Raw genomic sequence first — 144,179 nt, forward strand, 5'->3', positions numbered from 1 at the left:
TTTATTCAGTGGGCATAGGCTAATCAATGTTTGGGGTCTGTTAGCAGTGTACCTATTAAAGCAGAAAGACATAGGAACTGGATAGCTAATATGCACACTACAATATTTGTTTATCGCAAGTCATATCCTCATCACAATATTGAACTATGTTATTGCACATCGCAGATTTTCCCTCATACCGTGTAGGCCTAATATTAAACTTAATGTTGATATGGCACACTAATTAACAAGAACATTTCAAATTGGCACTTCATACCAAAAAGGTTGCCGACCCCTGTTCTAAGGTCACCCCCTTATACTTCTGCTATTCAAAATATCAGTTTATTCTTAGGTCACCCTCTGCTAGTCATAATACCAGTTTATTCTTAGGTCACCAGCCATTTTCAGTGAAGCCATACTTAATTGTAGGTGTAGGTTCAATGCCATAGTAAGGAGCAAATGGAAGCATTTGATCCATTAAAAATAGAAGTGTATATAAGACCAAACATTATACAGTAGTATTACACCAGCCGCAAACATGTAGCTCTGAAATTATGGCAGTCTACAAGGAAGGGTTTATTAAATAACATTTACTGCTAAATTTCCCTCTCCATAACATCAGCTTCCCTGACATTCTCAGTTCTTTAGCTCCATCGCAGTTTGCCAAGGATGTTTTGACATAACCTGTTTTATGTGTCATAAATGGTCATGTAGGAGATTATATTATTATATACAACCCCATTTCCAAAAAAGTTGGGACGCTGTGTAAAATGTAATTAAAACAGAATGCAATGATTTGTAAATCACATAAACCCATATTTTATTCGCAACAGAGCATAGACAACATATGAAATGTTTAAAGTGAGACATTTTACTATTTTATGAAACATATTAGCTCATTTGGAATTTAATGCCAGCAACATGCCAGTCTCAAAAAAGTTGGGACGGGGGCAACAAAAGGCTGGAAAAGTAAATAATACTAACAAGAAACAGCTGAAGGAACATTTTAAAACTAATTGGATTAATTGGCAACAGGCCAGTAACATGTTTGGGTATAAAAAGCGCATCTTATAGAGGCAGAGTCTCTCAGAAGTAAAGATGGCCAGAGGTTCACCAACCAGTGAAAAACTGCACGGGCAAGTAGTGAAACAATTTCAGAATAATGATCCACAACGTAAAATTGCAAAGAATTTAAACATGTCATCATCTGCAGTACATAATGCCATAAAAAGATTCAGAGAATCTGGAGAAATGTCTGTGCGTAAGGGACAAGGCCGAAAAGCAATACTGGATGCCCGTGATCTTCAGGCCCTCAGACGTCACTGCATCAAAAACAGGCATGCTTCTGTAATGGATATCACTGCATGGGCTCAGTAACACTTCAAAAAATCATTGTCATTAAACACAGTTTTCCGTGCCATCCACAAATGCAGATTAAAAATGTACCATGCAAAGAGGAAGCCATATATGAACATGATCCAGAAACGCCGCCGTCTTCTCTGGGCCAAAACTCATTTAAAATGGACTGAGGCAAAGTGGAAAACTGTTCTGTGGTCAGACGAGTCCAAATTTCAAGTTCTTTTTGGAAATCATGGATGCTGTGCTCTCTGGACTAAAGAGGAGAAGGATCATCCGACTTGTTATCAACGCTCAGTTCAAAAGCCACCTTCTCTGATGGTATGGGGATGCATTAGTGTGTATGGCATGGGCAGCTTGCACATCTGGAAAGGCACCATCAATGCTGAGAGGTATATACAGGTTTTAGAGCAACATATGCTTCCATCCAGACGATGTCTTTTTCAGGGAAGGCCAAGACAATGCCAAACCACATACCGCACGTCTTACAACAGCATGGCTTCATAGCAGAAGAATCCGGGTGCTGAACTGGTCTGCCTGTAGTCCAGACCTTTCACCAATTGAAAATATTTGGCGCATCATGAAGCGAAAAATACGGCAAAGAAGACCCCGGACAGTTGAGCAGCTGGAATCCTATATCAGGCAAGAATGGGACAACATTCCACTCGAAAAACTCCAGCAACTCATCTCCTCACTTCCCAAATGTATACAAGCTGTTGTTAAAAGAAGAGGAGATGCTACACAGTGGTAAACATGGCCCTGTCCCAACTTTTTTGAGACATGCTGCAGCCGTTGCAGCCATGTTGCAGACTTTTTTTTTCATAAAACAGTACACTATGTCAGTTTAAACATTTGTTATGTTTTCTATGTTCTGTTATGAATAAAATATGGGTTTGTGCAATTTGCAAATCATTGCATTCTGTTTTTATTTACATTTTACAGTGTCCCAACTTTTTTGGAAATGAGGATGTACTTTAATAGATAGCAATGGATAATTCCTTTAATGCCAAGACTGGTTGTGTTCTCCAGGCAAAGACAAAGGTGACCATGATGATGTATATAATGCTGCATAGTAGCCATTGTTTAAGAAATATATATATAATCGGAATTAATTGTGATTAATATGATTAATAATGGTTGTTCTCCTTTACCAAAGAGTACACTTACAGCATCCCATAATAGTCACATGGTTTGCATTTAAACCAGAATTAACCAAATGTGAACTAAGACCTAAATATTCATATGAAAGGTGGGCATAAAAATGAGAAAATGCACCTTTAATTTAAGGTGAAATGCAAAATTGATGAATATATACACAAATTTCCAAACAAATGTTAAAAACAAACAGCTGTTTAAATCAAATTTCAATAAACATAACCCACTTCTAGGGAATGTTTCGTAGTAAAGTTTGGCTTACCCATGTGTGTCAATATGCACAGGTTATTGCTTCCTCCAGTGTGGACAAATGCTATATGCTAAATATGGGAATATATAACTTCCAGCACTGGACACAAGTTTGATTTTGCACCCAGATATCCACTAAAAAGAGGCACCTGCTGATACATGGTGTCTACAATGTTGCCTGTAGATCTCAACATCTTATGGGCCATACTCATAGATGGTGGGGATACCGATTAATGGCCCAGGCTCTGTTCCACCAGGGTATTTCACACTATATTAGTAAATCATTTAAAATGATGCTTGTGTGTGCACAAGCAAAGCTGTACATTTATGTGCATTAAGAGTTCTGTAATGAGATGGTTAGGGTGGATTTACTCACAGGTCACGGCAAAATGGACCATTCAGAGTGGTAAGGAGGTCTGTATGCTGGTCAATTCCCAAGGAAAGACATCTTCCAAATTATTAATGTGAGAAGTCATGCAGATAAAGAGCAGTGATGCATTTTGTAAAAGAACAAATACCGTTCTAGAAGAATGAAAACTGATGTATTTTGTTGATGACAGTGTTGGAAATTAATTCTAAGGAGCACTTATTATGTCACTGTAGATGCCCTGGGACTTGTTAGTTAACCACACTGTTAATGTGTATTATTTATGTAGAGGACACTTCATTCCCAGGTAACAAAGACATTAGCTTTTGGTGATCTATATGGTCACAGCACTGTTTACCAAATCCATTAAGATGAAGTGCTCTCACAATGGTGACCCACTTGGATTTAATCTGCAATGTTCTTGTATCCCATCCACTATGCCACACTGTCACATGTGCAAGTTGACAGTACTCTGGAAAACACAATTAACTAGTCAGGACATACTACACTATACTATACTATATTGAACTGTACTGTGCGATACCATACTATACTATACTGAAAGACATCTGGGATTAATTTTAGTGAGTAGCAACATGTACGTAATTTAAAATAATACATCTTAAACTCCTGCACTTGCAGCCAGTGCTTTGGCATAGCTAACTGGCTGTGCTCCTGCAATATGTCAGGACATAAAACACAATGTTTTCAAAATAGCTCTCCAGACTCGCCACGCATACAGATGCACTGCATTATATGCAGTGGCACACTCAGATCCATCTCAGCAGTAATCTCGCATTTGATTTTTATGCACAAGGCAAATATCACAATAAGACAAAAACATTCCAAGATCATTCCATTTCTTCATTTTCAAGTTATAGGTTCAGACACAAATTCACAGACAATATGCAGACACAAAGATGGGCTGTGTGTGTGATCTGAATTTGCTTACAAACTTGACATATTTTAAACCTGCGACTGCTGGCTGCACAGTGATGCATTTGAATCATTATTCATGTCAAGCTGTGAGCCGCCTGCCTCAGACCTTCAGAGGCTAATGAATGGCTCCTTTGGTAATAATGCTATCCTACATTTGTAGTGGTTCTCCTCTATGTGTCTGTCTATCTTTAGTGGGCTGGTGCCGAAGACAGGAATCCTTTCAGTTTTAAAGAATGTATTGCAGTTAAAACAGAAAATAATCTCTTGTTATTTGTGCATGGTGTAGTCAGGTGAGACAGCACTCAGAGAAGTGTATCAAATCCACAACTGCACTGACAGCTGTGCAATTAATGGAAGCTGGCACTCTTCTATAGGTTCTGTTCAGGCCCAGGAGCATGATGTTAGCTGTGAGATTACCAATTTTGCCATGCTTCATAAGATGTGGTTTGGTGTATCACAACTAAATGCAGCAAAATTAAAATGACAGTCTCGATCAGCTTGATGCTGGCATCACCCTATGGAAAGAATGGCACATTCAAGGAAAACTGAGGAGAGTCACCCTCCCCAAGGACATACTTACGTAAACCCCAGAATAACCTTGATGAAACACATCACACATGGTGTCAGTCTAATCAGCTTTGCTTACCACCACAGCTGGACTATTCAGTGACAGGATCAGATTCATTTTGCAGAGCAATTAACCTTTGGACAGGAGCCACAAAATTTTTGATATGCTTTCTGTCTCACCTTACCCAACACTGCTTAACAGTAAGTGGTTGGGATGTTTAGTTAAATATTGATTTTGAAATGATGAAATGAGATGAAATGCTATCTTAGGCAACAACCTAATTCAAATGGTCAGACACCGTCCTCCTTCAAACTCCAAGCTTATGAAACCTGTTATGCACACATATCTGTAATTCAGCGCATAACCTCATCTAATTTGGTCCATTGACTCCAGTCTCCTTATTTTGGATGGATACTACAATAAATAAATTAATCCTGGTAAATAGGATTTTCTACATTTCTCCACCCTCAAACTGAAAAGGCCCCTTGGTTTTGAGTCTTCAAACAAAATAAAAAGCTCAAGGACATTCCAGTGAGGAAGCATGTTTTTTTTTCTGTTTTTGTCTCCGTGGTTCTTTGATTTTTTTTTTTTAAACAGTATCATATCCTCTCACATCGGGCAGAAGCCATGTCACAGCCCCCTTTTGTCAGTGAAGCGGGTCTGCTTGGTGCTGCACTTCATTTAGGACCCTCCCTGATGGGGGGGGGCAGTCATCACTGTGCCTCTATCAGCCTTCCCCAGTGCTGCTTGCCCTTGCAGCTGGGCTGTCACAGATGACTGCCCTGTGTGGCCCTGTCCAACAGCTCCGCCGTGTCTAATGTGTACCTGTCAGACACTTTGAGCGTCAGTCACGGGGAAAGCCTGCACTAGGCCCCCTGAGAGACCCCGTAAGCATTTTATCCTTCTCATAACCCTCCTGGCTAGAGCAGAAAAAATCAATCACCCGTTGGCCAGTGCTGCCTGGCCTGGACACATGAGAAAGTGGAGGTGCAGCAAGAGAAAGAGCGTCCCTAAAACTATAAATCGTCACTGCAGGTTCCTAACATGTCACAAACTTATGATTTTTCTATTCTTTTCCCTTTCTGTTTTTATCAACTATTACTATGAGAAAGGGGTGAAACATTCCACTTATGAAGGTAGGTTTCAATGACAAGAGGGAAATTGCATTAGTAGCTTATGCAGTGTTGAAGGTGTAAAGTATATATTGTAAGTTGGTGTGAGTAAGAGTACCTGATGAGTAAACAGATAATGAAATGTAATATTTTGGTGCATTAGTATATATCTAACCAGGCAAACCTTTATACAGAGGGTAGGAAAGAAACATATCTTGGAGACAAAAATGTTCTGCTTTGCATGTACAGTTCAACATTTGCTACCATGTGAGCACTCAGTAGATAAATTTCAAAATGAAAAATATAAATACCTCATAACATTCATGATAATTTTCCCAGTACTTCAGATGAAGGCATCATCCTTTCATAAGGGTCTCCACATTCCACACTTGCACATTAAGACAGTAAAGAACAAGACAATTTTAAGGGAGAAGAGATATGCACCACAACAGTACAGTCAATAGGACAGCATTAGCTGCATTAACAACTGCATTCATGCTCAAAACATTAATCAGTGTCAACAATGGTTTTGCTTTTGTTGAAATACAGTGGTGACTCCTTTCTTAACTCACAGGACTGAGTAAAACTGAATAAACTGATTTTGTTTACTTCATGACAGCTAAAATAAACCCTCAGAATTTCCCATGGGTGAAATGTTGTGTTCCCTCTGTGGTAGTTATGTCCATGGTAGTTACTCAGAAATGCTTTTGAACGTGAACAATTTAATGTGACATCTGCTGAGATTAACCAGCCTTCAAATGACATGGAAGGAAACTGAAATTTTATTTTGTCAAAGTAAATATCAAACGCCTAGCCTGAGCTGTCTGTCATGTAGAGTGACAGTCACATTAGAGTACAGTTGGCTACACATTTCATAGATTAGAGATGTTTATATGAATTGTAATGTTATCTACATGCATAAATTAATCATATCCTATTATGAGTGTGCACTGCTATTATTTATTCTTCATTGAAAGAGTCATGGGCATTAGTTTGATTGTGTTATCCTTCATATCATCACAGGAACATAATGTTGTGCTGAAACTCATGATGTAGCTTTCGCAATAGTGCACAAACTACAGACAATCTGCGCTGTTTCGCGAGCATAATCATTTACTCTATTTACGCATTGGTGTCAATTATTCTGTGAATTATTTGTTTTATTGTTAATCAAGGAGGATAAAGGGGAACAGGTTGAAAGTAATGATAGATTTAAAGGTAATGTTTCAGCTTCCCTGTTTCCAGCTCACCAGCCGCCACTGGCTGAAATCCGCGATTGAGTGTGCATTTAACACAAGCATTGCTCCAGCCCAGACAAGTAAATATTGCCCCCTGTTGGTCCAAAGGTGTATGCCAAAATTAAAGATTGTAAATCGTAAAGTAAATTTGAGAACTAGGTCACTCTGTGGTTGAGCATTGATGTACATTGAACAGGGATGTACAGTTCCATTCCCCAAGCCCGGGCATCTTGTAAATTTTAGGATTATATTTCAGTTAAAAACTATTTTTACAAATTGCATGCCAGCTAAGATGTCATCCTACTAAAATAATGACTAATAAAAAATGGGACAAAAGGAAAGTGAATATTTTGAATGACATTTAGAACTAAGCTGAAAGTAGAATATGAACTCAATCATATAGAGTATCATTTATTTGTATGCATTATATCACTGGCAACCCAGCTTGTTGGTGATGTAACTCATATTAAATTTGTGAATTATCCTCTGGTACAGTCAGTCTGGAATTTGTGAATCCTCTTGTCTTTCCCTTAATTTCTTATTAGCAAACTTTGTTCAGTAGCATTGGTGTCAACATTATGCTTATTCAGTGTTTTCTAGCATAGTAATGGGTTGTACATCTTCTTTGAGGGGAATAATGATCCTAACTTCCTTCCCTTATCTGTCTCAGAGCCTTCCTTTCACAATCAGCTGCTCCAAAATTTTCACCTTTTCTCCGCTTTGAGATCCCAGTCTCAAGTCCACCTCTATACAGCTCTATAACCCAATGTGCAGTCAGTTCAGAAACAATTATTGATATTGTCTTGAAGATGGTAACCTGCTTTTCATTAAAAAAAATGTCCTTCTTAGGTAGGAAATAAGCTGTGTTCAGAGACTGGACTGAAAACAAATATTTTAAAAGGCAGTTCATCAAAAAAAACCAAAAACTTCTGAAGCTGTACTTTGTCATGCTTGGAAATAAAGTATTATAAATTCCACTATCACAAACCTCCTTTCATGATGCTAACAGAGTACTGAATTGTATCATTTTCCTGCCACTGTATATACCTATAGTCTAATAGTCCAAGTGGACTGCTGTGCTGCCCTTTTGACTTTTCATCCAGGATTCAGTTTCAATCTAACCACATTGTGCTTTGTCCTTAACTCTGAGTGATGATTTTAAACTGGCATTTTGATTTACATTTCGAAGACAATGTCATTAAAATATTCCTTACTCAAAAGACAAGCACAAAGCATGCTGAAATTAGATGGAATGAGGACCTGAGTGGGATGCCAATAAAGCACCAAGCTTGTGCTTGTGTGAACCTGATACCAACTGATAGCACTCCATTGTGACTCTCTGCTGGTAGTGCTTGCTCAGCAATTTAGCCTTCATCTGGCTTGGGCATGTGAAGCAAGCAGGGCTGACCACAACACTGTGCCTTTTCCTAAAATAAGTCCCGGGGTATGAGTGTAGCATGGTAGGAAGAAAATCACACTTATAATCAGCAGGTTGTGGGCTTAAATCATGACTGGGGCACTGTTGGTGAGATCTTGGGGAAAATTTATAACACTTCATTCAATGAATGCCCTGATGTGCTAAACTGATAATACGTGAAATTTAAGTTATAAAAGGTATGCTGGATAAAGGAGTCTACTACGCATACGAATAATGTAATGTACTGCCAGGCTTCTAATAAAGTAAGAGAGGGAAGAATAAAAGGCACTCCATTTATTCTCTGCCTTCTCTTACCACATACCCCAATGGGGATGCTGAAGGCAAAATGAAGCATGCTCGAGTTGCCCAGGAGGGTGTAATCGAAAACTAAAGAACACTTGAAGCCTCCCTGGTTTACCAGGGCACCTCATAGGGCTGAAGGTGCAGTATGGCATTCACTCACTAAGAGATAAAAGGGAATATCATAGAGAAATGTTATCTGAGGAGAAACTGGGGGAGGTGATCCCACAGCTGGCCTCCACTAATGTCCCAAAGGAAATGTTAGATGTGAACAGCTAAGGCCAGACAAAGAGATGTCAAGAAAAAGCAGAAAATTAAAGCACCACTAAAGACAGGACACAGGAAATAGGGAAGCCAGAGGGATCTCCAGCCCACCAGGTGATCTAGCCCTATGCTTTTTAACAGGACAAAAACAGCTGTGAGGAAGAGCTGTCTTATGCAGTTTTCTGCAGTGCAAATGCAAACCTCTCAACGGGCAAAACCAAATGTTCCTCCATATTATCAGTTCAAAAATCTTTGTTCAACATTCTCAAATGACTGAACTCTTGACTGAAAAATTCAGCTGTACAGGATGTAAAATAAAATAAAGTTAAGTTCTTGAATCCCTCTATTTGTAGGTCACCAACCTCCACTGAATAGCAAAATACTAATTTTTACAACTTGGCATCTTTGTTGTTATCTGCAGGTAGTTAATTTTCAGATTTGGCACACCTATACCTCCCCCATCCCCTGCACTGGAACCTGGTGACAGCACAGAGACACAATACTGCCCATTACTCCTCTCATCTTTTTCATTTCATATTGACACTGACATTTTAATTTTCTCACAACATTCCCATGACAAATAAGATTTTTCTGGACTCTACCCCCATTCAGATTCATCACCCAGTCATATTGTGCTTTCTACAAAGTCCTATAGAACCCATAGTTGGCATCCCTGCCTCAACCCTGGCTTTAATAAATAAAGGCACACAAGACTCTCTTATTGCACCAGATGGGTTGCACTTAAGTGCAAGTTCATACACCACTGATGACCCTTGTCCAGACTTACCTGTCCTATTCATGTACAGATGTACATGTTCTCTGTAGACTAGAGACCCTTCAAGTACTGCTTCATGGGGGATAGATTTGGAGCAGGAATAGAGTGAGAGAGACAGATAATTTCCCCACCCTACATCTAAAACTGTATGTGAATGTCCATAAAAATAATGCAGACATATACTTAGCAAAATGCTGATTTTCATGCTCCACATAGAGCATCCAGCCACACATTGATGCTTGAGTGGTGCTCAAGGTCTCACTCATTGCTCCATTGATGAATACATAAGGGGCCCCTGGCTAAAGAGCCACAGAAATTTCCCAATCATCAGTCAAGCCTGTAACATTCATCTCCACAGTAACTGCTTAATGCATCACTCTGCCCCGATTGGCATGTTACATGCTCTCTGTATGACTCATATACTCATTCCTTTGTACTGTGTTTAACATAGATGTTGCGCTACTAATGGCTCTAACTGCCTTGGGTGCTGAACATTTTGTTTTTTGTCTGCTGCGATTCTGCTGCATTCACTGTTTTATGTTGACACTCCACAATGAAAATACCTGACATACATGCCTACAATAACAAGTTACTGGCACTCTTGTGTAAAGGTCTTGCATTATTTATTCAATGAGTACCTATTGAATAAAGTCCTGAAGATCCACCTAAAATATCAAATTAACTTAGGGCAGATTCCCTCCACCCTCTGAGGGTAAAGCTACTCTCACAACCCACATGCTTGCTCACATAAGCACCCAAACATGTATAAATTGCTATATGAAAAACCACCAAAACAGTGGGGCCTCAGAGGCACTTCATCCTAACTGTCATTATTCTCTCTAAACTGCTGACTGGAACTGGGATTAGTAGACACATTCTAACAGTCTAACACCACTAAATTCACAAAACCAGCAGTTGACTTTGACCTCTTTCTTTTAGCGAGTTACTGGAACTACAACCTTGCCAGAGTCCCAAGTCATTCATCAGTTTTTTCAGGCTCTGAATGTTCTTCCCTGGGATGGAAACATATATACCTACTGGGACACCAAGACTGAGCAGGCTGTTAACTACGCTGATGCAGGTTCAGACACAGATCAGCACCTCTCTCTTACTAAGACCAGACAGCCTCAATGACAGTTTCACCTCTGTACAGGCAGGTGCTAATTTTCCTAGTTAGCATTGGCTCTGATTAGCCTACCCTGTGAGAAGACATACTATAGCTGAATAGGGAGAGCAGATGGTGAGGATCAAACTGTAGTTGTACAGCATATTGGATGCCTTTTCAATGGCATGCTCCAACTGACCCAGCTAAAGCTATACCAAGAAACAGGTAGGCATACGCTGTATGGGGAAGAAGTTATGATGAAGAAGTAGATGAGATGAGTGTAATTCCTCCAAGCACCATTAATGGCAATGCCTTCATTGTTTTCCCTCAACACACAGCAAGTGAATGGTGCCCTCTGCTGAGTACATTGTAGAAAAACAACCTCCATGGTCAGGTAAATTGCCACATTTGCCCTGATGTAAGCTGTACAGGTAAACAGTTTCCCTTTTTTTCTGAGGACTATAATCTTTGATGCTTTTTGTTTTGGATATGCCAATACAATAAAGGCCTTTCCACAATTGTTTGACGCCGCACAATATGAAAAAATAACCAAATCCCTATCACCATTAAAATCTACAAGATATTTTCACTCCTCCTTACCTGTTTTATTACAATGTGAAATTTAATACATTTCACAGATATGGTGTGAACAAGGGGATTATGTATTAGGGGATTATCAAAAAGATCTTTATTGCACAAGATGAACTTTCACAAAAAACAGTTCAACACGCAACTTGAGGGTTTTCTTTGGCAGTCTCTCCAGTAATATTTGTTGCCATATGTGACATGCTATATATTGGGAGAAGGGCAAACATTAGCATTCTGAAGAATGCAGAATTCTCATGAATGCTAACACATGTTACTGTGCATCTTTATGTACAGTATACAGAGTTGAGCTGGCATGCCTTCTGCAGGCATTCTTCATGACTCAAGCATGAAAGACACCCACACTAGCATGGAGAGAGTGGGTATGTGAATTTCTTAGTTCCAGACTATTGAGTTTGGCTCTGCTCTGGGGGTGCTTTTGAATTACACTTTAACAACCGCATGCCCAAAAACCTGAGCTTTTAATTCGAATGGAAGATTTCAAACCTCTTCACTTGTAATTATAAAATAATAATATAAAATGCCCACAGCTATTTAGCCTAATACAAATCGGGAGTGCTTGTGTTTTACTGCAATGCCAGTATAAACAAAACTAATTACAAATTTAAAATGTCAGTCTAAATATAATCTAATGGAAAGGTAAAACAAAATCTTCCTTTGAATATTTAAGGACTACTTTGTCCTTGCCATTATTGCTTAGAAAAGAGTAATTATATGAGTTATATGTAAGCACACGTCTGTACAAGACAATAAAACATTATTCACATTTTAACAACTAGTCTAAATAATTGAATCCCCCTAATACAACCAGAAAATCAGAGCCCAGCACCCTATAGTTTAGAAAATTTAGAAAAGAAGGGATTTAACAGAATACACATAGGGATTTTTCCTGGATAACAATGAGATGCTGAATTACTGAAATATGGACAATATTTAAGAGACAGATAGCAATAATTTTTCAGCTCACATTAAGTACAACAGAATAACTGTTAACCAACGATAAACTACACACAAAGCAACAGATATTATGTATATTATGGAGTTATCATCAGTAGTTAGCATGTCTGACTGTAGCTTGTCCAATTCAACCTTAGGCCACACCGATTAAAGAATAATGAATCATTCAACAACAGAGACAGCATTACATGTAATGTAAAGAATAAGTACTTTTTGCAGTGATTTACTGTGATCACCTTATATTTGAGAAAAAAAAAGACATTGAATTGTTATTCTGCCTATGTGTGAGTTTTATGCAAAGCTTCTCAGCCTGCAAAAATGAAAAACTGTTTATAGTTCATGTTAACTAACAAATTAAATACAGTGATTTGTGATACTAAATCCACATATCAGCATTTGTCAATAAGATTTTTTTTGTCTTTTTTTCATCTCTTCGAAAGCCTTTGAACTTCATTGAATGGTTGAATTGTTATTGTGCTTAATGTTCATTTTCAGTATTTGAGACAAGGTGAAGCACATTGGCAACAGACTACAAACCACACTGGTGTGCCAGTGCATTTGGAGGTATCCTTCTTCAGTGACATTATGAGGTTTACATAAAAACAAATGTGTTCATCTCTGTGGTCAGTATCCTGTAGAAATGTTCTGTTGCTTCTGTCTAATCACGAACAGAGAGCTGGACTTGAACTGGATTGTGAATAAACATGAATCAGCTGAGAACAACTGTCTCATTGTGGAACTGTACACATCCTGTCCCCGTACTGTCGCTATACTTACTGTATGCACTTTTGTACGTCGCTTTGGATAAAAGCGTCTGCTAAATAAATAAATGTAAATGTAAATGTAAATATTCAGGGGTGTAATGATGTTAAAAGTATAAAATATATATATATATATATAAAAAAGCAAAAAGCATTGTGCAACCCACAGACAATGTGTAAAACTGCATCTAATTGCCAGTAAACAAATTAGGGGCCAAAAAGAAAACACAAAATGGGACAGGATTTTTTACTTTGTAGGTTTTAAATGTTTTTTGTCATAGTTGCAGTTGTTGTTCTTCTCCAACTCAGTGACAGAATTTCACAGGAGTATCAAAGTGTACTGTAAACTGAGGGCCACAGAACTTGCGAGCATGACTGGATTGGCAGATGAGGAATCACAAGCCACAAAGCTGTAGCCCAAAGGTTGATGAAACCTACAATAACAAGCTGCCCTGTGTAGCAAAACTAAAATGAACAACCAACAGCCAACAATATAGATCATTTGATAGCTTGAGATGTGAACCAACAATTCTTGCTGAATATGCTTCTAGGGTGAATTGATTGATGAGTATAACAACTTCATAAGTAGTCCATAACTTTTTCAAATATTAGGTCTTTGGGCTCAGTTTCATAAAACTGGGGCATATGATATGCTTAGTCCTTCAATTTAAAAATTAGATGAATCCAAGCAAATTAGGCCTCTTTTTAATTTCTGACAACAGAACACTTGAATAGAGGCCTTAGTTTTTGCCATGTTGATACTCTGTTTACACTGAATGTATGGGGTGCCTATCCACTAACAGGTAATGTGTCACAGCTGTTCATGGCTGCTCATACATACTGTAAGCCAACAGAGCAAATGGCAAATACAGTATCACCCTGTTTATTTTACTCTTACTGCAGGAATGACACAGAACATTTGTTTATAAAGGACCGTTTCACACACACACACACACACAAACAAACAAAGGAAACCTACATTTGTATTGGCTGTTCTCAGACTTTCTGTTCACTGATCATTAAAATCAGATAGACATAACAAACATAGGGGTAACAAAATAATGCTGTTTTTTTCTGGTGACAACTAGGTGACAAAAAACGTGTAATTCCTCCAGAGGTTGTAACACTATTTTTTTTCATTTTGCCTTAACAAAGACAAAAACTGGTTTAAACTACAGCCTTTGTTGAAATCTCTATTAAACCAGGTCCTTCGTGTAAAGAAACTCAGAGAGGTGCCGCCCTGTTTAAAATCAGTCAAGATCTATTGAATCCCTGGAGAGGGCTGAGGGTCTTACAACTGGAGCCACTCAGCTGGTTGATTGACTCTTACCTCCTGTTGTACCATTACATCAGGAACAGACACAGGTTCAATACTAATCCTTATGACAAACTAGCTGTTCATATCTGAGTCCTCCCAGTGAAGACTGATGGATGAGGTAACCAGAATGTCTGGGGATGTGTACCCCAAACATTTTAACAATGCATAGCCTTGTTAAAAAGTGCCTGCAAAGTACAATTAATTGATTAAGATTCCTAACCCAGCACCAACTTGAATAAATTAGCAGTGAGACTTGCTAGTCAGTTTGAGGAGTTCTCTGCACAAAACCATTTCATAGCTACATAGTCTCACAAGAAAATGCACTTGCAGGACACCACCTACGGACAATATTCCATCACATGACAGCCACAGAACAAATTTTTTGTGCAGTGTCTGCTTACTTCTTGTCTTTTGTGCCAAGGTTCCAGTTTTTGCATTTACCATGTTCTGTGAGCTTTTTAAAAAAGAGGGCGTGCATTGCTATGAGCCATAGAAAGGCCACATAATAATTGCTAATGTCATCAATTGCATAATGTCATCACTGTGTATTTTGTCTAGATGTTGGTATTTGAAGTTCATGTAAAGTTCCTCTTCATTGTTTGGTTCTCCTGGAAAGCTTAAATGTCTGTTCATAAGGCATAAGTCAATCATCTAAACTACTGGAACTCAACGTGAAATGCCAAGCCTTTGTCTGAAAACCTCAGACGCACTCCCACAACATCACTGTTTACAGTAACTAAGAGATTTGAAGCACGTACATATCAAGTACTGCTATTTTATGATTTTCTTTTTTTACCTCTGGTGTACATAAGTCATCAATATACAATTCTTTCATTGACACTACAGCCTTAAGACACGCCATATTCCCTTTCATTGCCTTTGGTCTCTGTGTGTAATTACAGATGCTTCTGAAATCTACATTAGGGTTTTTTTTATTAATTTACACTGAAAGGAAACATCATCTAAAAAGGCACTATTTATGCCAGTGTTAATATATGAACGCTACTGTGAACATTCTATCTAATTTATTTTATGAAATTCCACTCTGAACCAAAAAATAAAAATATCTGCATGCAATTGTAGAAGATCAAACAAACACAAGAACAAAAATGGTACCCGCTGTTTCTCTGCTTGGTGCTCAGCAAAAAAAGGACTATGGGTAATGGCACTCCGAAAGATTAATGTCCTGTCCTTGGAGTGTGTACATATACATCAAGCTGCTTAATGCTCATGACTCCAACTCCAATCCTATGAGCCAATTCTGGTGCACACTCAGCTTCCATTCCACAACTGATTTGGATACATATCAAAATGAGGGTGCAGTTTCTTTTCAGTTCTTCCCTTTTTTGCTTCCATTTCAGCCAGTACTTGAAGGCCACACGGCAGCATGCTAGCAGTGATCTGTCTGAATTATGCTAGTAGATGACAGCATGAGATTTTCAAATTTCATAAACTTCACAAGTTGGTACAGAAGATATGGTCTAAAACTTCATGGAAATTGGAATGAATTGTTTTGTATTACCTCTTCTTGTAAAAGCTAGACTTCAACAGACAATAAGAGCAAGCAACCCCAAATCACAAAGTTTGAACTAACCTGTTCCTTGTGGGGAAGGGTACATTCTTTGAAAAGGTATGAGGGTATGAGGGTTCATGCACAGGCAAGCACTCAACAATGTCTCCAGCTCTTGCCATGCACTTCCACAGTCCATCCACACCCCCGGCTGAGATCCTGCTATAAAGCCTTTCTCTTGGGATCCACTCACACAGACAGCCTCTTCCAGCTGGCCTTGGGTTTTGAAATAAAACCTTCTCTAAAACCTTTTCTCTGAGTATTGTTTGTTCTTTTATTCACATCACCCGAGGCATTTAAAACTGTATTAAGAGGTCAGCCTGAGTGTGACAGCATTCATGCAAAGGCTGTGCCCTTTTAAGGTGAACACTAAATCAACACAGAGAAGTTAGGAAAACAGCACTTGTTGAATTTAAAGAAAAATCACCATTAATCTGAAATGTTAATGCTTCCTTGAAAATTGTAATTCACCTTTACACTTGTCATCAAACTACGTTATACAGAGGGGACTGGGTGCACCCTGTGTTAGATTAGACCCTGGAGGCCGCAGCTCCCAGGGTAAACAACCAATACTCTACACAGTGTTTTTTGGATATTGTGTTTTGTGTTTTCGCCTCCCATCATGTCTACAAAATTACGAGATATTCAACACTTTATTATAAAATAGGCTTTGTGTTAGATGATTTTGCCCAACTGTAGGCTAATGTAAGTGTTCTGAGCATGTTTAAGGTAGGCTAGGTGGTTTAGGTGTATTAAATGCATTTTTGACTTATGATATTTACAACTTACGACGGGTTTATCGGGACGTAACCCCATCGTAAGTCGAGGAGCTTCTGGTACTTAGTTAGCCACAGGCTAGGCTAGCTACCGGTAATGACAGCCAATGGCTAGAAAGCTGGATCACTCCACACAAAGGTAGGCAAGTGCATATCCGGCTAACAGTCTATGACATTTTAGACTTATGATATTTTTAAATGCATGCAAACTAAAAAAAAACCCACTTCAAAGTTTATTTTAGATTTTTAAAAATTATTATTTTTAATTTCCGCCATTACAATTATTTGTCTTGTGCACCCCCTAGAGGCAGTCTGCGCACCCACATTTTGGCAAACCCGAGACTAAGACAAGGACACCTTGCTCACATGAAGGATGGCACTCAGGTGCAAATTTCTCGGGACATGAAACATGTGATCTTGGAGACACTTGCAGAGGCCATGTATAAGTATGCGGCATACCCCCATGATGAACACTTCACTGCTGTAGCAGCTGAACTTATCAAGACCCATCCCTGTTTGACTGAAGTAGGATCACACACCGGGTTTTGTGGATGGAAAAATAGTTTGAAATTCAAAATGGGGAATTTCCGCACAATAAGATCAGGAATGGCTGATGTCACAGTGAACAGCAACAGAAAGAGAAAGGATATCCAGGAAGCAGAGCCATCAAGTGGTAACATCAAAAGGGCTAAAAAGGAGTGAAACAAACTTCTTGCCTAATTTCCAGATGGACAGAATGCAGATTCTCTTCATGCAATAAGAAGTGAACTTGAGATGGAAGCAAACAACAACTTACCTGATGTAGTTAGTGTGAGAAAGAAGATGGATCAGACATTTGCATTGAGAAGAAAAGAAATTGTGGAAGAACAACCACCTGTGAAGAGGATGGTAGAACGCTTGCCAGCCCTTTTCACAGAAACTCAGGTGAGAGACCACATATGTATAGATATTTGTAAGTGTGATGTATATTAGTCCATGTCAAAATCCCCACCAAATGTTATGCTGTAATTTACTAGTGCTCACAACAGACTTGAAGTTATGTTTTTTTTTTTTTCAGATTTGTGATGAATTCTCAAGAGTTGCCCGCAAGAACCTTCGAAAACCGTTCTATGAAGCACTGGACTGTCACACGCCCCACCTCATTCAGATTTTAAAGTCTAAACAAGGGAAAGTGGGCCAGTCCCGTAGAAAGAAATTTGCCGTTCAGCACATTTGCCACGCCTTTCAGTAATTCAGCCAGGTAAATATCTGCGCTGGAATTACGGAAGGAAGTTGCGGTCAAACTTGATAACATGATTAATTTGCGTTAAAACATTAACGCGTTAATGCTGAAGTGATTAGCTTGTGTGAGTCCTGCGTAAAGCCTTAGGTAGCGGGTAGCAGGTAGCCGAGCGGTTGCAGCGGCTACGTCACTCCCCGGAGACCTGGACAAAGAACTCAGAGAAGGTATATAGAGTGCCTCAATGTGTCAATCAGTGTTCAGTTTGACTCCGCTGAACCCAGAGTGCGTTTCATGTATTTCTGACAACTGTCGTTCCTGTAAATAAAGAAGTCTTTTCCACGAAGATCGGAATTGCGCCTTGTTTTTCCTTACAGTTTTCGAGACAGATGGAGATTCCCTCAAGTGGCAGGTGCAATAGATGAAACCCATATTAAGATCAGAGCTCCACCTGACAACTCATCCTGTTATTACAATCGAACGGGAGACTTATTCAATTATTTTGCAGGGTGTGGTGGACCATAGGATGAGATTTTGGGACATTAATATTGGGCAAGATACATGATGCCCGTGTTTTCTCCCTCTCATCATTGTATGAATTTGTCAGTGCAGGCACTCTTTTACCACATTGGACTGAAACGTTTGAGAGGGTCGACATGCCTCTTTCTCTGTTGGGTGATTCAGCCTACCTTCTGCTAACTTAGCTCATGAAACCTTACCCAGATGGAGGAGCAACAGCAGAGTGGGAGGAGGGGGTGGCTTCTGGGGCTCAAGCCCCGAATTTTTCAAAATTTCTCAAAAGCCCCAGATCTTTTTTAGGTGTTTAAAATAACTTCAACTTTGTGTCATTTCCCCTCAGTCTCTCTGACTGGACCGGCAAATCAATGGAACAAAAGTTCTATTACTGGGGAAATATCGCCATCTATAGGTCCGCCCTAACATTGTCATTGGGGGTTGTTGTGTGTGTTGTGTTTCATTCAGTCTGTCACCTCAGTGAGCAAGCTTGCTAGTAACTAGCTAGCTAACTATGGACATAAGAACATTTTTCAAGAGGAGTCAACCTCAGCCGCCATCCACAGCAAGTGATTCAGCTTCAGCAGCATCAGCATCAACCAGTGTTGTTTCAGATTTGTGAATCCGCAGCTGTAACACTTAGGCTAGTAGCAGTGAGTTGGTGAGGTGACTAGCCTAATGCATGGCTGCTGGCTAGCTAGCTAACGCTAGCTGTGGTTAGCTCGCTAGCTAACGTTAGCTGATTTGACTGTGTTTGAACATAGATATATACAGTAGATGCCGCATTGGGGCTTGTGAAATGCGTCTCTGCCGCCGCCGTCTTGCAGAGGTGAATTCTGACTCATTCAAACAGTAGAAAATGCAAGATTTTTGTGCTGCTTTTGGATGTTCTACCGGAAGAAATGCCATAACCAAGCATCAGGGAATAACAATCCACAGATGTGAAGTTATTTTAGGATATTTTACTGTTATGAAAATGATATTTATCATCATCAATCTTTTTATACATTTATAGGTTTGGGCTAAGCCGTGAATGTTTACAACGTCAGGCTCCGCCCCCGGGGAGGAGGAGTAACACCACAGCAGCTCAAATTCAACCACCGATTAAGTCAAGCCCGTATGACAGTTGAGTGTGCCTTTGGGTGCCTCAAGGACGCTGGCGTTGCCTTCTAATCAGGGTATAAAATTAACTTTTTGACCTAGCTGCCAATGGCAGGTAAGGTGAGAAATTTTACCGGCCAAAATATGTTTTTACTGGCCACTGAACTGCTCACAAGACAAGGTCATTAAAAACAGTATAAAAATAATTGTTAATTGCCCATTGATTGATTTTTAGTAGAGACTATATTAATGAAAGTTTTAGACGCTTTTAAAAGAATCGTAACTTATTTTAAAAGGTTAATTGATATCTCAGGTCGTGCGCACCCCATTAAAATGTTAAGTGATCTCAACTCGTATATACGATCCATGATTAGTTGCAATCCCATCTACTAAAATCAAATTTGTCAGCCCGATGAACAAATAAAGCGAATGTAACCTTACCAGCAGGATACGTTGTTAATAAGATAAGATAAGATAAGATAAGAAATACTTTATTAATCCCGAAGGAAATTTTAGGGTCACAACTGCACCGTCCGGCACACATCAAAACAACAAAGAATACATTGAATAAAATAAATAATAATAATAATAACAAATAATAATGTAGCCTATGTTGACCACTACCGCTGCGTTACCATTAGCTACTATATCATGTTAAGTGGCTCAACTGAGATAGGCCTAGACATTGCTGCTAAGATAAGGACCATGTTAACAAAGATTGTCTAACGCGTACACGAGTTAATGAAAGCACTTACTGACACAACCACACGAAGTCTGAGAGAGGTCTGGATCGCTTAGCTAGGGCATGGACTGTCCGGAAAAAGGTTTTTCATTTTCGTCGCAGTCGGGTCGTTCATCGCGATAAGTCCCTGCACAGTTGGTGTTGAAGCTATAGATCCCGCTGCCGCCGTGGAAATCTTTGCTGTGCTCAGGTGGGCATTTGATTTTTCATGGTCTTTGATTGACTCTACTTTATCGTTGTTGTTCCGACGACGAATGAACACGTACGGTTGGACGAATACTTCCGACAGGTGCTACAGGTCATGCTATTGGTACTGCTGTTATATACAAGCTAATCCCTCCTCCCTCCGGTATCAGTGAAGTGCCACTTTTCGTTAAACTTTCTCTTGAGTGTATTTCCACCGCTTTCATCATTTCTTCGTTTTGGTCGCCACATGTTTGAAAACGCTGCTTTCTGACTGACTGACTAGATAAATTGATACATTTTCGAATGCTGATGCTGCGCAGCGCAGCCAGGGATACCATCGAAATTCACAACGCTATCAGTAGACCTGTAGCTATAGGCTATGTGTGTTTTACCGTCTATGTCTTTGGCATTACTGATGAACTTACGCAGTGAAGCAGGCATATTTCAGCAGCTCGCCAATGGCGAGTGAACTAATTATTTTATTTGCCAAAACATATTTTTACTCGCATTTGGCGAGTGGTGGGTGCTAATTTTAAACCCTGCTTCTAATAGAATGTGATCCCCACATAACTTTTGTAAGCCGCATAGTGTCTTGCTTCCTGTGTTTTGCATAATTACTGTGAGGTACATAATGAGGAATTTCTTGAGAGAGATTATGGAAGAGTTACAGAGGAGAAAGAGGGTGAGGGTATGCGCACAGGGATTAAAGTGGGATTTGGCAGGTGGGGGAACCCTAAGATCCGGTGTAGCGGTGCAGCAGGGAAAAATGACTCACCTCAAAATAACTCCCAAATTGATATGTACTGTGAGCTCCGGTGGACATGTTTTCTTTGTGGACAGGCTATGTGATCAGCTGACCTTCTTTTAAGCACCCATAAAATATACAAACAAAAGTATTTGGCCACACCTGTTTTTCAGGGTTTGGGCTAGGCCCCTTATCTCCAGTGAAGGGCAATCTTAATGCTTCAGCATACCAAGACAGTTTGGACAATGCTATGCTTCCAAATTTGTGGCAACAGTTTGGGGAAGGCCCTTTTCTATTCCAACATGACTGTGCCCCAGTGCACAAAGCAAGGACTATAAAGACATGGTTTGATGAGTTTGGTGTGGAACAACTTGACTGGCCCGCACAGAGCCCTGACCTCAACCCCATCAAGCACCTTTGGGATGAAATGGAACGGAGATTGCGAGCCAGACCTTCTCATCCAACATCAGTGCCTGACCTCATAAATGCTCTACAGAATGAATGGGCACAAATTCCCACTGAAACACTCCAAAATCTTGTGGAAAGCCTTCCAAGAAGAGTGGAAGCTGTTATAGCTGCAAAGGGGGACCAACACCATATTAAAGTATATGCATTTGAATACAATGTCATTACAGTCCCTGTTGGTGTAATGGTCAGGCGTCCGAATACTTCTGTCCATATAGTGTATTTTAACTCTGAAGCTGGTGAGGTTTCACGGCATCATTCAATGGTGTGACCCTATCCCCTTTCCATAACCAAAAGGCCCTTTTTAGAGCCATCGAACTCACTAAAAAGCAAAATATTCCATAAGCGGTCACTAAGAACCCCAAGTAAAATTTATATACTCTGCCCTTTATGATCCCATTACCTCAGTGTTATGCGTACAGTCGTGTAAAAATGATAAGTGCACCCAGCTTCAGGGTATTTGCTCGTTTAGAAGCTTATTAGCTGGCAAATTAAGTTTATTATTGCTTGTTTGTGCCCATCCTGTTATATCAATTGGCAACATCTATTTATCTTTCTTATCAGTGAAGGAAATAAAATCACAAAATCTTAATTGGAACTTTAATAATGTAGTAATGTAAGCTCTATTGAACAAGAGAGCTTGCCAGCCAGTGTCAGGGTTTTTGTTAAAATTGGAAAATTAATTTAAAATGAAATAATTATTTAAAACTAAATAAAAGAGGTAAACAGGCCAGCCATCACTGAAGTCTTGCTCTGAAAAAGGAAAATGACAAAAACACAAAACAACCAGGTTAGGGACAGGTCTGTCAACTCAGGCTAACATTTACAATAACAATTAACAGTTCTGTTGTAACCATTGCTTACTAGGGGTGCAACGGATCACAAACTCACGGATCGGATCATTTTTCGGATCAGCAAAAAAAAAAGGGGGGGGGGGGGCAAATATAACTTTGCTTTCCATTAATTACTTAAGGAACTTAAAGAACACTTAAAGCGAGGAACGTTTGCCTATGCAGTAGCCATGATTTCCATTGCGGTGTAGGAACTAGTGATGGGAATTCTGGCACTTTTTAGTGAGTGTCTGCCAAATGAATAAATGTAAATGTAAATGTAATGTAGTAAGCCGGATCATTTGGCTCAGCTCAGCAAAAAGAGCCAGCTCTTTCAGCTCCCAAACGGCCCTTCATTTAGTACCACTTCTGGCTTTTTAATTAAGCCAAATTTAGCAATGACCTGGTATGTGTGCACATATGTCACTTAAATTATTCAATGTAATTATAGGCTACAAAACCTTACAACTTCCAGAAAACCATTATTTTACATTAAGTTTGGTATAAAAACATTAAGGTAAAAACATCAAACACTATTACACTTTGTGGTGGATATCCCCCTGGTCTGGGCCAAATGGACCGAGGGTCTTCCTCCACATTTTGATGCCTTCCAGAAAATAATAAGTCCTCACAGAGTCTGATGTAATCATGGTTGTTTGGTTTATTGCATATGGTGATCAATCACATACAGTAAACCGGGTTGGTCCGCGGAGCAACAGGTGTATATGCGGTGTGTATACATTCACAAACACTCCCCAATCACTCCGCCTTCCCCTCAGCCTACATCCAACCTTTATGCCTTTTCTCACTCCTCCTATCCCAGACCACAATTTCCAGCTCCTCCCAGGCTCCTCCTTCAAGATCATCCCATTTTCCATTTTAATACACCATTATTTAATTTTTAAGCTGTTACATTTACCCCGCCTGGAAAGTCCCATAAACTCCATAGTCATTAATTGTATATTATTTTTAAACATAACACTTCTGAAATTTCCCATTATTTCCACTCCACACCTATATGATTTTTAAACATTATTAAATAATACACAGCATATATGCCTGGAATATTACCATTATTTCCAGGCCCACATTTAAATAATAAAAAAGGTTAAGTAACTCAGTTAGCCAGACCGCGGTGCTGCAGACTGTAAGAAGGCACACAGATATCTATGTGCCATAAGCTACAAGGTTAGGCCTTAAAGCAAAGGGTTAATGTAAGAACTAGGCCCCGTCTGGACACGGCCCAGAAGATGGGCCACAGGAACAAGACAAAGAAGAATTAAACCCCGCAAAGGGGGGGCGTTGGCTCAGCACTACTATGATGGGCAACTATGACAAACTGCAGTAAATCCACATACAGTTCGCAAGCATTTGCCAGTAGATGTCAGCTAGGCCAAAGCAGGCAATCAGCTCTTATTTTATAGCTGTATGACTCCTAAAAGAAAATATAAAACTAAAATGGGATGCATATGTTAAAAGGAGGCAAAAACATGCTGACACGCTGTAGGGGCATGTCAGGGGGAGAAGATACAATGAGCGAAGGTGGCATGACTATGAGTCAGAGAAAAAGGATACAATAAGCGTAGACCGTAAACCAATAGGAGAAGTGAACGGAGAGAGGATACAATAAGCGTAGATTATGAACCAATAGGAGAAGTGAAGGCAGAAAAGATGCAATAAGCGTAGACCATGAACCAATAGGAGAAGTTGGCATGACTATAGAACAGCAACATAGTGCACGAAGGTTCTGGGGTGACTTCCAGGGAGGGCCAATGCTGAAGGCAGTGTTCCTTCTCCATGGTCACCCACTGTCCTGTAATAGCCCCCAAGATTACCCCCCTAGCGGTGTCTTACAATGGCCTACATGCAATGTTTATGACCTAGGGTAACCCCCAGCATTATTTAGGCATAGAATCACATCATATTACTTTTCAGTAGTAGTGCTTAATGCAAACAATATTTTCCACTATACAAAGTATAATAGAATACATATTAAGGCTAACATATTAGATTGTAAATAGATAAAATAGCTAACGTAATATATCAATAACTTCAGTTAATATGTCAATAACTGGTTAAAATCAAAAGCTAACATCTGTTGGCAAAGCTTATGATGTTTGCTGGCAATAACTTATTTCCACCATGTAACAAGCTTAATCGTACCACGTCAAGCTCCGCTTTTCTCTGGGGGGGGTGAAAGTGGCAATACTCATAATTTACATATGGGGTATATGTCAGGATCGGAGATCGGGACACAAACGCGGACCACAGGGTAAACGGAACCAAGCGTTTAATCTGAATCGGCAGGCAGTTCGTGGTACAGGGACAGGCAGGGTTCAAAAACACGGGGAAGCAGTCCGGGGGCAGATCCAGAATCGGAAGTCGGGGCGGGCAGAGTCGGGAACCAGGCAGGCGAATGGCGTCAAACGGATCCAAATCGGCAGGCAGAAACGAAGTCAGGAATCAGGCAGGAAACGGCAACAGCAAACGACTCACGGGAACTAATGCGGGGCCGAGACAGGAAAAACTCACTGAAACGAACTAGCAACAAGACAGAGACACGCAGGGAAGATATAGGGCTGAGGTAACGAGGCAATAGGATGCAGGTGAGCAGGCAGGCAGGTGCAGGTAATGAGGGGATCAGGTGGGCGTAGACCAGGCAGGGAGCGGGGCGGGGCTGGAACACAAGGGAAACAAAAACACAGGTACGGGGAAAAACAAAAACACTGTGGCTTAAGGGGGCGGAGCCCTGACAGTATACACTTTATCAAAATTTTTCCACCACAACTTATGTATTGAACGTTTCGCTACAAACACTAAACACAGCGCATCTGAATGTACAGTATGTTACAATTCTAATATTCAGTCAGTGCATGGAGTGCCTGTGGCCGAGCAGTGTGGCGAAAAGATCATCCTATTATTCTATTTTGTATTAATTAACAAAAAACAAAACTAAAGAAAAACCGGCTCTCAGACAGGAGCCGTTCCCATCGTTCACCTAAAGGAGCCGGTTCATAGAGCTGAGCGTTATATTTTTGGGCGATGAGGTCACCCAGCACCCCAACCTTGTCCGAATTGCTCCTAAATGGTCACGTTAGTTTCTGCTACGTTTGTGCTGGTTTGTGCCATGATAATTTTCGTTCGTGCGGTCATACTTTGGATAAACACTGTACTTCATGGCAAAAATTCTGTGACAACTCCCAGAACGCTGCTTTCTCCATAACGAAGAAAGTGGCTTCTACTGTGCAACGTTTTGCTGGTTGGTGCCCTGAAAAAACTTACATTACATTATTTCCTGATAGGCCTATGTGAGATACAGGATATTTCATGTCATGTAATATTTAATATGTTTAATAAACATAAGCCATACGTGTGTGGTCCTGCAGGTATACAGGTAATCTTGAATGTCTATAGACACCGCCCCATTTCATTTTTTTCCTGTACTGTATTTTAACTGCTCTATTTGAGTGTAGAACGCACAAGACCACCTGGGGGTATTTAAACTGTGGGAACGCGCTGTGTTCTTCAGTTGGCAGCTGACATGAACTGAAGTAAAAAAGAAAATCAGCCGACCCACAAATATTTGTTCATTCTTTCTTTCAGGTGGGTAGATATCACCATAACCCCTGGTACATTGTATTATTAGCGTACGTCGTCTGGGTAGTGAAACTGTTACTGTCATGTAGCTCGTTGTTATTACTATATCAGTCTATAGCAGAATCGTTAAAATGTTACCGATATGCGTATGGTAGCTTGCTAGCCACTAGCTTGCCATTTACGTTGTCAAACCTGGGATCAAAACGAGTAGGAGTGAGTCAGATGTAACGTTTGCCTGGCTCCACGGATACCAATTCAATGACAATAATCCAATAACAGACTGTTTTTATGTTACTTACAAGGCCTGAGTTGTGTTTGCTAAAAACATAACAGCACGAACAAATATGTTTAGCCTACGGCACAAACGTCGGGGTACTGGTGACATCACAGACCATAAAATATAATGTTTAGCCTATGTCTTTAAAAAAATGAAAACATAGCAGCATAAACAAAACATACAAACGTATAGTTAGTTAGCTAGCTAGCTAATCAATTTGGACAATTTGTGAATCATTATACACCTACCCTTACGTTTTACAACACAATTAGCTCTCGATTAGGCCTACAACTTTGTCCAGGTTCTAGTGCTGCAGGAGCTGCGTTATTCGCGTCAAATCTGTGCTACTGACTAGATGTAAGTAACTTAAAAAGTAGGACAAATATCAGACAGACATCTTTAAGTTATATATAAAGCGCATTTATTTTTGTGTATTTTATTGCCAGCGTTAATGTACTATTTTTACCTAACGTTAATGACACAACGTTAATTACCTTGACGGCTACTATGTAACTAACGTTAACCAGCTAATTAGCAAATGCAACTCAGGCCTTGTAAGCAATTAGCTGGCTTAAAAAATAGCTAGTGCTTGTCATTTTTAAGTGTTGGATGTTTCCAAATAGCGCTGCAACGTAAGTTTACTGGGATCCCATGTAATGTTATTGCTCTTGGCATTGAAGCGCTCTGTGTTGGTGTTACGCATATGGAGTGTGAGATGACTCCACAGGTGACATATTTTTAATAGGTGGATTCTGAAAGAATGAATGAAAAAATGAAATGGGGCGGTGTCTATAGACATTCAAGATTACCTGTATACCTGCAGGACCACACACGTATGGCTTATGTTTATTAAACATATTAAATATTACATGACATGAAATATCCTGTATCTCACATAGGCCTATCAGGAAATAATGTAATGTAAGTTTTTTCAGGGCACCAACCAGCAAAACGTTGCACAGTAGAAGCCACTTTCTTCGTTATGGAGAAAGCAGCGTTCTGGGAGTTGTCACAGAATTTTTGCCATGAAGTACAGTGTTTATCCAAAGTATGACCGCACGAACGAAAATTATCATGGCACAAACCAGCACAAACGTAGCAGAAACTAACGTGACCATTTAGGAGCAATTCGGACAAGGTTGGGGTGCTGGGTGACGTCATCGACCAAAAATATAATATTTATATCTACAAATCCATAGTGGCACAAATGAAAATTTTTACGGCACAAACCAGCACAAACTTAGCACAAACGAAAGAGACCATTTTGGAGAAATTCGGAGAAGCTTGGGGTGCTGGGTGACGTCATGGCCCAAAGATGCAATGTTTATATCTAAAAAACTATAGCAGCACAAATGAAAATTTTTACGGCACAAACCGGCACAAACGTAGCACAAACGAGCGAGACCATTTTGGAGCAATTCGGACAAGCTTGGGGTGTTGGGTGACATCACAGCACATACAGTATAATTTGTTATATCTAAAAAACCATAGCAGCACAAATGAAAATTTTTACGGCACAAACGTAGCACAAACGAACAGTAATACCATTTCGAACTTTTTAAATACTTGGGGTGCCAACTTCACGCAGGTAAAAACATGAGGGGGAATAATTGTGTTCCAGTGGGTACTGGTTAACCACCTCTAGCATTTGTTCTTCAGTCATACATCCTTGCTCGTGAGTAGGATTTGTGTTTTATTGTATGGTAAGACTGCAGACTGTAGCATGCCCTTCTCAGTGCTCCTCCCTTTCTCCTGAGGTACTTTTCTGGGTCAAGATCAACTTCCGGTGGTTGTGCTGCTCTGTTGTGACCCGGGCTGCCATGCTGCTGTCTCGTTAATGTTTGTTAGCGCTAAATGTAGTGCGTTTTTAGCTTTTTTACACTTGACAAGTTTGAGTACGTGATGAGGGTCCTTTTGATAGTATTGCTGCTGAGTTTAATCGCCTGGGAACTTATAACACAATGCCACTCGACTCCAGCCTGTTGGGAAAGCAACCCGGTGTTTCTACACTACACCAGAGACCAACTTCTCCTGCTCCGCCCCAACCGCTCACCTGCTCCCCAACTACCAAGAGAACTGTGGGCTCAGACCCCATGCGAACTGGTACGACTGCAGAAGAGAGGAAAGCGTGGAGGGGTGAGACAGAGACTACGTCTAAAAGAACAGGCCACCTCTACCTTCCATGATTCTCTGCAATGCCCGTTCCTTGAAGAGCAAATTTGACGAACTAGGAGTCAACACCAGAGTCTGACACGAGTATCGAGATTCGTGCCTGCTTGTATTCACCGAAACCTGGTTATAGGGGGATGTGCCTGACTCGCTTGTTGCCCTGGATGGCTTCTCTCTGGTGCGCTCCGACAAGAATGACAACACGGGCAAGAGGAAGGGAGGAGGCATCTGTGTCTTTGTTAACCAACAGAGGTGCTCCCAAATTACACAGAGGGAATCCGTTTGCACCCCCAACATTGAGCTGGTATGTCTAAGTCTCAGACCCTTTTATCTCCCCCGTGAATTCGGGAATATTTCATTATGTTCTGTTTATATCCCTCCAAGTGGAAATGCTGCAAAGGCAGCCACCTTAATCGCAGACTGTATGCACAGACAATTACGTACTCCAGAAGCGCCTTGTTTTATTGTTGGTGATTTTAACCACTGCAAGCTTGAAGCCGCACTACCTGCATTTAAGCAATATGTGCACTGTAAAACTTGCGGCAACAGAATTCTCAATAAATGTTATGGCAATATTAAAGATGCTTACACAGCCAAGGCTAAACCCCCTCTAGCCACCTCTGACCATAATGTTGTTCATTCAAGTCTCTGCTTAAAAGCAGTAAACCACAAGTAAAAACTGTGTATGTCTGGGACAATGACGGCATTGAAACTGAAACGCAACTGAAAGGTTGCTTTTCTTGTATTGACTGGGATCTCTTTCACGGCCTGGACTTAGAAGAGGCAACTGACACCATTAAAGACTATATTAAATTCTGCAGGCACAATGTCCCAACTCAGAAGAAAATAACCATGTACCCAAACAACAAACACTATATTTCCAAAGAAATTAAAAAGTGCATAGTCCAAAAAAAAGCATTTAAGCATGGAGACCTTGTGGAAATGAGGAATATTCAGAGAAAACTTAATCAAAATTTAAGGAAGGACAGGAGGAAAGAGAAAGAGAAATTTGAAACTCACTGCTCATCGATGAATACCAAAAAACTGTGGGATTCTATGAAATCTATGACGAACATCATCCCAGCTAAAAAGTCTCTAAGTGTTCTAAACGAGGCTGTGAAGGCCAATGAACTAAATGACTTTTATGCAAGGTTTGAAACAGCAGATTTCTCGCAAGAGCAAAAAGTGACTGTCCAAAAATCACCATTGACCAGCATGTAGTATAGACACTGTTCTCACGCACCTGCCCTAGGAAGGCTTCTGGTCCAGACGGCATCCCCGGGTTCCTGCTGAAGTCATGCAGTGAAGAGATGGCAGAGGACTGGTGCCCAATCTACCAGAAGTCTTTGGACTTACATACTGTTCCTTCCATCTGGAAAAGGTCTATTATTATTCCCGTTCCCAAAAAAGCATGCTGTAAGGAAAATAAAGACTACCGACCAGTTGCTCTGACTTCTGTAGTTATGAAATGTTTTGAGAAAATCATTATCAACCTAGTGAAAACAGAAGTCAGCTGTTCACTAGATCCTTTTCAGTTTGCTTACAGGTGTAATAGAGGTACAGACTGTCACTGCCATGGTACATTTTATATCTAAGCACTTAGAGGATTCTGCTTCTTATGTACGTCTTTTATTTGTAGATTTTAGTTCAGCTTTTAATACTGTACAGCCACATCAATTAGTTAGGAAGTTCGATGAGCTGAAGGTCCACCCTCTAATTATTAGATGGTACTACTCATTCTTGACCAACTGTAAACAACAGGTCAATGTTAATGGTATTCTTTCAGCACCCCGAACCTTGAACACAGGGGCCCCCCAGGGGTGCGTTAGTTCACCTGTCCTTTTTACTTTATACACTAATGAGTGTAGAGGTTGTAGTCCTAATAACTACATAATTAAATTCTCAGATGATACTGCCATCTTGGGTTTAATGAAAAAGGACAGCGATATTAGTATTACTGAGTAATTACCGAGTATTACTCAGAAATACAAGATTTGTAGGATGGTGTGGCGATAATCACCTGGTGGCGAATGTTAAAAAGATCGAGGAGATGGTGTTTGACCCTAGAGGAGTGGGTGACCACAGGCCTGTGGTCATTCACCATGAAACCATCTCACAGGTCTCCTCGTACAAATACCTTGGTATTTTTATTGATAGTTCACTGACCTGGACCACGCATATCGATAGTCTCTGTAGCAGGCTACAACAACGTCTGCATTTCTTGCGGCAACTCAGAGTTCATGGTTTTGATCAGAAGTTTATGACAGTCTTTTATCAAGTGGTCTTTGAGAATGTAAGAAAACATGGCATCACAGCTTGGTTTGGTAATCTCCCTGTGCAACTGAAGTCAAAACTAGCCCAACTCATACAAACTGCATGGAAGATAATAGGTGTAAGACAGCATCCATCCCTGCAGTCTACCTACAAGCAGGCTATGTTAAGGCAAGCCAACAAGATCATAACTGACCCATCTCATGTGCTACACACTGAGTACCAGCTACTGCCATCAGGGAGGAGGTTTAAAGTACCAAGCTGTCGTTTCAATAGATTTAAAAACTCTTTTATCCCTACTTCAATAAAAAATTTAAATGATGGCAGACGTAATAGGGATGCAATTAATATGATATGACCAATTTCCAGTTATAGTGCCTCTCTGTACTTTTTTAGCATTATAGGTTTTATTTATTTATTTATTTATTTATTTATTTATTTATTTATCTATTTATCATCAGTGTATGCTTTTTTCTGTCTTTAAATACTGTATGTTTGACTATTATGTTCTTAAATATGTTTCTTGTTCCCTGTATGGACGCAGCATGAGTGGAAGCCCAAGCCAAATTTCCCACAGTGTGGGACAATAAAGTTAATCTTGATCTTGATCTTGGTCTTGAAGATCTCAAAAATTATACATTAAAATCCACAAGTTTATTTGTTTCAGATTGAACTGTTGCAAGGACAGCCATGATGAAGAGCAGGAAAGCCTATTTAATTTTATATGGCTGGGATACTTCCTTATTATCATTCAAAACAATTATATTGTTTTCTCCACACTTTTCTTTTTGGTTCTTTCTTCTAAAAATTAATATACCAGCATTCACAAAAATGCTATGTCATGGAAATCTTAATTTGGATTTTGGATCAGATGATGTTCCACCTGTTTTACCTGAAAGGTAAAGAGTAAGTTGCCAAGTTTCTGATATCCAATAAAATAACACATCCCCAGGACAGCTGTAAAATCATATGGATATATCTGCAATGTTCTGGACTTGGTCAAACTGTGATTCTTTATGAATCAAAGAATAGCATCCACAGCAAACTACACTATATGGATAAAAGTACTTGGACGCCTGACCATTACATTATAATGACATTGTATTCAAATATATATACTTTAATATGGAGTTGGTCCCCCTTTTGCAGCTATAACAGCTTCCCTTCTTCTTGGAAAGCTTTCCACAAGATTTCGGAGTGTTCCTGTGGGAATTTGTATCCATTCATTCTGTAGAGCATTTATGAGGTCAGGCACTGATGTTGGACGAGAAGGCCTGGCTCGCAATCTCTGTTCCAGTTCATCCCAAAGGTGCTCGATGGGGTTGAGGTCAGGGCTCTGTGCGGGCCAGTCAAGTTCTTCCACACCGAGCTCATCAAACCATGTCTTTATAGTTCTTGCTTTATGCACTGGGGCACAGTCATGTTGGAATAGAAAAGGGCCTTCCCCAAACTGTTGCCACAAAGTTGGAAGCATAGCATTGTCCAAAATGTCTTGGTATGCTGAAGCATTAAGATTGCCCTTCGCTGGAGATAAGGGGCCTAGCCCAAACCCTGAAAAACAGGTGTGGCCAAATACTTTTGTCCATATAGTGTATTTGCTTAATCAGCATGCCAATCTGCATAATTAGGGGCCAAGCACCAAAGGTGCTGGAACCCTATTGTTAGTTTTCTTCTTATTATTATACATCTGCCATGGGAGTCTATGGCAACCCATAGATCCATTTGTACGTTTTTTATGAAATTTGGCACACTCACAGAGGACAGTTCCAGCTGTCCACTCACCAATTTTGTGGTCAGCCAATCAGGCCCTCTAGCGCCACCATTAGGTCAAAGTTCAGCTGACATTTTTGGCCATAACTCCTGACCCTGTTGGAATCGTATTTAGTCCTGCTCGTGTCGTGTCTCATTGCCAGTTCATCTCAGTTCGCTGTGTTGCTACTCGCCTTTTGTTTCTTCGTGTTTGCCTGCCGGTTCTGTTTCCTTGCCTGTTTTTTCCCGACTTCGTTCCTCGTTCCTGCCCTGTGGTTTTGGTCACTGTATCTGCTCAGATTTTGACTCTGCCTGCCCTGACTTCGATTTTTGGATTGGCTCAATAAACCCATTTGCATCCATCTCCTCTGTCTGCGCTTGAGTCCCTGCCTGAGTTCTGACACTTTTGTGTACTGACACCAAATTGGGTGCCTCTGTTTGTAACTATGCCCTGAGGGTGCCCAAGTGTTTTAGTGACGTTTGACCACTAGGTGGCACTATAAAACATATTGCATATAATTTGTATTATATTTATATTTTAACATATCTTTTGAATTGCACGGCCTAAAATCATAATTCTTTCTTCTTCTGATTCCCTCATTCATGCCAAGTTCAGCACACTTAATGGTTTCAATGTCTGCCTTATTGCAAAACAGGCCCTCATTGTGCTTGGCCCCTGTATTGCTGCTTGCAGCTATATTTTGTTCTTGCTTCCTGTTTACTATATTTTTCGTGTCCACTGGGAAACTCCTGAGGGTTCCACTAAACAGTTCCTGTTCTTACACACATTAATCTTTAAAACCACCAGCATATTTAGAGTGAACATGTTGTCCAGCATGGGACATGTTGGTAAAAATATATGTTGTGCAATTAGTTGAGGAATGTGTCAGATCCACGGTCACTGCACAGTCTTCTTATTGATAGTATATCAGAAAATCCTTTAATGTCAAATTTGAATTGCTGGCTTTGGATGATTAAAGCTGTTCATCCACAGGCTATAATGCCAACAAATGATGTTAGGTATAAGGGTAATAGGGACATTTGAAAACGACTAAATGGCACTGTGATGCTGAACTCTGAGGCAGATAACATGGGTTTATACTGTGGTGCATGCTGCCACCATGCACAATCCAATCAGGTAAATTAATGAACTCCCAGTCACTGCAGCTCTCTAAGCAGCATGCATCAGAACAACAAACGACAGATAAAACATATGTAAATGCTTGGATGAAATACTCAATGAATATCCTAGTTACACAGCCAGCTCTTAGCCCATACAGGCTTACAGGATATCTTCCAAACAACATAATCTGTCAACAAAGGTGAAAATAATATCTGCCATTAAACATCACCACCTCCTGTTGTACTAAGATTGTGTTTTCCTGAATATAGAGGGAAGAAGTTGTTTTGGTTTTTTCCTATTCAGAAGAAAACCACTGCACAGCATCTGTTTCTGCCACAGGTGGGTGTCTCAAAAACAATTCATTCATCGCTGGCTGCCAGCCCAGAATCCCAGCATGGTGCATTGTTCCTTTCAGGCAAATCCATTCTGACCGCGCAGTGGCAGTCTGTCTTTTTTCATGACTATGTATGTATTATACAGAAACTGTTGCCTCTGCTCAAGAACAAAGTGGAATTCATCAAAACTATGACACTGTGACTTCTTTGTGGCTAGTACATCATGAATTTTTGCCTCTATGACTTCTTTGTGTCCCGTATGGAAATTTTTGTTGAATTCATATGATCAGAGAATAAACAATATAATAAATACATTACTGCCTATCACTTTCTCTTGAAATCCTACATTAAAATGGTCTGGAATTATGTAAACAGTGGATTTAACTGTGGAAGATCAACATGACTGTTGAATGATTATATACACATGAATTTACTTGCTGTCAAGAAATTATACTGCTGTGTTAATTAATATTTTTAATATTAAATTTACGTCGGCACAGCAGTCACGTTTAGATGTCGTGTTATTTCCATTAGAACCGTTAGATGGCGATGGCGACACTTTACTCAATGAGACCTGCCGAAAAGGGGTCTCAAAAATGTATGTCATTCTCTCCATGGAGTTTTGTCTGTATTTCTGAACATGGCAATCAGATGTGTTCACAGATAAACTTTCAAATACTGGATATAAATACTTTTAATATCTTTAACATGATATTTGTGAGCAAAAGAAGGGAATTCATTTTGGTTAATTTGTTTTGATGCTTATAAAGGCGATGAGAGCCCGTAATGCCGCATTTTGTGTGTGGACCATTTCGGAACAGATGTTACAACATAGTTCGTTGTGACTGAGACGGTTAGTCAAAACAGGGAGATACAGGGGGGGGGGGGATATATATATATATAGACACTTATTTAACCTTATTGAATCTCTACATAATTCTGAAAGGAATCATACTTATATCACAGTACAAACGAGTTGCCTTCAATTAGTCATTCGAATTTTATTTAACTTGTAGCTATATAAAGTTGGCGGGCCTGGTAACCTGTCAGGCCATTACTGCTTGTTATGTAAATGTCGTTCCATCGTATATTGCCATATGACACATATGTTAACAAAGAAATGCACTTGCTTTGAATGGCACCTAAATGACGGCAATCGTCGGCGTTTTGTGAGAATTTTTTCTCCCATGCATTTGACCCTATAAGGACTGGCAACAGGGGTTCACAGCCCTTTGTGTTGGTTTTCATTTTTAATGGAGTTATTAGGACGACAAAAAAACATGGTCAGTGTCCTTGCTTGATTCGTTTCGTAATGCAACGATGTAGCTGGGAAAAGGAGCTTGTAACCGGAGATCAAGTCCCTTGATGGAAGCCTGCTGTTATCGCACTGAGTAAGGTATAGAGTGCGTACTTGCTTTGTTGCCCCAACATAAACGTGTACAAATGGAAGGAACATGTATGCTGTCTAACTTGTTCTGGCCGAGTGTGTGCAACTAATATTTATGACAACAGTAATACAGTTATTGAGAATTAAGAATAAAATGTTAGCCATCATATCATCCATTCATCAGAATTGTTTCGGCTACCAGGGATACATCCTACGCGCACACCAAATGCCTTCTGTCGCATATTTTGAATACAGAGTTAAATTAGGCTAACGCTACCACTCCGAATGTGGCCTCTCAGTGCAGGTTACAAGCGCGATAAAGGACACGATTTCATAACCCCCAGAGGTGACGTTTTCCTTAGATGAGAATATGAAATAAATCTCCACCTGAGTTATCCTTCGTTTAGGATATTGAATAATTTCCAACTTGAAGCAGCTGTTTTACGTTCACTTTGTATTACGGATATAGGCAACCAATTCGAATTCGTTGCTAATGTGGCAAAACAAAAAAAGTAAAGTGAGAATCCAGTCCAATCAGTGCATTAAATGTTGATCACAATGCAGTAGTCTGGTATTCAAATACTTCAATACGGCAATCAAAGGTGAGGAAAAACCAGCTTTCCTCGGGATGATCAATAGGCTACTTAGCCTACTGCAGGAAAAGTAGGCTATGACAGGTCTGCTTGATGATCATTTTTGATAAAATCCAAGATCACCTCAAGTTGTTTAGGGAAAATACACTGCCACAAAACACATTTTCTTGTTTGATGAGAACTGTTTGGGGAGCACCGAGCTCATTATTGGCTTTCCCGGGTTAAAGGGGGAATTTTTGAACTTATTTCAGGAGTGCAAAACGTTAGAAACCGTCTTTATTACCATTTCCACGCAATGCTTTAGGCCTAAGTGTTGTATAACGCATTAGCAGGACATACTGCTGTGCGTACAGAGTTTTTTTTTTTTTTTGGGGGGGGGGGGGGGGGGGGGTCTTTTAAAACTCTTAGTAATACTTAAAAGAAAAACTAATAACATATACAACACTTCTGAAATAATGCTTGTAAAAAGTCTTTTGTTTGGTCTAAACGGAGGCAGCCTACTGTATATTGTGAAAGCTCTTGTTAATGCTAGTAATTCAGTCAAAAATACGTATGCATTTTTCACTGTTCAAGGCAGTTCTGACGAATTTCAGCACTAAAAGTACTTGAACACATTACTTCTAGAGCTGGACAGCGATAATTTGTGTAATAAAGATGACCACCTCGACTGTCCAGCATTCTGTGCCCACTATTATTCCTGAAAATGGTCCCTTTTACCTCTCAAAGAGTGCGGCAGCTCCTCCCCCAACTGGCCGTGGGGGGTTAGATGCTTTAATGAGATTATTGCACAGAATGGGAGTGTGCATGGCAGAGTTAGGTTTAGGCAGTGTGCCGACGTGCCTCACTGAGATGCTCAGTCACGCAACCTCTGAAACTTTACGAGCCAGTCCTGTTGATTAAGACATGCCGCTGAAACAGCGCCTGCGTTCTAGAAACGAGAAAGACCTTTCAAGCAATTAAGTGTATACAACTTTCGGCTTCATCAGCAAGGAGAGCGAAGAACTTGAAAGGAAATCGGCACCAACTGATTCCTAACAGACCGCGGGGCAAGCTATATTTTAGGGTTAGTCAGTGCAGCGTTTAGACACAAGCGTGCACACAGACTCGCAATAAGTTATAGTCGATGGGTCAGAGGTCGTGTAGTTGATAATAAACTTAACAGCCATTCATATAAGGTCGACAGAAACGCTTTATAGCAATTTGAACCGAAAACGCAACTCGTGGTTTTCCATGACTCCTTTGCAGATTCTGGAAGACTATACAGACACCACTGTTTCCAATGGGTAAACTAAATGGATAACTAGAAACGGACTGTGAAACGACTTTTCTTAAAAAAATACTTAAAACTTGCCTTTTTTCATTTAACATGTCATGCACATAGTTATGTTTTTGACCATACCACGTTTTATGAGGAAAAGTCATCGTGCCTCGTGAGGGCCGGTCACAGCATGTCATAACCCTCTCCAACAAGATACTTTTCTCTCCCACACAACAACACAAGACAACAATTTTAGACAGCAAACACCATTCTTGGCAGGATGGCGGATGTCAGACACACTTGGGGAAAACTCGACTTTGAAGAACATCATAAAATAATTGCGATCTCTTGGGAACTGCACTAAGTCAGCTCACCGAAGACTTGGGAAAATACTCTCACGTTTGCAGCTATGATGCTGTTCACTTGGGGAGCATTAATCCAAGCATTTCTTATGTTGCTGGTGAAAGCCAGCCAGAGGAATCCAAGAGACGAAACTACTTGCGAACTGAACAGAAAAGTAAGTATAAACCGCATGTGTCTGATGAAGCTGGAGTGATCGATTTATTTCAAACAATGTTCATGAACCTAATAGGCGATGGTCAAATGTTTTAATGCTAACAATGGACTGAGTATTTTTGTTTTGTTGGAGTTCTGTAAAGTCACGTGTGAAACATTTTGCTAATGTTTCGCTTAATATAACAAAGTCCCAGTTTAATCATTACGATCTCTTGACATTCACACCAAAGAGTGGGTTTGTGTTTTTACCAATGAACATAATTTCCCAGACGAAATTGTTTGTTTCCTTGCAAATATGGAGAATATAAACACACGAAACTGAAACACGTGTAAATGTTTTTTTAGTATCAATTTTGTCAGGCTTTACATTTTCATTGGTGTAGCTGTTTATGAAATGGACATATTTACTAAAATGCTATTCTACCCAATATATGGTTTACACTTGTCGTTGCAATCTGACTTTGTAAACTCGGTGAATTTTTATTATAATTGGTAAGTGTGTTACCAATAGCGTTTGAATGACACTGGCGGCTCTCACGATTTGAATTTACAGTGTTGTTTCCTAATATTGCATCTTTTCTTACTGTTTGCCAAGCCAGTCGATCACGTGCCATTCACTAAGTCAAGCAACTTTGGCGTTGTCTCCAGTCGTAATTGAATAAAGCTGATAAGGCGTGAGACCAGTTAGCTGCTGTGTCAACAACAGCAATTTTCGTCAGCGTTAGCATAATTTACAGTTGCAAGTTTAAATTCATTTACAACGTGCATGTTATTGGGTTTGCAGTCGTAAATGTTAAGCTGTCTGCTTGATATAACAGTATCAGATATTGTTTTTTAATGAACGTATTTGCATTTAATTTGTTTCAGTTCACTTGCTAGACACAACGCTGTATTTCGATGAAATCAGAAAGGTGTGTTATCAGTGTTATGAAGGCTGCGGGTAATTTTAAACTTTTGTTGAGGGAAATTGTATTTCCACTGTTTTAACTCTACAGTTCAGACGACTTTATCTCATTGTGCATTTACCAATACCAGCCGAGTGCAATAAAATACGAAGTATCATAGCTAGAGACAAGTAAGTTTGATGTGTTTTGACACAAATAACATGCTTTGTGTCTGACATATTGCTCATATGCCTCTTTGTGTCAGGCATGGTTTGGGTTAGGCTTGCGGGCAAGACCTGTTTTAAGACATTTTTAATACACCTGTTTCCCCTCTCTTGTACAGCAAAGTGATTTGAACTCTTTTCTGTGGACCATTAAGCGAGACCCTCCATCATACTTTTTTGGCACGATCCATGTTCCCTACACCCGTGTGTGGGACTTCATCCCTGACAACTCCAAGAAGGCTTTTCAGGAGAGCAACATTGTGTACTTTGAGCTGGACCTGACTGACCCCTTCACCATCTCGGCTCTGACCAGCTGTCAGCTGCTCCCACAGGGGGAGAACCTGCAGGACGTGCTACCGCGGGACATCTACAGACGGCTCAAGCGTCACCTGGAGTATGTCAAACTCATGATGCCTTCCTGGATGACTCCAGACCAGCGTGGGAAAGGCCTCTATGCCGACTACCTCTTCAATGCCATTGCTGGGAACTGGGAGAGGAAGAGGCCTGTGTGGGTCATGCTGATGGTGAACTCACTCACTGAAGCAGACATCAAGACACGGGGGGTGCCCGTGCTGGACTTGTATCTGGCCCAGGAGGCCGAGCGCATGAGGAAGAGGACAGGCGCCGTGGAGAAAGTGGAGGAACAATGCCACCCGTTGAATGGGCTCAACTTTTCTCAGGTGAGTGGGCAATGGGGGCTTTATGAGGCTTTCGATGGCAAAAATGCCCAGCATGAGTAAATGAAAATAGGGCTATGGGTCACTTTATTCAATTTAATCATTAGAGCTCAGAATTAGTTTAAGGTTATGGAGTGAGCTTTCTGACACATTTCAGATGCTGTCTCCCTTGGCAAACTGCGCATCAAGGTAAAGTGTGGCACATTGTTCTTGATCCATGCATCATTTTAATATGTGGACCAACTGTTTCCACAGAGTTCATCTTAACCCATATTGTGTGCTTCTCAGAAGCTTTCTTTTATAACCACGCATGGATGTTCATGAACAGAGACATCCTGTGGTACAGTATTGAAGATGTTTGTCAGTACTGTGTAATCAGATTAAACATGTCTTTTTTACATACAGTTTTTTAAAGTCTTGTAGATCTTGGTGAAGCTCTTGTTGTTGCTGAATGGTATATGGAAGGTTTGAGACGTAACAGAAAATGCGTCATCTGTATCATGACTATTTCCTGTTGAGGAAAAACAGTTGTTTAAGAAGACATATTTGAGATGTACATCACTGGACCACCAGTGTTTGGTTTGATGCTTTTCAAAGTACCAGATGTCTTTGTCAGCACTGTATGACATTTGAAAGATAGTTCGTGTGGGGAGCTGCACCACATTTCCGTTGGAATTTTATATACATTTTTCATGAAGCTTGGATAATTCCTTCATTTAAAAAGGCATATGCTTACACTTGAACATTATTTACTGTCATTATTTTACCACAATTATTACCACATTATTTTTACCATGCTCCTAGACAGTACCAAATCCTTCCTAATTTTTGAGATACCTGTTGCAAATGACTAGGGAGAGTTCCAGTCAGTACTCAGTGTAGAAAATATATCATATAATATAATTCAATTCAATTCATTTTTATTTGTATAGCGTTTTTTACAACACAAGTTGTCACAAAGCATCTTTACATTGTTCCCAGGCCTGAGACCCCCTGAGAGCAAGCCTAAGGCAACAGTGGCAAGGAAAAACTCCCTATCAGGAAGAAACCTTGAGCAGAACCGGGCTCATAGGGGGGGCCTATCTGCTTCTGGCCGGCACTGGGCAGATAGAGTTAGAGACAAGTTATGCAATGTACTTTAAGACATTTACAATTGACAGACAATAACAGCAGAGTTATTAGAAGAATGTCTCCTAGGATGTCCGGTTCTTGGAACGCAGTTGGCTTTGATGGGCAGGGCAGCGAGGTGGCAGGACTGGAAAACGGGATGAGACGCTTGGGCTACAGCTCTGGACAGGAGCCCAGAGCAAGGATAGGAAGCAAACAGAAAACAGTGGTTAGTGGATGATAAGAATGGCAGGGATGTAGAACAGAGAGGCAGGAGAGGAGGGGCAGAGAAAAGCCCCATTTAAAGCCTTAAATGTGAGTAAGAGTATTTTAAAAACGATCCGGTATTAGGTAGCCAATGGAAAGAAGCCAGAACTGGGGTGATGTGCTCAAAGCGTTTAGTTTTAGTTAAGATTCGAGCAGCTGCATTTTGCACCAGCTGAAGGGGTTTTAATGAGACGTTTGCACATCCTGACAAGAGGGCATTACAGTAGTCTAATCTGGATGTTACAAAGGCGTGGATTAGTTTTTCAGCGTCGTTAATTGATACGATTTTCCTGATTTTAGCAATATTTCTCAGATGGAAGAAGGCAGTCCTAGAGGTGTTAGTTATGTGAGTTTCAAAGGAGAGCTCGGGATCAATAACAACACCAAGGCCTTTGATGGCTGCACTCGGGGCAAGGGAGACACCATCAAGGTCCAGTGTAAAATGAGTGAGTTTGCTCCTGATTGAATTTTGGCTGAATATTTCGGTTTTGTCCGGGTTAAGGAGGAGAAAGTTTCGGTCCATCCAATTCTTTACATCTGTTAGGCAGGCCTCCATGTTTGAAATATTCAGAGGGACATCAGGTTTGACTGATATGTATAACTGAGTGTCATCCGCGTAACAGTGGAAATTAATGTCATGTTTATGGATGATATCGCCAAGAGGCAACATGTATAATGAGAAGGAGAGTTGTTAATGGAGACAAACTGATATCGTTCTGATAGATAAGACCTAAACCAAGATAGGGCCTGTCCACTTATGCCAAACAGGTTTTCGAGGCGGTCAAGGAGGATACAATGATCGATGGTATCAAAGGCTGCACTTAGGTCTAGCAGCACAAGAAGAGAGATACAGCCATTGTCACAGGAGAGTAGAAGGTCGTTGAGCACTTTCAGGAGAGCGGTTTCCATACTGTGGTGAGGCCTAAATCCGGACTGGAAAACTTCCAAAATGTTGTTAGAGTGTAAAAAGGCACAGAGTTGCTTTGATACTGCTTTTTCCAGAATTTTTGAGAGGAATGGAAGGTTTGAGATGGGCCTATAGTTTGACAGGTCATTGGGATCAAGATTAGGCTTTTTCAGAATAGGCTTGATAACTGCTACTTTGAAGGGCTGAGGTACGTGTCCAGACATAAGAGAGGCATTGATAAGATTTAATAGCGGTGTGCCAATTGCAGGTAGTAGCTGTTTTAGGAAGCCAGTTGGTATGGGGTCAAGTTGGCTGGTAGAGTTATTAGATGAATTGATAAAAGAAGAAAAGTTGCTAAATTCAATGGGTATAAAAGAGTCAAAGCGTGAGGCGGGCCTAATAGACATGCCTACATAATCTGGAACGGGACTGGCCAGGCAGGAGCCAGAAGTTGATGAGAATTTTTGTATTATGTCTCTTATCTTTAAGATTTTACTATCAAAGAAGTTCATGAAGTCATTGCTACTATAAATTGCTGGTATGGTAGGGTTAACTGATGCAGGACTCTTGGTTAATCTGGCGATAGTGCTAAACAGGTATCTAGGATTGTCCTTGTTTCTCTCAATAAGGGTAGAGAAATATTTGGATCTGGTAACTGTGAGGGCATGCTTGTAAGTTAGGAGACTTTCCTTCCACGCCAGGAGAAAAACCTGTAATTTGGTGGAGCGCCATTTTCTTTCAAGTTTTCGCGTAGCTTGTTTGAGAGCACGAGTATGGTCGTTATACCAAGGTGCTAGCTTCTTGTCTGTGATTTTCTTCCTTTTGAGCGGAGCAACGGCATCCAGAGTTTTACGCAAAGTAGAGCTGATACTGTCCGCGAGTAGATTAATTTCAGTTGAGCTAGGGTTTGAACATAAACTAGAGGAGATTTCGTTGTGCAGGTAGTATGATGTAGGGAGCTCGTCGATAAAGACATTTGCTGTAAGAGAGCAAAACGTGCGCCTGGAAGAAAATCTAGGCTCTGAGTATGTGAAGCACATTAGTGGTAAATTGAAAGAGATTAGATAGTGGTCGGATAACACAGGATTGTGTGGCATAATTTCCACCTGGTTAATGTCTGCTCCATATGTGAGGACCAAATCAAGAGTATGGTTGTGGTAATGTGTGGGTTTGTCCACAGCTTGATAGAGTCCAATGGGTTCGATGATGGATAAAAAAGCTGTTCTGTACGGGTCATGTTCATTATCCATATGCACATTAAAGTCGCCTACTATTACAGCCTTTTCTGTATTGACAACCAAGTCAGATAAAAAATTGGCAAATTCCGATAAGAAAACACTGTAAGGGCCAGGTGGCCTGTAAACTATTACAAGGGTAAATAGCTGAAATGCAGTCTTGTCAGGACGTGCAAAGCTAAGTACTAATAGTACAAATGAATGGAAGTTATAGCCAGGTTTAAGGGTGGCACAGAGTTTGGAGCTGTGTACAGCAGCAACGCCGCCACCATCTACCAGTAGTGGTGGTTCCAGGGAAAAAGCAGACATCTGGTGTAGGACAGAAAGTCTGCTGCCTGGCCTTGGCCCTGATAAGTCAAGGTTTAGGAGGAATTCAGACTATGATCCATGTTTCTAGAGATGATAGCTGCACCCTCCCTCGAGGGGGTGGATGCCATCTCGTTTTAAAAGGACCAGGCCTCCCCCAAAACATTGCCAATTATCTATAAAACCCACGTTGTTAGAGGGGCACCATTCAGACAACCAACGATTAAGTGACATTAGTCTGCTATAGATCTCGTCACCGCGCCGCATGGGGATGGGGCCAGAGAAAATTGCTGAATCCGACATTTGTTTAGCAATCCTGCACAACGCGATTTAATAGTTAACTTTGTTACTTCCCGATTGTCTCATGCGAACATCGTTAGCGCCGACGGTGAATAACAATTTTTGAGTATTTCGCTTTACTTTTACTTTTAGCTTTAGCCAGCACTTTCAAATTGGCTTCAATGTCGGAAGCTCTGGCTCCAGGAATGCAATTGACTATGGTCGTTGGTGTCTCTACGTTCACGTTTCTAAGAATAGAATCGCCAATAATCAGGGCTCTTTTAACAGGCTTCTCAGCAGGTGTGTTACTGAGGGGGGAGAACCTGTTGGAAACGTGAACCAAGGGTTGGTGGTGCACCGGGGGGCTTGCGCTTGCATCTATTTTCCCGAACTGTAAACCCACTCACCTTGCTGCAAAGGCTCTGCCTGGGTTAAACTAGGGGAAAGGCTAATTGACGCATCCGGTACTGAAAAGGATTCGATAAACTTTTCACTTGCTTTTATCTCGTATAAGGTGCGGATGCGTGCTTCTAATTCTGCTACCTTCTCCGTCAACCTAGCGTTAAGCTCGCATTTAACACAGGTGAAGTTGGTAGTAAGGGGCGGAGAAGGAATAACTAATAATATAATAATATGACATAAATGTGCCTAATCACCATAAAATACTGGCAGCATGGTCACATTTCTTTAAATTTCCATGTAGCTTATTCATGTGACCTTGATCTAACTCAGATAAAACCTGTGCCCTTTTAGAACTCTCTAAAACATAATTAACTGTACTAATTATAACAGTAGCAATGAGTAATTTTCAGCTGTATGCAAAGCATTATTTGGTTTTACTCTCATCAAAACATAACCAAAACATGTAAGCCATTTATATTTGTATGTCTTCATCCAAATATAATATTTGCCTCTCCTCACATTATTTAAAAATATGTATCTGAGTTCATTCATGCATGTAAAACATCATTCATTTGAGAAGTATTTATTAATATATACATGGAAATACTTCACTTATTAGTGGTTTTCTTTAATTCACTGTTGTATGATCAACTAGCTGGGGATCAACTCTCCATGAGATTCTCACATTACAACTGACATTTATCTTCCTTACTGACCCATGCTTTTCATTCCTATAAGTGCTCTGTGTTGTCTTTTCTGTCTTTTTATACAATTTCCAAGGATTGCTATTCTATTATTGGCTACCAATTAGCTTAGTTTCATTCAAACTAGTTAATAATTAACATTAATCTGTCTTTATGTAGTAGTTAACTTTATTAAGCCATCAGTTGTCCTGGCAAGCTGGCAATGTAAAATTTCTAAAGCTTTCTCTAATTAACCAATTGCAAAAAGCACTGGGAAAAGTGGTTCATCTGAGGCAAAACATTAGGGTGAAACACGCTACAATTCAGCTGGATCTTTCAATGCACCCACTTGTATGGTAAAGTTAGCAACTGAATATATTATTATCTATTATTATATATTATTACCCAAGATATCTAGCTATATATACACAAGATAACGTTATGGCTATGACAGCTAAAACAGCTAGTGGTTGCTACTACTACTACTTGGCTAGCTAGCCAGACAGGCATTATCTGAGTACTTCCTCTCACATACTAAGTAGCCAAATGTTAGATTTCTGTAGAAACCTATGCAGCTCTTGTCTTGTTGCCCCTTGTCAGGCTGCTGCTCTCCAGGTTTACACTTCTTAGGTGGCTTGACACCTAGAATGTATCCCCACGTTTTTACATCAATAGTAGAGCCAGCTATGCAATGTCACCAACTCAGTAAAGGCTAACTACCTCTCAGACTAAAACTAAGGGGTTAGATGTCAAATAAAACCAAATCTTCCCATGGTAAAAGAATTTGCATCGCACTGTCATTTTACATTACATTACATTACTTCATTTAACAGACACTCTTACTCAGAACAACTTCCAAATAAGTGCATCACTATGGTAAGAGTAATTCTCATGAAGCATTACAAGAGGTCAGTAAGATACTAAGTTAAGTGTTAAGCTAGTGTAGTGTAAGCTTTTTTTTTTTTTGAAAATATGGGTAGATAGGATAGATAGAGATAGATAGAGAGGACGGTAGACTAGAGATACAGCTTGAAAAAAATGAGTTTTAAGCTTTCTTTTGAAGGCACCCAGGGAATCTGTTGTCCAAGTGTCGGCAGGAAGCTCATTCCACCAGTGTGGAGCCAGTAGAGGTGGGTTCGAGAGATGCTGCCCTTGTATTAAGGGACACAAAGGCAACCCAAGGTAGCACAACGCAGCACACTTGCTGGCTTGTAGGCCTTGATCATGCCCTGTATGTATTGGGGGGCTGATCCATTAAGTCCCTTAAAGGTTAGTAGCTCATTTGTAGCTTGTGATCGGACAAAAAGTGACTGTATGGAGATTACGGCCATAAGATTTCACAACTGGAAAGTGACAGAGGGGTCTTGCCACTAGCTAAGCCTGCAGTGGGGGAAAAACAATAGAAATGTGACTGACAGGGGCATGTATTTGGGCATCTTGCATTTCACAAGGGTTCTTTGACTAAGACAGTAGGCCAACACCAGCCAGACAGGCTGCTGCTCATTGGGTTTACACTTCTTAGGAGGCTTGACACCTGGAATGTACCTCCACTACCTAAATCTATAATAGTGCCAGGTATCAAAATATGTGATGCGACAGACATGTTAGGGTGGCTACTTCTCAGACTGAAACTAGCTGATTCGTTGGCGAATTAAGCCCAATTTTGTACAGTAGAAGAAGTTGCATTGCACTGTCATATGTAGATTGTGACTGGAACACGAGACTATATGGAGATCAACAGACAAACATGAGATTTCACAGCTGGAAAAATGAGAGGGGACCTGCCACTGACATAGCATGCAGTAAAAAAATGAACATGTTATCATGTGTATTCATTTTGAAAACACACTATTCTTACAATTCAAAAATGTACAGTGTGCTTAACAACTAGCCTTTTTTGTTTACTTATAGCCTGTAACATCAAAGTGTTGTTTCTTGTGGGTTATCTGTGGCGTGAGAGTGAGGTGTCATGAGCTCCAAATTGAGTGGAGCCATAATGTGCTCTCAGTAACTCACAAACTTGAGCCAATCATGTTTCTGTCGAGCGCAGATATTTTGATTCATACCAGTCTGTTATTGACCACACATTAAAGCTCCTCTCATTGTTTGGTTGAAGAAGCCTCACTCTTCAGTCACTAGTATGTTTACATAGCATGGAACACTTTCCTTTATTAAACTTGATCCAGTGATCCTGAAAGCCACTGATGCCCATCTGCTCCAAAGGGACATTTAAGACATTTATCTCCTAAAACCCTGGCTGTATTCGAAACCGCCTACTGCATACTATGTACTTCGTACTACACAAGTATATACTGTATACTGCATGCTATTATTCAGTGTAGTACCCAGTATGGGACCATTAATGATATTTAATTATGAATACAATGTAAGTAGCCTACGCTGCTAGCTTGCAAGCTTAACTTTTTATGGTGTTACACCTGTTAGGCTGTATGTCGTCAGATAATTATTAAGGTAAAAATGTATATGAAAATTCACGAATGAAATTTTTTTTATTAATAAAAAGATTTTCTGTGAGAAACAATTGATAGTTTAATTACAGATGTCAAACAGTTTTAGATTTCAGTCATTTTCATATAATGAAATTACAAAGGATCATAATCAAGTCAATCAATTATAAGTGAATACATAACATATATAATCCCCAGTGTGGTCCTCCAACGTTACAGCCGTCTCGTTGTCCGCAATGTTTTTCAGCTTTTTACCCTCAGAATTACCTGTGACGTCTACAGCTGCACTTCCTTATGGGATATAGTAGGCAAAATCAGTATGTCGTCCGGGTATCTTTGGCATACTGGAAATTTCATTTCGTTCGCATACTGTATACTATGTACTACATTTGGTCAAAATCAGTATACACTGGTAGTATAGTATGCGGTTTTGAATACAGCACCTGTCTTTCACTGTGCTATAATGAAAGAATTATTTTTAAAGAGATAGCCAACTGACAAAATAAAGCTATGTCCCATTCCCTTGTTTCAGAAATTTGCCACACTGAGTGTATGCAAGACGGAGGGCAGAGAGAGCTTCAGTTCATAAAGGTGTGCCGTTACGGAAACAATCACGCTGTGAAATCAGAACTATAGCAGGCTTCCTTTTTTGCCGTTTGTCACTTTCCATCAACAGATTGACTTCTCGCTTAGGGGACATTCTCACAGTTACCATATCCCTGGAAGCAATCATGTAAAGGACATGTTTGGGCCTGTTCTAATAGGTATTCTGGTTAGTTGGAAATGATGCATTCATCAAGCAAGACAGCTTTGCACTGAATCCGTGGAGCATTCCAAAACCACGGTGTAAATCCAAGATATGACACTTGTTTCTTTTATCATCACTGGAAGCAGTGGTTCTTAGGAAAATTCTTATTTTTGCTTATTTCTGGTACTGAGGTGACAGACACTTCCCCAGTTCTTGACTGTGAAGCTTCATAGCCTGAAGTTTGCTGAGATTGTTCAAATATCACCGGTGACATCAACTGTGTGATGGGAGTATGGGAGTTTGTTAGAAGGACAAATTGATTCAGAGAAAGGTTTACGGTTGCTTTAGAAAGTTTATGTGTATTGAATAACAGCAGTCCTTCAGTCATTTTAATTGTTCATTGTGTTCTGGCACATTAATAGACACAATAAATAAAGTCTATCTTTTATCTTAAGCATTTCAGTGGGAATTGGCACAGGCAAGTTGTTTTAAGTATTATAGGCCTAATTCAAAGCTCATTTATATTTTAAGCAGTTTATATGTGTTTGTTTATAACATAACCATGCTAATTTTAACTCCAGTTCTCAAAACAACTATGCCTGCCTGAAGCCAAATTAGAGTCGGAAACAATAAAGATCATAATCTTTCCTTGAATATCTTATTCCTTGAAGCACTTTTGATTTTCATGGTGGAAGAACTGAATTGTTTAATTTATTTGTTCTTAAACAAAGGAAAACAATTGAAGCATATAGATTTCTTTGACATGGATGGTCATTTGCAGTTATGTGGCTGATGAAACAGAAATTAAACAAATTGATTGCTTGATGAAATACAAATAAATTTACTGGAACAGAAGATAGAAGGAAGAATATTCAGTCCAGTAAGAACACAGTGCCATCACACCCTAGATACCTAAGACCAGTAATCAATCAAATCAATCAAATTTACTTGATTGTAAAAATGTGCTGTATCAAGATTGTTACAAAGTGCTGCATGTGTAGCATAGTGATGTTTCCAGAGGGAATAAAAAAAAAACAGAAAACCCAGGCCAGATTGGGGGGAAAAATGGAAGATTATTCCTTGATCACAGGAAAAGGCAGCTGAGAGACTGCTAGAATATAATGGAAAAGATAACATTGGTACAACACAGAGAAGGCATTAGTTCATCACAACAGTTTCATTCCATAGCCAGTGAGGTGGACAGGGGATCTCATGTTGGCCTTGTGCAGGTTAATTGAGTGGACCCGCGTTCCAGCAATGGTCCAGGCATTATGTGTGGGCATTTAAAATAGTAGGTGGTGGTGCCACTGAAGCACTTGGTCCTCAGATGGGAGGAGTGTGAGAGAGAAAGAGAGGGAGAGAATTAATGCATTTCTTAAAAGGAAAACTCAGTTGTGGTGAGCACTGTACTTCTACCACAGCACTTAGTTCTGAGTAATGAAAGAGATTGTTTAACGGATGTGAATCATCAAAACAATAATGTGATGGATTGTAAGAGTGTTTACTAGTAGAATTTCCCTATGTGAAAGTATGGCTTCGGTCATTGCCATGCAAATACAATGGTAGTTGTCCTTTTGGGTAGTCGGTCTAAAACATTGCCCACGGTGGTCATTTTTTGGAACTTGCTTTGCAGTCAGGTTAATTCCAAATCTCCGCCTGCTAATGACTGACTTCATTAAGCGTTCAAAGAGTTGTGTGTGGTCATTACTGTCACGCTGACTTTAAATTAATTTCAGGTCCCAACTAGACAGGTCATCGGAATGTGTTGTGTATTTTCCAGAACAATCGAAACATTTAGAAATGATGTGCTTCTTAAACAAAGCTGGCAATATATGCATAGTTACACCGCATTTAATTTGACATTTATTCTCTTTGGGAATAAATGGACATCCTCTATGGATAGCAAGCATGTTGACAAATGTTCCATCATGACTACAAAAAACCATGCATGAAACCACACGCAATTGCTTATATGTGTTGTTTATATGGAAATATAACAGTGACAGCAAAAGAAAAAGCCGCAATGAAATTTTTAGGACTGCAATAACATGAGACAAATGGAATAGAAGATAATATTTTGTGCCCCCCCACCCCACTCCCCCAGCCATCGGATTTAGTGTACTATTGGTAAGTTGTTTGAAAACTTGCAAATAACATTCAGGGGAAACAAGCACATTTGACAAGGTGTTCTCAGTTGAGTGTTCTTCAGCAAATACTTTAAAAGAGGTAATGAAGGTTTATGGGGTTTGGCTTTGAGTTTGGCAGAAGGTCAGCTAAAACAGCAGCTGGCCTAACCTTAGCAGTAGCAAGAACTGAAAAGTTTCACCAGCTCTGAATTTCAGTAGATATGAAATAGAATGTCAGTATTTGAGCTCTGGAGAAAGAAAACATGGCTGTTTAGTCTACATTATCGTCCTTTAAGCCCAATTTTGTTTTACCAGGTGCAGACACATTGCTCATGAATGACCATTGGGTGTAAAAATGTATAGTGTCTTGCACCTGCTTGTAAGTGTAGGTTCAGATAATCACATTAAACAATGGCTTCATCCGCTGTTGCTTTTAGATTGAGGCCTTTACAGTGTGATTTAGCTATGCTACAGGGTAGAGTGCTGGCATGTGATCCCTCCCTTGACAACAAAAGTCAACTGTTATCTGATTTTTAGAATTTCTAAGATTTCACTGATGTGGGATATTTTATCAGGGATCATCAGTGAATTGTCTGAGAAAATCAGATGGGTGTTTTTTGTTCTATTTTAGCATTTCTGTTTTCTCTTACTTGCCTTCTCTGTGATGAAATAAAGGGAACTGATTAATGTTAAAGTAAGTGTGTTTTGATTGCAAGGGCCTAACTGTACAGGTAGTGGATTTAGTTTGGAAAGTATGTAGATTTTGTTGTCTGACCTTAACACTCAGATGTGACTAGCACATGATGATTATACATAGAATGCATACATAGAATTTCAATACAGTTATTGAGGAGATCCGTAAGGCCTATGGCAAGCAACATAATGTAACAGGGATTTCAATGACAGTTTTAATCTATGCAAAGGGAATCCATATGTTTCAAACAGGACTGATTTTCCTGATTGTAAGTAATGGCAGCACTTTTACATGCAAGTGTCAAAACACATTAGTCTTGATGTACAACATAAAGACTTTAAAAGCACAAAATGTACTGTTGACTTTATGGAATACCTCAAATTCAAGCCATTAAGAGGAGCGTACTTAAATTGCAGTTTTATAAAAGTACAGTTATTAAAGTACAGTTTTATACTCCCCTTTGGTTATTTTATTACAAGAATACAGAGTTCAGTGACAATATCAATTTCAGCTCTGGAGAAACTTTATGTATTAAAACAGATTGTGTATTCTTTTTCATATGTAAAGTTCACAGCAATCTGATGCATTTTGTCATTTGCAAATGTGCCAGATTCACTTGTCTTGCCTTATTAAGTGAATGTTATCTGTCTCAGAAAATGTGTTCTGCATTCTCATGCAATTAAAGAAGCAACAGATATTATCCTCTGAAGGGAAACGTTGAGGAGAGTGACATGAAATATCATGGGCCCTATTTTAACGATCTAAGGCACATCGTCAGTGGCGTGAAGCGCACTGTCGTTGTGCGTGTGGTCTGGCGCGTTTTGCTATTTTGATGGCGGAAAAAACACACCAAGCGCCGGCGCATTGCTCCAAAAGGGTTGGGCTCCTCTACCTAATTAATCAGAGGTGTGTTTTGGGCGTGACATGCAAAGAACCAATCAGATCGTCATCTGTCATTCCCTTTAAAAGCGAGGCGCTTGATCAATGGCGGACTGCTATTTCAATGGCGCAAATTTTTTTCAGTCAGATCTTTTTTTTCTCTGAAAAAGAATAAAGATGTATGAAAGAAATGTTTTGCCAATGTTTTAGCCTCATGATGTAAAGAAACACAGTGAATCATATTCATGTTAATATTTCAAGTGTTAAACCTAAAAACATTCTGTTAATAAATAAATAAAAAAAACTATGCTTACCAGGCTACAGATGATGAAGCTGTTCTGCCAGCTGATCTCTCCTCTCCCGTGCTGCTGCTGGTGCATTTGGGTCCATTGGCATCGGCACATGCAATTCAGCCTCACGTCTTCGAAAGTCCTGTAATGTTCCCTCATCTAAGTCCAGGAGACATCTATGGCGTATGGCAATGTTATGCAACACCAACATGCCACAAAGAATGCTCCGACTTTCTGAGGGCTGTACTGTAATGTGCCACCTGACTGAAGCGCAAACATCTGAAGCGCATCTGAACATCTGAAGCGCATTTTCAGCAACCCAAATGTTCTTTCTATGACAGTGCGTGCTTTTGCGTGTTTGTGATTCAAGGACAATTCACGCACTGTTGTTGGCATGATGTACAGTATGGTGTAATCAGCCATGTCTTTAATGGGTAGCCATTGTCCCCTAACAGCCACCCCTCCAGGGGAGGATTCCTCTGAAAGACTGTAGGAATGATAGAATTGCCCAGTATGAAGGAGTCATGACTTGAGCCAGGGTAATTTGCGAACTCATGGGTGACTCGACATGCAGCATCGCAGATCACCCGTATGTTAATTGAGTGGGTCCCCTTGCGGTTGACATAAATCAGTGCGTTTTCAGATGGTGCACGTAGTTGCACATGAGTGCAGTCTATAGCACCGAGGATGCCAGGGAACCCACTCATCACCCAGAACTCCTGTTTAACCCACTCCTGGCTGTCAGGTGTCATGGGAAATTGAATGTATTCACTAGCATGTCGGACTAGACCTGAGGTAACTGCATGTACGGCCGAACTTATGGCAGATTGTGGAATGCTTCCAGTTGAACTCAGAGGATGTTGGAATGACCCATTAGCATAGAATTGCAGTGCAGCAGTTACTTTAACAGCAACGGGAAGGGCATAGGGACAGGACGCATTAGTTCCCAGATCATCTGCCAGGAAATGACAGATGTCTGTCACAGCCTGGCGAGATAGGCGCAGCTTACGCCTACATTCCTCCTCACTGAGAGACAGATAGGAATGTCTCGGCCGGTGAACCGTCTGCCTTTGCCGTCTTAAAATTCTCTGTGCCATCAGATACTCCATTCGGCTGCGCGAATCGACAACATATGAGCAAATGCAAAGATACCTAACTGAAGAGTTCAAGGTGTTTTAATAAACTTACATGGTCTTGTGTTGGTGTAGCTTAAAGTAGCCGTCAGTGTTGATCTGTCAGATTTAGTTTCCTGACCGACAGCTCCATTGTGACACGTGTCCTCAAATACCCGTGGTCTTGATGCTATTGGTGAAAGAATTTTTAATTTTTTTTTAAATAGATCTACCTACCTAATTTTTCTAATCTCCCGTATCTGAGAATACCTGATTATTATAACTACTCATTGTGACATACATTTCTTCATATCTTCATTTATCCCAAAACGATGTGTCCCATTGTAATCTAATTTGTTATATTTTGCATGGATGTGTGCTATTGCTTGTTGTTGTATGACAGAAGCAGGGTGTATGATTGCGCAGCCTGACATGAGTAAGTTGATACTGCGCCCTTAAAATAACATTAAACAATGCGCCACTGACTTCCGACCAGGTTTTTCTTGGTCAACGGCGCTTGGTCAGCAGCTGTTGACCAAGAGTGCTGGTTGGTTCAGTGCTGTCAAAATAGCTTCTTATAGACCATGCGCTTGACCACACCTCTTTTTTTAATTACCACGCCTAAGGCCGCACATGTTCACCTGCAATTTGGCGGCGTGAGCGCATTACGCGAAAACTGACAATGCACTGCCTGTAAGCTAGCAAAGACAACTGCGCCGCCACGCCAGCTGCCGTGCACCGGGTGTTAGATAGGGCCCCATAAGTAATATGAGAGTGCTGTTAACACGCATAACCTTCCAAATAATTTTCAAATTAAAATACATGTCTCCACAGCTGCCTCTCAGAATAGGATATTATTCACCCCTAGGTGGCTGCCAGATCCTCTGGTCTTGACCAAACAGTGTAATATTAGACACCAGGGGTATTTCTGTCAGGGTACCAGTGTCACAGTGTCTCAAACTGTTAGTTGAATGGAAGGTCGCTTGTGTTAAGATCTTGTCTTTAGCTGAAGTAGGTGTTGTAATGTGACAACATCACATGTGTTGTCATGCTGTAATTTGTCACTAGGTAATGACAGAATACTTATAAAGTTATTTTGGTTGGGGGAGGGGGGTTGTAAATGGAAAGCAATGACACACTAAAGACAGCGGCTGCACAGTGACTACAGTGTAAATGCACTGTCTTTAGAGAATAACAGAAATGGTTGATGATTTTGACAGGTCCCTTTCAAAACCTGATGCAGGCACTTCCTGTGGAGTTACTGACTTGGCCCCGTTTTAACACCAGGTCATAAAAACTCACACTGGGAGCTTGGCTCGGGGTCTAGCACCAAGGCTGTCAATCAACTAGGCCTGCATGATATGAGGAAAATCTGCGATAACATTGTTCAGTATCGCGATGACAATATGACTTAAGATAAATAAACAGATATTGAAGTGTGCATATTAGCTATACAGTTCCTATGTCTTTCTGCTTTAATAGGTACACTGCTAAGTACATAGACCCCAAACATTGAATAGCCTATGCCCATTGAATAAAGAAATGAAATAAATTATTTTGAACATGCTTTTATTGAACAAATTGCACATGAATACCCAACCAATTAATCATAACATTAATTTAAATAAGACATTATAACTATAAGAAATTAAAGTTTAATTTCCCCTGCTCCCTTTAAAATATTTTCTTCCAAAAATTAATCTGGATGGAGGGCCGCGGGCCAAAAATAAATGTTGATTTGATGTGAAATTACATTACATTAAAATGTATTATATTTTATAGAAAATTAACATTCTAAATCTAAAATAAAATTTCAAAATAATAAAATTATTATAACATTACTCTTAAGTCTGCTTAATAGTAATTTTATTAATTTGCAGAAATGATTGTCAAAAACATAAAACATCCGTATGCTTCTTTTTGGGAGCATAAACATATTTAAAAGGAAAGACACCTTTCTGACAAAGTGCATGCAACTCAAGGTGCTTTAGAAAATTAAGCTGACAGCTGTATTGTCCATCTTTGTAATCAAGAGTGGAAATTTGACTTCAACTTGAAAAATTGACAAAAATATAAAGTTAAACATCATAGTGACAACAATGAATAACAAATCAATATTGGATATTAAGTTTACATTGAGCAACATTTAAGTTACACATCACCACAAAATGCCCCCATATGGTAGCTATGAGTCACAATATCAAAACGAAAATTAGCTTCTCATTTCAATCCAATTTCAATTTCATTTTTTAGTAACGTTGGCTAACTAATAACACCAACAACAGATTATTGGTCGGAAATACAACAGAATCCGCTAACCCGGGCTGCCAGGTTTGGCATAATTAATTTTCCTAATTGGTAGTGATTTCGCACTGACTTGTGTGACTGAAATGGCAATACTTTGGTTTCCTTACTGAGATCGCGTCAACTTAACAAAATAAAACATGCACTTTAGCCACCAATTTCAACACTCGTTCCTGTGCAGAATTAACGGTTTGTTTCCACGGTTAGCAGTTTATTTGTAAGTAAACACTTGGCAGAGTGGTGCTTTAGTGCTTTTTCCAAAGCGAACTTTGTCGGGAATCGGTTTTGATAGTGTGTAACAGGATTTCAGCTTTTTATGTGACATCACTTGAAATCAGACTGGCAACCCTGTCAAAAAGGCTGACTAGTTTATCACAAAGACACGCTTCTTTAGTGCATTATTCCCTATTCAACCAGCTCTCGCTACACCCCTGCCCCTTTCCGCTCATTGGTGGAACATCAGTTTTAAGGGGCGCGTCATCCTACCTGGAAGAACGTTGCGGTGGGAGTGCATAGCTCATGGCGGGCCAAAACGAAGGGAGCGAAATTGGGCCGCCCTGTGATAGGTCAAATGTTCGCATGCTGAGTGTGAATGCATGGCGCGTGTAAATAAAAAGATTTTTTCTTATTCAGCGCGTTTCAGGCAGTCTTTTGCGATGTGTTTATTGCACATGTTCATATCACAATGACGATGAAAATGTGATTTATCGGTCAGCACTACAATCAACATCAAACCTGTCCAAGGCGGAGTGGGAAGTGAAGAGGTCAGGCCACTAATTTCTACACAAATGCTCCTTGGGATACTGAGTTAGCTGTCCACATCCACCTGATGAGATTGGATTATGATATACTACGATGTAAAACTGTGTTCAACATCTGTGTGCCTGACAAAGTTTCAGACTGAGAGAAATTGTTTGATCAAGTTGCCTGATGTCATTAGCTCTCCGGAATTAATTTCATTTTGGTGCTAGGCAGTGATTATCATTAGAGACATTTCACCAAAATGTGTTTTTTTTTCATTGCAGATATCATGAGTTCTGTGGATACATGAACATACTGGCTCACACATGCAATCCTATAGCCCTAATTTTGTTCAGCTAAGTATTGATGTCATGATCACTGTTTCAATTGCCTGTATCCACTCACCACACCAAAGCATTTCAATTGTTTGGAAGTGTGGAGTATTGCATTTGAGCACCTGACCATTTAGTTACACTAAAATGAAAAACAGAGTGACCTTAAGAAGCATATTGAAATACACTGATGAAGACCCCTGAAGGTGTCCTGTGGTATCTAGCATCAAAACATTAGCAGCAGATTCTTCAAGTCCTTCAAGTCAAGTCAAGTTTTTTTTTCTCATTTTTTTGTCTTGATTGGCACTGAAGATTTTGGCTTAGGTGTATGACTTATCATATACTCAGAACTCCATAGTCATAAAAGTCAAATGCTGATCATACCAGTTCAGGTCCCACTGTATCCATAATTGCCATAGGCAAACAAATATTGAATTATAAATCTAAAATCAGGCAAAGTCAATTGATGATTGATTTTACACGGAAGGACACAGATCCATAGCCACAGTTTACTTTCAATACCCATTGAACAAGTCAATGGAATTGAATAACTGCAGCTGCATTTAATGTCAAGCTTACTATTGACACACTAGTGCAAGTAATGATTTTCATTTAAGGCCATACGGCAGACAGACTGGCCTCTGTAGCCTCCGTTGAAGTAAATTATATGGAAAGTTACAGAAACCCTAAAAAGGCCTGGTGCTGCTACTAATTATTGTTTTTTTATGTCTGAAGAAAGTGATCACTTAACTCATTGTTTGGTGGTTATGCAATCGGGGGCACGCTTCCCCAGGGATTTCTTAGCATGACCTCCATTTAGCCATAACTACCATTTGTTTGTCACTGCTATCAGAAATTGCAAGGGCATTGTGTTAGTCTTTGGAGATGCACCTTGGCACTTAATGTGCTAATTTAGCATTGTGTTAAATGGCCATTTTACGGTCTCTGAATGGTATGCCACCTGGGTGATTCCTAAACTGTTGTCACCCTGCTATATGAGAGACAATCTGTGGGCATTAGTAAATATAGTAAGGAGTGGCAATAACAAAAGTGCTAATCTCCATAAATCACAGGAAGCATATGAAAATAGTTCAGATGCAATTATGTACATCACACAGGGTCTGTTAGTTTGACTTTTAAATAAGCCATTGAAATGAAAGGTCACCACCAGTTTAGAATTGGAAGAAATGGGAAGTTCAGTGGCACATTCAAAGTGTTAGGTCTTGCTCTGGTCAAACTCTAGCTCTGAATGTTAATGCATCTTAATGTATATTATGTTATGTTTATTAAAAACACGAGGTTTTCAGTTTTGAGGTGCATTTGACATTTCTTTGGTGTAAAATACCACATTTTCTTAATTACCCATTTTCTGGAACAGATCCCGCATATGGTATATTATTTATGTCGTACAAATAGCTTGTGTCTTGTAACATAATTTCTAGTGACAAAATGAAAGAACACTGCATTTGGTAGCAGTGCACATGTTGGTGCAGCTGTGCAATGTTCTGTGGACGCAGGACAGACTCCGACCTAGGCACAAGGGATGCTGCTGTGCACAAACAACGTGAAACCATAAATGCGGAAGCTGCAAATGATGAGTCTTCTATGTAGGCTTTTAGTATTAGTATTCAAACCTTCAACAGCAGCAGCTGGTGCTTATTGTTTTGCTGTTTATTTCCTTACTAGAGTACTCCAATGTCAAAAGTACTTTTTAAAATGTGTTTAAATTATGATCTCTGAAAATTTTTAAAAGGAAATTACCGTTACAATTACAGATTGTACAATTGTACTCAAGGAAGTAAGTTTTGACACCTTTGCCAACAAGATAGCCATAAGAGTTTGAGTGGTGGCAGCACCACCCCTGTCTGGAGATGCTTGAGATATACCATAATTATAGTCACATCAGTTTAAATTGCTGTGATGTACAACACTACATGTAGGACAAAAAGTTACAATATTGCTTTTAAAATGGCTCGGATAAGTTGATAAGATGAAATGTCACAGTCATACATACCATAACTGAATACTTTGGTTGAGTGGGCAAACGCTGAACTGAATACATCATGGAGCATATCCACATCTACAGATCTTCATTTTTTTCTATTGTTTAATTATGTATTTATTTTTTAAACAGTTTGCATATGTACTTCAATATCTACTAAATTGTCTGTACATGAAAATGTATAGATGTGTCCATTTAATTAGTAGTATGTTGTAGTACTGGCTAGGACTTTAGTTTCCAGCTGAGCTGCTATTCCTGTTCTATATGTAAAATACAGGTGACGAATTGGATACACCAGTTTGTCTGACTTTTACTAATTTTGTGAATGCAATATGTGTGCTCAGTTTAGTTGCTCTTGAACATGGTCTTTCAGTGTTCTGCAACATTTATCCCTCCCCCAACCCTTTAACCCTTCTAAATTAGTTCATATTATACAATAAAATGAATCACAGCAAGTCTGGAATGAAACAAATGGAACAAATATGGGGATAAGATCAGATCTGTAAAGGAAATACACTATATGGACAAACGTATTAGGACGCCTGACCATTACACCAACAGGGCCTGTAATGGCATTGTATTCAAATACATATACTTTAATATGGAGTTGGTCCCCCTTTTGCAACTATACCAGCTTCCCTTCTTCTTGGAAGGCTTTCCACAAGATTTTGGAGTGTTTCTGTGGGAATTTGTGCCCATTCATTCTGTAGAGCGTTTATGAGGTCAGGCACTGATGTTGGACGAGAAGCCCTGGCTCGCAATCTCTGTTCCAGTTCATCCCAAAGGTGCTCAATGGGGTTGAGGTCAGGGCTCTGTGTGGGCCAGTCAAGTTCTTCCACACCGAACTCATCAAACCATGTCTTTATAGTCCTTGCTTTGTACACTGGGGCACAGTCATGTTGGAATAGAAAAGGGCCTTCCCCAAACTGTTGCCACAAAGTTGGAAGCATAGCATTGTCCAAAATGTCTTGGTATGCTGAAGCATTAAGATTGCCCTTCACTGGAGATAAGGGGCCTAGCCCAAACCCTGAAAAACAGCCCCATACCATTATCCCTCCTCCACCAGACTTCACAGTTGGCACAATGCAGTCAGGCAGGTAACGTTCTCCCGGCAGCCACCAAACCCAGACTCGCCCATCTGACTGCCAAACAGAGAAGTGTGATTTGTCACTCCACAGAACACGTTTCCACTGCTCCACAGTCCAATGTCGGTATGCTTTACACCACTCTATCCGATGCTTGGCATTGGACTTGGTGATGTGAGGCTTGCGTGCAGCTCGGCCATGGAAACCCATTTCATGAAGCTCCCGCCACACAGTTTTTGTGCTTACATTAATGCCAGTGGAAGTTCAGAACTCTTCAGCTATGGAATCAGCAGAGCGTTGGCGACTTTTACGCACCATGCGCCTTAGCAGTCCTTGACCCCACTCTGTGATTTTACATGGCGAGTTGCTGTTGTTCCTAAACACTTCCACGTTCTAATATCACTTACAGTTGACCATGGAATATCCAGCAGGGTTGAAATATATATATATATATATATATATATATATATATTTTCTTTTTAATAAACACCGTATGTTGAAATAAAGTAATAAAGAAATCCACGTAAAAGGTGATGCATATCTGCATGCTTTGATATACTGGCCTAGGAGCAACACCATATTTATTCTGATGTAGCTTCTGTGAAATTCACACCTGGAACTGTTGATGGAAGCACTTTCTGCTTTTTTTGGACTGGATTCCTGTCTGACATAAAGTTGGACCTTGGTGTTTGATTTGTGGAGAAGATAATCACTGATAGCACATCTTCTGAGCATGGGATGTTTTTTTGTGCTTTCTTTTGGGAGAGGTGGCTTTGAAGACTTTTCCAAGTTGTCTCAAGTTTGAACACATAACCCTCTCCTCTATTTTATAAGAAATTAGCCCCTGTCATATTTTCTAAGTGAGGGGTACTGAGTGTTCCCTGTAGACTTTGAATTTAAAGTGAAGTAAACATGTCCCGCCCCAAAGCAGAGAGGGAATTTGTGTGGTGGTTTGATATTAGATACTGAAATTGTTGAGTATCTTTGCTTAAAAGATCTTTATCTTTTTAACAGTTATGGTCCGCTTAATGGGACTTAACAGATGAGGTCTAAACCACCACAAATTTGGCAACAAATCCTGATAGGCCTTAATTCCAAGAGCGGACATATTTTTCTAGCCCTGAGTTTTGAAGAAAAATTCATTCAGTGAGTGCTTGGACTGATGCCCCAAAATAATTCTGGTTTATTTTAAGATCTAAAATGATAAGCATTTGAATGAGGAAACCATCATTTCATTTCTGTGGTTGTCCACTGTAATGAAATGTACTCCTCCTCTTTTTAGTCCTCTGAGGGAGTTCTGCACACCCTGGTGAAGGGCAATGGCCTGGTCTTTTCTGCATTGTTAAATGAGTGTTTGCCTGTTGTGGATTGGCTGATACTGTCAGTCTGGCCACTGACTCAACCAAAGCTTTCAGTCTGTGACAAGAATCCCACTCTTACAGCTTGTTCAAAAGTGAATACATCTCACTTCTGGTGTCCTTTCAATTCTCATGTGACATTTCTTTTGGTTGATATGAATAATTATGTTAGATGATGAATCAATATATTAGTTGACTCCTGATAATTACATATGCTTGGAACTGTGATGGCATCATGCACTTAACCAGGGTATGCACATAACAGAAAAGTGAAATTAATGAGATTTCAGTGGAACAAGTTGCATACTATGCTAACAGAACTGTGTATGCCATTATACATGTATGTGGTGGTTGGAAGTTGACTGTGTATTGCACATGATATATGTCATGAGTCAGAATATTCATTTGGATACTCAGACTGGCTCACCTGACATTGGCTGCCTGGATAAATAAGTATGTTTTAACATTCTGTTGGGTTTGGGGTATGACTGGGATCATAACAATAAGCTTTTAAACATAAAGTTCTGAATTGACTGACCTAAATGATGCCCTCTCCTTAGCTACGTTGCATTTGAGTGTAACTCTGGTGCAGGTGAGGTTAATTATTGGAATAGTTGGCCTATTCAATATTGTTTGTACATTCCTAATGTACTTGCATGCTATAATGTGTAACATATGCACATTACATTTTGAAGACTCAAGCTGTGTACTGTTGAAGGTACATCACAAATGTCCTTCCCCTTGTTGATGTAAACCTTTTTGAGTTTTTTGAGCATTGAATTTGAAGAGACATTGCTTTCATTTTAGTGGTGTCTCTGAGGCTACGTCTTCCTTGTATACTGAGTGTGATCCTCTGCGGTCTAGGCCTAGACTGTCTAACCAAAAGCACTCTGTACTTAATTAGTGACAATTGCTAATTTCATGCACGCCTGAAGTTGCACTGTTATGTGAGAAACAAAAAGTAGCACATTTCAACTCAAATTTAAGTGCGGATTGTGGCTAATTCTGAGCCTTATTTATATGCAGTCAACAAAGCAACAAAATTGTTAGAAGCCTCCTGTGTTTATTGTTTTAGCCTTCACTCAAGGATTCACTCAATAGGTGGTCCTCCTTCTTGAAAGTCTTCAACTGTTTGTTATTGGAAAGTTTTTTTAAACTGAAGACGTTTTTTTAAACATTCTAATGTTCTTTGCGTAAAAAAAATCAGCATTATTTCTTCTTGCTAAATATCATAACTGGTAGTTAGATCCTTTTTAGCTTAACAGCCATTGCTTCAGATGTGACTTTTCAAGTCATCCAGTCCACTGAGAGTTTAAGGATAGATGTGTTAAAATAAACAGCTCATATTAAGGTATATACATTGTTCTCGGACAGACGCATATTTTCATACTAGAGTGACAGTAATTGGTGTTTCATAATATTCTATTCAAATGCCATTGATTTTTACATGAATTACATTTACATATTATAATCCCATGGGAAGATGCCTCAGTCAACCTGGTTCAACATCAAATGAATATTAATGTAATTGCTACCTGTAGTTTAAGGTGAGGTGAAAATTTGTTTTATCCTGTGCATGCAACATTTGGTAGAGAAGTTCATGACCTGCTGGCTTAGCAAATATTTAAAAACCTTTGCCCTACAAATGAAAGGGAGGGTGTCTAAGCATGGATGCTTCAGTGTTATGGCAAAACTCTTAACCCTTTCATGCTTGCCTGAAACTGTCAAGTCTATACAAAAGCTTTTGGAGGTGAGCTTGGACACAGCAGATTTATCACTGGTGGAATCTTCTTATGAGGTCATCAGCGCATGTAGGACCTTCATTGGATGAACACATAAGTCTTGTTGCACTGAATGCGGCCAAAATGCAGTGTAAACCCAGCAGGAGCCTTTGAGCATGTGCAATACTTTAGTGCACAAGTGTAATTCTAAATAAGGTCATTGCTTTGAAAAGTTAACACGTGTAAACAGCATAATTATTCTCTGCTGAATAACAAACTGATCATTTGAATCAGCTGTGTTGGAGCAGAGAGAGATCTAAAACATGCAGGACAAGTGGCTCTCCAGGAGAGGTTTGGCCACCCCTGCTGTAGTCTCTCAACCCTTTGATCCCCCAGTGCTCCTTTAAAATGAAAGTCTTCAGTGAGTAAATCAATCAGAAACCCTTGCCAGGAAAACAGCCTCATCAATAACACTGCCTATCCTTCCTGACATGTAAATAGGCATTGCAACCTGTGTTTCACCCAAACTGGAGAACGCGTTGTGGGTAATGAAAACGTGTCAACTTGACGAGGGTGTAAACTCCAGGGTGTTACTCCTCTTGCTGCTTCTCATCCTCAACATCTTTTTGTGCCTTTTTACTTGGAAATAAAAAGGCACCCAGGGTCATTCCATGAGAAATGATTATTTCTTCATGATTGATTCCCTGGAAAATAATTGATTGGACTGTACCAAGCATTCTAAAAATCTGCCGTGGTACATCCAGCTGAACACTTTCACTTTTTTACTTTCAAATATGTTATTCTCCAGAAAGCATAATACCATAATATAAATTTTAGATAGCGATAGGGTTAACCCGTTCAATACTAACTGTAAGGTTTCCTACTGATCATTTTTCAGAGAACAGTCCAAAATGTAATCTGATATAACTATTTATATGTCATGAATATTAAATTAATTTATATCTGTGAATAAATGCTTATACTACAGATGGCTTGTAAAATTCTAAGAATACAGTTGTACCCACACCAATCACATTAGAAACCAGAACCATGTTTCAAGGAAAGTAACAAGAGAAATTAACCAGTTTAATACTGGGGCTGTTTATCTTCTGATAATAATTGGTGTTACCTAACATACAGGATCCCTGGTGGATATGGTATTCAGTCTTCACAAAAGTCAGCATATGTAGCACATGCAGATTACATCAATCTGAAAAACACTTGCATGTGTTTTTTTAAGGACACAGCTCCGACACAGCTCTTTTCCTTTGCCCCCTACCCCTAAGCTCTCTCGGCTGGGGGGCGTGTTTGACAGGCACTGGAGTCAGGATCAACTTTTCTACTCTTTTCACAAGAAGCTGTCACTGTGAGTCCAGCCCCCCCCCCCCCTTTTTGTTTTTGTTGCCAATTCGCCCTGACATCCTAAATATTTGTCCGCGGCCGGGGGCCAAGGTAAATGCACCCCACAAGAATGTTTGCACAGCGCGCGTGAGGGGAGGCAGGCAGACCTCGAGTGATATCCGACGAGCCCCTCCAAGGTGGAGCGGAAGCGGTTGAGGTTAGCCAGTAAGTGGCTGTGAAATAAGAGAAGTGCCTACACTCGCTCCAGGCCTCCCCTCGGTGCACCTTGGAGCCAGAGAGTGCCTTCCTCGCCCGCACACAAAACAAGTACGTATTCAGCCCACATGGATCTGAAGAGAAGTCCCCTCTCCCTTGGCGCCAAATGTGTTTATTTTTCCTGGGAATACCGTGATAGAAGGCTGTTTTACTGCACCCCATTAAAAGGAACAGATCTCCCTCTTGTTGAAGAGGGATTCAACTCTATTGAATGTCAGTCTTCAAAATTATATTTATTCATAAACCAGTGCTTCCAATCCTTGCAGTCAACAGTTATTTTTATCTTTAGAAAATGTGTCAAATGAATCACACTAACCCAAGGTATATAATGATTGCAGATGAAACCACTGTCAAGTTGAGAGGCATTTTTTAATGTTCCTGGAATAAAGCTGTCTTTTTGAAAATCTTAAGTCATGCTTGAGTGAGAACTGGAGTTTCCAGTAATCCGTAATGACACGTCCTTACTCCCTCCAGTTACTGGGCCTTGTTGGCAAGACTGGATGGGAAGTCAGCATGTTACTGTGCTGGCCTAGGGCCAGATCTACTTGAGAACCAATTATGAGGTCAAAAATCATTATATTATAGAACATTTTAGAACATGGTCAGAAAAGGAAAAACACTGCTATGTTTAAAAGATTAAGCCAAAACAATTAATAGCCACTTCGTTGATTTCACTGCCCAACATTTTTCTGTACCTATTTAATAACTTTCACCACAGTTACTTCTGAATTTAATAACCTGGGAACTGTGCTATCATAAATAGCATTTTTAAAAAAAGCTTATTCACATCTCATATTGGTAATGTTCACTATTGTATGCAGTTCAAGGGCTTTTATAGTTACTGCTACGGTCATATAGTTCTCATTTCAGCTGAAGTGGGCTGTATACTGTTCAGATGCAGCAGCTTCTGTATGTAGCCAGATCGTTTTCCCTCTGCTGGGAAGTCCATGCTGCGCTTGACGCTTCTGGAGGGGTTGGATGTGTTGATTTTAATGAACCGAGCTGAGAGTTGTTGGGATGAGTATGAGAGGGGAAAGGGAAGGGGCTTATTTTAGTTCAGAGCAGATAAGAACTGACAGCAGAAGTGGGTGCTAGCATAAGGTTCTCAGTGATCTCCACAGGTCGCCAGAGAATGGCGAGTAATCAAAATGGGGGCACAACAGATGAGGCAGCTCTATAGTGGGGTGAGATGTTAGGCCAAGGAGGAAGCAGCCCAGACCACGACGACTGGCTTGGTGGGCACAGAGGTGGTCCAAGAGCTGCATCATGCAGTCAGGTCTTACCTCCCGCTCTGACAAGGGAGAAGAATCTTCTCCCACGACCACAACCGGAAACTAAACCTGGGGTTGTATTGATGCGTTCCTTACCTGCAGATTGCCAGACTAATCAACATCCAGTTCCTGTCAGATTTTGCAGTCAGAAAATAAATCCAGAGTAAATCAAGTTAACCTCCATACCATCTTTGATTCTTAGCAGCACCTGCTCAGTTTACATTACAATATCATGCCAGTTTGCCCTTAACTCTGGCTGATGGTGGGGGATTTTAAAAAGCAAACATAATTGTGGGCAATGAAATGCATTTCAGTTATACTGAAAACATGGAGAAACACAGGCATGCACACATACGCACTACACACAAATCCCCCCTTTTCAGTCCACCCACACACTCTTGTTTTCATCAGTTTTCTGTCTTGAATGTAATAGCATGGGCTGTCAGCTTTCATTGTCCGTACATGACATGTGCATTAAACAGTTGTTCAAGAGGCACGTCCCGTCTCAAACTACCATCATTCACTGTCAGATTTCTCAACTAATAAATATGATGGAACCTGCTGTTGAAGGGATGTTTGAAATGTAGCAGATGTCTTTCAGCAAGTGCTCTGCAGTGAGATGTCAAACTACAAGTTACAGAATGAGACTCATTGGCGTCATTGTAGGAGCACATGTAGTATGGCAGTGAATTGCAGCACAGCAATTAGGCAGTTTTCACATGAGAAACATTGCTCAAGAGTGTGACTTTACCTCTTTTGTGCAGAGTATATCTTGATCCTGTCTCTGATGTGATACTGGAATGAAAGGGTTGTCTGTGTATTTTTAGTAGACTAAATTAAAAGAAGCAAAAAGATTAAGCTTCTTTTTCCCCCTGAAAGGTTAATGCCTTTAACATCAGGCTATTAAAATGTAACATATTCCAGGATTCAATTGCTTCAACACAGCTGTTGACAGAAAGGAAGTGCAGCTTCTGTATTGCTGGCAGTCATTTGGAACTGAGGCTGTGAGCTTGTTTCTTTTTTATATCCTGAAAAGTTGACGTGACAGACATTCCTGTCTGGAGAGGTTTTCCCATATCCTGCCTGTGTTGTGTGCTCCTTTTAAACACAATGGTCGGCATGGATAAAGGGAAGCGGTTGGAAGTCTTCATTTGTCCTTGGAATTCTGCCAAGATGAGTCAAGCTGATGCCAGGAACCCCCCCCCCCCCCACCCGAAACCCCTCCGTTTGGGGGATTGGACAGATAATATCTCTTTTAGAAAGTGGTAGAGTGGTCCAGTCTGTGTGGTGCTTTTAATCACTAGAAATTATGTTAATGTTGATACAGAAATCAACCAATTTCTCATGTCAAAATAGAGATGGGAATTGTCTACCAGTGCAACAGCCCAATGTGTGATGCAACAAGCATTTTTTGGTACAATGAAATTTTTTCGTTAGAGTGAACATATGCATTCAAAATTCTATTAGAAAATAAAGACGATCTTTTAGTGGATAGCTGTTTGATCATTAAGGGAAAGTGCAAGCGGGGACAGCTACAAGCTACTGGACAGCGGTTCCAGAAAATGCCCCCAATCTGTAATGTGAGTTTGTTGTGAACAGACATACCCTGGGGCCCTCCTCCTGTTCTACATGCATAATTTCAGTCAGCTATCAGCAAAGACTGTTTAGCTAATGACAGAACAGGAAGATGTGGCTCAGAGCTCATTTGACCATTAGCACAAAGTAAACACTGTAGCAGAATTGGTAAAGGTGAATTTTGCATTTACTTTTCAAATTAATTGAAACAACCAGTGAATTCAAAAGATCAACCAAAGCAGTCAACAGTTTGTAGGGTTTCTACAGCTTCTCAGATATGGTCAGGCTACTGCTTACTCTTTAATGGAGTTCAGTCTAAATTTAAGAAAACATCCTGTGCACCATTCTTCATACCCTGCTCTTATTTAGACATCTATTGCTTATAGATATTGAACTATGGACAGAGATTGACCTAGACATTTCTCTTTACTTGGGTTTGTGCTGATGAAGGAAGCTGCTTCACTGCCACCTACTGTTTCGCCCGTTAACTCTTAGGAGGGGATTCATGGGTCCTATCTGTCCCTGCACATCACTTACTGTAAAAGAATGGCAGTTGGTTCCAAAGAATTTCCAGAGCCCCCCAAAATAGACCACTATTATTTCTCTGCTAGTTTCTCCATGAATTTCTGCTTAGTTGTCCAACTTTTTTCTCAGTTTCTAATCAATAAATCTGTCTCCATATAAAACCACAATCCACTTTAATTTACTTGCACAGAATGTCCATACAGGGTACTTGGTGTCTTGTGGATGAGCCGGTGAGCTTTCTGCAGAAAAAAACCCAGCTTTTTCCAATAGGGTTTTATATTTCTGAGTTCAGTGTAACAGAATGCTCAAGCTGATGGTAGGGTCAGCTTGCATCAGTGAACGTGGAGGCAGAGGGGCAAATTCAAAGCTTACAGGACATGGCTGGGAAACACTCCAACGCTCCATGTTCCTCTTTTTTTTTGCATGCTTCAAAGAGTACCTGAAATGGTTGGCTGAATATTGTATTAAGTTCACCTTACAATTGTCATTAATTGAAGCTTCATATTACACTTTTGTAAAATAACTTTTTTCTGTCCAAATAAACATTTTCCATACATTTTCTGTTTATCTTAAGATAAAAACATAAGATGAGTATTTCATTGAATTCTCCACAAACGTGTCATCAGCCATTTGCATTTTATTTTCCCTCCTTACTTTTTTCTGTATTTTTAAACAACTATCAGTGAGTTTAAAAAAACAGCAGGATGTAAAATAATCCCTGGAAAACAAGCACCACCACTTCCATCCCCCATTAAAAAAGGTTCTGGATTCAAGTGTGTAAATCTCCAGCATATAATCTTCCACTTCACTACCCCACAGTGGAGTCATAGGCATAAACTTCTTAAGACGCATGCTCCCAGGGAGAGCACTGCACTCCCCTCCTCATGCTGCCCTCCTCCCCCACCACCAACCCACAAGCCCCCTTCACAAAAACCCAATTTCCATCACAAAGGGGGATTGACTTTCATGGGCGACGAGGCTTTAATATGAGCCAACTCTGATTGGAGGTGTGCGCCCACTGAAGGGACGAAATGGCTCCGCGTGCTCCGAAAAGGGGGAGGACCCCAAACCGGGGGGTTAGGGGTGTGTGTTTGGTGGTGGAAAAAAATGCACCCGCTGACCCACGGTGAGAAAACAACAGAGGCAGGATCACAGGAAGAAATGTAATTCGTTCAGCTCCGTCGTTCTTTCTCTTGCTGTTCCAATCCCCCCACCACCCCATCCTCCTTTCTCTCTCCCTTTTTTTGTCCAAGTGATCTGCACTCCTACACCCCCCTCCCCCCCAACAACCATAATTTAGAGGGCTGAAAGGCCCTCGGAGCAGAGGGCTGAGAAAAGAAAACCCTAAAAAGATGAGGCTTGGACTGAACAGATGTGAGAGTTTTTGTTGAAGAGTTTGGAGGACTGGCAGGGTGGCGATAGGCTAATTTGAGCAGCATAAAGCCGGCCCCCTTTCATATGCATAGTGGTGCTTTGATCAGAGGCAGATGAAAGTACGGGGAAAGGAGAGGGTGGCAGGGGGTCTTTTGTCCCCGACAAGAAGGCATCTGCTGAGCTCTGCCCTCTCATCCTATATGATCGCTCCAACAATGACAGTGAAAGTGAAAAAAGTGTCATCCAAGCACTGTAGAAAACAAGACAAGAATAGAAGGGGATGGAGCGCCGGAGAATTGCGTGTATGGGTACGCATATAAATATACATGGGTGTGTTGCCTGTCCACACACACACTCAACTGTGACACACTCTGAGGCTTAATCAATTTTCTCCAGTGCAGAGACAAAGGGGGACAGGGAGAAATGGGGTGAGGGGGACCACTTCTGATGAACTTGTTACTTTTGTTCAGAGACATTTTGTGAGGGCTTTGATTCCCCTTCCTCCCCACAACACCCCCCCTTTACAGATTGCCAGGGGAAGACAGTTGTTGTGTGGCAGAATGCTGCATGGCATTCTTAAGAATCCATTGCTGATTTTTTCAGCCTTGACATTTTGGGCACTTAAGTGGTCATGTACCCTAAAAAATGAAACTCAGAGGAATCTTGTGATGGAAGTGATGGATTTATTCATATGCTTTCAGAGAGGCCCATGTTCCTCTTTTCCTCCCTGCTCCCAGAATAGCACTGGGCACCCAAAGATACATAAGGAACAGATTGAAGGTGCAGCAGCATCTTTTTTCATGAAATACAGGGTATTCCATGTTTCAAAACTGTGTTGCTTTCTTCCTAAAAAATATAGGAGGATATGTAATCCTCTGATTTTATGCCATGTCTGTCTTCTCGTTAGGTGATTTTCGCCCTGAACCAGACCCTTCTGCAGCAGGAGAGCTTGAGAGAAGGCAGTGTTCAGGTGCCCTACACAACCGAGGATCTCATCAAGCACTATAACTGTGGAGACCTTAACTCCATCATCTTCAACCACGACACATCCCAGGTGAGTCTGAATGTTCACCTGTCTCCACCAGTAGTGACTCTTTCCAGATGAAGAAAATTGTCTATTTTTTGTCTCTGTGTAAAGAAACCAGGCTGGAATCCTACTTAAGAAACATGGTGAGCTTTACAAAGCCAGGCCTTGTCACTGCTGTCTAGACTTAGCTTAATGAATCCCACAATGAGTGGAGGTATGATCACTAAGATCAGAAAGAAAAGCATTAACATCAGTTCAAACCAAGGAGTCAGTGTGGACATGATTGATTTATACTCTCATTGATGAAAATTCACCTCCCCATTATTTTCTCCTGTCCCTTCTGCCTTGTCCTTCCTCCAGGTCCCCAACTTCAACAATGTCACCCTGCCCCCCAACGAGCAAATCACTGCCCAGGAAATTGACAGCTACTTCCGCCAGGAACTGATCTACAAGCGCAACGAGAGGATGGGAAAGCGTGTGAAGGCACTGCTGGAGGAAAATCCAGACAAGAGCTTCTTCTTTGCCTTCGGAGCTGGTGAGTCATCCACAAGAAGTCCAGAGCTGGAAGTTCCACAGTTCTGGCTGTCACACCTGCTGTCTGTCATCAGATTTCTTTGTACCCCTCATCAGCCACCAGTTATTTTACCTGTAAAGTGTATCAATGTCTGCTCCAGCCAGATCTTTTCTGTGCAGTCCGTGAGACAGCAAAGCCATTCGCAGCACGTTCTCAGCAGAGTCAATGCATAATATCACAACTAGGCTGAAAGTGTTTGTTGAAGTGTTTGTTTCTTCAGTTTTGATATAAATATGTCCTGTTCCTGTCTACGATCTGTTTTGTGGAAAGAAAACAATGTTAACAATGTCACTTTTCAACACTTTTCTTCAACACAGCGCAACAGTCTGTATTATATTTTTTGCACATCTGCAAAGCAGACCCAAAACATATGACTATTGTTACCCAGCCTAATATATTGGCAGCCTCCTGATATAGGTTTTGTTTCTGAAGATGATCTAAAATCTAACTCTAGTTTTGACAAGAACCTCATCTTCACATGAGATGACATGAACAGCTTCCTGTGTTTGGTGGATGGGACGCACTTCGGCATCCTGGGTCAACTGCATGTAAATGTCAGTTAGTTTGAGCTTGATTCAGAGTCTACATAGGACATGTTCAATAACAGGATAGGTCATAATTGATGAAAGGCACTTGGACACTTAATTTAGATTTTTTTTGTAACAGCAAGGAGCTGAATAACTGTCAATTGAAGGCTGTGAGGGGCTGTAGAAGATTAAATCCTGCAAATTGGCGTTCTAGGTTGCCTGTTATCCATAAAAAAATCTCGGGTTTAGATCAGAGAAAAGAAAACTCCATGAATCCACTTATTGCCACAGTGTTTGGTTGGTTTTATTGCAACCTAAGAGCCCAGAAAATTGAAAAATGGGGACCCATCAGCTTTTGAGAGCCCATATTGATGGGGTTGTATAATGCAGTGTTTCTCAACCCTCTCCTGGAGTACCCCCTGCTTTGCATGGTTTAGATCTCTCCCTGCTCCAATACAGCTGATTCAAATGATCAGTTTGTTATTAAGCAGCTTCAGGAGTTCATAATGAGTTGATCATTTGAATCAGCTGTGTTGGAGCAGGGAGAGATCTAAAACCTGCAGGGCAGGGGGTACTTCAGGAGAGGGTTGAGAAACACTGGTATAATGGACCCATTGCTTGTCCTCCCCCTGCAAAATTCCACTTAAAAGAAAGGGTCTACTCCACACACTGATCTCCCCCCCCCCCTTGTCTGTGGCTGGGTGCGAAATGCTGTCGTAATTTAGAGTGCGTTTCCCAGTTGTTTAAATTAAAGTCCTCAAAGGGATTACGTCATCTTTCCATTTAATGATGACCAAAGTGCTGAGAAATTTGTAACTGTAAAAGGCAGCTTTACAAGAGCCCCTGGTCCACTGTGATCCATGTAAGGACAGTGGAGAGATGGGCTCTGTGCCAGAGTTGCTTGGATTATGGTTGAGGTGCTCTGTGTTCCAGGATGTTGCCCTCATTGGCAGGTGGCCTTTATCGAGGTGAGTCTCTCATCGTGTTTGGCAAAGCCTTTCTTCTTTCATGGATTAACTTTCGAGGAAATAAATGGGAGTCACAAGTTCATGGCTTTGACCTGTTGCTCTGTCTCACCTGACATTTTGTGCCATCTTGAAAATGCCTTCTGTAATTCCCACTAAATGAAAAATTCAATAAGATAAACTCACGGTCAGCAAGACTGTACACATAATTAAGAACCAAGAGACTGGGAGGGGTGAAGCCAACTAAAAGACATGCACAGCAATTACAATTTCTCTGTAACTGAGCACAAGGTGCTTATGAAGATTAGTGCAGGGATTTAACTCAAAAGGCAGAGACTTAAGGAGATGGGAGTCGTAGCTCTTTAAGTTGTGCATTGAAGCATATCGTACAGTTATATATTATCAAAATATACCACTGAAACGCACTGATTGTTTAAGCTCCCTTGATGGTAGAAAGGAGGTCTTTACGCAAATGAGCTGTGTTGATGTGGGAATTCTGGGTGGGATCGATCAGTTCCTACATATTTGTTGATCCTCGAACTGTCACTCTGAACAGTCCTAGGCCTGACTGTTTAGAATGGAGATTTTGCTCTCTGAGACTACACAGAAGGCTGTTATGGGGTTTCTGTGGGCATTAAAGTGAAGGTGTACATGTTGTAGGCAGATACCACCTACATCATTGTGTAGCAATGGGAGAGTGAGGTCCCATGAATCCCAAAATGAGTCAAGCTTTGAAGTGTTATCGTTTTGATTTGAGCTACTCATGACCTTTGATAGTGTTGTGGCACATAAAAAGTTTTGTTTTTTTTTTTTGATCATTTCATACATGTCAGTGCTTGATAGCACAGGATAGCACTACCCATTGTGGAACTGTTGAGTTATGTGGGTTTCAATCAGTTGTGTGCCTGTTAGGCTATCCCATAGCTGCTGCCATAGATATGGCCAGTATGGCCAACACAATACCACTTTTCATGTAGGTGTGGCATGGCCATACCACTTTTCATTTCATTTTTCACAGGTAATAGGTAATTATTATTATCAAGCATCTGCAAGAATTCTCGTAAAATGACAAACATGACAAGAGTCTGTGTATCATGGCTAGGTGCTATGTCAATGTACCAGCCAGATCAGATTGATCTTGATATATCTAGCTAGCATAGCTACCTTTACATGGTAATGGATTTTATGATTAATGGAGGTGAAATGAGTTGAATTATAAACAATTTCTGCCAGAATCACAGCAAGATTAGAATGTAGGCAAAACACACTTGAACCAGAGACAGGAAACGGACAGGGTAAAAGTAAACAAAGTAAAGAAGGAATAGAAGGAAAAGTGAATGTATGTATGTATGTCAATGTGTTGCCACTTTGTTGTTTGTGTTTGAAAAATACAGTTTTGACAATTTGTAAAAATTATTTGTAATTTATTTATTTGGGTTTGTCTGGATGGTGGGAGTGGTATGCTACTTTCTGCTGCCGTACCACTTTCAGGCTGGTAGTAGCACCCCTGGCCTAACCATGTCAGATATATGTACATGGTTGTGAAGCCCCTCAGCTTGCTGGTAATTTCACTGCATTGTGAAAATGAAAGACATAGGCTTCACTTCAAGACCTCACCTCTGCCCACTTTGTGCTTAATCTTCAGTAACACATTCAACCAGGTGTTATTGTTTCTCATTGCATTGCATTCAAATCATTGCATTATTTTGTTAAGTGAAGCAATTGCTACACTTGTGGATCTGTGAGAAACATGAATAAAAATTTAGCATAAATTGCATTGTGGTAAAAGAGTTACCTGTTGTATTTCACTAGCATAGTTGAGGGAAGTGCAGATGACATGATTTCAGGGATGGTGTTGTTTTGAAATAAGAGCTGTCTCTCACTCACAGCAGATCACATCATCACTTATATGGATATAGGAGGTGTGGTTTTTTGCTACCAGATAGTTTGGGTGGGTAGATGACTAAAAGTGCTCATGAACTCAGAGAGGGAAACTTGGGTCCCATTTCCTTCTCAGGCCTCTGTTAAGTGTCCGTCAGGGCATTCCCAAATGCTGATGCTGGTCATGGTGTTCCCACAGAAGCTGAGGCAGTGCCAGCCAGTGTGAGCTTCTTCCGTTCTGGGCTGTGCTTCTCCTCATTGCTTTTGAAGGGGAGCAGGAGCTTGTACACCACAAAGGAAAGGGGATGGGTGGGGGGTGCTTCAAAGACATTACTTTAGTTTGATTCATATTTCACATGTGGCTGGCCATAGGAACCCTGTTGGTGGTGGCTGTAAGCTCATGCCCCGGGAGCGGACTTGGCATTCCCTCTCATGAGGAAAGGGGTGGGGAGTGCGGAAGATTGTACTGGCTGTGAGGTTCAGCTAGGTCACAGAGCAAAGCTTGAAAAGCAAGTGTCGAAGATGGGGTTACACTTCCACCTTCATTTGAAAGTCCTCAGACCACCTGAGGCGACAAAATATCAGTTACTGCGTGTGTGACTGTGGGAAATTGACTTTGGGCTCCTGCCCACTAGGTCTCATCAGACGTTCATGCCTGGAATGTTTAGCATTAGTGCTGTCTCTCCTCAAGGGTCATGCAAATATGGCCCAGAGGCATGTGTAAGGCAGAAAGAATCACACTTCACATAAATTGATAGTATCAACCTACAGGCATAGACAGTCATTTCAGTAAATCATAAATGGAGTGAATACTAAGAATCTTCATATGCTGCTTGTTTTCCCAACTGGAGTTGAAGGTGCCAAAGTAGACAGAGCTAGGTATTGATGGCTATCACTGGTTGAAGGTTTATTCACAAAGCTATGTGGAGTTTGGCACCATCGGGCACAAGCAGACTAAGCAATTCCTTTAAGGCGCCAAGTAGCTGTGCAAGCATTTACTTGGCATCAAACAATATTGGCATGGTTCTGCTGTCTCACCTTGCGCTGGGGACTCGGTGTTTAACTTGGATTATTCAGGTTGGGTTGGAAAGAAATACAGCAAGTTTGGTATTTGATGCCATTGAGGTTTGTATTCTTTGCAGTAGTACAGGGGAATACTGTATTGGGAAATTAGATTGTTGAATTTCAAATCGGCAAGGAGCACTATTGAGAAATAGCAGTCAGACACAAGACGTGCCTTATTCATGCTGAGCCATGTGCTCTCACTCACTGGTGGTCCTGATAGCACAGTGTTCCTATCAGTGTAGAACATGAAGGCCCATTCCCTGTGCTTTTATCTTTCGCTCTGGTCCCTACAGAGCTGTCCCCTTATCAGCCAGCAGTGAGCTGAACACAGATCTACTGACTGTGTGACATACTGTATCACCCCCTCACCCATCCTCCAACCCCCCTCTCTGTCACCCCCAACTTTCACTTAAGGCATTTATTTAGTTTCACGCTGGTTAAATCACTTCTCGTAATTTTCTGTTAGGGCGTTATCGCTCTTAACTGAGACCAAACTTTCCTCAGCACATCAGTCAGCTTCCTCTCTTATCATCAGCTGTGATCTATCTCTTGTTATTCAGATCTGAGAGGTGGAGAATGTGAGTGAGTGAGTGAGTGAGTGAGTGAGTGAGTGAGAGAGAGAGAGAGAGAGAGAGAGAGAGAGAGAGAGAGAGAGAGAGAGAGAGAGAGAGAGAGAGAGAGAGAGAGAGAGAGAGAGAGAGAGAGAGAGAGAGAACTGAAGGTGCATGTTGTCGGCAGGGGCCTTCACGGTCAAAACTCCAGTCCGACAGCTCAGTCTCAGTTATCACAGACAGCCAGAAATGAAAAAGCAAGCGATTGACAGAGCAGCACTCCTTGTGCTAGCTGTGAGTTAGCAGGGACTGAGTGAGATACATGAGGAATACATTTCCCTATACATCCGTGTGTGTTTTTACAGCTGCCTAAATGAACGAAACCAATTTCTCAGTTCACCCTGGAGCCATGTGCAACTGAACCACTACCCTGTTCTGGAAGTGAAAGGTGCTCAGATGATTCCTGCCTGATCAGTGACAAGTCAGAGGCTGTGCAGGTCCACAGTGTCTGTCTTTGTAACGACCTGTTCTGTCTCTGGAACATCAGTCTGCAAGGCCATTAACCCTTGTCTCCTTTGTCTCTTCAAATGTGAACAAGGACAAGTGGCTGTCCCTTCATTCCAGCATCCACATTACAGAGAACCATGCCCTCCTATCAGCTTGGTCATTTCTGTTTAGCCATGGGATCTTGAACACAACTCTTACATATTCTGTTGCTGCCACAAACCATAGACTTTCAGGGTTTTGAGGAAATGTTTAATGATGAGCTTTCTGTCTAAGCGCAACCCTTTACTGAATGTGGAGTCTGGATTAATGTAAATGATGTCTGCACACACATTTAATCTTCCACACCTGTGATACAGTAATCACTGTGACAAAGATGTGTTTCAGAGTTCTACGGTTGTGATTTCACTCATGTGAACAGTAAACAGTTGAGTTTACAGATACTTACAGATACTTTAACATGTATGTTTAAATTACAAGTCTTATTATTTAATCAAAGCATACTATCACAATATTATTTGAACTAATTGGACAAAAAGCATGACTTCATTGACAATGAAGCCTAGGGAAAATGTAGAGTGGGATATGTGAAGCTCACACCATTATGGATCCTCTAAAGGGTGACTTATAAATAATTGATTTCTCCAACCAGACAGCACCAATGAGTTTAAATCTTCTTGTAAGTCCAACCTGCAATAGTTTTTTTAATGTCTTTTTTTCCATTAGATATCCAGTTTCAAGAATTTTGTAAATACCACAGTTAGCTGGGTTGGGAAAGCTATGCAGTCGGTAGTTAAACTCATGCTATGTGCAAACAGAACTTCGCAAAATCCGCAGATTACAGATACACTGCCAGAGGAAGCTGTGTTGTTTATGCCTGAGAATGATCTGGAAGCTTGCCTGAATATACTGTACCTCTGTCTGTGGCAAGAAAAAAATGGTGTGTGGTCCACAATTTGCCTTTTAGAGATATGTGTGTCTTGGAGCTCCGCTCTTCATCTCCTCTCTGATGACAGCCTGAGGCAGCCAAAACCATAGTATTCACTCCCTGTCTCTCTGTCTACAAATGCATAAACACACACACACACGTGTGCTCATACGCATATGCAAGCTTACATACATGCATACACACAGACAAGCAGAGACAGAGACACATGAACCCATGAATGCCCACACTGCCACACACATGCAGATAAACACACACACAACTCGCTCACATACTTGCATGCACACATACAAACATGTTCACAAGAAGCACACACAAGTTCACACACAGAAGTAAACACTCATACCCAGACATATAGACAACTCGCATAATAAGAAAAACAATCACAGAAAGACAGATGTACACACACATATGATTGCGCATCAGTGATAGAGGAATGTCATTTCCATGGACGCGGTATAGAGTAGTGGTTATAGCCGCATGGTGGAGGCCAGCAGCAGTTCAACAGTGGAGTTCTGTAACTGCAGCATTATCTGGTGGTTCTTTGCCAAATGGCTGCCAGCTCCTAGCTCCCATCTCCACATCTCTGGATCAGAGCACCCTGGCAGACGACAGATTGAAAGGTTGAAAGAAACAATTTATTTTGGGGCTTTCACAAAAAGGGATCGAGACCACAGAAGAGACACGAGAGAAGTTGTTGAAAACAAGAGTGTGTCCGACAGAAAAAAGAATGGGTTTTTTTTTTCTTTTGGATTGGGGGAGGGAGTACAGGGAAGTGCGCACCATTTAACAGGATGGGTTAATGCCCCCCCCCCCCCCAATCTAGAGTTTAGGCCTAGTGTAGACTGTAAACTGTAACATGAAGTCTGATTCCCAAGTAGCAAGCTTAAGCTGTACCCATAAGGAGGTTGCTCCATTTAAAATGCTTTAGTTAATATCCAGCTGTATAAATGGATGGTGTCAGTAAAAAATGTCAAGGAGTCAGCAATATTATAAGCGCTACATGACCAGATTTCAATGGTTGGCCAGACAAGGTACAAACTAGCTGGTAGAGTTAATGAGTGCGTTAAACCATTAGATTACATTTTTTTAAAATAGTTTAATAAGAAACAGTTTTGAGACATGAGAAATTCCTTTAGGTGGTAGTGTTAAACTGTAAGCAGTGTTATATTAGGAACTAGACTTGTTTCTAGTTTTTATATTATTTTTCATAAGTGGGATTGATTGCTTTGCTGCTCGCTCCTGTCGGCTTCAGAATGCTATAAAACAGGTACTATGCTCTGAGGTAAAGACCAATGCGCAGGATAAAACCGGGTTGTCGAACGTCTGTTATTTTATGAGGGGAGTTAGCAAATATGGCCATGTAATTTCTGTCCGCGACATTAATCATCTACCCCTTGACAACTGGAATGACTTGCCACATACCCAGACTTTTATTCACACCACATTTGGCATGGAGGCTCTCACTCTGGCCACCTGGTTTCCCTCAAATTTTATCAATAAACAAATTATATTCTGTAGACCTGCTCTTTTGTCTCGTAAAATCTGTATAACCTGCACACTTTAGCAAAGCTCCGGGTGATTTCATGCTCTAACATCAGTGTTTTAGAAAATCTCGCAATTAAGCTTGTATGTGGGATGTAGACTTTGATACTTACATTGCTGTTAATCAGTTTGGGCCTCTTATTTCTTCCTCAGTAGTGTGCTTTTGCTAAGGCAACTCTAATGAACATTTATTGAAAAGTAGTGTAGGTCAAATTTTGGTAAAATGCAACATTATGGAACAATGTATTTCTGAGAAAAAGAGAAATTTAAGAGAAATTAATTAAATCTATGTAATATATAAGTATGTAAGTATATGCTTTTAAAAATATTTACCTAATATACAAGGTGTTTTATACTAAAAGATAGAAAATGTTTGCATATGAATTTAGGCTTAGCTATGAATTTCAAAGCACTCTGGACTGGGGGCACTGGGAGAGGAACTGGTACATTTTGCACAGTGGTTCAAAATTCATTCACAGTGGTTCAGAAAGAAAGAGAAATTACAGTCCCAAACGAGTATTGTTAGTGGACCCTAGACAAGCACCAGGCCAGGTGAAAAGACACAAAGACATCACAAATGCAGTTGCATATTGCATTGCAAAAGACATGCTTCCCATTAGCACTGTTGAAAATGAGGGATTCAAGAAGCTTATCAGCTGTCACGGGGCAGATTTAAAACCTGAGACTGTAGACAGACTTGTCTTTCTTCCCTGTAACTTGTAGGGTAATGGCTTTGCTTGTTTAAAACTTACACAGAAGATATTGACCACAGTTGAGATTTTTCTTTTGTTTATTTATTTTGTTTACATTGTCAGCTAAAAAACTTACAAAATGTTTTTTATTTATTGTTTTATTTATTGACATTATCCTTTAAAACACTTTGTAGTCCGAGTCATCACACTGCAGCAGTTAATTTTTCTATTAAGATATTTATTTTGTTGAAGAAAAAGGACTGAAAAAGGATTGCATATTTTGATGTTGAAAAAAGATTTTGTCATTATAATTGTTTTGAATATTCTACCTCAGATTTGTGAAATGTTCTGCTGTTTGGCAAGTGTTTGTCATGTTCTGACCATAAAGAATAGTTTAAAACCACAAGTAACCGTGGTGGTGGAATTGGGTGCAATGCAAGGGGCACCAGCTAAAATCTTGCCTAGGGCACCAAATTGGTTAGGGCTGGCTCTGTTCAGACCATTATGACTTTAATAGGTGTTTTTTGTTTGTATTTGGGGTTACTTAGAAGTGCTAAGTGGGTTTGTGTGGTAGCTGTGGCTTGGGTGAAAACTGTCGTATTTATCTGATGCGGTGCAAGAACGTTGACATGTCTGCATGTGGTTCTGTAACAGCAGTCTGTTCAATTAATCACAGGCCCTTGCTGTGCTGTTGGTAATTTCCATTAGTCCTTGAGACTTTTGAAGCGCTGGTTCTCCCTCTGAAGTAGTATTTCATTTTGCTTTAATTGCTCTCAGATTGCACCTCACAAATTGTCAGTGGCAGTGGGTAAAGCAAAAAGTAAAAGAATTGGGAAAAAAGCATAGCAGTTGAGAAACTATATCTCCCAAAAGTGTTTTTAGGTTTTCTGACCTTACACAAATCACATTTTACAACTGCTTTGCATTGAATGGTCACATAAATGGAACACAGATGTAAAAAATAAAAATAATAATATTTAAAAATAAAAATAAAAATGGATTGACATTTATACCAGTACCAAAATGGCGATGCAACTTGTTGAACAGGTTAGGAGTAGTGTGTCCTTTGGATTTATCAGCTGATGAACGGCCTTGAGCCTTTTTACGAGATGGGCCCCGAAGCACATCAGCCTGGTGAAAGTTGGATTAGAGCCACTGATGTAAAAACAGTTATGAGTTACAACTGGGGTTAAGGTCACTGGGTTTACAATGTTTATCCATTTTTCTACCTTCTGGGAAATGTACTTACGTAGCTGTTCTGGAAACAAAAGTATAAAAAGCATGTAATTTACTGGAAAAACATTTAACGTGTTGAATTGAAGCTTGAAAATCATTTTATGCTCATCTGAAATCTACTGTCTGAAAATGAACCCCAGCAAAAGTGTTACATTGCCCCTTTCATGGCTGATTCATACATGCCTGTTATGTCCAACAGAACACTCTCCCTGGATGTATGCATTCTGCCAAAGTCTTGCTGACAAGAACATTTCCATTTGCATGCTGAGAAGGTAGGGGAGTAAGTAGTTTTTCTTGATTGTGTCTGCGTCTTGATTCTTCACAGTTGCAGCTTGCAACTTATCATTTAATGAAATCAAAGCTTAGGGAGTGTAGTCATGGCCCTGTTCTTTTTGCCCTTTCTTGTTTCCGTGGTTGTTTTTTGACTTCTGTTTTAAGGGGCTCGCATGAGTGATAGTGTCAGTAGTAACACCCTGATGTCATGCAGTTGAAATGAAAACATGATTTTTTCTTTTTTGTTATACAGTACAGAATAGTTGTTTTGTTAGCCTACATATACGTGCTGGCCTTGCATCATGACTCCACTGACTGTGGTTTGAGGAAAAACATTCAGATTTCTATTCCAAGTTTCCACACTGGAGGCTTTGTTTGGTGGATGGAGAAAAGAGAGGATAGATACATGCATGCATGTAGAGACACACACACACACACACACTCACATGCACATGCACATATTATAGATGCTCCAGATGAAGCATCAGTAATATGTGGGGAATGTAAACACCTCTTGTGTGACCCGTAAACTACACTAGTAGCCCAGGCTCCAAGCAGGGAGAATCTGTGTTTTGCTACCATTTCATTATTATCCCTCACTGAAAGGTAGTCATTTCTTTCCTTCAATGTAGCTGCATTGAACCTATCTATTCCCATTACCCAATATCTCCTCATCTTGGAGAGGAGACCAGAACAGTATATTGCTGTGCAAGGTCTGTTTGTGCACATTTGTGCATGTTTATTGCTTTATGCTGCTTTAAAATGAATGTTCAACAATATTAATGTGAGGAGTTTGTTCTTGGACAGGTTCAAAATCCAATATTTTCCACCGTTAAATGATTTAAGGGAAAATCACGGTCTCATCTTGCCTCTCATCGAAGGTTTTTTTTTGGTTTGAAAAGTGAATTAATTTCAAAATAGGTTTGAACTACAGCATTCCTCTCAAACAAAAGATGTAATTGCATAACTTCAGGATAAAGCCATATGGAGCGAGTGAATTACAATGGCTGTGTAATGATCTTACCCTAACCTTAACCTTAACCCTAATAAAAATGGACATCAAAAGACTGGTCTCCCTGACTTATCTGACAAGTATCCAATATTCAATCAGCCGCCCTCAGGTTGTCTCTGCCCAGGTATTCCAAACATCCCAGAGGTCAAGACCACAAGTCAGGGCACGATTAGAACCATCATGTGCTCACAGGTTGTCTTTGAAAAATATTGATGTGGTATGATGGAAGATTTTCTGCAGTAGTTCTCTCATAGTTGTACTTTTATATTTTTGAACATATTTTACAAAAATAACTTTTATTTGGTGCTGCAAAGATGGAAGAAAGACTTGAAATACTGACTGTTAAATATAGTTCCAGTTTTTATAGATTTGTTTTCACTGCGTGTAGATTTGTCTGCCTAGTTCAATGATATCTTTGTCTGAAATGCTTCTGAACCACCAAGACATTGGTTCCATGACTTTCCATTGCTTTTACTGGCTATGTGAAAAATGCCTCAATGTGTGGCTGTACTTTCTTTGCTTTCTATATAATCTAATATTGCTGTTCATTTGGTAAGATTGTTCATGAATTTTTTTAAATGTTTAAGGAAGCCAAGGGAAGAGATGTTTTAAATGCTGATGAAGTGGCTGTTGTGGTTATCCCTTGTGGCCTACATGACACACATGAGGTTTGGATTGATTCCTTTCTTTTCCAGTAAATTCCAGATAAATGTGCAATGGTGTGTCCTAAGGCTGTAATGGAAGGGTATTGTTTGTGGTGAAATCATTGCGTAACAGATGGCAAAACAGCGCTAATGAGTCAGTTGAGGTTTCTTTGATACTGATGCACACAACATTCCTTCTCAGTGTCTTTTTTCTAGTCTAGTAAAGAGCTCCATAAGAATACCATCAAAAGCATTAATATTACCCATAACCATGTGCTTAAATAGGTTGAATAGCAATTGTGCAGTTTTATCAATTGGAAAATCCACAGCTGGAAGGAGTGACTGGTTGACTTGTTGAAAACTTTAAGTGCAATCCAGTCATCTTGTGATTGAATCAATCTGCCTGAAGTCTGTCACCTTTGCAAGTGGCAGTGATTGATTGGTTTCTGGGCAATTTGGATTATTTACCGATATGGAGATAAACCGTGAATGGGGTGGAACTTTCATATCCACTCTGCCAAGTGGATGTCAGTTGCCTGTCGTGAATGTCTTTGATTGATGTCTTTACTACTCTGACTGATGTAAGTAGGTGTAATTGTATAAATTGTTTTCATTCTGTTTTTCCTCAAGAAGGCAGTTTAATTCGGAGATGTGGACTTCATCTCAAGATCACCCCTATGGAGTAGTCTGTTTGTAGTCTTTTGTCTGAGAGGTCTCCATATCAGACCTGATTCCACCCAATATTTGTGTTCTCAAGCTGCTACTATATTCAATTCAATTCAATTCATTTTTATTTGTATAGCGCTTTTTACAACACAAGTTGTCACAAAGCAGCTTTACATTGTTCCTCAGACCCCCTGAGAGCAAGCCTAAGGAAACAGTGGCAAGGAAAAACTCCCTATCAGGAAGAAACCTTGAGCAGAACCCGGCTCAGAGGGGGAGCCCATCTGCTTCTGGCCAGCACTGGGCAGATAGAGTTAAAGACAAGTTATACAATGTACTTTAAGACATTTAAGATTGATAGACAGTAGTAATTAACAGCAGAGTGATTATAAAAACGTCTCCTAGGATGTCTGGTTCTTGGAACGCAGTTGGCTTTAATGGGCAGGGCAGCGAGATAGCAGGACTGGAAATCGGGATGAGACGCTTGGGCTACAGCTCCGGACAGGAGCCCGGAGCAGGGATAGGAAGCAAACAGAAAACAGTGATTAGTGGATGATAAGAATGGCAGGGATGTAGAACAGAGAGGCAGGAGAGGAGGGGCAGTGAAAAAGGTGCCAGTGTGCAACAAGGAAAAAAAACCCCGGCAGGCTAACATTATGGCAGCATACTTAGGGGACGGGAGGCAAGGGACCGGCATAGTCATGAGGGCGACCCTAAGGCAGAGTCCATGATAAAGTGACAGCAATGACCACTTAGTCCACCAGAGACTCTATGATCCAAGCCAGCACCAGGCCATGTCCCTCAGCTGAAGGATTTACTGTATAGATATGTTTTGAGCCTAGACTTAAAGGTGGAGAGAGAGTGTGTTCCCCAAATCTCGGTGGGTAAGCTGTTCCACAGGAGAGGGGCTTGATAGGAAAAGGCTTTACCGCCTATAGTAGTTTTGCCCACTCTTGGAACGATGAGAAGCCCGGCATTTTGGGAACAAAGGGCTCTCTGCGGAAGATATGGGTGAAGAAGGTCCTTAAGATAGGGAGGGGCAAGCCCATTTAAAGCCTTAAATGTGAGTAAGAGTATTTTAAAAACGATCCGGTATTTAATAGGTAATGAATGGAGAGAAGCTAGAACTGGGGTAATGTGCTCAAAGCTTTTAGTTAAGATTCGAGCAGCTGCATTTTGTACTAGCTGAAGGGGTTTTAGTGAGACATTTGCACATCCTGACAAGAGGGCATTACAGTAGTCTAAGCTGGGTGTTACAAAGGTGTGGATTCATTTTTCAGCGTCATTAATTGATACGATTTTCCTGATGGAAGAAGGTGGTCCTAGAGGTGTTAGTAACATGGGTTTCAAAAGAGAGCTCAGGATCAATAACAACACCAAGGTCTTTGATGGCTGTACTCGGGGCAGGGGAGACACCATCAAGGTCCAGTGTAAAATGAGTGAATTTGCTCCTGATTGAATTTTGGCCTATGACCAATATTTCGGTTTTGTCTGAGTTAAGGAGGAGAAAATTTCGGGCCATCCAATTCTTTACATCTGTTAGGCAGGCCTCCATGTTTGATATATTCAGAGGGACATCGGGTTTGACTGATATGTATAACTGAGTGTCATCCGCTTAATGGTGGAAATTAATGTCATATTTACAAATGATATCGCCAAGAGGCAACATGTACAACGAGAAGAGCAGAGGTCCAAGCACAGATCCTTGAGGTATACCATATCTTACTCTGGAACGAGCGGAGGATTCATTGTTAATGGAGACAAACTGATATCGTTCTGATAGATAAAACCTAAACCAAGATAGGGCCTGTCCACTTATGCCAACCAGGTTTTCGAGGCGGTCAAGGAGGATACAATGATCGATGGTATCAAAGGCTGCACTTAGGTCTAGCAGCACAAGAAGAGAGATACAGCCATTGTCACAGGAGAGTAGAAGGTCGTTGAGCACTTTCAGGAGAGCGGTTTCCATACTGTGGTGAGGCCTAAATACGGACTGGAAAACTTCCAAAATGTTGTTAGAGTGTAAAAAGGCACAGAGTTGCTTTGATACTGCTTTTTCCAGAATTTTTGAGAGGAATGGAAGGTTCGAGATGGGCCTATAGTTTGACAGGTCATTGGGACACTGTTTTAGGAAGCTGGTTGGTATGGGGTCAAGTTGGCTGGTAGAGTTATTAGATGAATTGATAAAAGAAGAAAAGTCGCTAAATGCAATGGGTATAAAAGAGTCAGAGCGTGAGGCGGGCCTAATAGACATACCTACATAATCTGGGATGGGACTGGCCAGGCAGGAGGCAGAAGTCGATGAAAATTTTTGTATTGTGTCTCTTATCTTTATGATTTTACTATCAAAGAAGTTCATGAAGTCATTGCTACTATAAATTGCTGGTATGTTAGGGTTAACTGATGCAGGACTCTTAGTTAATCTGGCAATAGTGCTAAACAGATACCTAGGATTGTCCTTATTTCTCTCAATAAGGGTAGAGAAATATTTGGATCTGGTAACTGTGAGGGCATGCTTGTGTGTTAGGAGACTTTACTTGCACGCCAGGAGAAAAACCTTTAATTTGGTGGAGCGCCATTTTCTTTCGAGTTTTCACGTAGCTTGTTTGAGAGCACAAGTATGGTCGATATACCAAGGTGCTAGCTTTTTGTCTGCCACTATATTAAAGGCATCTTAAAACCCAAATTCCTCTGCTGTTTGGTGTGAAATTTTCCATTCTTAAATCCCATTCAGTTAAGAATGTTGCTCCTTCTTTTCACTGATGGCAACAGACTGTGAAGATGGTGTGAAGAGGTGATCTATAATGCCACATACCTGAACGCCACCACTCCAGATCTCATAGAACAAAGAGAAAGGAAAGGTGCAGGAGCCTATTGAAACAATTGAAATTATTTACTTTAAATTATGGAATAAGGCCATTTGTGTGACTGAGCCGCCCTTTTATGTGGAATTCAACATTTAACATATTTTTAACTCCGAAATAGAATATAGTCCGTAATAGAATGATGCTTTAACATACAACAAGTCAGCCAAACCATATTTTGTGCATTAAGTCTACATATCAGCTGGCCTAACAGTGTTTGAATGTGTACACTAAGGAGCTGTTCAGTAACTGGCCTGATAGTGTTAGAATGTGCAATCTAAGGAACTTCCAAACCACACATTTAAAAGTTTTAAAATTTTACTTATTCACCTTTCATTAGACCAATTTCTCAGATGGGTTGTAAATATACAGTGAAAACATATTTTAATTGATGTGTATAAATGAAGCACTGAAGTGCTTAAATACCTACTTATAATATTGTGTTGCCATTGAGGAGCTAGCTGTGTGTCATCCAGATGGTTGCAGGTTTGGGTCCCAAGTAAGGTGCTGCTTCTGTACTTTTGAGCAAAGTCCCTAACTTAAGTATTTGATTTGGTGAAGTATCCAGATGTTTTTCATATTCATAAAGTCACTTTGAAAAAGGGTTTTTGTTAATGAAATGTTGACATTTGGTAATATGTTCTAATGTAATGTTAGTAATTTTTGTTGAGCATCAGCGTCTATAATGTAAGGACCCTCAGGCTAAATGTTTTTCTCATATTGTCTAATGCTTTATTTAAAAGCCAAATGTAGGATTACGTAGATTACCTAGTCCTGGGCATCTGTGTTTGGAGAAAGGGCAGCTGTAATCCTTTAATTGTTTCATGTTGCCAGGGAATTCTTTTTAAATGTTTACACCAACAGAAGCCCCTGTATTTTTCTGTTCAGATCTCACCACAAGGACTTTGCAATCCTCCTTATGCTTCCTCTCTCACTTCATATTTCTGTAATTCGCTTTCCACCACAAATCCCAATACACTCTGTGGATTGATTACTTTTGGAGGTTAAAATTGGAGACACTGAGTATGGAGCATTACATTCTAATGAGATGGATGTGCATTTGAAACGTCACATCTCCGCCGATCCAGGTATAAAAAAATGGTCATCATAATTATTACATAATTATTCCTTTGAGAAGGTGATACAGCATTTACATAGCTTATGCAAAAGTGACCTAGCCTTTTTTTTTATTATTTATCCTCCTCTGCCCTCTGGCTCCAGTTTTCTGTAGTGCACTGTGCAGAGCTAGCCATTTGGATTTCAAATTTGAGTTGACTTACACAATTACCTATTACTAAAAGAATATGATCCTTATGTAGAATCATTTCAAAAAACAAAGAATATAATTGAGAGAAAAAACCCTTCTCTTTCCTAAAACGACTGCGCATGCATATGTGCAGTCCAGTGACGAGGATATTTTTTCCTAAAACTGTGTGGTCCTGATAAGTTTCAAACAACAACTGCAATAAGGGTTTCTCTGTTCTTTCACATTAATTCTTTCAAAATAAATTTTCAGTAATATTAATCATTGATTAACCGATGCAATGGCAAATAGGAAGATTTTATGGCATCTGTTGCAGCCAGGCGTTTGAAATCTACAGAAGACTTAGGGAGGACTTAGCGTGTTGTGATATAGGTTGGTGTAGATTTTAGACTTAATCTTTTTGTCTTCATATTGAGTGCTGAAGGCAGGTGGTCTGACCATGTTTACATTTACATTTATTCATTTGGCAGACGCTTTTATCCAAAGCGACGTACATAGGTTACAGTTCTTTACAATGTTATCCATTTATACAGCTGGATATTTACTGAGGCAACTATGGGTTAAGTACCTCGCCCAAGGGTACAGCAGCAGTGTCCCAGCAGGGATCGAACCGGCAACCTTTCGGTTACGAGTCCTGCTCCTTAACCACTATGCTACACTGCCACACTGTTAATGTGTGGGCATGGGTTAATCACACTTGTGCACTCACTGGGCACGTATCCACTAAATCCATGTATCCAAATTGTTTCTTCTGTGTGACAATCGCTTCGGAAGCTGAACAGCCGCTCACCCAATACGGCGGGTTTGTTTGCGTTTATGTAATGACTGGTTTTGGCCTTACATAGAGCCTTGATGTGGGTCTGTCAACAGCCGCCACCCACAGACTTGAGTCACCCAGCAAACACTCAAACACACCGCACTGGCTTGGTGCACCTCTCTGCAAGCTCTTGACAAACTTGGAAGGTCCTCTTATAAACAATTCTTCTCCTTGATTTAAGCTGGGTTTCCTGTTTGTCTCTACTGAATGCCTTTCACTGCCTGCTTCTGTGTCTGCCCACAAAGCTTTGTTTTGACAGGAGTATGAGGCACATCTGAAGTTATGACTGATGAGGTAAAAGGCAGTACAACCCAGCTGAAATGATAAATAACTACAACCCCAATTTCAAAAAAGTTGGGACAGTATGGAAAATGCTCGCACAATATAGTACGCTGGTACTCACTCAAATTCCCCCGACTGTGCTTGCCGTTTAAATTACCCGAGGTGCACAAGTTCGTGCACCCGTGACCCTGACGTCATGTGGCATACCCGTAACAGATATAAAAAAGTGAAACATGCAACCGTTTTAAAAACAATAAAATGATCTATTTGTACACCACTGTCAAATATTTGACTATCTTGCCTCAGCCTTGGGTTTGTTAGGCATAAATGGGTCCATATAGTAGCTTGGAGCTCCATAGCCTGGATCAGCTAAAAAAAAAAAATAAATAAGAAGGTCTTTTTAATATGCATTCATTTCCACATTCTGGTATGGCTGGAAAGGTATCATTGTTCTCAGTGTATGGCCTATGACTGAATAAGTGGCAAGGCATCTCTACCACATGGAATTCCACCATGATTTATTGATCCCCTAACTACACAGAAACCAAAGTGCTGTAGTATTATATTAGACAGTATAGTATTAGACACTAATTTTTAAACTACAGTTAGTGGCTATTTCACATAAGCTGGATGCAAACTGTGGCTCTTTAAATCATCTTGTGAATCACAAAACAGTAACTGTAAGGGACCATAATGTTTTAAGGCAAAATTTCTTAAAGCAGCAGACAATGGTTTGTTTTTATTTCTTTCTCTTGATATGATTAGACTGCCATTTAAAGTATGTCTGTAGCAAATGTAATTTTTATAGTGCAGAGAAGACTTTTTCTCGACTACCCTGGTATGTTGTTTCTTTTTGTGAGCAGAATTGTCAATTATTTATCAGCTGAATTTCTGTTTCCCTCTGTCAGATTTCCATTTTAGTACAACTGTACTCAGGCTTAATTATGGATGAAAGATGCTTCTTCTAGATGCCTAGTGTACATTTTGTGGCTATTGTTGAATTTTTTTTCATTTAAGTGTGGAATTAAGTGTTTTTCTTTTGAATGCTTTCCGGTTCTTCTGCTTTCAAAAGAGCCTAACAGCCGTGTTAGAAACGGCTAGTTAAACATGCCAACCAAAAAGCTGAGTCTATGTGACTTTTAGATGTTTTTCCTCCATGAAAGGGAGTTATAAGGCACCTGTCATGTGAAAACCTGCAAGAATGTATGGTGGTGCTTTCCATCAATCAGTGTGCAACAACACAAATGCTCGTTGTGGAAGGCATTGTACCAGGGAAAACTACGTTTGGCCAGTCACCTTAAGCCTGCCCCCCCACCCCAAAGCAGGACAGGGTGATAGGGGAGACATTGGAGCATGGTCATGTTCTTGTTTACTCAGTTGTCAAAGATCCAGGGCTGGGGGTGGGGAGGTGCCACTTGTTGATCTTTTGACCTGCAGCTATCCCCAGGATCTGAATGACAGGTGAACTGTCCTCTCAGGGCCACAGCAGGACAGATAACCCTGCTGCTCTGTTTATCTAGCCCTGAGCAAAGAGCTGGGCCCTATTTTCTCACACTCTCAATTACTGCTTAATTGCATGTGTCTTGGCAGTAGGGGATGGGAAGCTCAGCATGTTGGTGCAGCCTGTAAAGTGACAGCAACTGGTTAAAGCACTCGTATGTGGGGCTTCAGTGTCTGTTGGTCATGTGGTTGTGAAAGGCCAGAGTATTGTGGGTTTTCTTCTTCTGTGCCTAGTTTGGCTTTGAAGATTATTGGCTATAATGGTTTAGGTATATGAAGGATATGCATAGCATGTACACAACTGGTGAGCCACTGTTTATTTATTTATTTTACCCCCAAATTTGGCAACTGTTACCAAGTCCAGGATTTGCATTCATATTACACAGCATAGGTAGAAACAAGAATTATAAAGGCCATATGCTGTAATAATGGAAATCATGGGAGTGTGTCATTTTTGACAGTGCAGTGTTATAGGCATGACAAGTCCAACATCATGTAGGCTTGAATTAAACCTTTTAGCTTGATGACAGATTGTATCTTGGGCATCTGCTGTATTAAACGCAGTGCTTTGTGTGCCTTATGGAGTAGAACTATATAGGATTGAATTTTGGCACTTCGTCAACTGCCCACTTAAGATGCTGGGTAACAGATCAATACATGCGTTCACTTCACTGGGCTCACACACATCTCCTGAACCTGAGGCAGAATTGCATTTATTCTGTTCAAGCCTGTGCAGAAAAAAAAAACTTTGGCTAATGCAATGGCCTGTTTTCTTATGAGGAGTCCAGGGGAATAAGGATTGTGCACTGGCCACACACAACTGCTTAGTCGTACAATTCAAATCAAATTCAACCAAAGGAATGCAAAGAATGAAGCTGGATATATAGGACACATTTCTGAATGCAGTTGTATATCCCTGGTGGTGTAAATGTAGAAAACTATGTTTATTATGTATTTAATTTATCGAGTAGATACTTCAGGTTGACTTACAGAGCTGTAGCAGAGGAAAATGCACAGTATAATGCAAAATACAATGTACACTTTAAACCCAAATAATTAAGGAAAGAAAACTGCCGGTAGCATAATTCATATGATTATTTGTAGCATCTTGTATTCATAATCTACTGAAGTGACACAAAGCATGAACAGATATGTGTTCATAATACAATTTAAGAACAAGTTACAGCAGTTAAAGTGACTCACAGATACAAGCTATCAACAGTGGTTAATATCCTACAACAAGTAGTGCTTCCAAACCAGCCACTATTTATAAAGACAGTACAACACAACACTCTTTTGAGGGAAAGTGCTATCTTGATGAAGACATACAGCATGGAGAAAAAATCCAAGATGGCTGAATGCAGGTGGAGGTTAAGGAGAGTCTAAAATGAAGGTGACAGTTTCCATTTACATTTATACATTTGGCAGATGCTTTTATCCAAAGCGACTTACAAGTGAGATACAATACAACACAAGCAAAAAACTATATGGAGTCAACAAAATTAGAAGCACTGCATGACCAGGTTTCCAAGGTTGGCCAGGCAAGGTACAAACTAGCAGGTAAAGCTAAGTGCGTTAAACCATTAGATTACTTTTTTTTTTTAAATAATTTTATTTTATATAATGTATATAATATTTATTTTTTTAGTAGGAGACAGTTTGAGACATGAGAAGTTCCTTTAGGGGGTAGTGTTTCAGGTGCTCAGGTGAGAGCAGAAGAGCTGTGTATTCAGATGTTTCTTGAAGACAGAGAGGGACTCAGCAGAAAGGATGAAGTGTAGAAGTTCATTCCACCATCGGGGGACAATGGCAAAGAAAGTCCTGGATAGTGATTTTATGCCACAATGCGACGGGATCACCAGGTGCCATTCGGTAGCAGAACGTGTGTGACTGTATGGGAGCAAAATGAAGGATTTTAAAGTGAACTGTGGAGAAAAGGTAGAGACGGCATAAGCCTGTGGTTGGCACTATTTCTGAGAGGAGTCCCCCTAATTTACAGGGACAAGCAGATTGTGCGAAAGGAGGAACCCAGATTGAAAGATGTGGGATAAAATCTGCTACCAGTCCACTATAACTTTTTTCTGAGGAAACCATTAAAATTAAGAAGTAGATAAGGTCATTTTGTAAGGTAATACGTATTCACAAGTGTATTAACACAGCCCAAATCTGGGCCTGCATTGAGGAAATGGGAAACACAATCTCAGCTTTATAAAGGTTTCACAGTCTGTTTCAGCCTAAATGAGCCATTTTCAGATGTAATGGTTCAGAGATTAGTAATTTGATCACATAATCAAAAAATGTTTTTCATCTTCAAATCTCTCTGATTTTTGCCAGACTGCCAGTCAGCAAATCTAATCATATCATAATATAAACAACACTGTAGAAGACATCATCAAAGTGTATTTTCTCTCTCTTGCCCATTCACGTCATGTGGGTGACTGGGAAATGTATAAATTATCCCCTATCAAGAACAATAAGACAAAATGGGATTAAAGTCTTAAAGCTTTCCTCACACATCACTTAAATGGTGTATTCCAGCCTACAGCACTACAAAGACGTCCGATCATAAGTAGGCTAAAGCATTAGATTGCCAGCTGGAACTTTGAAGAATTTGGAAAGTGCAGTGTTATGGATTTTTGTTTTGAACCATGTTTTTTGAGTGATTGATTTTTGTAATGCCTCAGGCTCTGATATTTTTATTTTTTAATGACACAGACTCTTTACAATGTTATCCATTTATACAGCCGGATATTTACTGAGGCAACTGTGGGTTAAGTACCTTGCCCAAGGGTACAGCAGCAGTGTCCCAGCGGGGATTGAACCGGCAACCTTTCGGTTACGAGTCATGCTCCTTAACCACTATGCTACACTGCCGTGTTATTGGTTGACAATAAATAGTAGAAGTGGCTATAAATGATAGGTGGAGGTATGAAAATACCATTTAAAAAGTTTGTATATGGGTGACATTCTCCTATTTTATAGTATCAGTGATTGTTCAATGGACTGTAATATGAGGGGGTTGACCTGTTTAGTGGGAGCTGCTTGTTTTAGGACTGATTCACATTAGTTTAGATGACAATAGCTGAGATTAGGTCGCAATGCATTATACAGTACTGTATAATGAATGTTAAATAAAAATGGTCAAATGTCAAATAAGGACTGAAGTCAATACATAGTGTTCAGCAAATTTCTCTTTGTCTGATATAACAGGTTATGCTGGTCTAGAGAGCCCACTCCAACACAAAATGACAGGTCACTGAAGATTGTATTGAAAGCTGTATTTTATACCTTTGCGAGAACCACCAATAGAACCAAGAGACTTGATATTCCAGTACTGGCATAGCCACATCTGAAGGCTTGTGAGAAATGTTTTTGGATTGTTCCTTTCAAGTAAAACAATTTCTGTTTGAGTAACAAATTGAAGGGAGTGGTACTTGATTCTGACTCTAAACAAAGTTTTGGACAAAGAGCATTGTGGTGCGAGCCAAAAGACAAGCGTCTCAGGTCACTTTCATATTGTAGATTAACTACCTTCAAAATTGACGAGACCAGGTGTCAGCTGTTAATCTGACGTTACATTCGTTGGTTGTGTACAGAAAATAAATTAAATAAAATACACACCACTGGCCTAACTTTGTTTTTCTGTGTCTACCCAATCTTCCCAGTACCCGTGCTGGAGCAAAGCATTATGGAAAATGTAGTAATACAACAACTTAACACAAGCACATAGTTCTCTTATGTTTGTTAAGAAGTACAAATTAAATATATTAGTTTAAATCGTTTCGTAATAACCTATTCTTAAACCCCAATGGAATAATAGTCACAACACATATCCAGGCTTCAAGAGCTCTGTGCTTAAGTACCCTATCAAATAAGAAGCTAAGAAAGCATGTTTTTTTACATGTCTGTTGTGGGGTTCCTCTGGCAGTCTTGTTGGGGGATTTCTACAAGGGCCAAGGCTCCTAAATGCCTTTGTCTTAGACTCATCACTGATAAAATTGTGCCTGAATCAAATTGTGCTGTTGGCACATTATGTTATCCTAAAACATATGGTTCTAGAATGGTACTCACTTCATCACATGTTCAAATAATAATCCATTACATGGATTTGTTTGTCATAGTTTAAACTGCACATGCAGGGAGATCTCATCCCTGCACCAAATGCTGCAACAGCTTCGCACATCATTTGGTAACTTGCTGTGTAAGCAAGCAAACTACATGGGCTAACAATGGTCCCTGCACAGGCACCCCAAAATTACTCTACAAGTGCCCATCTCAGTGTTAATTAGGAGATGCATTGCCTGGCCTCAGGGCAGGTCAACACTATTCAGGGGAAGACAAACCAACAGGCCATTTACTGGTTCCAGACATCAGACCTCGGCAGTCACCGCAGCTTACCACAGTGGTGTGAAACTCAACTTGTGGAGGCCTGATGTGTTTACTGGTTTTTGTGCCAACCAATTGCCTCTGCTTAACTGGTATAATTACCTATTAGTAACTAGAATAGGGTGCATGTGTGATCTACCATTGTGATACATTCTTCATTTGAGTAAATGGGCTAATTATGAACTTAAAGGCTACGATTACATTGAAGACGAGCACATAAACCAGGTTTTGACACCACTGAGTTAGTGCAGATGAGTTTGACAGGCCAGTTTGATTGCACACAAAATCCATTGAATCTGGAGTTGCCAGGCTGCCAAAGGCTACATTTCACATTCGTTCTCACCTTGAGTGTCACTGTTCACCCTGTTTTACTTTTTCCTACTCTCCAAGCAAATTTAGTCTGAAAGCACTTTCTGCAAGAATGAGTTTGCAAAATCATAAAACTACAAATGTTTATAAAAAGTCAACACCATAGGAGAGGGTTTTCTAAATTGGGATTATGATGGAGATACTTTAAACAAACCCCTCTGAATGTGTTGTTATCTTCACAGGGAGTGTGTTCTGTGTGGGGGTTGAAAGTAGCTAAAGACTAACATCTGTTTTTTTTTTTTTTTTAGTGAATGAGCCATGTAACTCCACTAAGGCCTGAAAGTGGCATTGGGAATGCCAGTGAAATGGGGTCTAGACCACACAGTGGGTAGCTTGCAAAAATTAATTGTAACCAGTTCGATAAAAGCAGATGATGTTGCTCTTCAGCTCACCTCAGTAACTATGCATTCTCCTTTCTGTTTTTTTCAGACTTTGTTTGATGGCATCGTAATAATTACAGGGTGATAATGTAATACTGATAATTGTGGTAATAATAATTTTAGTCCTTGAGTGTTGGAGTTACAACTGGATTTGATCTCATTGTATAAGATATATGGAGTAAGTGTTGCTTATGAACAATGACGCTAAAGGTGATAACGTACAGTCAATTTAACTTGCACTGTTTGTATAGGTTCAATAGGGCATTTTCACAATGAAACAAATGACGGCGAGAGATCACACAGTGGATGTGTGTTGTAACTTGTAATGGGCCATTTGGGCACCTACAATTTTCCTCTTCTGTCAAAAATGATTTATTGCTCCCTCTTAGGAGAACTTGTCACTGGTTCCTGAAGGCAACGAAAAATTATAGATGCTCCCCAGAAATAGCCTCTGCATGTTGTGTAATTCCTAACTATTGTGTCATGTGGTCAGGACAGGACTGAGTTCTGAAGATGAATTCAGGATGACTGGCTCTTACATCTTACATTACATCATTTCTTTGAATAGGGAAAGCTAGCGACCTATTTTTCTGTTTCTAAATGTATACATGCATGCACTACACAGATCTGTGTTTCGGCCATTGCTAGGATGGAGTGGTGTTATGGGTGACTCAATTTGTTCTGAAATGTTTCCTTCATTGTTGCCTCTCTGCATCTCTCAGTATTTTGCATATTGTACTACGAAACAGATAAACACCCTCAGTCATTTTACATGGGAAGATGTAGCCCTTTAACACTGTTTGTGTGATGGGTATAGCTTTTAAGCACATCAATCACACAGCTCGTCTCTTAAATGCACCAATCACATAGCTTGTCTCTTAAGTACTTACCACAAAGATTAAGTATTTAAAGTGGCCTTGATATAAACAGATTATAGGAGATGACACTGTGGCTGTAAGTGACACAGTCACTCAGAACAGCTGTACACTTACATCCTGAGTTACAAAAGGTTATGAATGGCTATACTTTTCTCTTCAGCTTAAGTAAGTTACCACACTTGATATCAAATTGTAGGAGAAGTGAATGCTTGGAGATGAGTGTTAAATTGGTTGTTTGAGGAAAAAAAAAATATAATCTAATTTTATACAAGTAATTTGATTTACAGTCTCTTCAGTAGCCATCTATTGTGATAATTGAAAAAATGGCAGTGAAACAATAAACATGTTGCTGTGAAACACAGCTGACTGTATTAATAGATGGTATGTTCACTATTAATTGAAACAGGTAAAAGATACTGCTCTACCACAGGGGAATTCACCCCTCTGATTTACCCCTCCCCTTTAACCTTGGTCCTTGCCCTAATCATTGGAGCTGACAGGAAGTGGTAGTTCATTCTGAATATTTTCCAGAGGAAGATTATATACACTCTCAGAAAGACGTAAGATTTTTTTCTGTTTTCAAGATCAATAATTGCATGTGTTTACATTCCCTACATTTCTGGAGTGGGTAATGTGCCAGTTAGCCAAACTCTCTCAAGCCTTTTTCAGACATGCACTGAAAGCCGGAAGGTATCCGGCCCTTACCCGGAGGAGCTGTATGTGAGAATGCAAATGTCCGAATCAGTCGGACCGGACATGTGACGGACTTCGTTCTGCCAACTCCCTAGTACAAAATCCATCTCATGTCGGAGTGAGCCCATGTGTGAATACAGCAGGCCATGTTCCGGAGAATTCACTGCAAGCGAGTGGGCGTGTTGATGACGTTTCTATCTTTCTATCATGCGACCGGTGCAAAACCGGAAGAATACAAACATCTGCCTCCTACTCTTTTCTGTGTGCCTGTGAATTGCTTTCCACTGTTTCATTGACATTGTGGATACCTCCAAATACATGCTATTTTGAGTCCAATGATCGTTAAAGAGATAGTTAGCTATAGCTATACTTCCAAAACTTGTCTCTTGCGATGATTAATAACATTGGTTAGTAGTTTATTATCTGGTTAGTAGCTAGCTAAGCTGTAGCTAAGTAGCCTAATAGTGATAGGTATAGTGAGATAAGTGAACTGGTGACCTAACATTACATAGCAAATAACAAAAACTTACCTTCCTGTTTATAATAAATGTATAATTAATAATAAATTATGTGTACCGGTAGCACCATTTGGATGGCTATGTGTGATTTTTTATAGGCTACCCAAAAGTAAAATAGCTATGTTTGCCTTCTCCTCCTCCACGCCACATTATGTGCCCATACCACCGAAAGGTAAGACATTGAAAAGAAAACGCCTGAAAACACTTCAACTCGCGAGTGCTTTTCGTGAACTCGTCAATATTTTTCACTCGTGAGAATGCAAGTGGCGTCTAACTGGAAAATAGCACAAGGAAATCTGGATGTTTCTAAACACGCAATGATTTCAAGCGACAATGTAACATACTACAAATGTAATTATTAATGGTCGCATTCTGGGTACTACACTGAAAAATAGCATGCAGTATACAGTATATACTTGTGTAGTACGCAGTACACAGTATGCAGTAGGCAGTTGAGAATACAGCCAATGCGATTTCTGCCACGTACTTTTTGCGTCATGTCCTGCCTCCTGCACACTCTACCCAGGCGCCACCCCTTGCCTAAACCAAACCGGAGTATTTCCTATAGGTGAGAACGCGTCTGTCACAGATAATCTCCTGTTGTGTGCTTCATGTGTGAAAGGGCAATTCCGGCCAAGTTGCGGACCTGATTCTCCGGACCTTGTCCGGTGTTCATATGTGAAAACAGCTTCATTCAGAAAGGCATCCCCACACCTAGCAAGCTGGCTATCTGTATTTACATCATTAAGATAAACAGGGCAAGCTGTGTTTGTTAGATCACACCCTAATTGTTACAGCTGAGGAGCTTTGGTAGTCTGCCAATTTGAATTTCCTACATGGACATGTCAGAGTAATAAAGACTTTTTTCATAACTAAATTCCTCACTTTTCTTGCTGATGCAGCTATGCAGATGCTGTTAAATTCAATAAATACCATTCCCTGTAAGTAGGTGGAAAAGAGAAGGCACTTTTACTAAATGCTGTTCCCAAAGTGAATAGCTTTTCAAGGCAGAAGATAAGATATAAGATGTAACATTTAAGATATGAAATGACCTGTGTTTGGCAATTACTATTCTGATTCAGAAATCTCACATGAGACACATGTTTTTGGCTACTGATTTCAACTGATTGCATGTAAATTGTGGCCTATGCTTTGGCCTTTATGTTTTCTTGCTTGTCATTGTAGATTAAACATTCTAATAACCTGTTGTTTTCATTTGATTCTCTGGTCCTGTATTTAAATCCATCAGATTTGTAGGCTTTTTTCTTATTTGAGGTTATTATTATTTGTGTATCCTGGTAGATGATCCGTTTTGTATGTCTCCAGGTGTGATTGAAACTTGTGCAGCTGAAACCTGCCCCGTTCATGCATTACATAAAAAAAGATGTAGCAGTGTAGCAGATTGCATCCCATTAGTGACATTCAGCAGATAGCCCCTCCTGACTGTGGCTGGCAGTGTGGGTCTCCCTTTGAAGTCCCCTCCCCAGAGCAGCCGTATTGTGTCAGGGATTCCATTTGTCCCACTTAAATCCCCTCATTATCTGTGCTCTCATAAATCACGAAGGGGTACGTTTCCCAGCTTAGGCTTTCACCACTGCCTCCTCCCGGGAACAGAGTGCAACACTGTCCCTGTGCCTGGGGAAGCTGGGGGAAAATCCAATGAGGCCTGGTTTTTTTCAAGGGGGGTGGAAGGGGGGAGAGGAAAAAGAAAAACAACCTTCAGGCAACTGAAGAAACACATGCTGTTGATTTTTCTCTGGAGTTTTTTTGCAGTTTTGTTTTTTCCTGTCATTGTAAGCCCAGGTTCCTGATAGGATAGCCCAAAGGAAGCTGCTGTTTTTGCTATCAATATGAAATGTTGAAAGGACTACAAACTGCTGCAGAGAATTGATCCTTGCTGATTTTGTATAGACTTGCATTAATTTACTAGTTTCATAGGATATACAGGAGTGAGAAAGAACGCAAGAAACACATGAACTGGTTTTGTGAGCATTCCCATGTCAGAAGTCCAAGAGTTCACCTTTAAATTGATAGTTGGAATGACAAGATAGTAAAATCATGTTCATTTCCTTCTGTGCATGTCTAAATTGTACTACAACACATTTCAAGAACTATGTGTGGTAATATGACATCTGCATAGACCAGGTTCAGCCATCTCAAACCCTAGGTTTTCTTGAAACTTCATTTTATGATTGGTTACTAGAAGTCATTTTTGGGATTGTGACCCACTATTGTTCAATTTCTGATTTAAAAAGTTGACATGATTTTCCTTTTTTCCTGAAATGTGTAGGATTTGAGGTGGCCTCCCCGGCACAGACTAAATTTTCAGTCACATTAATTGTGGAAAAGTACAAATGTAACATGTTTGCATTATTGGCTTCATTATGTAACATTGCCCTCACAAGCAGAACATTTGTTCAATTTAAGGAAAATTGATTTAAGGATGTTCAACAGAAATGTGAAATGAAAGCATTTTATTTTCACAAAGCAACTTTTATTTCAAATACACACATAATTTTTACATTTTTATACATAATTGTGTGTGTATATATATATATACATATATATATATATATATATATATATATATATATATATATATATATATAAAATATAATAGAATAGCCCAAAGTGTGTGTGTGTAAAATTTCAAAATGGCTGTAATCTTTTCAAGCCAATTCCTTATAGCCTGGTTGTTTGAATCAAAAGAAATGTGAATCATTACTAACAGCAGACATTCAACATCCGTGGCTCTCCATCGCTTTTGCTGTGTACTGTTAATTAGCACTGTAATGGACTCTGGTGATGTCATCTCATCTAGTATGCCAGTTTTTAGTTTGAAACATGGCGGTATGTGTAACATTCCAGCCATTTTAGCATATAAAATGACACATAAACAGGATAGTTCTACAACTTATTTTTCCCCCACAGCTAAATTTGCTCCTTATTTCCTGAAATTGATTGTAAAAGTATAATGGCTGAAATTCAGAAACCCATGCAGCTAGTTTATGTGTTTTACTGTTGCTACTGCTATTACAATTACCACTGCCTCTGTGTTCTGTATTATAGATATTACTATTATCCAGCTCTATTTCAGTAAATCCAAATGAATCTGATATTTGTATGTAGATTTTATCTTATGTAACAGTAATTGAATTGCAGAGCTCTGTTGAAATTCTTTTCTTGATTTTTGCTGTCTAAGTAGAAAGCCATTCAATTGAAACTTTTTGTGGCCTAAGTGTCTCTTGGCCTCCATTAAGATGAGATTAAAGCTCTGGCTTTTGTTTACACATCAATATGGTGTATGGCTGAGCTGGTGGGCACAATGGAATCTCGTACCCATTGTGCTCAAGTAGAGAAGAATGGGGACCTCTGACATGGCATCCTGACCTCACAATGCATTACTTCACCTAGAGTCCTGGAGTGCAGGCTGTTTCACTGCAGGTCAAAGGGCTGGAGAAAGCCCAAGAGCAGGTGACAGCAGGCCCACTCAATCATGCTTCTGTACCCTAGTTTTGAAGAAGGTGCTCTCCAGTGCAGTTAGACTCTTCAGTTTTTATTGTTGATAGCTGGTCATTGATGAGTTAATGAGGCCAAGAAAGAGGGATTGGGAACCAAATATGCAGAATTTTAGTCAGAGCTGAAGGTATGTGTTTCTAATTGTTTATGTATGTGCCTTTAACATTTCAGACAGATGAAATGCTACACGTAACTGCCAAAATAAATAAAACACAAAGGTAAAGTTTCTCAATATGCTCTTGAGCCATCTCAATCTTCCAGAACAGCTTCAAAGTTTCTTAAGAACCCATGTTCCCCTGTGTTAGCACTGCTGCTGTGAGGTTCTGCTGATGGCCACCACTTGAGTGGAGGAAGCCTGAATGTCAAACTGTTTATGTTGCAGGTCATTTCCTGGGCAACAACACAGTGATTGACGTGCTGAGGAGTCAAGGTTACGAAGTGGAGCACACTCCAGCCGGGCAGTGTATTAACAGGTAATATCACTACTTCTGCGCTAATGTCTTCATTGCTCTGACTCCTCTACTAAACCATGCCATCAACCTTTGTCAGCCAGCTATCAGCTGGGCATGATTAGAACATAGAGGAGAATGCTGGCAGGCCATGCTCAAAGATAACCTAGGGCCTCAAAATCCAGAGTTGGGAAGTGGAAGAGCTTGCGGGCCTCTGGGTGGCGGTCTCTTTTGAGTAGAGGTTGACTGTTTTGTGGAATGTGTGCATTGCATTGCCCAGGCCACATTGCTCACTCCTCAGTGGCTAATCCATTTCACTCTGGAACACAGTGATAAGCATACCCGTGCATTGCAGTAATGTGCTACAGCGTTTGAGGGTGTCATACTTGTGAAACACACTGCATTGTACTCATCCCTTAGTTAAGGCAAGATATTTCTCCCATTTGGAGAGAAAGACATGCAGGACAATTAGGCCCTCAAAATATGATTTCTAACCATTTGGGATAACACACACACACACACACACACCTGACTGGATTTTAAATGGAAATCATTATCCTAGTAAGAGCACCCATCATTTGTGCAGATTCACCACAGACCAAAATCCAGATGTCCAGCCCTCACAGATGTGTTGTCTGCACATAATTAAGAGATTTGCCAGTAATTTGTTTGTTATTTTGTGCCTTTGAGTTTCTCACCTCTCCTCAGAGTCCTCATGTCTACAGCTTATTATTGGATTTGTTTTACCCAGATCAACGTCCCCTGATTCAAGTTGGCAGATGTGAGGAGGTAATTGATTTGTTATTGGCATTAATGCCCTGTAATCCACTGATGAAGTAATTGTCAATTTTGACGTCAGGAGTACAAGGCACACACACAGAGGAAGCTGTCAGATTGGTGTTATTTGTCCAGTTAGGTCAGTGTGTTGTGGACACAGTGCAAACCTCATTACCTTCTATAGACCTCTCTATATTTAACACATGGGCACTTGTAAGAAGATTCTCTTGTGAGGTCAGCTATCCAGATGCAATTCCTTGTATACTGTGGAAATTAAGACAGTCAAAGCTTTACTTTATTGTATGGGAATGCCTCCTTGTGGGCAAAAGGACCACAGCAAAAGAATTTAGGTTAAATAGTTCAAGACACGTAATCAACTGCAGTGTTTCCCCTGCTAAATGTGACCCACTGTGCTGTTTGTGCAGAGTCTGTGCTCAAAGCATGGAGTATGAAATGTGAGTTGTACAGGTCTTCATGACTAAGTATTTGGACTTGCCGTGAAATTCAAGATGTGTCCATCTAAGCCACATGAATTTAGCATTACCACTTTCACTGAACTATGTCAAGACCAAATGCACTGGGACGCAGAACACAAATGAGACATCACAATAGCATCTGAAAGACAAATGGTCACCTTAAGGAAGTCATGTGTCACTCACAAAGAATTTTTTTTTGAGTTAAATGCGCTAACAGCTACACATGGGAGAAAACACATTATCCATGAGATGAAAAGGAGCAACTGAGCAGAGTTCTGTTGAATGTGATGGTGTGAACACAGTTTGTGTCAGTTTGTGAGTATCATTAAAGGAAACTACAGAGTTTCCACAAGAAAATAAAACTCAGGGAAGGTATTAGGTTGGACATGTGACATATTTATTACTTAACCTTGTAAGAGCCACTGACTGGCATTTGCTTGGTAAGTTCACTATCCCTGGAGTCCATTTGTAAATAGTTTTTTTCCTGCTGTATTTGCACATAGCTGTTCTGAAAGGCAGTCTCCACTCATACCTGGTCATACTAGAAGTGTCATTTGTACTTAGCGTAGGTGAGGCATTACTAAAGTGTGTGGCACATTTAGAAGATCCTTATACACCTCTTAAATTAACGATTTCGAGAGAGAACATAAGTAGACCACATTATGCCATCTTTGTCTGATTCCAGGCATTCTGGGTGGCAATCTCTTTGTTATCAGAGCATCTTGCTGCCCCGGTCATATCAGGTCACGTTTCCTTCACCTGAATCACCGAATTTTACCCTCATACAGGCTGTCAGTGCAGAATGAGTAACAGAGGGATGTACTGTGCGCAAGAGATCATATTGTCTTTGGCAAATTAAGATCAGACAAGCACATGAACCTCTGTTCTGAGCACGGAAAAGCAATCCTTGTTTGTGTCCAAACCCCACCTCTATCTGAAAATGAATGGGGCACCAGAGACTGGAATGTTTGGTTGTGAATGTGTGTAGCGGGGTTGAGGGGGTTTTGGCTTGCCAGATATTTGTGCTAATACAGCTGTTATTTTAAATTCTTGCCATTTTTTTTAAAGTTACTTCAAGCCACATTTATGTGTAGATACATGAAAGGTGAAATGATCATTGTTTTCATTATAAGCAGCTACTACCTTTAAAGAGAGGAGTCAAAGAAAGGCTATGTGTTAAACCACTGCAGCAGTGATTATATGAATCAAAATGTATTATTCTCAAAATAACTGTTGCTATTATTAGTACTACTGGTATTACTATTATTTGTGGTAACAATTGTCCTAGTATTACTATTAGTGTCAGTTGTATATAGTATTAATAATAGTCATCATTTCCCAGGGTGACTTAAGGTGAACATTCCCGCACCTGTCCCAAACAAACTGTCATGATTGAAAGTTCTTTTCACTTTTGTAATTTTTCTTTTTAAATGGGGTGAAAATAATGGCTTTTACGTAGATGTACTTTTGTATGCATATTACCACATGTTTGCTAGGCTTTTCTGTTTAGTTGTGACATTTCCTCAGATTTTTAGCAATCAGTGTTTGTGACCACAACAATATGTTCCATTTCAGCTAATCCAAAAAGGGCTTATTAGCTTGACACAATATGGTTACATGATGACAAGATCACCTCTGTTATATTCTCCAGCGGTAGATCTTCGAAATCAGCCTCCTTTCCCCTGCATACACCATACTCCACGGGACTGGAGCTCGAGCCCCCCTTGCATCTGCAGCCCTTCCTGCATGAGCACCAGGAGCGCCCCCTGGAGGAGGATGCGTTGCCTCACATGCTGCTGCCCGAAAGCTTGGACCTGCTGGAGAAGGTGGACCGCAAGCTGAAGAAGAAGCGTCGGAACAAGCAGAAGAAGCAGCAGCTGCGGCAGTTCAACGATCTGTGGGTTCGCATTGAGGAAAGGTGAGGTCACAGGGATGAAGATCACTGATTAGTCAAAGATGGATCATTTCAGGTAGTGATTGGACAGTCTTATAGTACACAGGTCTTATGTCACATGTGACGAAAAGTCGCATGTGATGAAGTCATGTTTTCAACAGGCCACAAAGCTGTGCTTCAGTTAATAGAAAAGCAGAGATCTCATTTTGAGATCTGAGAAGGATGAGTGACCATTTATGTTTCAAATCATAAAATCATAATCATCTTTGTGTTTTTGTCTGACTTGCACTTGGAAGCCCTGACTGCTTGCTGCCCTGTGAAGTTGTGTAACTATCAGGGGTTAATCCTACATAAGAGTGCCTGTAGCTCCTCACACACATCCTGTGGTGATGGGATCCTCAAGTATTGCTTTCTTGTTTCATGTCTGGGCAGCAAGGTAAACTGTGCTATCTGTGGGATTTGGCCATCCTCCTGCAGGTCTACTGGAGGCTAGAGTGCATCCCGTCAGATTGCATTCTGCGTCACTAATTTGATATGTATCCTTCCCCATTCATTTCTTTATGGGAGTGTGTCCCAACTGGCATGTCAGGGTTATATGGATCTTGAACTCAAATAACTTGAGCTCAAATAACGAAGAAACCACCCCAGGCAAAACAAGATTTTATGAGCTGTACACTCTAAAAATGATTAATGGGGTTAGTGAGTAAAGCTTAAAATCAAGAGCTTTTTCAGCATAAAAAATCTAATTTGTTACATGTACATGTTTTAATCAGTTGATAACTCATTTTAAGAAGTTGGTCAAAATGAAAATAAAACTGTCTTAACTTAGATACGTATCGATTTTGAATAAATATTTTTGCATTCACTTAACAATAGAAAAGTATTAAGTTAGTGCAACTTGTATATCTGCACACTAATTCAGCAATTGTAGAGTTGTGTAGTGCATTGGGGTAGTGGGCGGAGCTTCCCAGCATGCCTTGTGGCGATTGACTGTTATTTTACCCACCATGAGTGCGTCTGTGTTCCCCTTTTATGTAGTTCCCTCTTACCAGAGCAAGGTGTTTGTGTGTGTCTGTGCAGTGAAATTGAGTAGTAGGAGAATCATTGTTTTGAAATGAAAACCCAGTTTACTATGTTTGATGTTAGAGGCAAAAGAAATTGCTTTGTGTGTTATCCCCTGTGCACTGATTTTATGTTATGTTCCTTTGTTGATTAATTGAAACATTATTTGCCAAAAAAAGGAGGAGGAAGATATTACTCCAGGAGATGGAAGAGCTTATTGCGCAGCTACAGCATCAGGGGGCACGGCTTAATGTCACAAAATACTTTTTCATTAGAATTAAGTTGGTTCGACTTAATTAAGCTTTTTGAGAACAAAGCAAATGATGCTGGTTGTACTATAAAAGTCTCATGGGATTTACTCAATAATAGCTGAGTTGGAATTACTTAAAAAGATCCATGCAAATTGTTACCTTAATTTTTTTAAGTGGAGCCAGTGTATTATTTTTTAGAGTGTAGTCTTACACTTTACAGTCTAGAACACCACTTTTTGCCTTTACACTTTGTCCTCTTCAATCCATCTCCCATATAAAATATGGTTGGTATGTATTGTATGGAAATTTAAAAGTAAATAATAGATATACTATGTCTTTATTCAGGACTGAAAATACTACAAATATTTATGTAGATGTCAAAAATTACATATTTAACATCAGTTAAGATGTGGTTAAAATCAGTTAGATGTGGTTAAATGGTGACACAGATAAATTTTCAGAATTCATCCTGATGCAAGCCAAGAAGCAAGAACTTTATCTCTGCCAAAGAGCAGATAACTTAACCTGTTGTATCTGTAACCCCTATGGTGTCACAAATTGACCTTTGGTTACGGTGCTGTTTTACCTCTGTCTAGGAGTTTGAATTTTACCACAGCTCAGAGTGTGTTTTGAAACACAAATTCATCCTGCATGAGAAGGTTGGACTTTTTGTACAGTGAGACACACAGTATATGTGCATACTAAATACATTACTACAGCTCTGCATGAGGGTCACCTAAGCGGGACAGAACAAAATGACTGGGAATATTTATATCTACAGTAATTTCCATTTGACAAGTATGTGCAGTTTACTCTACATATGATTGAGAGTGGTCAGAAAAGAGCAGTTGTATTGAAATGGTGGTAGAGGATGGCAAGAGGCTTCTTGAACCCCATCTGTTTGAGAACCATTTTGTTGACACAGATGTTGGAAGCACGTGGCATTTTACAACCAGAAACTCTGAAACTGTGTATTTGACCCCAGTTTTTTATTAACTAAAGGCTCAGAGTTTGCCCAGTTTATGTCCTGGCAATTTCTGTTGTTTTATTATGGAATTTTCAAATACAATTTTCATATTTAAAACAAAGCTGTTCGCCATGACACATTTTATAAATCAGGCATCTCCGTTTTGAGGTCGCCAGTGTGCGAATTCCAGTCACTATCTAAATACAAAATCACAGCCTGACTTGATAATTATCAAAGGAATCTTTTGTCCATTAAATGGTATTGATGGTTGTTTGCCATCATTATTTCCAGTTTTCCTTTGTATTTGTTGTCAAAACACTTCAAATGTGTAGTACATTCCTTGAAACATGACTATAAAAGACTATAAAGTCTCATTTTCTTTTACTGTGATGTGATGCTGCATGCTGAAACATCAGTTTTGATCACACCTCACCCACTTCATTTAACTATCAGAGAACCGAACCTTGTGATGCAGTTTGTACAAAACTAAACAGGCATATGGCTTTGGAACAGAAAAAAATAGCCAGAGAAAAATGAATAACCACTCTGCATTGACTTGTAAAATAAGCAGAAAATCCAGGAGTATGTCCAATGTTCTGCTTTATTCAAGACCAGTCAATGCAAAGTAAATATTATTAATGAGACTTGCATGCCAATGATCAAGACAAACTTTTTGATCTCACCGTGATTAATATGCAAGCCTATTTCAGGCTCAGGTCAGTCTTGGCTGCAGACTTTTCCATTTATACACTTGTGTTTTTCTGTTAATGAACTCCAAGTCTAGATATCCCACTGAAGTCTTTCAAAGAACACATTTCATCCTGTGTTTTTATCAAGCAAGTCGAATGTGCAACGGGGGTCCATCCGTATATGTCTGTTTATTTTTTTGGACCTGTCCCTGGCTAATCGCCGCCTGAGAACCTGTCGATTTGTTTTGACTGGCCAGTTCCCAGTCGCAACTTGTGCTGCCTTGGCAGAGTGGACATCAAAAGGCACGGCTGAAATGATTTAATGGCAGTTCTCAGCAGGCTCACGGGACTGAGTGAGGCCTGCTGTCCTGGATTCCACTGCCATCCATCTCTGAGGTCTTTAGCTTCAGAGCCAGCTGGCAAATTTCCACCAGCTGACAAAGTCTCCCGCTGTACGGTCTAATGTCTCAGTAAAACCTCATTTAATTGGTTGTGGTTCTCTTGAAGGAACCCTTTTTTCAAGCACATTATTATTTCCATTATTGTCCTTTTTTTCCTTAAAAGGCACAGCCGCCTTTCCAGGAGGTTTAGGCAGAAGAGAGTTTGGATTTCATGGACAAGACTCTTTACCCCCTGTATAAGAATGTTTGTGTGTAAACCTTTTTTTCGCTGGTAGGATTTAACTACTGACTAATAACTGCTATTTCCAAAATCTTTACAAACATCCAGTTTTGGGGACTTTTGTGCATCTGGTATCACCAGCATATAATAATAGATTCCCAGTTTGGAGTGAATCCATGTGTGCAACATGCATTTGTTATGGGTGAGATGTGGCTAGTTTCCCTACATTTGAAGTGGGCCTTTATTGAATAACAATGCTGCACCTCTGTTTGTAACATGGGAGAGATCTAGAGAGCTGGTTTTAAGAATATGATTAATCAAGAGAGTAGGTTTAAATGGGCTACATCACTTCAGCTACATGCAGTTCTTTAACATGCAGAATGGTGACTAAAATGCTTGCTAAAGCTGTTATTCAACCATGAGCCACATCATTCTTCTTCCTCAGTTTAAATCCTGTTATATCAATGATGCTAAGTTGTGTAAAGGTGTTCCACTAGGATTAACTGTTGCAGACCATCTTTGTCTAGCATGTCATTCACTTTTTTTTTCTTGCAGCATCACCCAGGAGCCGCCTCCTCCTCCCCTGGTCCGCATCATAAATGGTTACATCACAGTCCAACCTCAGCTCCGGGGTTACGGGAGGTTCAGTCATGCCCGGACATTGGTGGATTCTGCTTCTACGCCATCCTTGCCTGTACTCCCTCTGCTTCTGACTGTGTGCCTCCAGATGTTGACGTTTGAGCTACGCTAATCCATGCTCTCTGACTGCAGTGATCAAACCTGCCTCTTCAGTGGCTGAACAGTATGATTTTCAGGATGAAAGCCCTTTCACCTACTTCAGGAAGGTGCTTCTCCTCAGCCTACTATTTATTCTTCTCTTCTCGAAGAATTAGTTGTGTATCCCATAATGCTATGGGAATTGTATATATCTTTGTAATATAGATGTAATTTAGAAATATAAAAAATGAAAATGATTAAATATTTTTGGGGGAGCTGTATAAAAAAGAAGCATATTTTTGTGGGTACATAAAGCACTAACCACCATTATGATAAATTAATTTCTTACAGTCAGTTGATGCCTCATGTCATGGGTAGGCAAGAATGGTTCTGCTTGTCTTATGCTTATTGTGGTCAAAGATGTTTTGTTTATATGTTTTATGTAGAGGTTATTCATTTAATTTATTTAACTATATAGTCTTAGGTAATCAAAATGTTTTTATTCTTAACGTAAAATGATACCGCAGTTGCCTTCCTGTAAACCCTTTTGGAGTGTAGCATATCCACTAAATCAAGTTAGTCCCATTATCTCATATTGTCAGTTTTTCATGGAATAAAACAGGTATTTGTTTCTCATGGTCAGTATTATAGAAATGTGATGTTTTAAAATGTTGTCAAAAATAAAAAAGTCTGTCCAATGCAAGTTTCAGGAACAGTTCATGCTTACACAACCTTGCATACTGAAAAAATGTATTTTCAAGTGAAAATACAACAATAATACTATATTTGAATGCCTTATATGTGCTTATGAGTCTGTTTCATTTGCTTAGACAAATGGCCAGCCGTGTTGGTTTTCATTTTATTCAGCCACTGTTCAGAGGAAATTAATGAAATTGGAAGTTTACATCTCATCTGAATTTACTGCCCATCATTTAGAGGACAGTGAGGTACTAAAACAGTACTAAATTTCTGCCTTCACTCTTACACTGCCACTAACAAACTGAGCAACACATGAGCATTTTCACAAACACAGAATATTGGCCAGACTGTGTTATAATATAATCGTCATTATTCTTGGTATATGTAACTAAAAGCACAGATTTGCATATATGCTTGCCCAGAAACTGACAACTTGAGCACAGCATAATGACAGATGTAAAAGTATACATTGTTAACAGTGTATGATGTGTGACTCTTGGAAAAAAATACCAGGTTCTTTTTTTGGTGGGACACAGATGAAGCTGTACCTTTGAGGAAGCTACTCTCATGTTAAATAGCTCTGGTCATTAAGGAAGGACATATGAATAACTTCCTGAATTTGTGTGCTACGTAGGCACCGGACAAGTAGAACGCAAACTTGTTATCAGGGCACTTGTAAAATTAAGCCCATCTCTTTCACATTGCTCAGGTGACTGAATACACACCCTCACAAAGGCCAGGGGACTCTCATTTACACACTGAATATTCATGCAGTGAACTCAGCCTACACCCCTTGTCTCCTTGAGGGTGTGAACGGGTGTGAATATCAGCATTAGACCTGGACAAAAAACAAGACACATGAGTTAATACAATTCCGTTCACTAACAGTTTCAAATGAACCATCTCCAATCCAGAGAAACAGTTCAGTTATTGGCTGAATTGAAACTGAACTCAGACTTAAGGCTTATCACTGATATTTTAGTTGTACATCAATGCAAATAACAGCAACAGTGGAATACGGTTCACATATATCAGTTAATATGTACAATGTATTAATATTTATTTGATCAGACTGATTTTTTTTGACCAAATGAGATTTCATCCAAGTGCTTATTTGCATGACATTGAATCATTGAGATAAATAATTTAAGTGTGGCCTGGATTGAGTGTACATCACCTGGATTTCCATCAATATGACCAGATTAAAGGCTTTGGCCTGAGGTACTTGACCCCAGGTCAACTGTGGTTTGAATGGGTTGTGATCCCATTTGGGTGAAAGGGGCCAGTCCCATCTTTTGTGCATTTGGTTTATTCCATCTACTCTTCTTTATACACAAACTGGCATCTTGTTCTATGCCATCTCTTGCTAGCAGCTTGTGAAAGTGCTGATGGAATATGTAACTTTCTTTCCTCAAATTCCATCTAATTGCAGTAAATATGGTCCTTAAGTAAGTTTTTGACCTTTTTGTTTACCCAGCAGTATGGGTAGTTATTGCATTTGCCAAAAAAAAGTGTAAGAAATGAAAAATATCCATTTTCTAAATGTCATTTAAATGTGTAAACTAGTGTTTAGACTGTTAAACTCTATGTATATAAATCTCAAAGGCATCTGAGAATAGCAATATAACTGCATTGTATATAGGCAGTGTTAAGAGAGAGCTTGTTATCAACTAGTGGACTTGATATTCCCTGGGGGAAAATTCTGATGTTTTGCTGTGTATCACTCGGTCACTGTTGTCATAGAGTAATGTTTCAGTGAAATGTTGGAAATGTGGGCAAATGTGTTCAGACTCATGCTATGTCATAAATGGCAAACCTCATCCTCTCCAGCTTCTGCCCTGAAGACTGTCACTTTATATGTGTCAAACACTGAACATAGTCGATTGTGCTTGATAGCAGACTGACACCACAGGGGTTTTTAAAAGTTACCTGCCAATCAAATGAACACTTCCTTCATTGTGCTTTTTATAACTTTTGTTGGTAGAAAACATGTTAAAATATTTTTTACAGTGTCCTCGCATAGGTGGTGTGATTATGGCACCCCAGTATAAACACAGCTTATTGCTGAGCTCAGTCAGTAAGTGCTCCTCATTCCTTCACTGAAAGGTTTTCCCCATCTACTGTGTAGTATTTTGTTTAGGTTCAGAGCATTTACTGAGCATTTAATGAGATTTATGCCATTATTCAGCAGAGCCATAGTGTTACGTAAACCGGCATAATATTGTTTTATGCATATGTTCCATTGATTTACCTACATACCATATTATATTTTGGTCATATATTTCACTTTAACCTATTCTGTGAAATAACAGTGACAATACTCAATGGAAAAAACAGCACTTAAAACTCATTATGAATGCTTTTCAGCTTTTGTAGTGATTTCATGCTAGATACCAGATGGGTTGCACTTTAAACAGTCCACACTAATAATTTTTCATGGTTTGCTTTGGAAAAATTGCTTTCAGAAAATATCACTAAACTTTGTGGATCACCAAGACATGATGTAAGACAGCTGCAGCCCATAATATTTTATGGGCATATTTCACTAATCAGTGGCCTAGAAGGTATTCATCTGAGAGAACTGGTTCATTTCCAAGCAGAACTACTCTGCTGATCTCAGAAAACCTTCATGAATGTTGGTTAGACCTTTCTATGCAATCCAGAATGACCCTGCAATATGTTCATCTTTTTTTCCAAAGAATATATACAGAGAACATCATAAGTCAGAGGGTAAAACATAAGAGAGTTTTGTTTCAAATGGATTACATTCAATTTGCAAAAAAAAAATGGTCATAAAAGATCATTTTCAGTGAGGCAGGAAATTTGGAGCAACAATAGACAACAAAGGCAGGAAAAAACTTTATGTGAGGTAGAAGGGTCTCATGAAAAATATTCCCTCTTTGGCAGGTGGCCAGTCCTTCCCTACAATGACTGTGCCTAAACATTTGTAGGTATTATAATAAGGAATAAGCACTGCCAATAACAACTCATTTGTCTGCTCTCACAAAGGTAGTATTATTATGCATTCATAGAAGGCCTATTGCATCGCAAAAAAAGTAGAGATAAAGAGTCTCACAATGAGTGAAATACAATCTGCATATTTTAAAACTAACAATCTAAATAAAAATTTTAACCATTAATGGTTCTAATTCAGAGTGTTCTAAAAAGGTTCAGTATCTATTTTTATTTATTTTTCTTAAATGTTTTCATTATTGTTGTTGAGGATATTGATGACTTCTCTTTTTATAATTTCAACTTGTTAAATACCAGACGCTTTGGGTCACTCCCAGGAATTTCACAATTCACTGGAAAATTGGCATTGGAAATGTCTGGTGTTTCTTCATACAAACTGAAACTTAATTTGGGGTGATTTAAGTGATCAACACCTTGGATCAAATGAGGGAAACTATAAAAACAATCCTGTTTTCTACAAGGATTTACCCAGTGTTTGATCTCAGAGTTCAACAAGTATTTGATCTGAACAATACATTAACTCACCCTAAGAAGGAGTACAGAGCACGCTATTGTGCAGCAGAATAGCAATTAAGACATTGTGATTTGGTTGAAACAAAATCTGCATCACTACAAAAAGTAAATTATTATACATTATCTAAGGGTTTTTAGGTAGGTAAGTAACCACTGCAACCATTATAGGAGAGAAAACAATCCACTTTTGTCATTGTTGCTTGTCCCTGTTTCTTGTATTAACAGTCATCATCAAACTTTCCTTCCTCTCTGCAATGCTCCCAATCCAAAATTCAGAGATGACCATTAGCATTGGTTTCAATGCAAAGAAGAGAAGCATTTGCTGGATACAGAGCTCTTTGATGAGAAAAGATGTAATGAAAAATGTAAAAATGAGTCTTTTGAAATGACCAAAGATAACCTTAACCAAAGATGTGAACCTCCAAGTATTAGGCTAAGTTCACAACTTACACTTTATAACCACAGAACTGGAATGAGGTTATAAAGTTACTGAATGAAATTGTGATGGAATTGCAAATGATATATTTACTATTTTTGTATTTTACTTTAAATACATGCTGTACAAGATTACTTTCAAAGTTTTACACAAAATGTCATAGCCAATTTACAGTTGGAATTTTATTGGCCCCATTTATATATAGGCCTAATGAAAAAAAGTGTTATTCCCCTGTAGTGTGGCTCATTTGAGTCAAGCACTCAAACCAACTCACCACATACTGCCCTATATGCTGTAAAATATTTAAGAAGGTATATAATGTCATAACTTAAACTTTGAAAAGGTGCTTTTCAGATTTTGTGTGCTTTGGAACCCATCCATATCTCATATCTTTGCTGGAGCATATGTACATTGAATTGAAGCTAAATCCTCATTGGCTAGTTGGGAATGAATAGTCTTTTGATGCATTTTATTACCATTTCACAGAAATGCACAGAACCCCAGGATGACCGAATCAAAAACGGGTAGACCAAAGTTGATTGTCCTGGATCTACATTTTTTACCATTTCAATCAGGAAATGCATTATGTCACGTAAAAAACATGAAAACACTTTTGTTAGAGTTGGACATGCAGGTCATGCACAGCTGTGGTGTTCACCCCATCCTTTGGGAAATCCTGCCACCGAGTACACATATCTGAATAGCAGATCTGCTGGGCAGTGGCTCAGAGCAGAAGCCAGCCAATGACAGATGTTCAGTTCAGATGTTCAGAGGCAGATAGCTAGCAGAAGGAGGGTTAAGTGGGGAAAACTGAAGCAATAAATCGCAGCAGGGAATACATACTAAGGTAGCTGTGCACCCTGACAGTCGTTGGATAGTTATCAACTAAGATGAAACATTGTGGATTGATGACATAGCAAGAGGCTACTGATGTAACTAAAAGATAGAGATTTCTATTTAAACAATTTTTAGTTTAGTTAGTTTTAGTTTAGGAACATTTAAAAACGCTTTATTTAAAATAGCAATGTTTTTCTCCTGGTGTAGGAAAATTTCCTTTTTTCCCTGCTCAATGAGATCATGAAAATGTCACTTACACTCTGAGTAAACAAGAATATCTTTCATACAATTGATTGAGTGACAAAAAAATTTTCCACTATGGATTTACCAGTTAGTTGTGTTAGTAAATGTCCCGAATACCAAAATGAGTTTCGTTCCAACGAAGAGGCAGATCCGATGTTTGTAGAAAAAGACAGGAAGGTTTATTTGCACAGCCGGCCGTGGGAACATCAGCACTGAGCAGAAGTTCAACAAGTATAGCATTTCGTTCTTTTTTTATACAGTTACATTTACATGTGAGTTATGATGACCAGTGGGGGTACTGTTTCTAATTGGTTTTGTGGAGCTGTGCATAGCTAAACAGCTCCCTCTCTAATTGGGTTTTTCCTGAGCCCTGTAACCTTATTGGCTCTGTAGAGTTCACAAGACGCGCCGTTTGGCTCCGGTTGGATGTAGCAGCATTGCTTTGTATTCGAATACACATCGCTTGTCTCCAGCTTTTGTATTTGAATACACATTGCATGTCTCCGGATCAAACACCATGCCGTTCCACAAAACTGTCTCCTAACAGTTGGAAAGTGGATCCACCTAGCCATTATCACATACAGTGTCACTTTCCATAGCTACTGTCAGGAAGCACTCCAAGACGTTCTCTTTGCTTTTCACATTGTTGTTCTTCTTCCACATAGAATATGTAGGGGTTCTTATCGTCTTGAATTACTGCCCATCAGGAACCCTGAAATTCATCAGGCACTTGCAAGCTCCTGAAATGATATCAGTGGAAAAGGGTCTAACCTCACACTGGTGCATGCCTCACTCTGGTGCATTGTGGGAGTTGTAAAAATAGCCATTGGCTGTGTGTGAGTGTACCAGAAGATCACATTGGTCTTGTGTCAGCGGACCAGCATGACTGCAAAAGTTGTTCTGGCAAGATGAGCCTAATGCCCAATTGGTGATTCCATGAAGGTGACAAGCATAAAAAAAAAGATGTGCATCCTGACAGCGTATTAACAAATGAGGATAAAATCCTCATAGAGAAAAACACTTTGGTGACATATGCAAAGTATGATTACTCTTTGATCGAGGGAAAAATATAACGCTGAATCAATTAGAAATCAAACCAATGGACTTTATCTTCTTGGCTTGAAAAGTATATATTGTGACATGTTTTTCAAATCTCTAAGAAGCTATTGAGCTCAAAGCTGATATATTAAAATTAAGCCTGGTTCCATATTTGTTCTACTTTGACAATGACAATAGGATCTGCTGCACTGACAGCACTTGTTTTGAAAACTCCTATTATATTGTTCTGCTCTCAGTAAATTGTTGTCTGTTGTGTCTAATGCATATGCCATACATAGGCAACTGACCTGGCCTTAACTTTTTGCCTTAACTTTATATGAAAACATGTAATCCCTTGTTAATGTCTTTGTATTTGCATTTTGCAAGGAAAACAAGAGAGTAGTTACACATGGTGAAATACTAGTCAGTGGATTTTGATTATGAAGTGCAGTAGATATCATTCAAAAAAAACATAGTTTGAGGAAATAGAGGCATTTTATATATTGTTTTAGAATCACTGTGTTACAAAGAAAAAGTGAGCACTTCTTCCAAATGACTGACCCCGGCTGGTACACTTGAAGCAGGGGTGCCACACAGCTGAAAATAATGAAAAGTAACCTTAATGTAACTGTGAGGCTCTGCAAAGAGTGACTGCCACTTACACTGAGTGGTTCACAGGGTTATTCCTGTTCCATAGGACTGCAACATAGCAGGTTTTCCAGCTCTCCTCAAACTACTAGCACTACCCAGAGCTGTCACATGGATTTAATTCATTTAGTTGAAAAAGGTAGTTCAGTATCTGGTTGGAACAAAAGCTTGCAGATGCTGCGGCTCCTGAGGTTTAGTAGCACTGTTCAATTTCACAAGTCTGTAACTGAGCAAAACCCAGGGTCTGTTTGTTTTTAAGATTAATTTGGAATCTCTGTCCTTACTCTATAAACCTGTTTAACTGTATGCTTTGGCATTTTTGTCTTTATAACTGTCTCTGTGTGGTCTAATATAATCATCACGATTAAAAGTCTAGGGGTGCAACATTAGTTTCAGTAGCTTACCTGTTTTGTGTTTTTTAGTATTATTATTTTTATGCCTTTTCCTTTTCCTACACAAACCTGTTTTGGAGTTGTCAGTTCTACATTAGCCTTGTCTCTCTCTCTCTCTCAACAAGCTCTGCACTAGTGCAAGAGCACTGAGGTGAGGTGAATGCAAGCATTGCATAAAATTGTATGCAGCCAATGGCACTTCGTCACCCCACATCACACAGTGCACTCTACACAGTGAAAAGAGCTCTCATTGGAGGTGCCACTCCACTGACCACTCGTGCAACTCGCAGGTGCCTGACAAATACTGGGGGGCCTGAGAGTTGTGAGATGAGGAAACCCTGGCTGACCAAAACAAAGCCAATTTGTTCTGCCACTGTCCCAGCCATTTTCAACGAATGAGATGGATAGTTTTGAATCCCAGCCATAGGGCTCAGTCTTTATCCGTTGTTAATGCCTTGCTGATTGAGCCACTTGGAAATCCGTTGTATTGTGTTTTCAATTCAGACCAAAGCAACTCATCACAGAGGAGAAGGTGGTTTTACGTGGTCTTCATGTGCATTAACCATAGACACTACCTGTTACCTTAGCCTGATGAATAATGGAGTACATCCTACAAAGCTGAAGGTCTGATGTGTGAAGCACTCTTCAGTGACAGCAGGGATTCTCGTACATTGAAATACGTATTTTATTGACACATGCACTGTAAGGTGGCATGAAAATAGTATCAGGTAAATATCCATAATGGTAATCATAATGTAAGTAATAATGACAAATTATATTTTGTTGTATACATGAATGGTGCTTTATTCCATAAATATCTTTATAGACATCCATTCAATATCCACTCATCCTTGTGTGCGTGTGTGTGTTTGTTTGTCTGTATGACGCCAGGGTTGTAAGAGAACTTGGACAGTGCAGCAGGTGAGGAAATTGTGCTTCTTTTGTCTAAAACCCAGTGCATTTGCTTTTCATGCTAGGGAATTAATTCTCTAAATAAGAAGATGAAATGTAATTAAATCAGAAATCACTTAGCCAGGGGATTATACATTGTGGTCTGAGAGGGCACTCCTTCACCTTTAAAATAAAGACACAGAACAAAGGGAAAGGTATAAAACTTAAAATCTCTCCATAACTTGTCTGATTTGCTGTTCTTTAACTAAATTATAACATATTTACGTCACTTAAAATACCAAACAAAAAGTATGAGAGTTAAAAAGGCTTCACACATCAGCCCCTTTGACCCCGAATGTAAGTAGTTTTTCTGGTCTCCTTTTAGTTTCAGCAGATTATTATTAGGATTATTATTATCAAAGGACGTTTACAGTCACTGGTGATGAATATCTGTCACAGCCAATGGCTGATGGTTTGAGTGTCCACCCTGACCTTGGAAGGGTGGGGACTAAATTGCAAACAAGTCACTATGGTTACTGTTTACAAAGGGGGCAAGGTTTTCGCTTCAGACAGGACTGTGGATCTATTGCGGACCCCTCGCAAAATGGCTGGGTGCCACTGACTCAATGCTGGTTGTGCAGCCTGTTCCCAAAACCAGATGTTGCAAATGGGTTTGAGTACTTCTGTAACATGATTTATTGTTTTAAATAATACATTTTAAATGTAGTGATGAATGTGCCCTCAGTTCCGAAAGAGGTTGACCCCCGATCCCTACAAGAGAAAAGGGGGAGGGAATAGAACAGCCATTCGCTGCCAGCCGGCACACTACTGGCGAGCCCTGGGACATGGCTGCCACTCCCACCCTCAAAAAAATGACAAATAAAGCTACTTCATCATATAAAAGGGAGGAGGGGTTCTCAGAGCTGAAAAACGATGTTCCTCTAGTCATGGTGTAAGATACAATCTGCAAGGAGCGTTCAAATGTAGTCCGTGTCTGTTTAAGGCCTTCCACCCAACTTTGGTGAGGTCCATCTGGGAGCTCAGACAATGTAAGAGAGATCACATCTTTACATCTTATAACATTAGTGTTAATTTCAGTGAAAGGAGCCGGTTCATATTTTCTTAATATATTGAATGTGATTCTAAAGGAGAAAGTGTTTTGCTGGGTCAGAAAAATATAGCTGATACAGTATGGAACTCAAATTCAAATGTTCTGTATCTTTCTGCTGACATGCAAGGCCATGAGAGTGTGTGTGTGTTTGTGTGTTATACATGAACACTTACAGAGTGAGCAACTGAGGAAAAAAAGTCTGGTCCATAAAAATTCTTACAAGTTAACTTGTGGTACACCTCAAATAGTGTTATGCTCACAATCACTGGTCTGGGAGTGTTGTGAGTGTAGTATTAGTTCATTTACAAAACAACAGAACAGTGAGCCTGGTCTGACACTGTTGCTTGTTTAAAATTGAGTGGATACATTTATGTTCTATTGTGATGGAGCTAAATGCTTGTAATGTAATGTAATGTCTTATTTTCTAATAATGAAAAAGCAGTGTTCAAACTTTAAAATTCATTTCATTCATTGTCGATTAACAATTAATGGATAACCTTAAAGCGAGTCTAAAAAAACCACCAAAAATAGACTTCAAAATTTGTTCCATCCTTTTGTGAAGGTTCCCTGTAGCTGGCTGCATCATGTTCAAGGCCTTGAGGCTTGCATACAGGGTGACCAACAAAACTGCACCTAAGTACCTGAACTCACTACTGCAAGCCCATGTTCCCTCCCAACCACTATGTTCTGCTACCAAACAGTGCCTGGTGGTCCTGTTGCGTTGCAGCCCAAAATTACTATCCAGAACTTTCTCCGCCGTTGTCCCCTGATGGTGGAAAGAACTTCCACACTTCATCCATCATGCCGAGTCCCTCTGTCTTCAAGAAACATCTGAAGACACTGCTCTTCTGCTCTCACCTGAGTACCTGAAACACTACTCCCTAAAGGAGCTTCTCATGTCTCAAACTGTCTGCTAGTAAACTATAAAAAAGTAATGTAATGTGTTAATACACTCGTTAGCTCTACCAGCTAGTTTGTACCTTGTCTGGCCAACCATTGAAACCTGGTCATGCAGCACTTCTAATATTGTTGACTCCTTATGGCTTTTTGCTTGTGTTATAACCTACCTCACTTGTAAGTCGCTTTGGATAAAAGCGTTTGCCAAATGAATAAGTGTAAATGTAAATGATGTAAACAGAGAATTTTAACAGATCGTTAGGGGCTGTAAAGCCACACAGATTTCTGTTTCGCATTTATTTCCATGCTGTTCAACAGAGCTAAACTTGAGAGTGCATATGAATGAGTCTTTGTTTGAGCTAGATTCTACATAAAGGACCAGACTGACTGTGGCACAAGCTAAAAAGAGCAAATCCAACATGATCAGCAACAATTCCATGTTGACATTAAAAATGACTGGCTCTTAAGATTTTTAGGTTTTGAAATTATTTCATTAATGCTCACTTGTTTTTCCAAAAAGAGTGGATATCCACAGAATCTTGTATGCTTGAATGTAGCCAAGACCACTGAGATAGTCAGAAGCGATTAGTTCATTTCAAAACTAGCGGTTCCTCAATGAATTGTTGGTTTAATTGAGTCTGTGTAGGCTACTATAAAGGATCATTTTGATTGACGCTTACTGCTGAAGGCATGGACTATATAAGCCGCATTCCAGACTCTCTGATTTGTTGTGATGTGTTGATTCAAAATGATGAAAACCAGATTCAAGATGACAGAAACCTGAAAATCAAGGGGTATCATATTTTGTGCAGTATTCCTAATCAGATGTTTTCTATTCTTCTACATGATTTGGAGCTCATGTTGCTTTAAAACTGAAGGTGGAGAAAAAATGTTGAGCAGGGAGAGCCAAGCTGATGGTTTGAGTGTCCACCCTGACCTTGGAAGTTTGGGGACTAAATTGCAAACAAGTCACTATGGTTACTGTTTACAAAGCTCTTGTGGTACACCAGAATCACTGCTGAGCATATTATTCATACAACAGTATCTATTAACTGCACATTAAAAGTTTTCCAAAGAACACCCTACCTTAACTGTGTGTGTGGAGTAGCTGTGTAAAAGGCTTCATGCATGTGCAGTCATGAGTGATTCATGTTTATTCAAATTCATTGCAGAGGTCTTATTCAGATCTTATTCAGCTATTGGCACGTTTCATGCACTATTAACCTGCATTAAAATGTGTGCAGGCATAAATGGAGCCCACACTTTTTTTTGCTCTCCAATCAAATATACAAGGACTGATCTTAGTAGTGGCACAGTGGCGTGACTCGAACGCTGTGAAGTCTCAAACCTAGCCCCACTGTATGTTCAGAATGCCATGCAGTTAAATCATAGCACTGCGCTGTTGCACACAATTTATCCTGCACACTGCTTTGCCTGAAGTGACTTCCCCTAGCACTCTGTATAATGACTTTGTGCTAGGTTTAAATAGGGATGACTTAATTCATTATAATTACTCTAGGCATATTAAACAGCTGCAGCTGCTGAAACAGGCCTCTGATTTTTACTGGACAAAGCACAAGGTATGAATCAGTTTTATGAAATGTAAAAATAAATATGATAAACACACCCAGGCCTCACTATGAGTTTGTTGCTCTCTTTCTATCAGCAAGTTATTTTTAAAGACGTCAAATAGTGCCTGAATAGCAGGTGCATCAATCACAGAAAGAACAATTATTTGATGTATCAAGGGGGAAACTATTGAAAAACATGACAACATGCACCAAACAAGGAAAAACTTCAGGAAGCCAGGAATCAGGAAAGAAGAACAGTTGTTGCGAGCTGAAGCTCATGAACAGGGATGGATGGACAAATAAAAGGATATTTGCTAAAACCCAAAAAAAGCAGCCTAAAAAAGGCCCACAGAACTGAATCTACACCTATGTGACTCAGTCTCAACAAAAACTACATGTTATGAGCTTCACAAAGCTGATATTTATGGTAGGACTGTCATTCGAAACCAAGGTTTCCAAGGTTAATACACAACAACAAATGTTTACCTGCATTTCTGCCTTCACTAGGCGAGGCAGTCAGAGAGAGTAGGGTAACTGGATGAAAAACAACTGTTAGCTCCAGTACAATTTTATCACGGTTAAATGTATGATTTATGAACTCTGTTATAAAAGGTTGCCTATTTGCTACTTTCCTCTGTGTGTGTGATCTCCCTGGTGCGGCTGGTGGTGAATACCTGTGGGAGAAGTCAGGGTGTCAGTGGGGTGTCCCACAGCTCCTGAGACCGAATAATTGCGAGTATGTAGTGCAGGCCACATTACACATAGATTATTTTTGTTAACCAATCCACTTAGCACTGGTGAAAATGCATTTTAAACAAAACAGAGTGTTTTTATAAGTAGCTTGCCATGCCAAACATTATCCCTAATTTGACACATTTACTGCTTGGCTCTAACTTTAGTTACTTTATATGAATTCATGCCAGTCTGGAATGCTGAGTGCATTTACTGTTTGCCTGCCTCATTCCTTTGTTTTTGTTTTGCTTGAGGATTAATACTATATTAATATTAATAATTAATTAACAGAGGCAAATTTTAACCCTGCAACCCTTGATGGTTACTGGACAAGGGCCGATAAAGACAGACAGCTAGACAGAGAAAATACATACAGTTAGGGTGACCATACGTTTGAAAAAGAGGACATGTCTGGGAAAAAGAGGACATATGGTCACCCTACATACAGTGCACATCTTGGCATAAATAATGACATCATAATAACATCGTAAGTGTCTTTGCGAAATTATGTTCTTATCAAACCATTGAAATAGGATATGATTCATACCTAACAATTATATCATATCAAGGCATCTGCACTTCAGTGAAACTCTTCACATGAAACAACGACAATTTCACAGAGGTCACTGGCAAAACTTTCTTCTATATTTGTCATTTGATTGTTTAGCAATGGTGGAGGACTTTTTATAGGTTTTTAGGCCTTTTTTATATGTTAAAAAAGTGGCTATGTGTCATAAAATTCTATTGAGGTTGGTGTTGTTCAGAGTGAGTTTAGGATACCCAAGAATATTATTTAAATCACGCTGAAATAAAGTCAAATGAAAAGAAGGCTCTGTGTAAAAAATGCTACAGTGTTTAACTTGCAATTTTTAAAGGGTACCATCCATCAAAAGCCCTGACCACTATTAGGGTCTGTATAATTTTACAGACTTTTTTTCCTCCATGTAAACATCCCAGGCATACGGTTGGAGTTAGAAGCCTTTTTGATGTTGCGCCTTGCACCTGTATAGCATTAGATCCTTGCCAAAAATGATACTGTAAAAGGCCAGAGTGAGGCCAGACGGGCTTGGCAGAGCGTGAATGCTGTGTCAGAAAGCTGCGGGGGCCCAGCACAGAGTGTCACACAGCCAGACCCTGCCAACAAGAAGCCGCTTTTTCATCATAACCGAATCCAAACACAGGCCCACTCCAGGGAGTACTACAACCAGCCCCGACACCTGAGATCTGGGGAAACAGAACTATTGTGCACTGTCATTAGCTCAGTACTTAATGCTGACAACCCTATAATTCTCAGATCATGTTTATTTTTTAAGTTTTTTAAGTTTTTATTGATTGTACAAAATAAATATTAGCATGGTATTATGCACTATGTTCCTTACTGGCTTTCTTTTTGTGTAGGAACACTTTTTTTTTTTTGCTTTATGAATGAAAGCACCTGCAGGTGTGTTGAAATGTTGAATGACCAGTTGTGATGATTTGCCATGACAACCATGTAACTTAATCATTAACCATTAACATGTAACATTTTCAAGAGCAAATCCATTGGCTGAACAGTTGTCCAAGATTCATGGTGTAATTAATTTGTAGTAAAAAATGTAGTCTTTGGTTAAGTAATGGAATGTGAAATGTAGCCTACCATTTCATTTGCATCTAATGGTAATGCATGAAACAGAACATCGATGTACAGCAATTCACAGCCACTCCAAATAAATAGATGTAGAGACACCTTTGTATTAATTTTTCTTGCTTTCTTTATTTCTTGCTTTAGTGGACTCGGTTATTTACTTTGCATTTTTGTAACCAGTCCCAACCGCATGACATCATTCACACTCAGTTACAGAATCACAGACTACTTGAAATTGTTTGACATTTCACTTAGTCACCCTAGTGGCTGTGTGTACAATGGCTTTCAGGGAAAATTTATTCTGAACCCAAACAGGCTAATGGATTTATTAGACCCCCCGTAGCAATTTAGATTTCACTTCATAAATCTGTTTTTACTATATGCACATTAAGCCAGCGCCGTATTTGGGTGTTTGAGGATCTGAGCCTGTTTCATTTAAACTACCTTTTCTGAGGCTTGTTTTTGGAAGTTTCCAAGTTGGGTATTTTATGTTCTTTCTGTGAGGACTGTTTGCCCATTTCCAGTACCTGGATTGATGAGGAAGGTGGTCTGTCTTGAAGGAATAGTTTCAATTAATGAGATTATGAAAACAAATTCAATTTTACATTGCAATAATGACTGTATTGTGTATTAAACCCTCTCTGCAATTGAGTACTGGGATAAACTGTTGCAGTTCTTCCAGGTGCAGTTTGATTGGTCAAGCCTTTCTTTCAAAACTCACACCCCAAAAGAAAGGAACCTAAGGGCCTGAGTGCTTCTGTCTGCATTATCCTGGCATGGTTTAGGTTCAATCAATTTCTGAGAGGGCAGGGTAAACACCAATAAATACAAAGCCATTCTGAGTCATCACCTTTATCCTACGGTGAAGCATTTCTGTCTTGATGGGAGTAGTCTCTCCCAGGATGACTATTATCCCATCTGCAGGGCACAAGTGGTCATTGAATGGTTTGATGAGCATGAAAAAGATGTGAACCATGTGCCATGGTCATGCCAGTCACCAGATCTCAATCCATCTGAGAAATAATGGGAGATTCTGGAGTGGTGCCTGAAACAGTGTTTCTATCACCATGAACAAAACACCAAATGATGGAATTGTGGAAGAATAGTGTCACATCCCTCCAACAGAGGTCTGGACACTTGTAGAATTTTTTGCACTGAAGTGCACTGAAGCTGTTTTGGAAGATCATGGTGGCCCAACAGCCTATTAAGAGACTTTATTTTTGTGTTTCCTTTGCTTTGGCAGTTACATATAGCTGAATATGAGTAAAGAAATCAGTTCACTTCAAATCCATTAATTTCCACAAACATTCCACTATACTGAGAACTTTTGAAAATCAATGCTTCCATTGTGTGACCTGAATTAGTTAAAGTTTGTATAGTTAAAGCCCACCTGGATCATATTTGACTGTAGGGACTTGCCACACACCTCTTCCACGGTACATCGGCCTGACTTGGTAGCTCCAACTGTCAGTTAAATCTAGCCATCATCAGTTGAGGGCAGAGTCTGGAAGAAGTATCCTGCCATGTTAGCAGTTAGACTGCTGTGTGAGACCTTTGAAAACTGCATGTTACTAGAAGAGATGGAAACCAAATACAGCCACAGGGAAGCCTACCTACAGAGCAAAAAGTGTATTCACCACAAACATTTTGTAATATTTGATATATTGTTGTATTGCAGTGATGTACAAATACAGCTCAGTCCTTTCTCCCTGTAGGGAGATCATTTCTCCCTACCTTGGATAACAAATTCACATAACAGAAGCATGCCAGTCACCCCTTGTTTTAGAGGCTTCGAAAGATTCTCAGAAATGAGACTTGTGCACCAGATTTGACCATATACTTAGCACACTCTAGAGGCCTTGGAATTAAGACCTACATTTTTGAAGATCATGGTAATTATGGAGAAATTTCCTCTCATGATCCGTGTTCAGCAAACCGGAGATCACAGTCCTCCAGAAACAGGGAAAAAAGGACATCTCAATGTCTGTGATTTTTTAGACATGACTGACTGCCTATTAAATGTAAGCACTGCCCTGATATGCATTACATTTTTACATTACTGGCATTTAGCAGACACTCTTATCCAGAGTGACTTACATCGGTTACAGTGTTTTTTTGTTTTTTTTTAAACAAGGTTATCGATTTATACAGCTGGATATTTACTGAGGCAATTTTGGGTTAACTACCTCACCCAAGGCTACAGCAACAGTGCCCCAGCAGAGAATCAAACTGGCAGCCTTTCAGAGTCTAGCTCCTTAACCACTAAACTACACTGCTGCCCGTGCCACAAGCCCTGTTGTATTTGGTGAAACTGCCATGCTCCTTACTTCTTTCATTGAGAATGGCTCTCTAAACAGTGCATAGCAGTACCAGTATTCTACCACTAGAGGTTGACAAGTCCGGCGCCCGATCAGTTCTGTTCAATACACAATGCACATTCTGTCATTTGCTATAGTTGTCCATGACCATACACATAATCAAACACCTTGTTGAGTTTCCAGGGCCTCTGCTTGTTTCACACAATATTCAGATATCATTTTTCCCAATAATCCCAATGCATGTACAGTAACCTGTGACAATGACAGCACAAGAGAGTCGGTTCTGTCAAAGTGAAATCTGATGCCCTTAAACTCAAGATGAATTATACATCGCTGTTCAGTTTAATGAACTGAGGGAAAAAAAGTGGATTCGACAGAGATGTATTGGTAAGACAGTAAATTGTGCTGTGGCCTCCCATGCTCTGATTCATGGCACGGTACATGAGAGTGTTAAATGCCCCAGTCACCCATTCATTTTTTGATTTGTATATAATGGAGTAGGATGAAGAAAAATAACATCTTTGTCCAAGTCGGTGGTTTCTGAGCTGTTGTGGAGCTTTAGCAAAAGTTCTGGTATGAGAAAATGTCTGTTGCTGTTGGACCACAACTAAACTGAAGCAAATGGCAGAGTCAACCCCAAGAAGAGAGGGGGGAAAAAGAGAAGGAGGGGAAAAATAGGATTATTTTAGAATTTCCACCATGACTACAATGGAACTTTGATTCCAGCAGTTCAGGTCTTTGGATGGCTCTTTGTGACAAAACCATCCCTTCTCATGTATGCTGGAGGCCTGGTTTCAGTCAGACACTTTTTATAGTGAGTTGCACTTCGTCACCGGTGTTACTGTGCATAAATGCTTACATTCACTTTCCCCAATGTTCTCATCTACAGTGTTTTTGACAATACCAGTAATGATACCATTCACACCTCACATTGGAAGGACAATTGAATCCTGCACTCATTTCTGTTGATATAACTGCTGATGAAAATACAACAGCAAGAAAACCCAAAGTTTAAGAACAGTGAAGTCATGCAATTTCCTCTACACTCACCATTACTATTGGAAAAGACCTAACAAATTGACATCACAAACACTCACATATGCAAGTCATCAGAAGGTGGATTATGGAATATTATGAGTAACTAATTATAAAATTAGGAACTAATTGTTGGTTCAAGTTTAAATAATCATATTCTAAATTGAGAGATTTCTGTTCAGTCCCTTAGTGAGAGCAAAAGTTACAGTGTATGGATGTACATGCAAAAAAAAAAAAAAAAAAAACATTTACCCTCTACGGACACTATGTTGCGCATTGTTGGTTGCCATCCTGTATGTAGTTCTCATTCAGATCTCATCCAGTTGCATTCCAGTCCTGCTTCTTCTTAGTTTCAGGGAGAATAGTTTGCATTCAAAGCCCTGAATTCACTCTAAATAATGTCTGGATCTCATTATACTGGAGAGCATCCTCTGTGGGGCTCTCATTCTATTCATAAATACTTTTTGAACCATGACGAAAACCAAGTATGTCTCAGAGGAACATCACAGGAATAATCAAATGATTGCTGTGGTTTCTTTCATATTATCCACTTAAACAGATAATGCAGATTTACTCTTCGCTTTTATCCTCAGTTCATTTTTTAAAATTTAATATCTTATGATTTTGATTTCACTGTATGTAAAGGTGAGGTTTTCTTTATGACATGTCATGCAATTTGTTTAAATGAAATGTAATGTGTGTAGTGCCACTGTGACAGAGTTAAAATTGTTATGTGGAAACCAATTTGATTGATTGATTGATTGACGAGGCAACGGATCAATCAATCAGCGAATAATCCAATACATGGTTTAAGTGCTATACCAGCCTCCTAAAATACATGTCCATGTATGGGGGGGGGTGGGGGGGGTGTCTTATACTCAGTGTAAAACAGGGGGTTGTTTTAAATTTTGGAATCCTCAAGGTGGAATGACTCGCTCACTGGAATCCTCACTCAACTATGACATCACAAAAATAAACCTTTTATAAACAAGAAGTTATTGTTTCTTGATGTTATTTTTATGCTGCCACACAGTTACATCAGTTCAGAATAATGTATGTCAGTGACCTGCTGTTTAATATTGATTGAAAAACTTGTTATATTTACATTATCATTATACTTGAACGTAGATATTTTGCTATGACTAAGCAAAATTTTTTGTGAAAATTAAGGGTACAACAATATGTATATCTGTAGGCACAAAGGTAATATAACTACCATAGCACAGAGTTTACAATATCCTACCAAAAGTTATGGGACACAGGTAGTTATGAATACAACATATCATTACTCCAGTTACTTGCTTATTGGCTCACCCTTAGCCTTAAAGACTTCTTCAAAGCACCATAGAAGACTGTCTAATCATTTCTGGAAGAAAACTGGTTATGCTCCCCTCCTAACTTGAAGTATTATTAAGCAGCACTACTGAGGAGGGTAGTCTTGCCCTTGCCCTAATTCTGCATTCCAGTCTATCCCAAAGATTTTTTATAGGATTGAGTTTAGCTGTCAGTGCTGGCTACTGCAATGTTTCAGTGCTACTCTCTCTAAAGCATGAGTACGTGTAGTGACACCCATAGCCACACCCAATCAGATGAATGAATTTTGCATGAATTTTGGTAGGATAGTGTATCTTCTCTTCAAAGCTGTAGTGATATTTCATATCTGCAGCGAGCATTACTGAAGAAAGTGGACACATTATAGTATAAAGCGATGTCAAAGTATATGACCAAACTATATGAAGAAGTTAATTTACAAAATTCTCAGCTGTTTCATATCAGTTAGCAGAGCTATAAAGATCATCTGTTTTGATGAAAACACCATTAACGTAAAGCCCTATTTTTACCCCTGCTTTTAGTGTGTACAGCAAGTAGGGAAACAGAATTATGGGATATAGATATACCCTGACTTCTCTACTATAATTTTCCAGAACTTATTTTGATATGGTAATTAATTTATGGCATACAAGTGGCAGCAGTTTTTCACATATGAGTGGAAAGATATAGACTATCTTGATGTGTGATTAATAGAACATATTAGGATATATTATACATATTACACACATATTATACTGCTATTTGTGGAATCGTTCCAAAATACTTGAATGAATATATGATTGAGAGGGGAGTAGATTTTTCCGTTCTAGATCTGTTGAAATGGTATCATTCATATTTTGAAAATTGTACTGTTATGACCCAGTTACAAATAAGCTTTTACTCTATTACCTTGACCCTAGGCACTTATTTTATTATATGTCTTTGATGTTTAAATGCAGTTTTTGAGATGTAATACATACAATCTTTCCCCATTTGTAATGCATTTAACTCAGCAGTCTCAAGTATTCAAATGAAAGCATCAGTAGCTATATCCAACCCCTTTCATATCACTATATGCTAAACTGATGTAGTGTCAGTGTTATGGCAGGGAATGGATTTTGCCTTGGTCATGTGGATTTGCTTCTGTATATACAGATTTATTCTAACTGTAATGTGATTAGTCCTTAACTTCAAATTACAAAATTAAGCAACTGCAACATTTTCCGTCTACATGCACAACTTCATGACTTTTGCAGATGTGGAAATTAGGGAGAAATTTGTGACTATATGAAAAACATGTCCAAATGACTTATTTTCATTATTTAAAGTTACAAGAGTTATTGCGTTTATAGTGAATCTGGATGCTAATGCACTATTTGCAAACAGTCCTCAACTGACCTAACCTTAGATTACAATATCAACAGGATTTATAAAGTCAACATGGCAAAGGCGACAAGCAAGTAAATACAGGGAACAATTCATAGAGACATAGCTGCAAAAATACTTTCAAACTGTACTCATTACCTTACCACTTAGTTTTAGAACAACATGTATATTATAACTGTTAAAATGAAAAAAAAAATCTCACTACATATCTCATAATATGGTTAAACAAGAGTAGGCCATGAAATGTAAAACAAATGCATATAAGGAAGAAAAGAAATTATAGAGTGAGGAGGAAGTGCACAAATTTGATTAGTGGGAAACAGTATAAAAACATCTGAGAATTCATGCATTTTCTTATATGCAGTAATTACAAGGGGGATGAAAATCAACTTTCTTACTGTACATGATTCCTACTAAGATTGCTCACACATAAACAAAACACCAAGCAAACCCAACATTTCATTGTGACAGCAACAAAGACTTTCTAAGATTTTAGAGGATGCCTTCGTCCCAAGTAGGAAACACCAGCTTCACTTGAGCCAGGCCAAGCGAGTGTTTGATCTCATTGCCAAAGTCCAGAGAGACACCAGAAAAAACATTTAATGGCAAAAGCTTGCTCTGCCACGCCACAGAACTCTTCCTACACTTCAGTGCTTGCTTAATACTAGTGTCAGATGAAGTCCAGTGGAATTATGCCCACCTTTCTCTTCATTCCATTTCCTTGTACTGACACATGAGGCCATGTCACAAATCTTGTTAGTGCTAGGGCTGGACGCTATGGCCTAAAATTTATATTGCGATATAATCTGAAGCACGGATGGTAATGGTATATATCACGGTATATTCGTTTTTCTTAAAATTTCAATAAAAATCCTTCTGAAGGGGTAAAGCACTGGTATGGCAACTGCATGGCAGCTATTACTGTACTCTTAACTGTATTACTAGGACATATTTCACATAGTACAGATGTATTTTAAGATCATTTATTGTGCAAAACTGTAAAAATAAATAGAAAAAATACAAAACCTTTTCTCAAGTAACTTCCATCTCTGAAAAACACTTTTTCATGAAATACAATAAAATCAAGATGCACAAAGTGAAAATAAAAACCGAAAGTTCAGTTGGATTCCAGAGAGGCCATGTATAAGATCAGTGTAGATCCGAAGGGAAAAAAAGCGAGGGAAGGGGGGTGTCACGGGATTTAGGAATTGCGCTACGATAATATAGCCCCACAGTGTATTGAAGTAGGCTAATCAATTAATCACGTCTCGGCGGACGCGCGCACATTCAACTTTAGTCTACACACAAACCGACGTTAGATTAACACCAAAATATACATTTATAAACGTGACAAAATACCTCAAAACCCGTCTGGAGAGTACGAGAGTCTTAATGTCCAGCAAGCAACATAAATAGTTCAAAGTTAATCAAGATTGCAACCAAAGTCAAAGTTTGTGACGAAGAAGGAGCGAGAAACCGCGATTCAAAAAGAAGCAACCTGCAATCTCACCACTCCGACAAACGAGAAGACAGCAATTCTTCTCCAACCACCCACATTTTCCGACCGAGAATAATCCACAAGGAAAGTTTATTCCAGCAGTTTGCAATTAGATGAGCACGAACGCCGTGTTCACCTCCATGCGCACACTAATTTCCCCACATCCCTACCACTTTCCCTGTGAGGAAGTCCTATCCGTCTTCATTGTACAATATCACCAACTGATAGCACACATGATGCTTATCATAATTCAAGAGTAATGGAAAAAGAATAACACGTTATTATTAAAAGAAAATAACATGCAGATAGACTTTTAATGGGTGGCCATTATAGTGGGACATTGGGGTTCTGAAGGGCTTTGTCACGTTGTTGTATGTAGGCTACATTTTGTGAGGTTAGCCTACTGCTTTGTGTGTGTGAGCGAGAGAATGGGTGCGCGTCTGACAGTACGGTGTCCCATAGGCTATACAGCCGCCGGGCTAACAGTGTCCCGGACAACAATATTTTAATGCCTCAGAAAAGATTAATCACTGTCAGGTCAGCAAAGATTTGTGTATGTAGATAAAGTTTAGTATCTTGTCTTTGAAGTTCCACCTAGATCTGTGAGGGCTCTACCGGTCAGCACAGTATAGTCAAAATTCATACCGTAGGGCAAATTCATACCGGTATACTTTCTATACCGTCCACCCCTAGAAATTAGTGCACACAAGGTCCAGGTACAGCATTTTACAACAGATGTAAAATTAGTTTGCCCATGTCTAACCTTAACCACCATCGTGTTCTGTAATTTATAATTCTGATCCAAGAAGTTCTTGCAATAACAGGTGCATCTGCCACCACTAATAAGACTATTGCCAGCTCACAGAGCAATGATATGTCAGAAGAGGATTATTGCTCATGACCCTGAGTATTTAAAAGTATTTCATCTGCTGCTGAGACAAAGACAGACATCAGAGGGTAATCAAATTAATCTAAATGATGTCAGAATTCCTCTGTCAATTAAGCATTTTGTTGTGGTGAAAATCAATTGGGGAAACAGGACCAAAAATGAGATGTTCTTACATGATGCAGAGGCATTCAAAATATGTTACAAGGTCAAAGAGGATGATACAGCAGCAGCAAAGTGCTGACATGCCTAACCAATCAGTTTTGTCGCTTTGAAAGTAGCATTTCAAAATAAATCCTGAGTAGCCAAAACTGAAAAAAGAGATTAAGTCTCTGGTTAGCCATTTGCCAAATTGGACTACACCTTTCTGGACATTCAGTTTAAAAGTTATTGAAGCTTTACAGAAAATGTAAAATCAGTTTCAAGCTCTATTAAATATACATGCTAAACGGTTCTTTTAAGGTGAACTAGTGGCCATCCCTCATAGAACAAAGGCAAGGCAGAATTGTGGTATACTTTATTCTTATCACTGACATACTGTAGGTGCTCTCTAAAAGCTCTTCTGATCAAACGGAGGAGACAATCAACAGCGCCATATACTGAACAAGTATTGCCAGCACATCTTGAATTTATTTGGTAAATGTAATTGAGCTATGCTGAACATTGCTAGACTACTGTTGTCATGACATTGTTTGTAATGTTCCTAAAAGTAAACTGCAATATTTTGTTAGGGTTAATGATCATGTTAGGGTTAATGATATCCACCTCTGTACTATCACGCTAATGAACCATTTTCACACGTTTATGAGGCTGAATGCAGTTTTCATATGCACATGTTGCAATTTCCACGTTTCCATGTTGAGATTTTTGTCTCCCAGTGTGTAAAAGCAACAGTATGAACTGGTTCCTGTTATTATATAAAGTGGTTCTGAACCATGTACCACAGTCTCAGAACATACCTTTGCAGAGGAACCATGAAATACTGCTCATAAAAATATATGGAATGATTTTATTGAGCATTAATTCTGCTATAAGTAATTTGGATCAGTACAGTGCTCATTCATGGTGCCCCACTTTTTTTTACCTCCATTCTGAAGCCATTTTCCATTTTGCATGTTTTTATTTCTCACAGAATAATTCTGCTGCTCAAAACATGTTTACATCAGGAACACCCCTAAAGACAGGTTTGTTTAGGAGAGATGCACAATACAATAACCTACTCAGAATAAAGGCATTAATTCAGAAAAAAAATGTTATATAATAATCCTTGACCAATTCTCACATTTCACTGAATTACAAATGATACATTGAAATTTTGTTCTGTGCAATGTTTTATTTACGCTCAAAATTTATTATTTTAAGAAAATAAAAAAAGAAAATAAGAAAACTTAAAAGCTCATTATGGCATGTACCAAACCCTAATGAATACATTAAAAAAACATGCCACTAAAACAACAGAATTAAAATGCATATATTAATCACATCAGTAGGTCGTAGCACCTAAGAAACCACTCCAACATGCATTACCACAGGGAGATACTAAGGAGACCTGTGAGTGAGAATACAGTAAGGATGTTAATGCATGGTAATAAGATTCATCCAACAGATGATTAAAAAGACTCTCATTACTACACGTAGTCTTACTCTGTACCAACAATCAGTCATTACCTTACCCTGGTCTCCACAGTCTTTATGCTGAAATAATTCAATGGCAAGTACTGCATGCTGGAGCACTTTTGTCAGAGAAAGTTTTGTTTTGTGGACACATAATCCTTCACGCACCCACAATGAGCAGATACAGATTGTATAGCCAACTGTAGTAAATAATACATGTGTACTGCATTTGCTTTTGCTTGAATTGTATGTATTGAAATATTCTTGTATATGCAACAAGGTTTGATGGTCCTGTTTTTTGTATTGTATTGTCTGTGATATGGATGTCAGTGATTCTTGAGATCAGAGACAAAACAGGTTTTGATTTTCTAAAAAAATATGTTGATTATTTTTAAAACCTATGTATACATCTTTGTTAAATGAGGTTTTGGCTATCTAACCATGTTTTGGAACAACCTCCCACTGAGGCTCTTGGAGATGTGATGTAGAATGGACGCCATGCACAGAAGGATGAATAACTAAGTCTAATGTTTGGGTTTTGCTGGATAAATGAATTGTGAAGGTTTTGCATAGTGTCTGTCAGAATCATCCTTTGACGTTTTACTTTTTTCCTGGTGATGGTGTCTTGCTTGTCTGTCGTTATCCTTGCATTGTTTTTCAAAAACTTGTGAACGCTTAGGGAGATGGTCTGGAGGAACCTGGGCTTCCTTTGTTTTGGTATCTTTGTTTGTTTTGGCGGGGTATCTAGATCTTGCTGACCTTCCTGTGCTCTTTTCCTGCGTTCTCTTGACTCTTTATGTGCTTGTTTCCAAAACCTTCTCTTATGCCTCTTTTTTCTTTCTTCCAAATCACTGAATTTTTTTAATCTTTCCCTCTCCTTTCTCAGGAACTCCTCCTTCAGTTCATCCTGGCTATTAATTTTTTCTCTCCTTATTTTTTGATACTCTCTGTTCCTTCTCTTTTGCTACTCCACTGAAAACTTCTCTCTTGCCATTCTAGCATAAAGCTATACGGCAATTGGTTGAAATTCAACCCGTAAAACTGTGCCACAGTAGTATCAAATGCATGGGAAGTACTATCATTGAAGTAAACTACATTAAAATGAGTGAATAACACACTTTAGTGGCATTTGTCAACACCGTGAGAGAAAGAGTCAACACCGTCAGGCACAAATCCTAATGTTGTTGACAACTGACAAAGTTAACAAAATACCATATTTCCTCTTATAATGCATGTGTTTCTCACAGGAGCTATCTTGTTTATCATCAGTTGCTTGTGACCTCTATAATCTACTTAAATTAAGCCTTTATTACAGAAAATTTCACACAAATCTTGCATTTCATTGATTATGGTGTTGACACACTATGGTTATGACACGAAAGGTATTAACAAATAGGTATGAAATGAAAAGAGTATTAAAAACTTACCAGAGCTAGAGTGGTCTCACGGCATGAGGAAGAACAAGGAAGTGGTATAGGGGTCCTCAGAGTTTTAGCTGCTCACAATAATTCCTGATTTTTTTATTTAAAGAAAATGTCTGACGGTGTTGACAAATACTTAGGACATAAGTTCAATCGACTAGAAAGTACATTAAAATCATTTTTAAATTGTAACTTTTGATACTCATGATATTATTTACTCAACTACTTACACGTAGTAATTATGATGTTTAATTTTACATTATTTTTAATTCTTTTCAAGCTATTGTAACGTAATGAGACCTGCTTCAGGACAAGGGTTTTTTCAGGCACTGGTCACATCATTTAGAATAAAAAATATTTATAAAACAACATGAAATCCTATTTTGTTGTGCTAACATTGTCCTGGTTAGTCTTTTGGTTAATTGTATGAATAATATTATGTGTAATATTATTATATTATTATTATAATAATATTATTATTATTGTGTGTGTATGTGGGTAATGAAGAGCTCAACTGAACAACCATACAGCTCGGACTGAATGGATACATCAGGTGAAACTGAGCACTTTGACTCATTCAGAAGCTGCTTATATCTTTCCTAGATCTCATTTTTCTTTGTTAAAGACTCTTTCAACCTCTTTTGGATTTAAATGAGAAATTGGATACATCTGATAATTATATATAGTAGAAATACTGCACTCCAACTTGCACATTCTAGAGGTACTCTTACAATGGTAGAATTTTAATTAAATTTACAGCTTGTCCTGTATTTTTCATCCTCAGTTTTTTTTCCCTGGTGTTTGTTGCTAATCTCTGAGAGCTTCAGTTTTGGAAAATGGACAGAATGAAAATTGCTACACCATCAATATTCACTGGTTGCTAACTACCCAAAACACAGCTCTAATTTTGAATGGTGCAACACAGTAACATCCACGTAATACATATACAAGTCTTCCATTAGTATTATTTAATCAATATAATAAAAATTATCATTCCTTATTTTTCTTCAGAATGAATTTAATAAAATAAAATTGAAACATTTGGATTTCATAGTTGTCAAACATTTGTTGGTCTTCAGTGCCCTCTGCTGGAAAAACACGCCTTGCAATATTACTGTTGAATTCACCAAAAGATTGTGACCCTACAGTACGTTATTATTAATGCATATCAGTGCAGTTATTATTAAACAGATTTGCTGTTTGGCTGCGACCAAGAACTGATCTATCACTTTACATAGCACATAATGTGGACTGATGTATGACAGATTGCTCGGTGTTGGCTGCTGTTTGTTGCCACCTGTGTACACACAGCAGTGACTTTCCATTTGACTTGGCCTTCAGTGTGACATTGAGCAACCACATGCAGCCATGCACGAGGCACCAATGGCGATGGAAGTGAATGACAAAGTGCTCTGGGGATTAAGAAGGTGTCATAACAATGACTCATCATCACACTGGAAGTCAATCTCACAGGTAGTAGCCTAACTTTAGCTAGTTAGCCACGTATGGTTAGTTTCTAGAAGTACTGGCAATGGAAGCCAACCTCACATTAGCTAGTTAGCCAGCTCACCACTGATGATTAGACTGTAGCAGTCTTGGCAGTGGAAGTCAACCTCACAGGTGATTGTATAACGTTGTATCCACTATTAATGATCCAGATCAGGGCGGAGCCAGACTTTGTAAACATTCGGGTCTTCAGCACAAACCTAGGGGATCCGGGGGCATTGCCTTAAAACACTGCAGGTCAGAGTGGGCTTGTCCACTGGAGCTTCCAGATGCTCTGGTGCTGTGACCTTGCCTGAAACATTTACCAAAATGTTGATTACATACTGTACATTCTGTAGATCCAATCCAATCCAATTTGGTCTGATTTGTCTGAGATGGCATACTCACCCTGTAATCTTCCCACCATCAGTCGGAGTAAATACACTTGCAGACTTTCTACAGCAGGCCTGGATCATCATCTTCGTCATTGCTCATTTAACAGGGAGACGGAGTAGTACTGAGATGTGGAGAGATTTTAATCATCATAACTCAAATCACAACTCAAATTCCTTCTCATTTAAACAACAAGTGATCCAACAGTAATTCAAAAACAATATAGGAGATCATTTTAGTCCTTATTACCAGAGCTAATTTTATCCTGTGGTGCCATCCAACACGATAAACTGCATTAAAACATCTAGAAAACCACTCAGCGGTTTGCAGTGCAATGCAACATCATTTTCTGTGAAGAGGTATAAAATTCCAATGTATAAAGATCCGCAGATAACAAATTAAAGCTACCAGATATCAAAGATATCATAGCTCTTTAAACATATTTTCTCTGCCACATCACAGTGAATTTAAATCTAATACGACTTGCAATAAACATAGTGGAAAACAGCCTACAAGCCTAATTTAATTTAAAAAAGTATTAAGATTTCTGATCATAAACTTAAGATGCTAAAAAGCTTAAATGCATATTTTATTCTCTTACATCTGCTCCTGGCACCTCTGCTCTCCTTTCCTCCTCTCTTCTGCACTCCTTTCTTCAACACATTTTCATCTCTTGTCCCTCTTTCTCTTCATCTACTTTCTCCACAAGTTTTCACATCTCATTTCCTATTCTCCTTCATTCTTTTCCTCACTTTCTCTTTCACTCCTCCCTTTCTTCTCTCTTCTGCACTCCTCAAATCCAGACTTCCACTTCTACTTCTGTCCTCTTCTCACCAATTCTCCACTCCTCTCCTCCTGACTCCTCCTCACACATTTTTCTTCTCTCTCCCTTTCTTAACTTCTGCTTTTCACTCCTTTTTTACTCCCCTCATCATCTCTCCTCCTCTTGTCCTGCTTCCTCTCCTGCTCCACAGGTTTTCTCCTGTCTTTTCCTTTTCACATTCTCACTCATTTTCCCTCCTGGCTCGTTTTCACACTTTTTATCCTTTCGTTGTCTCTCCTTCATGTATGTCATCGTCCCTCCTTTATTTTCTTCACTTTCTCTTTCATTCCTTTCTTCTGCACATCCTCCCATCATTGGAAACTGACAAACTTTGAGGTCCCTATCTTACACCCGGCGCATGGCGGCTGGCGTGGCGTCGCAGTTGTCTTTGCTAGCTTACAGGCAGTGCATTGTCAGTTTTTGCGATAAATGAAGAAATGTATGTCACAATGAGTAGTTATAATAATCAGGTATTCTCAGATACGGGAGATTAGAAAAATTAGGTAGGTAGATCTATTTAAAAAAAAAAAAAAAAATTCTTTCACCAATAGCATCAAGACCACGGGTATTTAAGGACACGTGTCACAATGGAGCTGTCGGTCAGGAAACTAAATCTGACAGATCAACACTGACGGCTACTTTAAGCTACACCAACACAAGACCATGTAAGTTTATTAAAACACCTTGAACTCTTCAGTTAGGTATCTTTGCATTTGCTCATATGTTGTCGATTCGCGCAGCCGAATGGAGTATCTGATGGCACAGAGAATTTTAAGACGGCAAAGGCAGAGGGTTCACCGGCCGAGACATTCCTATCTGTCTCTCAGTGAGGAGGAATGTAGGCGTAAGCTGCGCCTATCTCGCCAGGCTGTGACAGACATCTGTCATTTCCTGGCAGATGATCTGGGAACTAATGCGTCCTGTCCCTATGCCCTTCCCGTTGCTGTTAAAGTAACTGCTGCACTGCAATTCTATGCTAATGGGTCATTCCAACATCCTCTGAGTTCAACTGGAAGCATTCCACAATCTGCCATAAGTTCGGCCGTACATGCAGTTACCTCAGGTCTAGTCCGACATGCTAGTGAATACATTCAATTTCCCATGACACCTGACAGCCAGGAGTGGGTTAAACAGGAGTTCTGGGTGATGAGTGGGTTCCCTGGCATCCTCGGTGCTATAGACTGCACTCATGTGCAACTACGTGCACCATCTGAAAATGCACTGATTTATGTCAACCGCAAGGGGACCCACTCAATTAACATACGGGTGATCTGCGATGCTGCATGTCGAGTCACCCATGTGTTCGCAAATTACCCTGGCTCAAGTCATGACTCCTTCATACTGGGCAATTCTATCATTCCTACAGTCTTTCAGAGGAATCCTCCCCTGGAGGGGTGGCTGTTAGGGGACAATGGCTACCCATTAAAGACATGGCTGATTACACCATACTGTACATCATGCCAACAACAGTGCGTGAATTGTCCTTGAATCACAAACACGCAAAAGCACGCACTGTCATAGAAAGAACATTTGGGTTGCTGAAAATGCGCTTCAGATGTTCAGATGCGCTTCAGATGTTTGCGCTTCAGTCAGGTGGCACATTACAGTACAGCCCTCAGAAAGTCGGAGCATTCTTTGTGGCATGTTGGTGTTGCATAACATTGCCATACGCCATAGATGTCTCCTGGACTTAGATGAGGGAACATTACAGGACTTTCGAAGACGTGAGGCTGATTGCATGTGCCGATTGCCAATGGACCCAAATGCACCAGCAGCAGCACGGGAGAGGAGAGATCAGCTGGCAGAACAGCTTCATCATCTGTAGCCTGGTAAGCATAGTTTTTTTAATTTATTTATTAACAGAATGTTTTTAGGTTTAACACTTGAAATATTAACATGAATATGATTCACTGTGTTTCTTTACATCATGAGGCTAAAACATTGGCAAAACATTTCTTTCATACATCTTTATTCTTTTTCAGAGAAAAAAAAGATCAACTGGTGACTGAAAAAAAATTTGCACCATTGAAATAGCAGTCCGCCATTGATCAAGCGCCTCGCTTTTAAAGGGAATGACAGATGACGATCTGATTGGTTCTTTGCATGTCATGCCCAAAACACACCTCTGATTAATTAGGTAGAGTAGTCCAACCCTTTTGGAGCAATGCGCCGGCGCTTGGCGTGTTTTTTCTGTCGTCAAAATAGCAAAACGCACCAGACCACACGCACAACGACAGTGCGATTCACGCCACTGACGATGTGCCTTAGATCGTTAAAATAGGGCCCTGAATTTCACAAATAACTATATACATGTAAAAGCTATGAGCCATACAGAAACACTGTATATCTAACCTCTAGCATATTAAGCATCTCCATTCCAGTCCACTCCTTGTCTTCTTTCTTCACTCTCCACTCCTTTCCTGCCCTATGTGCACTCCTTCTTCCATTGCTTCTTTACACTCCTTTCCAACTGCTGTCCCTCCATTCCTTGTCTCCCATCTCCTCTCAATTTGCCCTCCTATTGTTGTCTGGGTCAGGGAGTTTTTTGTCCTTTTCTATTTTTGTGGCAGCAACATAAGGCTGTACTGACGTGGTTTCAATTGAGCAAATCCGTCAATAACGTTGTCAGGGTTTATGGCATCCAGATTGTCCTTTTCAACTGACATGATGACCAGTTCATTGAGACTGTCTTGGCCCCTGGTGCTCCTTAACCACATGTGAAGACAGCACAAGGCGCTGAAGGAGCTGCAGCTGCAGCTGCTGACTGGAATTGTCAGGGCCACTTGGAAGACAGCCTTCAGGGTGGGAAACACATCTTCATCAAGCATGTGGAACACAGTGGCTGTGTCAGGGACTGTCTCTTTCTCCATCTGTCTCTTGATGAAACCTTTAGCCACCAGGAGTTCTTCTGGCTTCAGTTGAATCCTATAATGGGTAGCAAGGCTTTTGAGTGCTTCACAGAAGGGTCTCTGTGGTTGGGCCGCAGGCTTGAATACCTGACATAAGCTCTTCTCCCACACGTGAAAACCGATGGTTGCAGGTTTGAATACCTGACATAAGCTCTTCTCCCACACATGAAAACTGATGGGTGAGCTCCTCTACCATCCTGTCCAAGCACGGACAAAACAACTGATGCCTGAAATCTTTGAGGTTGACCCACAGGCTGACTCCACTACGAAACCATCAAATTGTTTTTGTTTCTGCCTGGAACCAACAGGGAGCTGGATGTCATTTGCCTCACATAAGGCTATGGCCCTCTTGAACACATCTTCACCACCAGAGTCTGTGCAGAGCTCTGTCAAAGTTTGAAGGACTGCCATACTGAACTGCTTTGCCCCAGTCCAAACTTTCCTCCTGCAGGTACTGATGTAGCCCTTCAGTTATGCTGAGGAGTGTCTTTGGCTTACAGAGCTGTGACCGGATCCCTAGGGCCATGGATGTGTTCGTGATGCTGAGACATAGAATAGAATAGAATAGAATGGAATAGAATAGAAAGCCTTTATTTTCATTATACAAAGTACAATGAGATTTAAAGCTTCTCTATACAGTGCACACATAACTTAAACATAGGGAAATATACAATAAGACTAAGTAGAATATAAAACTATAGTAGAATATAAAACTATAAAAGTATAAAATATAAAACTACAAACAACTGTACATAAACTCTGCAAAGGTTGTGCTAAAGTGACTGAGTGGCGAGATATGCAGTTTGGAAGGAGACAACTAAAACAGATTGTGCAAAAGGGCAGTTAACAGGTAGTTATGGTATAATAGTGCAAATCTGCTATGATAAGTCAGTGCAAGTTCTTAGCAGCTTTGTGGTGGTGATGACATTGCCAGTGGTGAGCGGGCATGTCAGTTTCTTAGTGCAAACTTGAGTTGAGTATGGAGACAGCTCTTGGGAAGAAACTGTCTCTGAGTCTGTTTGTTTTGGCTGATATGGCTCTGTAGCGTCTGCCCGATGGCAGCAGGTTGAAGAGGTGGAAGCCGGGATGTGTATAGTCTTTTATGATGCTTCTGGCCCTGCCTAGGCATCGGGAGTTGTAGATGGTGGTTAAGGTAGGTAGAGGGCAGCCAATAATCTTTTGTGCGGTGTTGGCTACCCTCTGCAGTCTGTGCCTGTCAGCTCCTGTGCAGCTTGAGTGCCACACTGACACAGCGTAGGTCAGCAGGCTCTCAATGGCTGATCGGTAGAAGGACACCAGCAGGTCAGTGTTGAGTTGCTCCTTCCTGAGCACTCTCAGGAAGTGGAGTCGCAGCTGCGCCTTCTTGACCAGTGCTGTGGTGTTGGTTGTCCAGGAGAGGTCAGCGGCGATGTGGACCCCCAGGAATTTGAAGGTCTCCACCTGCTCCACGCTTTCGCCGTTGATGTACAGGGGGGCAGGGACGGCTTTGCTCCGTCTGAAGTCCAGGATGAGTTCCTTAGTCTTGGAGATGTTCAGCGCCAGGTTGTTCAAGGCACACCACTCACTGAGTCTAAGGACCTCATCTCTGTAGGCCGTCTCGTTCCCCTCTGTGATCATCCCCACCACTGTTGTGTCGTCTGCAAACTTCACAATGATGTTCTCAGGGTGGGTGGGTCTGCAGTCATGTGTGTAGAGAGAGTAGAGCAGTGGGCTCAATACACACCCTTGTGGCGAACCGGTGCTGAGCGTGCGGGGGGATGAGAGGTGGGGACCAAGCTTCACATGCTGGGGACGGTTGATTAGAAAGTCCTTTATCCAGGAGCAGGTGGTGGGTGGGAGTCCCAGGTTGGCCAGCTTGGGGATAAGAATGTCCGGAATTATTGTGTTAAAGGCTGAGCTGTAGTCAATGAATAGCATCCTGACATAGCTCCCCTTTTTCTCCAGGTGTTTCAGTGCAGAGTGGAGTGCGGTGGTTATTGCATCCTCAGTGGATCTGTTTGGCCGGTATGCAAACTGATGCGGGTCAAGCGTGGGAGGAAGGCAAGCTTTGATGTGTCTCAGCACCAGTTTCTCAAAGCACTTGGTGATGACTGGTGTGAGAGCAACGGGGCGAAAGTCGTTGAGGGTGGCTGTGGGTGATTTTTTGGGGACTGGGATGATGGTGGCCGATTTTAGGCAGGCTGGGATGGTGGTTTGTTCCAGTGACAGATTGAAAATGTCAGTGAAGACTGGAGCTAGCTGGTCAGCGCATGCCTTGAGTACTCTCCCTGGTACTCCATCCGGTCCTGTGGCTTTCCTGGGGTTGACGGCGCGGAGCACGCATCTCACGTCCTCCAGCTCCACGGTGAGTGGGGGGGTGGCTGAGGTTGGTGTGGGTTGTGGTGGGGGATGGAGTGGTGTGGCTGGCTTCTGAGCTTGGGCCTCAAAGCGTGCAAAGAAGCTGTTAAGCTCCTCTGCCAGTGCTGCGTCTGAGACCCCAGGCGTCGCTGCAGAGCCCTTATAGTTGGTAAGAGACTATATGCTCTTCCACACCTGTCGGGGGTTGTTGAGTTGCCCTTCTATCTTCTCCTTGTAGTCTGCTTTGGCGGTCTTGATGCCTTTCCTCAGGTTGGCGCGAGCTGCGCTGTAGAGCGCTCTGTCACCAGATCTGAAGGCTGCATCGCGGGCCCAGAGGAGTGAGCGGACCTGGCTGGTCATCCACGGCTTCTGGTTCGGGTACACCTGGATAGTCTTTTCCACAGTGACCATCCCCATGCAGTACTTGATGTAGGATAGTACTGTGTCTGTGAATGTAGCCAGGTCCTCATGCTGGAATGTCTCCCACTGTGTCTGTTCAAAGCAGTCCTGGAGTCGGGGGAGGGCATCGTCAGGCCAGGTGTTAATGGTCTGTCGTTGGGGCTTTGTTTGTCAGCTGAGGGGGGTGTATGCAGGGGCCAGGAAGATAGAGAGGTGATCTGACTGGCCCAGGTGGGGGAGGGGTATGGCTTTGTAAGCATTCTTGAGGTTGGAGTAAACATGGTCCAAAGTTTTACCTTCCCTGGTTGAACATTTCACGTTCTGGTGAAATTTTGGTAAAACAGTCTTGAGGTTTGCCTGATTGAAATCACTTGCGATGATGTGCGCGCCGTTAGGGTAGGCACGCTGGTGATTGTTTATGGCGTCGAGCAGCGGAGAGAGAGCGGTACTTACATTAGCGTCCGGTGGTATGTAAACGGCAGTGATGACAACAGCAGTTAGCTCCCTGGGTAGGAAGAAGGGTCTGCATCTCACCAACATGAATTCTAGGTCCGGAGAGCAATGTCTGCCCAATACAGTGCTATTGTTACACCAACCTTCATTCACGTAGATGCAAAGCCCACCACCTCTTTTCTTCCCCGAGTCGCTAGTCCTGTCAGCTCTGTGTAGCGTGCGGCCAGCTAGCTGCACGGTAGCGTCGGGTATTAGCGGATGTAGCCAGGTCTCTGTGATGAATAATGTACAGCATTCACGAACATAGCGATTTCCAGCCAGTTGTAATTCCAAATCGTCCGTCTTGTTTACCATGGATCTGGTGTTGGAGAGGTAGAGGCTTGGTAGAGGAGGTTTGAGTGACTGTTTCCTCAACCTGGTCAACAGGCCAGCTCTACAGCCACGCTTCTGTTTCCTCTCGCGACGCCGCCTCCTCCGCCTTCCAGACCCGATAACAATCCACGGAGACCCCGCTGGTCTCGCTATCTTGTCCGGAATGTTGTGGGTGCGATGAAAGTCGCTGCAAACGGTCATTTTCTGCTGAAAACCGATGTCCAGTAAGTCCATACGGTTATAGTGGTTATCAAAGTCCGGTGCAGGCGAACAACACGCAAAAATACACACGAAAAACATAAAAAACGTGCACAGATAGGGAGAGCTTGAAGCCGCTGCAACCGTGTGCGCCGCCATCTTGTGAGACATGTTAAA

At 40.0% G+C, this 144,179-nt stretch overlaps 1 protein-coding gene across 1 annotated transcript; it reads left to right on the forward strand.

Moving 5' to 3' along the window:
• The first annotated feature begins 37,781 nt into the window (after positions 1-37,781).
• On the forward strand, positions 37,782-108,593 carry LOC118776509 (metalloprotease TIKI1-like). The gene is made up of 7 exons (XM_036526870.1): positions 37,782-37,889; positions 39,116-39,676; positions 69,989-70,135; positions 70,469-70,643; positions 101,039-101,129; positions 104,010-104,276; positions 108,398-108,593. The coding sequence occupies exons 1-7, from the start codon at positions 37,782-37,784 to the stop codon at positions 108,591-108,593; spliced, it is 1,545 nt and encodes a 514-aa protein (XP_036382763.1).
• The last annotated feature ends 35,586 nt before the right edge of the window (positions 108,594-144,179 follow it).

Source organism: Megalops cyprinoides, chromosome 4 (genome assembly GCF_013368585.1).
Source record: "Megalops cyprinoides isolate fMegCyp1 chromosome 4, fMegCyp1.pri, whole genome shotgun sequence".
Classification (NCBI taxonomy): Eukaryota; Metazoa; Chordata; class Actinopteri; order Elopiformes; family Megalopidae; genus Megalops; species Megalops cyprinoides.

Coding starts and splice junctions, on each gene's coding strand:
- LOC118776509 (XM_036526870.1), top strand. CDS start 37,782: ATGATGCTGTTCACTTGGGGAGCATTAATCCAAGCATTTCTTATGTTG. Junction 70,136..70,468: donor TCAACCACGACACATCCCAG/GTGAGTCTGAAT, acceptor TCCTTCCTCCAG/GTCCCCAACTTCAACAATGT. Junction 101,130..104,009: donor GCCGGGCAGTGTATTAACAG/GTAATATCACTA, acceptor TATATTCTCCAG/CGGTAGATCTTCGAAATCAG.